We start from the raw sequence: 126,310 nt of genomic DNA on the forward strand, positions 1-126,310 counted from the left end.
TGCCAAGCCCCATGGGGATACTGCGGTGTTGGCCTCACCCACTTCGTCCCTCTCCCCTGTCCTCTCCTCTAAGCTCCAGCAGTGGTGGCCCCACTGGCCCCATCTCTAGGGCTGCAAACCAGCCACCAGCACCCGCTCGGGACAGATTTGCCCCAGAGTCCTGGAACACAGTGGGGAGGATCAAGGGAGAAGGATGGAAGGAGCATGAGGACACAGGGAAGATCAGGGAGGAGGGAACCCAAGGACCCAGGAGGATCAGGGAGGAGGGAGGGAACGTGAGGACCCAGGGAGGATCAGGAGGGAACCCAAGGACCCAGGGAGGATCAGGGAGGAGGGAGGGAACATGAGGACACAGGGAGGATCAGGGAGAAGGATGGAAGGAGCGGGAGGACGCAGGGAGAAGCCTCTTACAGCGCCAACAAGTTATTTCAACTGAGCCAAATGGCCCGTGGAGAAGCACTCTGTAACGGGGACAGCAGCAATTTGTGTGTCCCAAGGGGGGCTGGGAGAAGAAATAGTGCTAATGCCACAGCCCAGAGAAAACACACAGAGCTTTCTTTAGGGCTCCCCTAGGATTTCTAAGGGAAGGCACTGTCAGGGCTTTATGGAGCGTTTCACATGAAGCGCTAATCACCGCGGCAGCTGTTGAGGGCAGCGGCCCCAGGGCAGCACTGCCTGCTACCAGGGCTCACCGTGGACAAGCAAAGGGATTGGGGTGATTTATAGCCACTTCATTTGTCAGGGAGCTGGGGGCAGGATGGAGGTGTCTGGCTCAGAAAGGAGGAATAGGTGCAGAAGAGCTGCCAGCCATTGAGGGGAATACAGTGGGTTATGGTGGACATCAAACATGCCAGTTTAAAACTCCAGCCATGCCCACACACAACTGATGCTCCAGGGTTAACAAGGGTCCCACAAAAAGCACATGTCTCGCCCAAGCTGCCACTGTCCTCAGTTAACCTGACCCCCAGGAGGCTGGGAATGAAGAGGCAGTGAAATACTTGTGGATCTTCATTTCTTAACGCATGAAGAACTTCCCTTCCCTTGGGCTTGGCTACAGGCGAGTCCCCCCGTGCTCTGTCTTTCCAGGAGGTCACACAGAGAAGCAAGGATGACTGTAATGCCACAGCTGAGCAGACAGCAGGGAAGACCACAGCCTGAACATGCACATCTGGGGGCTTGGGAGATGCCCTGGGACAAGGGCTGGTGCCAGGTCTTCCAGGAGTCTCACAGAGCAGAGCTGGTGGCTGGAGAAGTCTCTGCACCTACTAAACATCTGCATTCAGGTAGCTACGTCTCACCCCTGATATTAGTTTTTCATTAGTTTTGCATAGTTTTAGCCCAGAATGCAATGTTTAACTCAAACATGGTCCAACACTGGGAATTTCTGAGAAATCACCTTTTCCACACTACATCCCTCCCACCACAAACTGGAGTCAGAGAACAAGTCTCACTAGTAAACGTATTTTTTTCCTGTTAACAGCTTCAAATCTTTCAGCACAGAGCACCTGGGCTTTCCTGTGCTGTTAACCTTCACCTCAAAGCCCAGATGGGAGTTAAATGGTGTCAGACACAATCAAGAGAACAGGGGAACAACTCAGCAGAGGACGGGATTTCCCCTGGTGAAGCTGTGGTGGGAACACTACAAATCCTTCACCAAGGGAAAAGGAGAGCACCCTTTCTCTAGCCAGGTCCTTCAGGAAACCAAGTCCCTAAGTCTAACCTCTCATTTTTTGATAATATGGTCTTGGAAGGAAGAAAAAAGCAATTGTGGAGACCCTGCTTGAAGACAGGTGCCCACTGCTGAACCAAACACACAAAGATCCTCACCCAGTTTTCAATGCCCTTAATGAACCCATGTCTTTCCTCCACCTTTCACTGAACAGCAAAAGGTATCACTAAGAACATTAAAAAAACATTTTCTGGTGGAAGAAGGCAACAAAGAGGAGCCCTCTCAGATGAGCTGGGTACTCTCCAGCTCTCATATGAATGGGGCTGTAAAGGATGAAGCACATGGAGACTTCTTAGCTAGGAAGCAGCACTAGCAGTCCAGATTGGATCTCGCGATGACCACAGCCGGGCTCACCCCAGCTGCAGCTTTCAAAATGGTCTGTGACACATGACGGCCTGAACACAGTGTCCCACCAGCCTACCTGGGACCCTGGGCACCCCGAGCTCAGCCTCCAGCCAGATGCAATCGCAGAGCACAGACACCTCGGGGGTGCAAGTCCCACAGCTGGGTTTTGGTGACGCAATGCACACAGAGCAGTGACGTTTCTGTGCTAGGTTTCTGTTGCAGGAAGATGGCCAGATGGTTTGAGAATGTCCTGTCTCTCCCCAGGGCTTGCTGGTGGCAGCTGTGTCCCTGCCCTGAGGAAGCAGGGTAACTTCTCACCACCTCCAACCTCCATTCAGTGTTTTGTGACCGACCTGTTATAGAACATCCTCCCATCAGCCAAGCCCTCCCCGTCATCCATGGACACACAGTTGCTCTCCCTTCCACTCCACACGCTATTAAGAAAAAAGAAGATACTCTGCAATGTTTGTGCCTTTGATCGCCTTAAAATCCCTCTAGCATCCCCTCTTACAAAGTCTCGTACAGCAGTGACACACCAAAGGTGCTCTAGGAAAAATTACTTTATTGTCTTTCTTCTTAAAAATACCTTTTACAGTTTTAAGAAATTATGTTTTTTTAAAAAAGAAATAAAATCACAATGTCAGGAAAGCTCACCATCTACAGCACCGTGGGCACTGGGAATCTCAGGCTTATGGACCTCACTGATAAGGTGGGAGCACTGTGAACGCCTCTGATCTGCACTCCTGGAGTTCAACAGGAAAACAAAAACGCTCGAGCATGAGTGTGTTTTCTTCCCCTGCACTGGCTGACACCTCTGGGTCTAAAGTAGAGCTGTTTGTGCAGCTGGTTCAAGCCAAAGGGCTTTAGCTGAGCAGGTCAAGCCACCACGCAGCAGATGGAGAAGCCCTGTCGTCCTCCCCGCTCCCGCACTGAGTCCATTCACCCCAAGAGCCTGGCTGGGCGCAGGGAGGGAGGAGGCCTCGGGGGCTGCCCAAGGGTGGAAGCCATCGGCAGGGGTGTGGGAGGAGCTGTAGTCCAGTTCAGCCATCTGGCAAGCGAAGGCACAGCCAGACACGGGGGTTTGCCGTGGGCGCTCACACACTGACCCTCTGCAACTCGTCGGGGACTGCAACCAACACGGATCTTGCATAAACAGAAAGGGAAAGGTCTTCACACATGAAAGTGGGGATTTTCCCAACAAAAACCGACCCACCCCCTCTCATTTAAATGCACCTTCCCAGCCAGGCTGCAGTACCATCCAGCAGAGTGCCAGGCACAGCCCAGGGTCTCCCAGAGCAACACCAGGGACATGTCACTGGACCTCGTGCCCAGACGTCACCTCTCCAAACTAAAAGAGTTGGTTTCTTGACACAAGAGACTGCAACCGGATTCAGTTTTCATTTAGATCAGATTACCCTCACCCAAAGCAGCAGCAACACTGCTGACTTGCTCAGGTGGAGCTACAGAGGCCGTCTGCTGCTGGCCAGGCCTGCTGGCTCCCCACAGCACGTCCTCCCTGTCAGCAGGGGTGAACCTGCTGAGCCCCGTTGTTTGGGGCTGCCGGGGAGTGGGATAAAACTACTCTGAAAATATTCATTGCCAAACCCATGAAATTGGAAGACAGTTGGGGAGATCAGAAGTTGCAGATGATATTAATAGGGGTGCTGTTACTTATACAGTTCCCAAGCTTCAGCTTCTTGGGGATGAGACTGGGTCTTTACAGGAACTGGCACCAGTGTTTAAAATACATAAATCTTTGTTACTGTCTGTACAATAATACTTCCAGTGGGGCTCAAGCTTTTACATACAGATCTGTCTGCCATCCCACCTGCACAGATCCAACCAGCTTGTGGTGTTGAAATCCCCTGGGCACTTATCCTTACAGACACGGAACATTTTGCTGCTGAGTTGGGTGCCAGCACTCGCTGGGCTCTCCTTGCAGCAGGGCACAGAAGTCAAACAAACACTCCCCCTCCACATCCAACTCCAAACACTGTGGAGGCCACAGCCACTGCCTCCCCTCATCACACTGCCAGTGACGTAAAGTGCTGGCATGCACCACTTGTGATTTATCTTGAGATAAAGAGCATTATAAATATTTTCATTCAAGAAGCCCTAAAACTTTAAATAAAGGCTTTACCCTCCTCCTTAATATCAAAAGTCAGAAAAAAAATAGGTAAATAGATTTAAAATTGGTGTTAGCCTAGAAACAAAGACCAAAACTCAGCAGCCAGCCAGGCAGAGTCTGGCCAGCCCCAACCTAACCTCAGCACCCAGAGATGTCTCTCGCTTTGTTCTTCCGCTGGTATCTCACGTCCAAGGGATCGAATCCCCTTTCTCTGGACCCAAACAGAGCCCAGTGAGGAGTTCTGGCTGTGTAATCCGCTGCTGTGAAAGTCTTGGACCCGCCGCTCCTCTCATGCTCTTGCACCAGCTCCTGGAAGCGCTCGTAGTTGATCCAGGTGCACCACTCACCATTGATCTTGAACTGGAAGGAGAAGAAACGTGTTACTGAGCGAGGGAGCAATGAGGAATACCAAATACCACACTTATGCTAAGACAAGCTGGGTGGTATTAAACTGTTACTCAACCATAGTTCGTTTTAATTTTCCAGCCGCATTAAGGTCCAGGGTAAAGCCATCCAGAAGCTAACACAGATAACTGCTTTAATATAAAAAAAGAAATTCAGGTGGACAAATAACCAGAACTTACTGTTTCCGAGCTACATTTCATCCACGGGGTTTGACAACACACACTGACACAGGATGGCTGCTTTTCTGATGACTTTAGTCATTTAGTGTTGTCTACCAGCAGATAATCTCTGGGAGGGTTTGACTGTTGGGTGCTTTGCTGAAGCCTTCAAAGCACGGAATCCTACCACCACTTCGGCCCCACTTTGCCAGGAGGAACGCTTCCAGAGTGCATCCCAAAGCCTTCCTGGGCGTGTCGGCACTTTCAGGTGTCCCTTATAGCTCAAAGACCAGGGTTTGGGGAACTGGAAGAGCCCTTGAAGAAACGTGTAAATTTGAGAGGAATGTCCAGGTACCCCTTGATGAAGGGACCTTTCTAAGGTCAACCAAAACCCCTGTTCAGAGCGTGTGACACCGCCTCCAGGGCAGCCACTGCCTAGCAAAATGGCACAGGAGCAACACCAGAGCCATGTGCTGTGGTGACTGGGATGGATTTGGGTGATTCTTGAAAGGGACACGAGAGCTGTGTTTGGGAACAGGGGAAGATAAAAAGGTTTAATGACATGAATCCTCTTCCATGTGAGAATTTTAAGAATTGCTTATTTTGACAAGCTGAAGCTACATTTGTCTAGCAGACCTGCTCTGCTAATTTAGCAACAGCCTTGACTGAATCCTCAATTAGGATTTATCTGAGCTAAGAGCTTATTATGCACTTCATAAAAAAAAAAAAAAAAAAAGGCAAAACAGACTTGACTCCCTGTTTTTTTTCAAAAACCTGATGGCTATGCATTTAAAATAACACTTGACTTTCTGCCCAAGAGCTAAAAGCTTTTTTGGTTGGAAAAACTGCTGATACCTGCAAAATTTTGCAATCAAACATTGCTAATGGTAATCTATTGCTGCCTGTGTAATTCCAGCGAATTCTTGCAGGAGTTGTTCTCCAAACAGAGCAGAGATGTGAGACTGCAGAGTCATAACAGCAGGGAACGAGTCTCGCCGTGAAGTTGCCCAAAGCTCATTCTTCTTATGCTAACGTGGAGGCTGTGTTTCCACCAAGGCAACAAGTCCTTTCCCAAGAGTGCAGCTGCAAGTAAAGCAACAGCAGAGGAGACAACGTGTGGCCTGGGAAGCAGCAGGTCCCAAAGAGGACCCAGGCTCAGGAGATCTGAACTCCCCTCCAGTGCGTGCGGGCGTGCTTAGCTGACAAGTTCACACCATGCGTAAGACTCTCTGCTCCCCCCAGATTTGATTCACTAACGCTCAGCAAATTCTCACACAAATTAAGGGCAAAAAAATCCCAATCCACAGGATCCAGCAAAGCCTTTAACACACATGGGAGAGTTGTTTAGCACACGAGCTGTTGAGCTTATTCCCACAATGGGTCCCTAGCTAGCCTTGAGACCAACTAAGAGAAACATAGCACATCAAGAACAAAAACACTGCCAAGACTGGAGCTCAGCTGAACAGGTAATTCTGTAAAGCCTGTTTCCTTGAAAATCGACGTGATGCTGTGATGTCAGGACAGAAGGAGGAGGTTGCAATGAGCCGTTAACACTGTGCTCCACAACGGCTGGGAAGGGCACCAAAGCCACAAGAAATATTGGTGCCACCCGATCAGATGAAACGAGGGTACAGACTGCAGTCACCACCCCCAACCCAAACACTGGCATGGACTTCTGTCTCTCCAGAATTTTAGAGGCTGCATGAAAACAGCATACTATGACCTGCAGGAGATACTGAGAACTATTTCTAGACGAAGCCCCACTCAAACCACTGCTGTGCCAAGCCAGTCAGTCCCTGTGCCAACCTGTACTCACAATTGGTCTAACTGGCGATGGGTGGGTAAAAAACCACCCCCCTATGAATGGGCCAGCATCAGTGCTGGTGCTTTCATCACCCACAGCAGCTTCAACATCAGTATAACCCTGCCTCTGCCCAGCCGAGGGAGGAAGCAGCTTCATACAGGGATGAGACTCTGACACGAATTTCTAGGACAGAATCAGATGGTTTCTCTCTTTTTAGAAGCAAACTATTCTTTCTCCCCCCTTGGGCTTGGTGAGTGGCTGAAGGGACCTCAGCCCTCTCCTCCCTTCATCACTCGTCCCCCTTAGCATAAAGCACTACATATGTTTTCCTGAGGATAAAACCACTCATGATGAAGGATAAAACCCTCCAGACTTGCATAAAACACGTGCGTTGCTCTGCGTCCTGAACTTTAGCTAGGTCACCAAAGTGAGATTTTAAGCTATTTAATTTTGACCCCATCTGAACATGCAGCTCCTGACACAACGGAGCTGTTAAGGCTGGTACAGACTAAAGTGATGATACCATTCCCACCAGAACAACCAACTGAAGGCTGCCTGGGATTCATTACAAAAGCAGATCAAATCATATTAAATAACTTTAGCACTGCAATAGCACAGCTATAAAACAGGAAGAAATGGGACTAAGTGTGTCATAGAAAGCAATTACTTCTGCTGAAGAATAAAAACCAGACAAATACGGGGTGGGGGAGAGCAGCCTCAATTGCTCACAAGATTTACAGATTGAACAATTTTGTGATTACCCTATAGATAACAAAATATTTAAGGCTCAAAATAGTTTCACAATTCTATATAACAGGCGAGCCAATGCTAAATATCGATGTTATTTTAGACTAATGCAGTCAGGTTTTTTATTGAATTTTTTACTACCTGGTTAAGTCTTTTAAGGTGATAAATGCAACAACAAGAGACAAACAGCTGAAACCCTTTTTTTTTTTTTTTTTAAGCTAGAATTATAAAGAAAAGTAATAAGCTCCTTCAGCTGGCTCTGAAACCAGACTGTGTTGCTTGGAAAGGCAAACTCACCCTCCTCGAGGGCTTTGCTTGAAAAGTGAGATGACGCAGGAGCCGGTTCACACCTTCCCTTGCAGCTCGTGCTCCCAGCAGCCCTGAGCTCTGGTCCCTATGGTCCCGTCACCGACTGCTCCCTGCAGATGTGGCACTAGTGCAAAGCAATGCAAAACCCACCCCATTTGTGCAGACCCTACAGGCAGGGCAAGGAGCACTGCCCCGAGCAGGTATTAATACTGGGAAAACAAGAGGCAAAGGAAACAATGGGAGACTCATAATGGCCTTCAAGCCCAGAGAAGCAGATCTAGGTGTGACACTGGACCACCGTGGGGGACATCTGTCAAGGGGTTACACATCTCTGCTGGGAATGGCATGGCTGGACCCAGGAGGATCACAGGGCAATGGTGCAAAAGGACAGAGCTACCTGGGGTTGTGCTGTCTGTGGACATGGCCAGTCTCTCAAACAGTCTACAGCAAAAGTAATATATATATAGTGCAAAGATAATCAGGAAACAAGACTAGAATGGAGAGCCAAGTTACCAGGGAGCATCAGCAGAGCATGGCTAACACCTCTCTTTTCTCTCAAAAAATTGGATATGAACAGGAAATGTCTTTAAATTATCTTTTGCAGTAGGTTTACAGATGCTCTGACTGCAGAGAAAGAAGCTTCTTGCTACAAAAATCCATCAACATTCATGAAGAAGAAGAGCCACACTACATATTTCTTTTCTTATCAACAGATTTGCATAAGCAATTTTTTGGGGGTAAAAATGTATGCATATATTGAGGACAATATACTAGTACAATTTACTACATTCCTACAGACATGCATAATTGCTGAGAAATAAACACAAGGTTTATATGAAGGGACAAAATACAGAAGAGAGGTTGAGATGGTGACACATGAAACACTAATACTGAAAAATGGAAGTCAGCCAAAAATCAATTAGTTTGTCCTAACAAGGGTAATGTTATATATTCTTCAGTGAAAAACACACTAAAATGAGGAGGCTCCTCTTCATCCATTCACTCTGGTCTTTCTCTACAAAAAAAATTAAAGTGTTTTCAGAAAAGGACTAAATAGTGCAGGCTACATAAGAGAATAAAGCAGAGCAGTGGGGCAAAGCCTGCTGTGGCTCCTCGCAGACCTCACCCTCCCAGAGCAAACGCTGGGATGGGAGGACAGATGGGGAGAGGACCCATGGGAAAACCTTTCTCTGACGAGCTGTGCTGCGACACAGCATCCCCCAGGAGCAGCAGGAAGACTGGGAAGAGAAAGCAGAACGTTGGGTCTTGCAACAGCTACTCTTTAATGGCTCGAGGACACCAAGATTTAGTAGTCCAACAAATGGATTCTTCCCCTGGCAGATGCACAGGGTTTAATGGTAAAATACAGCAATTTTATGCATAGTTTTAAAGATCGCACAGACACAAAAAAAATCAGTGGTAATCAGAGAAAAGAGCACTTGCTTCAGTTGCAGGGAGGCACAGGAACTGGTGTAGCATCACGCAGGAAGGCAGGGAGAGTCCACTGCTCTTCCGAGAGCTTTTCTAGTTACAATTTCTAGCACTTTAAAACACGGCTTTGGCAAATGTTTCACTCGACACTTATTTTGGTTTGAACATAGCACAAGACGTTAAAGGAGCCTTTTGCAAAAGCAAGGCTCGGCAACTCAGCTTTTGTAAGGCCAGCAGGTCTGATGCTTCCCAGTCCACACTTTTAGGTCCCACATCCCCAAAACCAAATTAAAACCAACTGCCAGCTCTGCTCTTAGACATTCAGAAATGATTAAGTTCTTCTCCCTGTCCAAGTGTTAAAATCCCAGCCAAGCAACACAAGCTGACAGCTCATGCAGGGGCTCCGTGCTGCCGGGGTGCCCCGTTCCCTGGCTCCTCTCCCCACGGAGCAGCTGGATCCAGCACCACCTGCCACCCCCAAACCAACCCCCGAGTGCCCACAGCAACGCTCTGCCCCGGCCTCAGCGGCCCAGGGCTGCGAGATGTATTTGGTGTTACAGGCAGGGGGTTGTTTTCCAAAAAACCCCAACAAAAACCAAACCTCCCACAAAAAAATAACAAAATTTCAGGCATAAAGACTTTTTTTTTTTCTTTAATGGGAAGTAATGCACTCAGAGCCTGTAAACGTTACAGTCCCTGCACCGTCTGAGCATTGAAACAGAAATTTAGAAAAAGCTCACTCCTATAGTCCATTTATATTCCTTCCTGAGAAGAAAACTTATCTTTGAATTATCTTCGGAGAAGCTGTCAGGATACCCTCAGTCTGTTTTTTGGTGGCTTTCCTTAAAATACTTTCTTTGCTGAATATAAATATATTCTTTTGCTATTAAGGAAAAGCATTGTTCTGAGGAGATGGAGTGTGCCTTTGCACACAGGTCATAAACAGATTTATTTATTTTTAATTCCACACATGTCACAAACTCAAAGCCTTGATTGCAAGTATCCGTGCAGCCTCGTGCCAGCTGTGTTGACTGTGTCAGGTCAGGTGAGCTCACAGCCCACAGGGTCACTGAAGACCACTCGTCCCACACGGGTATACTACAGGGCTTATGTCAGGAGTGTTTTGAGAAAAAAAAAAACAACAAACCTCTGTAGAAGAGATGCTCCTCTCCTCAGAACCCCTGGCAGCAGCTGGAACAACTCAGTAGCATCAGAACACTGCAAATTTCATCAATCTGCAGTGATACATGTGAATATTCACATAGACATATATATATTCACATATACATATGTGAATATATGAATAAAAAAATAAATCTGTCCTGGTTACTTTTGACAGCTGGCCATGTGGGAGGGCAGGAGTTAACACCCATCACTCCTTTTATTTCCTCTTACATTTTTCGTTGTCACCAAAGAGAGGAGGGAACAACTACAGACCCCAGGTCTGCTGCAGCGTATTGGTCCTAAAGAAACAGCACAAAGCTGGCAGAGGATTGCTCTGAGAACCACCTTCTGTGCAGTAACCTACACATCCAGATTTTCTCCAATGGACAGAGTCATCTCATGAACTGTAGATGGTGCAGCTGGGCTCTTGCAGGCTGCAGGAATTCAAACACTGCCGAGGCCATGCGAGAAGCTGAGACAGGTACGTTCATCCCACTCTCACCACGGCTGCCCTGCCAGGCTTGACCTTTATGATTCCCTTTCTGAAAAATCAAATCACATCGTCCCACTCCAGTTCCCAAGGTTGCTGGCTTAGAAGCATTTAAGACCTGAAACAGGAGGTCTCTGAGTAGAGGGTAATGCCATGTCAAATGTGTTACTTGGGAATTAGTTACCACTCCAGATTTGCAACGCAGCAGCTTTCAGCTGCTGGTTTTCTGTTGCTGGTTGCCACCATCAGCCACTTCTCTGGGTGCAACATCAAAAAGGCAGCTGGAAAAATGATCTTGATGGCTCCAATCGTGAGCTCCTTAATTTAAATTTGAAGACAGCCCATCATTGCAATAAACAAAACACAGGATATTATTAAACAGATCATATATAATGGAAGTGCAAAGACACATTATGCAATTGCTATTACTATTTTTGCCACCTGCCAGTATGAAGCTCTCCAAGTCAAACAAACAATTAATTGAATTACTACACACCGTTTCTCACCTAATTAAGGCTCACAATTATTTAAGGCTCCCTTTGTTCAACAGTGGAAGTGAATGAACTGAGTCACTTAGGAAAAGAGGAAGAAATATTGTTGATAAATTAATCTTAACAGGGTCATATTGCTGGTTAAAAAGCTAAAAAACCCTTTTCTTTTTAATTACCCGTTATAACCTCAGGCTTTAAGGGGAAGAAATTAAGATTTAGCTGGTTAATAAGTTACAAATGCGTGCAACACAAGGTAATAACCAATCCAACAGGACACCGAGCACGCAGAGGTGAGTCTCACTACATCCTGTGTCCGTAGGGCTAAAGAAAACTGCACAGTGACACGGAGCCCTGGGAAAAAGTGAGCTTGAAACCCTTGCAGACAGTATCTATGAACAGTTAACAGTACCAAAAGTTTCCACCAATTTTAGATGGAAACAAAATATAGCCTTGTAGTTATATATTCAGTGACTTCAGTGCTCATTAGCAATCAGACACATTAAAGCAGATGAAACACCTTCCAAAGTTGGCAATTAGGAAGCCTGGAAACAGGATTGACTACTGTGTTTTCCAAGGGAGTGGAACAAAAAGGCGACACCAAACCAAGGCTGGGCTGACCCGCACGCTCTGGGTGGGCACCGTCCCTCGCCAGGGCTGAGGGCCCTACGCCTGTGGGACCGTTCCTCTGCAACTCATTAGCTTCTATTTATTACATCTCATTTTGCGTGAGTTATTCTAAAGAAAAGATTCATTATTGCAGATTTTTTTTTTTAAATCCCTACCCGCTGCAGAGCAGAACATCTCATCTCCCAATTAAGCCAGGGCTACATCTAGACAGTTTTAATTCCAATGGATGAAAACCGGATTACTTTAGCACAACTATGATCTGCTTTTAATAACTAACAGATCAAGCACAGCAGAGCCACCTTCCTTTTTGGAAGGAGACAATGGAAAGAAAATAAAAACCTTCAGGAAACATAACATTTTGTACTCACACCTGCACTAAGGCCATTCTTTGGCTACTGAGACGCCTTGTCCTCAGCTGGCGAATAACCCCATCCCCTGCATCTGCTGCAGACATGGGGATGTTGCACTTACTTGGTGACTTTCTGACATGAAGAAGGAGCCCAGGTTTGTTTTTCCCCTAGCACAGTAATGCTGTCACAGGTACGGGGTAACTGATGGATGAGCAGGCAGAGAACATGATCCAAATTCTGGATCTCGGATGCTGGATTGCAAGGACAACTTACACTCTTACAAATGATTTGCAAGGCAGGAAGGAAATAAAATGTGATGGACTATTTTTCTCCAATATAACCCTTGTTGGTTGATCTGCAGCTGGTAGTTAAGTGCTTCCTTTTTCTCCCTAAATATAGATGAAATGCTCAGCATGGAACAACTTCAACGCCTTTCACCCAACCTCTCAAGCCTTCTGCAAGCGCAGCCAGGACGCACGTGAAGCCCTCATGTCCCATCCGAGCCCCCGTGGTATAGACATGGCTGGTGCTGGAAAACACAGTGGGAAGGAAAAGGCCAATTCCCTCTTTGCTGGGAACTCTTCTTGGTTGATGGAGACTGATGAACACCTTTGGCCAGGCTACTATTGCCCCCCCAACTCATTTCAGTTCAAATACCTACACCTTGGAGGTACCCTGTGTACCCTCAGCACTGCACTTTGGTTATGGGAAATGATTACAGGGATCTTCCTGAAAGCATCTGCCTTGAGTCATTTTGTGGATGCCAGGCTCACTCTGCCACACTGGAGAATGCAGCGTGAACCCGGACCACATCCACCAGGGAAACAGTCCAATTGGTGAGCCAAGGGAGGTCCGGGGCACACGACTGCACCCGCACCACGAGGGAACATCTGGATCCAGGGGTACAGACTTGGATCTGCTTGTGGAAGGTCAGGCACATCCATTTATGAAGGCAAAAAAGGATGATGACCGTCACTTTTCTGAGCCTACCAGCCATTCATTTCACCCTGTTAACTGAGGCTTCCAAAGGGAACAAAATGGGTGGGGATTTCAGGACTATTCCCTGTGCTAAGAATGGCTAATTGACATGGCAATCAATCCCAGCACCACAGGGAAGAGGCAGGGATGCTCACACATACTAGCAGACTTGCTAAGGACCAGACCCAGCAGCAGCACACAATCCAAACTGCACTAACAAGAAACTCGTGGCTGCAAAGAAACAAGGTGAATGTGGCTGGAAAACAACCCACTTGCAAAAGCGAGGTAGAAATTTAAATGAACATAATCGGAGATAATTGGTAGGCAAGCGTTTGCAGACAATGGAGTGGGTGGTAAACACATGCATAAAGCAAGTTCAACAAAGCAGGGCAAAGAGTTTTATTCTAAAAATTACCAAAATGCTAACTTTCGTTCAAAAAATCTTTTCTGCAAGGTAGCTGCAGCATACTCCCCCTTCTTAGGCACTTGTTACAGTCGTCTCGAGGATATGCTTATTGCCACAGCCCAGGGAAAGGAGCCACCAAAGCCCCTCTCTGGAGAACGCTACCTGAATTAATTGTTAAATTATAAAGTTGCCGCTGTCTCAAGATCTGAGCTAATTAGTTCAAAAACACTGTAATAAACTAGATTTTTTGTACCATGGTGTTGATAAAATATACTACAAAGCAAATATAATTATTCAAGAACTCAGCATTGTGGCTAAAGAATCAAAGAGGAGGGAGCCAAAACACACCAGCAACCTCTCAAGGAGAGATAGAAACCAGCATGCAGGGGGGAGAGAAATCTGGGAGGAGCATGTAGAAAAGACAGGGGCAGAGGAGCTCTCCCACCCATAGGAGCCAAAGGAGGGCTGCACTCAACCCTGGTTGTCTTTGCTTGTCCTTCAGGCTTAAGAAGCTGATACCTTCTTGGCCCAAAAAAAGTGAAAATACCAGTAACAGTTTTCCAGGTCACTGTGAGCAGGGTGCAAGTGTTCTGTGTTATTTTTTTAGGGCTCTGTGCGGGGTAACTGGAAAACAAACATTCTGCAGTAAGGCTTAAGTTTATTAGACAATTTAAGCTGTCCTTGGATAGTGCAGGAGTGCCAGAATCAAAGCTCTCCGAGGTTCAGTGGGACACACCTCACTTCCCTAGACCCACTGAGTCCTGAAGGATTTCACAAACACTTCACCTGTAACTGCAGAAAGACACTCAGACACCAGGAACCCACTTCTGGTCAGCAGGGAAAAAAAAAGGGGGGGGCGGGTGAGGGGGAAAAGACTTGAAAGTCTAATGCTGGATTTTTAAGACGCTGACATACCCCAAACACAACAGCTCCTATCTCTGCATTGCCTCTTGATTTCCCAAGAAATTAACACCAGACATTCAAACTGCAGTTTCCTCTACCTAAAATCCCATTTTCTACATAAATCCCTGGCCTTAAGAGTCTAAATCCTAAACTATTATTCATCTAAGCAGGTGCCAATGAACGATTCTTCGTAAATCAAGGAGCAGAGGCTACAAGCGAGATGCATTATTTCTCTGACATTTCCAGACTCTTTCGTACAGGTTGGCATTTCAATATTGGTGTTTAAAATTATTAATATGAGAACTGTTTGAACACCTCAAAACTCAGACCTTGCAGGACACGGTGACATAAATCACGTTTCGTAACTATTTTATTACCATCTTCCTGCAACTCCTTAACTTTATAAGGATACCTTTGATTTTGCAATTACTCACTACAGTTTGATGGTTCCCAGAGCACAGGTTTTCTGCAAATAATATACACTGACAAATTTTATTCTCCACTGGAGCCTGAAATTCAGAATTAAAGGTAATAGAACTGAATTTATTTTTTATTAGTTATTTTAGTACAATTTAGTATAGATTGTTTCCAAAAGACACCCTCCCCTAATGCCTTTGGAAAGCCAAGCAGCTGTTGAATTCCTCCCGGGCCAGTATCAATCTATTCTTGTTACTAATAGTGTTACTTAAATTATGCATCAATGAGTTAGGTGGCAATCTGTTTCTTTTTTTTCCCCTGGGCCCTTCACCTTAGAATGGAAAAAAAAATTTTACATTTGAGGATTTGCTCAGGCACAGTTGCCCTTGGCAACAACCAAGACTGAGACTGTAAATAAAGCAACTTTAAGTTGAATTAAAACAAAAATAATGCCAGGTATCCCATTTTTTCTCTGCTCCTTTACAGCTGTTTCCATAAAATAGCAAAACACAAAAGCAAGCCACGGTTTTGTAACTGTGCAGAAGTTTTCAACAAGGAGACTAATCATTTTCAAACACTGATTTAAAATACTTTGGATCTTTTGCAGGTGGTGATTTTAACCCTGTGCGTACTGTGAATCACCGTGCATGGAAAGCCCTACACCACCACTCACTAAAAGCAGCTCCCACTTGAGTGAGGGACACAAGAGCATTCATGACTTTAAGCACAAGCAAAGAATATGCAAAAACTAACATCATCATAATTAGCATGACAAGTAGCTGCTCCACCAATTGCCTAGGTAGCACATTATAATACATTTTTATTATCTTTCTAGTACGCTTTTCTGGAGTTCTGAAAGCCAAACTATACTTGGCATTTTTCATATCCTGCATCTTTAAAGATTTTTTATTATTATTTTTTTTACGTTTCACTTGTATTTCGATTTGTGTTGATGGTATTTACGAAGGGACCCAAGTCTCAAAGTGTTTTACAGGCACCCAGGCTGCTGAGACATGCTCGGTCTGCGAAGCACTCCAGCAGCATAAGGAATGCTGGTGTCAGAGGGCATGTTTAGGATAGAGAATGTGTATAATCATTCTAGCTGCCTCATTTGTCCTGCAAAACTGTTTTGCAGAAAGGCAGCTCCAGTTTCAAAAGGAAAGCATCCTCTATTATCTTCCACATCACGTCCTCTGCCAAAATTTCTCCAAAGGAAGAAAAATACATTATATCAACTCTGGCTGAAAGGAAGGAGGGTCCACAGCTCTGGTAAGCATCACAAAGATCCAGAAGAGAAAAAACACAAACTTAACCTATTCTGGTGTAGCTTCCTTACCGAGCACTGAAAACCATCATGGAAAAACAGGAACAAGACAAACCAGCTGACCGACATCAACAAGATTTGTTCCTGCTGTTCTCAAAATGCAAAGTGAATGTGGCAAGGCACACAAGATACCACACTGAGCTCCACATGGAGCCCTTAAACACTTCTTGCCTGGATTGCCACCATAGTGCTCAGAGTTATCACCACCGACTGCAACCTGCAGGCTTTTCAGTAACTATTCCACAATGCTCTCTGCAACATATGCTATGCATTTCCACCCTCCCAAGAAGTGTCCAGCTCACTCTAGAGAGAAAATGCATTGGAACAAGGCAATTGTGCAACACTGCCAAGAAGAAGATACAGTGCCCGGTATCACACCCTGGCAGCGTCTCACCTTTTTGTGAGCTATCAGGAGGCAGTTTGAGTGTTCGTGCTCACACGCGATTTCATAGTCAGGGATGAGGTCTGCCAGCTCCTGGACGAAGAGCACCACCTCCTCGTGCCAGGGGATGTTGGCCATGGTGAGGCTGCTGGCTGAGCTTTCGCCGCAGTACGTCACGCCCTGAGAAGAAACATGGAAACAAACATTGTCAGCTTAACCCTTCACAAGCTCAGAGCACTGCCAGCACAAACCCCTGAAAACAGTTTGTTTTGTCCCCCCCTTCACACCATATCTTATGGAAAGGTAACAGATCTGGAGATGGTATAAAAAAAAAATAAATCTGTCTCCCTCAGTGACACATCCCAAACCACTGTGTGCTCAGGCTTCCACAGCAGTAAAACACAGGTTAGTCTTTATTCTGGAAAGTAGCTTTAAAACCATTCAAACGGAGGATGCTCATGCTCCTGTCCTACCAAGGGACCTCTGAGAAGGTCACTTGGTTTTGAAACATGACATGCCTGGAAGGAATTCTCACAAACAACCAATGCAACAGTCAGTGTGACGCTTCTGGAGATAACTGTCCCATGTGCCACGGAGGTAAGGACCTTTCCCAGCCAAGGCTGTGATTTCTGACACTGTCCTCTTGTATCCACACAGATCTCATTCCAGGTCCTTGTAAACCACCCTGCGTGCCCTCCTCTCTAACCCTGCCCAGTGAAGCTCCCCCAGCTCTACAGCGCTGGCTCTCCCTGCTCCCAGCTGTTCAATTTAATTATGAGAGAATTAAACCTGCCTATTTTAGCTGCAGACAATTGCTGTAACTGTCCCAGATCAAGACCATTCTGGCATTCAAGATGAAAAGATGGTCCCTGCACTCCAAAACCCATTTTTTTGTCTTCCCCATGATGCCCATGCAACGAGATTCAGGTACCCGTAACGCACTATGAATACATATATTGGAGATTTTGAGTAAAACTCAGTTTTATTGACGTGATGGTTTAGATCTCGAGACCTCAAGGTTCTTTCCAACTCCTGGTCATTTTATAGAAAAAATTACAATACTCCCAGTTTTGGTATAAGAAACGAGTTTCTAAAGCATTATGCATCCATGCACAGATGGGCTGGGCAGAGCCCCACTGGGCAGTGGTGCCCAGACAGCACTGGCAGAGATATCGCTCATTAGGAGAAAAGTGTAGATGCAGATGCTGGCAGGGTAGCAGCAGCTTGAGCCCAGAGAAACAGTGGATTTCTTTTAAACACCTTTCCTTCCAAAGAAGAGGGGGGAAAAAAAACTATCCACAAGTGTACAAATCATCCTTCTCTTCTGTGCATGCACAAAGTGTACGATTCTTGAGAGCACAAAGAGAAAATCACAAAAAAAAAAAAATAGGGCAAAACTGGAATAAAGCAGAGGATGTCTGTGAACCTTGAAGTCTTCTGACAAGTGCTAATTTTAGGTTCAAACCAGGGGGATGCAATTGGGCTTTAAGGGTGGAGAAATTGTGAATTTGCACGGTCCAGTGTCACATCAGCCACTGGCTTCTAAGACCTTTGCTAAACCAGAAGCAGCTCCATGGGGATGAGAGCATCTTCACTGGGGGCAAAAACAGAGTTCCCCAGAAAAAGAGGGCTTTGCTTCTGACCCTCTGCTCATCTAAGCTGTTTTTCTACAGTAACCAAGCACCTAATGATCCTTAACAAAGCCAGCAAGACAATACCTCTGGGAGGGACATGTTCTTACCTTCTTTTTACAGCCTGCAAAAAAGGGAGACAGAGACTTGCACGGGGCCACAGGGGAAGCTGTGGGGAAGGACAGACAGTCATCCTGGACAGCATCGTAGCACTGCTGAAACCTCACCTGCCTAATCCAGCCTGCTTTGTCTTGGGTCTGCTCCTCTCCACGGCAGCACTGCTCCTCCAACTTCTAGTTAGGACAAGACTTACAGAACCGTAAGAAGTCATGAAGGCTAGAAGGAAGGTGCTGCTCTTTGTTGTTCATTCACTTCTTGGAAGGCAGAAGTCACTCAGCAATGAGCTCACTGTTGAGAGACAGCCCCAGCACAGACCACAAGAGCTGGTTTGCTGCTGGCTCTGCTGCTACCTCCAGCGATTCAGGGTTCCACCAAGACCCTTGACACCAGCATGAAAGGATGATGAACACGAAGACTCATGTGGCCAAATGCTTCTAGAAACAAGAACTCGGCTCAGCATCCTCCATCTAGCTAAAGAAATATAAGTCACCAACTTCCGAGATTATTCTTTAATTCTCTATTTGCATGGAGATCTGCAGGCTGCTCACCAAGTGCCTGCTGGGTGGGGGTGAGAGCGTTTTAAGGAAGATATTGAGTATGCTCCTCCCTATCTTTTCCCCAGACCTCACCTACAGAAGACAGCTACAGCAACTACTGGGCACTCAGTGCACCAGATCCTGGTTAAAAACTAAAAAAAGAGGAAAAAAGAGATTGAGGGCACTTGTCCAAACTGCTCAATATCTCCCCTGGATATCAAGGGCCATGAGCTATATACAAAAATAACATCAGCACAGTAAAGCCAGTGCAAACAGTCAGTAAACACACTGATTATTTTCAGGGCTGAGTACACAAGCCAACACCCAAAAATATAAAGGCATTTGTAAAACTCCTTCCAACTCATCTCATTCCGACTATCTTTAGCTTAAATTAATTCAGTAAATACTGAGAACTGTTCGGAAAGAAGTCTATCTCTGCCTGTGCCTCCCGCACATGCAGAAGGAGGGTGAAAATCCAGGCTTAAGCTGATGCTGGAGAGAAACTTGTTGTTTACTGATGAGTAGAATTGACCTGATGACATTAAAAAGCAGCTTGTGTTGTTTTGGTCAAAGGCCACCAGAACAACCAAGGAATTTCTATAATCCTACCACTCCACAAACGAGTCTGTGCTGCTTTGCTAAACACTGAGAGCCCAAGTAATCGCCCCAGAGCAAACATCCGCAGGAAACATCAACGGATGTTTTTTTGTAAGATTGATCTGCACTGATTGCAGATCTCCCATCCAAGACCGTCTGCCAGCTGAAAGGCCAGCACCATCGCTCACGCACCCCCAAAGCCCTCATCACTTCTGATCTCCCCTGACTTGGCAGAAGTAAAGGTCACACAGCGCTGGCATGTCGCATCTGCACCCCAAAAAAAAAAAAAAAGGAAAAAAGCTGGTCCATGAGGTGGGAAGTACCCAGCACCCACAGAGTGATGTGATGAGCACTATGAGCATCCCTTGGGCAGATCACGGAGAGGAGCTTCCCACAGCACATCAGTCTGCAAAGCTCTGTAGGTCACTAGTGCGGACAGGCAGGAGCACGAGCCTTTGGGGAAACAGCTTTTCTGATCATTTTCTGGAAGCACACTCAAAACTAGTCACTAGTTTAGAAGTGGCACTGTTCAAAGGACACCATCTCAGACTGAATTGTATTAAGTCAGCAGAGATACTGGGTTCTTGCTGCAGTTCCCTTCCCAACCACCCCATACAGTAAATGGACCAAAGGAGAGCATGTTTCTGCTGAGCCCTACACAAAGGCAAGACACAGACACTGCTGGTTTGGGCGATTTACTGGCAACAGAAGCTGAGGTCCTCTGGGTCACTGTAATACCCACCCCCTACAGCTACCACCTCCGTGTCCGGCAACGATCACTGGTCAGTAAATGCAACCCCTCAAGCTCTCCTACACCCCACTCCACCCTCATAATTTTGAGATCAGATGCTCTTAGTTTAGAGAATTGATCCCATGAACCTCCTGAATTACTGATTTAGTCTTAACTATGACCTCAATTCACTGCTACCTTGCTCCATCTTTAATTACATTAGGAAATTTCTCATCAATTAGCTCAGCAGTATGTGGCTTGCTGAGATGTATTTTTGCTTATGTCTTTCTTTCCAGTTAAAATTCATTAAATTCTTATCCAACTGGTTTAACCTGTGGTATCACAACAAAGGTCACAAACCTACCAGCATCCAAAAGGACAAACTCACGCAAAAAACAGCTTTTCTTCTAGACAGAAGGCCCAACTCCTCTGTACCTCTTTAGGTGGTTTCATCACCTTTGCTCTTCAGCTGAGCTATTTTATTCCAGTCACAAAATCCCATCAAGCACTGGTCTTTAAAACAGAGAGCACACAATTTTATGGATGATTATGTTTTGCATTCTCATGCTTTTCCTCTGTGAAGAACACTTGTACTTCTTTTAAGTGGCATTTGCATCCACACTATGTTTACAGCACCTGGTCCCAGCTGACACTGCACTGTCAAGACCTAATTCACCTACGTTAAGTTGAACACGTCTTGTCCAGCGATAAACAGACACAGATCCTTTGCAAACACTTAGAATTAGAGCAAGGTGAACCACACAGTGCACTTAAACAGGGCTACAAAAGAACACTCATGCTAATTAGAAACTGCACGAGTTTTGGAAGCAATTACTTTCTCACTGGTAAATTTATGAGGGACCTCCTCTATTAATCTGCCCAAGAAAGGATATTAGAGCTGTGCACCATAACTCAGAGCCAGCATGGGAACAGGTTGACTGTGCACAACTGCAGACAAGTCGGGGGAGTGCTAAAACAGGGAAGTACATTAATTTAGTCAAGCTCTGAAAAGCTAAAAAAGATTTTAAACATTCTTATATTAGAGAAGGCAGCCACACAAATAACAGGGTATGTATCTCCAAAGTTCAGCTATATAGACACAGCTCCATATAGCAATATTTTCCCCACGTTCATTATACAGATTATGATTTGAGAAACATGAAAACTGTATAACTACAGAGGGGGAAAATTCTTAAGAAGCTACAACATGACTCATTCTTTTAATAAACTTCAAAGATATCATTTACAAGCAAAGAAAGCACAGAGGCAAATGGAATAACTAAGTGCTCGGATGGCTGATTAATTCACAAGCACAAATCAATGAAAATCAGCTTAGCAGCACACCAAATGAAAGCATGTCAGCTTTCGACTTCCCTAACTTCTTAAAACTTGAGTTAATTAACAGTGCTGATACCACTTAAAAGATGTGAACAGTTGATGAGGGTGGTCATGTTATATTTCTCAGTAACACACAACGACAGTTATTAAGACATCAAGTATTAAAAGAGGAAACCATTCTATTGTACACCCTAAGCTCCTACACCAACTTCCCTGCAGTAGCAACATCAATGATGCTGCCTCTTAATCTTTAATAGGGGTGCTTCTAACATCCTAATCATGACACATAACTTTGGCCAAATCCCTTGAAGTGCTAAAGCCTTTTAAAAAGCATCTCAGCTATTTCTGGTTATGTTGGTACGAATCCAGATCAGTCGCTCTGGGTGTGCTCTGGATTTCCATGTTGCTGTAATGGAGCTGAGCGTAAACAACTGTATTTAAGCAACACCTTGTGCCAAGATGATTATCACTGCAGCAAGAAGCACATTTCTTCCACTGTGACCTGGCTCCTTGCCGGAGATCGACAGCCAGCAATCATTTTAATCCACGGGGTTATGAAGGAAAGATTGCTGGGGAACTAAATATGACAGCGCTTTGTTTCTCAACTCTGAAACTCCAGGCTTCCCAACTTAATTACCAAACAAGAGAATCTTCTTGACTCCTAGTCCACAAATTATACATTTGTTTAATTGAGGCTCGTGTGAATTAACAGAAGAATAAAGTGTCGGCCAAGCTGCCGACTGACAGAGCCACTATTTAAAAACTGGGGCAGCCCTGACCCAAGACAAATATAAAAAGCCCCAAATGACATGCTGATAGATTACACTCTCTGCAATAAGAACGCTTCTGATCCAAGTATCAGCATTGTCCAAATTATATACACAAGCTCTCATGCATGTCTGCTCCTCACTGGAGTGGATTCAGGCTCATTGGTTGATTTTAATAATCACTTTCAAGTTGATTTAACAAAGGACATCAATTTATTTGTGTCAGTTAAATCTGAAAAGCTGGAATGGAAATGTTTAGCTATGCAGCATAACCCTAACACTAAGCACTCCAGATGCACCACACGCATGGCTATACGCAGATCGTAGAGCGACCCATAAATCTTCAGCAACTCCCCTGAAGTCAAAAGAACTGCTCCTGTAGAAGCTGAACTCTGAAATGCTGGATGCAACTTGTCATTCCATCTCTTCAAAACAAGCCATATAGATATTGAGAGAGAAATAGCCACTGTTAAATCACCCACCCCCCTGCTCCTTATGCCCTATTAAAGAGCGATTGCACAGAGGGAGGGAGGACAAGTAGAAAGACTTGGATTGGAAGGCAGGAGGTGGTGACCTGCTTTGCTACAACCCACTCCTACCCTGCCTCAGTCTCCTCACCTGCAAAACACAGTACATAGTGCTAGCCTTTCTTGTCCTGTGAGCAAGGACTCAGATCCATGCACAGAAATTCATTATTACAGACTATTAGTTGAGCACAGCAACACTGGACCATCACGCACAACCAGCCTCAACACGCCCTTTATTTCCTACAGCTTCCCTTGGTCATATCAAAGAGCCTCACAAGCCTAATGCAATTTCCATGCCCTGTGCTTTCCACTTATTTTGGATACTAACCTTTATTGAAACACAGAAAGTAGATGAGAACAATTCATTTTAGCTTGGATTTTCATCAGACTTACATTTGCACCCAAGCCCAGTGCTAAACTGCAAAAGCTCCTTCTCAATGTCAGAAATATATTTGTATCAAACTACAGGCTTGAGCTAAAGACTGATTTTTCAATGAAACTGTGTGTCAGGGTCACTTGGAAAATTCAGAATTTAATCATTCACCCATGTCTGCAATGAAACTTGTTATCAAATCTTACTATGTACTCACAGCATAAAAAAACCACTGATGTCAACCCAGACTCCTCAGACACATCTATTAGTAACTTGTAACCTTTACCTGCATCAACAGAAAGAGAAAGCTGTGTCCCTGCCTCTGTCACCCACAGATGCTAATAAAAAGCTGAGCAGCTTTTGGCAGAGGCTGCTCGGGACCCACTCGGAGGCAATCTTCCACAGCAGTCCAGGGCCACCGGGATTCATCCAGCAGAGCCAGACCCCTCGGGTGCACAACCACCCCGCAGCTCTCCAGCATGATGGGGAGGTGGAGCAGCCCCTCCATGGCCTACCCAGCCACTCTGAACCATCCATGCCTCTCATCTTGTCCTTGGACCAGGGGCTCGCAGTTGAGAGGACATTAAATGGTCAATTTTAAAAATTTTTTTTCAGAGAGAAAAATTATACGTTGTTTGGATTTTGTAGCAAGACACTAGAACGGGAGATTTTTTTATTCATCTAAATGCAGAGTGGAATGGCAGCAAGTCTCTGAATAGCTTTTTGACAGGTGGGGGCAATCGCCTCTTGCTGCATGCAATTAAAAACTCATTAAAGCAGAGCTCATTTTCCTCATTATTTTAAGCACTTAAATAATCTTTACTGTTTCATATGACAAGACCAAGCAGATTGGGACAGATACTTCCCCCTGGTTCTTTCTTCCAGACATTCACTTGGTCATTTTAATTCTGTAGCAAAGCCTCAGATGCCAAGAGCAGGAGCTGCAGTCCCAGAACATCGTCCTTGGCTTTGCCAGACACTAAGCCCGGCCACCAACACAAGCTCATCACAAGGGTGCTGCGCTGGAGCTGCAGAAAAATCATCAGGGACAAGAGCTTTCAAGTGCCTGAAAACTGATTTTACAAATGCTTAAGGAAATTCTGTGCAGTGCCACGACTCTGCTCTGCCCAAGCCCTGCCCTCAGAGAGCACCGTGGTACGAACAGCCCTCAAACAAAGGACAAGCCAGGCAGGTTTGCTTTTTGGTTTTTTTTTCTCCTTAAATTAAAACGGATGGAGAGAAGCAGCAAGGCTCTGCTCAGGCAGGAAGCAAAAGCTGCAAGATGAAGCTTCACTTCAGCAAACACAGACTGCTTCCCTGGGGATGTCACGTCAACCGCCGCTCTGACCGGAGCAACCGGATCTCCTGCACCATTGCGGGAGCAGCTCCGAAATCCAAAGCCATGTTTGCAAGGCTGAGCACTTGATGCGCACACTTGCCTACACACAACCTCAAAGCTGCTGGCAATGCAGAGTGGATGGACCATGGCCACAGCCTAAATAAAACGTGCAGGTGTCCCCCGTTGCTCCGTGATCCGTCTGCAATGGCCAAAGGTCCAGCCTGGGTCTCTCTGCACGAACGTGACCCCGCAGCACACTCTGCTCACATGTCCAAGTTCCTTAGGACCCATTCACATTTCATACAAAAATCCTTTTGCCCCTTTGGTTTAAGGAGGAATATAAATGGCAAAATACTGCATATCAAGACAAGCTTTTAAAACAAAAAGATGGTAACACTGCAAAGAGATGAGTTGCACATTCTCGACTTTAAATATAACAATCAACTTTGTACAACCATGACAGTGACACTATGGCATTAAAACAGACTAAGGCAATAAATAAAACTGATGCGTATTTAATAACTACATGACACATTCTTACTTTTCTATTGGTTTAAATAAGAGAATAGGGTCCCACAGAGTTACACCACTGTAAGATACTCTTGTAAATGAGAACAAGTATTAAGCCCTGCAAGAATCTAAATCTCTATCCACTCCACCCTGTGAGCCTCTCCGGAGCAACAGTGGATTAGCTACATTCATTTTAAATGAACGTCATTTATCTCAAGTATTTAACCAGGAAATCCCACTGAGATAAGCCTCATTTTCTGACATGCTTTGCAATATCCTGTAATATTTTTTTTGTTTATTTGCTTTGAGCAGGACCTGGGTCTTTGCGTTTTTAACCTATCACACTGGGGTTTTGAAAAAAAACCTCAAACAACAAAAAAACTCAGCTAATCCCCATCACATGTAAAACAGATTCTTCAATATGCTTTAAAGAAACACAAGAAATTACTTTTAATCAAAAATATTGAGTCTTTTAGGGAAAATTCCCAGGTCACAAATGCTGTATGAACACCACAACTGCTGGGGCTGGACTGAAGGCCAGTTACACATTGGCAGGAGTTTTTATCCAAGTGCAGATCAATACCTAGAGCACATGAAAGGGACTACTGACAGCCATGAGTGCTAGATTTGAACACACCTCAGCCCTGTCTTCCTTTGAGTCAGAATTTAACTCCTGACTATGTACTATGGTATCAAGCATCCCTCTGAATGCTGGGGGATGATATCTGTGATCACTCTGCTCACGTGCACTTTGCCTGCACAACTGCAAACTCCCAGGCTTTAGGGGGGATATGGTTCAGACCCTCTTCTGCTTCTTGCTGAGAAGATGATCTGCTCACCTTTTATTCCAGAGCAGTCAAATAGTGCAGGGACAAAGACTCCAGCTCTTGCCTGCAGGTGCACAGGCAGAAACAACAAAGCCCCCTGAAGCATTCTCATCCCCAGTTTGCTCATCAGCACAGCTCAGATGCCTCTGGAACTGCTGCAGCAGCCATCTGCACCAGTGATTCTGCCGTAAGAGAAGGCTGATCTCATGGGTAGTGTGTTGGGACAAGAGCTTTGCAAGCCAGGATTAAAGGCGATCAGATGAAAACAAGCTGCCTGCAGAGCGCACAGCTGAACGCAAAGGAGAATAACCTACTAATTTAGTTAGGTCAGACCACAGGGTAAGGGCCTGGGTGCAGGCACAACAGCAACATGAGTATTTCCAGCAGCGCGGGGGGCACCCCACCCCACCAGCAATCAGTGGGCACTTCAGAAAGGACAGCCAAGGAAGGAAGCTGTCCTTAAGGTGACATCCCCTCTGTCAGCCACTCGTGTCAGTACCTGGCTGGACTCTCTCGCTACCCTGCAGCAACTCTGTTCATCAGCCGCTCCAGAACGTGTCGCTTACTCCTGGCCAAGAAAAGGGAAAAATTGGTTCCACGCTCGAGGTAAGAAACCATGTAATCCGCTCACATTTCAAAGTCAGAGACAGTGCAGCAAGAGGAGAAAGCCACTGTGCATCCCTACGAAGCCAAATCTTCCACACTTTAGAAATGCTGCTGTTTAGCAGGAAACTGGCAGATGAAACTATGTGAAACAAATAAGGCCACTGACTGGGCTAATACTATATTTAGTGTGAGCTGCTTCCCCTCTGCAGAGCACCAAGGACCCACCTTTGGGAACACTGCACTTGCTCCATAGAGGTAAGGAAGAAAAGCAGCTGTTAAAAAACCCCCTTGCTTTTACATAAAAATGTCCCATATAAAAATCTGTGATCCCATATAAAAATCTGTGAGCAAGACCTTTTATCATCTTAGGGTCTTTTTAAACACAACCCCCGCTCCAGGGAACCCATCACAAAGTTTTGTGCCTTTTAAAAGGGATGGAAATGACATTTAAACCCCAAATGTTGTGCCCACACGGAGTTGGGCCATTTGTTTCACAGGGATAACGTCGGTTAAGCTCCTGCTCACCAAGGGTCACTGCCAGCAACGCTGCCAGCAATGGCCTGTTTCATACTTCAAAGTACATGAACCCTGCTTTCCTGTCTTCCAAATTAAGATAACGGGACAGCACAGCTCTATTTAAAAGCTCAATTAAATGGAAAAAAATGGAGGCTATTTCAGAGCCTGCTGGTGAATGAGGTGGAGCAGTGCCCTGACAATGCATTTCTGCTGCTGAAGCTGAAAAGGAATTAGTGTGTTTTCTTGTACTCAGCTGCTCGCTTCTGTCTTGCGGGGCTTAGCTGCTGTCAGACTTGCTGTATGGTTTTGAGAGCTTTGGAAAATTGTCCTCCCTCCGCTAGACTGGAAACGAAGAACAAACTGTAGAAGATGGGTTCTTGGTCTTTGAGTACCCAGATTGCAATGAAGTTGTGAAACGCTGTGCTGCAGTTTTTAATGAGAGCTGTAACCAGGGAAAGTAAGACTTTCCCCATCGCTCCCAGCCTAAGGACAGCAACTAGCAAAGGAGAGAGATGCTGCATCCTTTTAAAAGGCTTAAACCTGAGTTTCCCTGTCCCCGAATGCTGCTCTTGGGATTGAAAAGACAAGAGACTTTCCACATGCCAGCTACTGACTGCTTCTGTGGCCACAGTATAGGCACAGTGTTAAACCATTCACAGAAGCAGCTGGGGCATGAGATGTTCTGTCCCTTAGCTTGAAGACACCATGATCTGACAAGGATCGGCACCCTGGCAGACACTTCTGTCTTCCAACTTGCAGAACTTCACTTACCTGTTGGAATAGCTCTGAAAAAATTACATTTAGATCAAAGCAACCCACATGCGCATTTAAGTAACACATACCTTTAAAAAACAAACCAAAACAAAAACAAGCAACCAAACTGCAAACTTACACTCCTATCAGTCCACAAAAAGACCTAAACCCACCCAACAGCACATGGCCATCAGGTGCAAGGTGCACCCCCCTCAGCCTTCCTTGCCCTGCAACCCCTCTGAACCCCCTTTGCAGCTGGTGGTGGCAGGTACACGAGGGATGCTGAATGCCCAGCTACACTGCCGTGCTACGTGGCTCTTGGGGATGTCACACAGCCCCCCTCTGCCTCAGTTCATACTTCTGCAAACATGGCAACATGCTCAATACATATCCCTTCCTCGCAGGTTGAGATCTGGCTAGTACCTTGAAGTACTCGGGAGTGCAAAGTTGACATTTTCGATTGAAGCCATGTGGGCAGGAGCCTGTCCCAGCCGGAAGAGTATCGGGAGTACATCTATGACCACCTTGGTAATACCTCCGTGACCACCTCTTTTCACCTATTTCCCTGGCAGTCTGAGGCATGATTTTGCCAAGGAAGAGCCACTGGTAGAGCTGAGCTCCACACTGCTGGGAAACCATGACTGCAAGGCTGAATCCTTCCCCAAGCAAAGGGAACAGCAGCCCTTCGCCTTGGAGAAGACAGATGTTAGCCCTGGAGAGCACTCGGAAACATTGATTAACATACACCTGATTCATTTTACTAATTAAAGTTGCTACACATGACAGAGCAGTCTAAGTAGCATGTACACCAACAGCCTCATGCTCCACACTGGTGTGCACGCTCATCTCTGCCCTCTTCACAGGCTGGATCTTGTACTACCAGGCTGCAGAAAGAGTCAGGAGATGCAAGGTGGGAAGGGCCCCATAGGAGCACTCCTCCTGATGTGTTTTACCCGAGGAATATAAATCAGTCTGATACACAGTATAAAACTGAGGCTTTTTCCCAAAACTATACTCAAAATCTTATTTTGTATTAAGCTATCAACTTCAGCAGCATGTTCAGAGAGAAAGAGACCTCTCAATACTGATAATATAAAAACCTTTGGGTTTTGTTTCATAAGGAAATTGCAGCAAACTCCAGTCCTTCTTCAAAGCAGCAGTACATAAAGGTCAAAAAAAGGAAAGAGAAAGAAAAGAAAAAAGAGAAATAAAAGAGAAAGTCCAGAAGTAATAGAGCTGCAAAAACACAGAGCTGAGGTAAATGTGCTGGTCTGCAGAGGAGCTGCTGGATGAAAATGCTGATTCTTTACAGAAAGATTCTTTACAGAACACCTTGCAATGTGTCTTTTTTACATTCTCTATATACTAAATTGATTTACCCCAAGATAAAGCACCTCCTGCCCTGCTGTAGTTCTTCCAGTCCCAGAGGGTAGTATTTCCCCCTGTTCTACACAGCCTGACAAATACTACATCAGTAAGCCAGACATTATCACCTTTTCCCCTGGCAGAATTTTAGGCCAGGATGGAAATAATAATACCACACACTACCAGTTTGTCCTAGAATATTTTGTTTAAAATGGTGGTTGACATAAAAGAAGGAACATCTATTTATCAGTCTCTGCTTTCATGAGAAATACAAAAGAGACCAGAGGGTTATGATTCTGTTCAGCAGAAATTGATGCCAGCTGGTACAAAGCTTGTCCTGCATAACGCTACTCCAAATGCATACACAAGGTATTAGAAACCTGGCTGCCTAACTTTAAAAGCAAGAAATAAGTTCCTTATGCATCACTGAAATCTTTGGAAGAATTGCATTTACTCGTACAAGTTTAAGACTTGGAGGGAAAGAGGGAATCGGGAAGGAAAAAGCAAAATACTGATGGGAAAAAAAAAATATCTCCATGCAGCTCACCTTGACCTCAATAAAGTCTGGTTTACCGAGGGATATCAGGTCAGCATAGGCTTTGAGGTCATCCACATTCCAAGCTTTCACCAGTGTCAGCCTATAAACTGTGCGCTGTTGCTGAAATAAAGCAAAATTGAAATTAGCAACACATTCTGACACAGGGAGGTCATTCCAGCCTTGCACACAGCTTCAAGTTTATTAATGAATTTATCAATTCATTAATTTATTCCAAGAACCCAGGGGCTATAACAAACCAGGAGTAACCTCACTTGTTCTTTCAAGAAAGCTACTTCACAGCATCAGTGAGCTGAGCCACCTTTTGCTATACAAAGACTTATCTTCCCTATATATATTCCAAGCACTTTGTTTTTACAGGAGGTTTAACTTAATGGGAAAATAACCAGGAATTTTATCTGCCTTTGATTTACCTCTCGTTGATTTGCTTCCCTAGGCATAAAATTGCACCATTAGTTGCTATACAGATATTTTTATTTCCTCCAGCTGGATCATCTGGCATTGGTGATTTTTAGCCAGGACGAACAAGAATAGACAGACTGTTGTCTGCCCCTGTCTGCAAATATTTCTAGCACCTCAGGTACAATATCGCAGAGAAAAGGCTCGCCTGTGATCGGTTTCACAGAACATTTTATTGGAAGCAAAAAGAGACAATTAAAATCACAACTGGGAAACATTGAAAATACCCTGCTTATGACCTAGCTTATCAAAAGTGTGGTGCAAACCGTTAGGAAGACACACAGTAGCTGCAGCACTAATGACTGAAAGAGCAGCATCCACACCCCTCGGTACCTGCAGCAGGTCAGCTGGATTTCTGCCTGGCAGCATCCCTGCCTGCACCTGCCTCTCCATCCCGCGGCCGAGGGCTGCGGCTCCTCACCACACCAGTGCTTCTCCAGGATGCCCAGACCTGACTTAGGGCTGTGCACCGTGGCAGACAAAACTGAGAGCTTCTTTCCTTGGAGTTACTCTGATTTTCCCTCCCTAAGGGCTGCTCACCAAAGAGGTTACTGATGACAGAAGAACTTCCATCAATATAAGCACTTTGACATGGAACAAATCCAGCCTCACCGCTTACATCTGCTGGTTTCCATCTTTCCCCCTCTTTGACTTCATCTTCCACTAATGTTTTATTCCACTTATCTCTGGAATTTATTTATAGAGCAATCTTCCAGCAAAATTGTTTTTTGAATTAACTCATTTTCCTTCCTTGGCACACTGTAGACTGTAAAACACGATAAAAGCACCAGTTTAGTCAGGGCAAAAGAGCACCGTAACAAATCCACCACAACCAAAGACTCCACAGCTGGGGCCAGGTTGTACCCCAGGGCTGGGACATCACAGAACAGCAAGGGCTGCAATCAAATTCTCCTGCTCCAGAAAGTCCAGGCTCAGACTGAGGCTGAGTTAAGAGATTCTCCCTTACCTATTACCCATGACACGTCTGTAGCACAAGGTTCCCTGAACTTCAGTGCCACGTGTGGGAAGCATGCACAATATTCAGTTTATTACACTTTTCAACCCAGAAGAGCAAGCTAATAATGAGATCTGCTACTGAACTGAACTTTCCATCACTAAATCTCAGACTGTTTCCCACTGCAATACCTCTGACAGCTTCCACTGGCCAGGGAAAAAGCAGGGACGGATTCCAGGACCCTGAGTCCCAGTCCAAGGCTATTAAAAAGTTCATGCTATTACCCCTCCCCAGACAAAGCCAATACTTCCATACCAATCCCCAATCTAGCTATGTTTTTCTTCAGAGCCTCTTACCAACATGTCACATAAGTAAATTTTGCTCTCTGTACAAAAATCAAAACATCACTTACCTAAACACATTTCTATGTTTTCCACAGGGGGAGAAAAAAAAAATTTGCTACACCAGTTTGCCATGGAAATATTCTAGATTATTTACTAACAAATAGCTAGAGGACAAACACATAAAAACCAGAAGCATATTCTTCCTTCTACTAACATCTGAACACAGCCAGGGGCAGGTCTTTAGGGTACATACATATAGAGAACTAAACTCAACGCAGGCACGAGTGTCCCAGAGCACTTGCTGCCTGTTTCCTGTCACCTTGGGAACCTAAAGCACCAGGTAAACCTGCAGAATTCTCCGGGGAAAAAACATGAGCAAGGATTCAATACCTACAAAAAGGCACTGTCTTGAGAAAATAGTTAAAGGTAGAGCTTCTTTTAAAAAAATTCTGTGGAGAGTAACTTTAAAGAATTATTGAGAGAATGATTATTGTAGGCCAAATATTACAACAATTAAAATAGCTGTCCTGTACCCATAGCATATAAGCACATATTTACAAACAAGTCTTATGATCTGAATAGATTGGCAAAAGAAAAGTTCAGGCCAAGAGACAACAGGCCAGGCAAATATGAGATCAACAGTTAATTACTGAAGAGAAAAACAATGAAGGAACTAATAGAAAAAATAAACGCATCATTTGCCATCTAACAGGAAAAGAAGAAACTAGAGGGAAAATGTTTAACAAGAGGAAAAACTTCAATCCACACACGCCTGTCAATGGTCTGAAGTGATTAGATACCCAATTAATCAAGAAATGTCTCCCCAAAGGTCAGCTCACAGTGGTAAACAAATGCAGGCAGCTTCAAGCCAACAGTAAATAAAAATCCTATTTTAATACCAGCTCCAGTCCTCTGACTGGGGGGTCACGTCTCCAGTAAAATCAGAGTGGGGAGTCCACCATGAAGTGGCGTTTAAGGGCATTTCTTTTTTTATGGCAGGATGGTTTTGTGCTAAAATTAAGAGCAAATTTATGGATGTCTCTGCTGTGCATAGAAAATAGAGCTTGGCAGTGAGCGCACAGCGAGTAGGACAGCGCATCCTGTTAAATCCAGCACAAGCAGCATCACCACTGCTGGCTGAATAGTCTGCAGCAGTGGAGAATATAAAAAGGAAAAAAAAAAAAAAAAACAAAGAGAAAATAAGATCTCAGCCTTAACACAGAGAAATAAACCACAGGAAATCCCTTTGTGGGGTGAAAGTCTTAGAAAATCCACTTGATCTTCAGACAGCAGATACTTGCTGTTTGGGGAATTTGAACACGACACGTGTAATGGGAGACTGGACCAGGCAGAAACTGCTCTCAAGTGCTAGAATTAGGGGTAATGAATAGTATCAATAGATTATGGAAAACTCCTAAAGACTAATAAAAAATATTTATACCTAGCCCAAGCGTGAAGTGGTTCAACTAGAGCTTTGCACGTCACCTCTGCTGAGCAGCGAGGGCAAGACCTTCAGGTAACTGAAGTGCTGCAGCTCAGGAGGGCATTTGCTACCCTGCAGGACACATGTGTGACAAGTGTCACTTACAGAACTGCCACACTGCTTGGAGCAAGCTTAGAAAGTGCCACCAAGTGTCTTCCCAAGGTTCAATTCCTTTATGAGATCTCCAAAAGGATAGAAAATGTTTTCTAGAGGCTGAAAGGAACCACTCGCAGCAAGCAAAAATTTAGCAGCATCTTTGTTGGCAGCAAGAGTTGAAGTCAACTGATTGGAGGGAGATGATTTGAGGAGTGCTACACTGTGATTTCAGAGGACCACGCTGCAACTTTGAGGGGGGGCACACTGGTTCACCCCGCCATCTCTGCTGGTAGATGTATGGTCCAAATGCACCCACACCCCATACTGGAGGGGACTGCCACCAGCTCATGTTTCTTGCCAAAATATAGCAGAAGCAATATACTTAAAACAACAAGTCTAGTCTACTAAAAATGGATGAAATCAGATTGTGAAGACTAACATAGAATCACAGAATGGTTTGGGTTGGAATGGACCTCAAAGATCATCTAGTTCTGACCCCCTGCCACGGACAGGGACACCTCCCACTAGATCAGGTTGCTCAAGGCTCCATCCAATCTGGCTCCAAACACTTCCAGAGGTGGGGCATCCACAACCTCCTTGGACAACCTGTTCCAGCGCCTCACCACTCTCACAGTAAAAAAACTTCTTCCTTATATTTAGTCTAAACCTCCCCTCCCTCAGCTTCCACCCATTACCCCTCGTCCTACCATTACAGTCCCTTGTGAAAAGTCTCTCCCCAGCCTTCTTGTAGATGCCCATCAGGTACTGGAAGGACACTATGAAGTCTCCCCGAAGCCTTCTCTTTTCCATGCTGAACAAGCCCAACTCTCTCAGCCTGTCCCCACAGAAGAGGTGTTCCAGCCCTCTGATCATCTTGGTAGCCCTCCTCTGGACCCGTTCTAACACTTCTACATCCTTCTTGTGCTGGGGGCTCCAGAGCTGGCCCAGTATTCCAGGTGGGGTCTCATGAGGGCAGAGTAGAGGGGAAGAATCACCTCCATCAACCTACTGACGACACTTCTTTTGACTAAGCCCAGAACCTGGTTGGCTTTTTGAGCTGCAAATGCACATGAATGGCTGTTAAGAGATATAAATATATGCAAAATCATAAATGGCTATTAAAGAAGAACCAAATATACATTTGGTTCTTATTCGCCAGCCCTCAGCACTGCACTTTCAGCCATCACTGGGACTTCTCTCCCTGGGACAACTCTCTGGGAGGCAGCACAGAGGAAGGTTTCTTTCTTGCTCTTACACATGTGGCTCAGTCCTCTGCTGACACAGAAGACAGCGGTCCCCTCGGGTTCAGAAACAGGGGACTGACCCTGTGGAGCCCTGCTTCCTCCTGGGATCACAGGCACAGCCCCGAGCACTTGTCAGCTTCTTTTATACGTGCCTGGTTGTTTCCCAAATGGTCCCTGCAACTGCCAGAGCAGATGGGGCAGGTTCAGGGAAGGTGACAAAACACTGACAGCAACAGGAATTGCTGCCCTGCTTCCCAGCGGCTGCCACCAACACAAAGGGAGGGTGTGACATGAAAGCTGGTGTGATGGCACAGTCACCAACAGCTGCCTTTGGCCTGGGGCAGGGGGACATGCACGCAGGCAGACATGGCCAAAACTCAACTGGACCAGCAAAAATTTTGCAAAAACACAAACATTTTTCAAATAACCACACGCTGGCAGAGGACATCCATGTACAATGATTACCTTCAAGTAGTTTGCCAGCCTTCCCTCCCCCTTCCTCTGGTGTCTGAAGCCCAGTCACTTGTCATCTTACAAACCAGAGTGAGTGGAAACACCCCCTGCCCAGAATCTTGGTGCTTGCAACTGCTGGGACCATCTCACTTCTTCCCTTTATAATCTAAAAAATTATTTCTAGGGGCTAATACCTAATCATTCTCTGTGCTTTGCTCTTACAACTAACAGTTTGTTCTCTCTCCCACTTTGGAAGATGGTTCAAAGCTCAGGCCAAACACAGGAGGAATGTTGTCAGAGCCAAGTACATGTGATACCGTAGGAACAGTTTTGTAGAGAGGATGAAGTGTTATCAGTTTACTTTTACCACATTTTCTAACATACATCAAGTACAATGTTTCAGTGAGTGTTTCTTCTTACAGCAATGAAGGCTTACATGAAGGGAGATTTTTTTTTATCCCATTTAAATCTCATTTTTAATACTCTCCAATATACATCCTAGATCATTTTAGAAGTTCAACTTTAAAGTTCAAGTACTTCATAAAAGTAAAACTGCTGCAAGTGCATTAAAAGGGCTTTTACCCCCATAGGGCAGCACTAACTGACAAGGAATAACTGCAGTCTGTGTGTATTATCCATCACTTCAGTAACAGAACTATCACAAAAACTGCATGAACTAATCACTACCAGTGGTGAAAGAAGCAGGTAAAGAAACTAAAACACTGCCAAAGGGATATAGAAAAAAGGTAGAAAAATCAAGAAATTAATATTGCAACTGAAGAAACCTCTTTCCAGAGGGCAACATCTCTCAAACATTATCTGAGCAGAGAGAGAAGACACTTTTAAAAAAGTGGTAGAGGGGACAGATCAAAATGACTAAGGTCCTAATACCACAAAATGTTATATACAAGTAATCATTACAGACTTCTGGCAGTACAAATACAAAATCCTGTTTTATTAATGTATTGTTTGTATTTGGTTGTACAATAGGGCCCCAGGAGATCCTCTTATAAGCACCGAAAAACAAGAAATAAGACCTTAAGCCCTGAGAATTTAATGATGTAAACCACCAGGATATAAAACCAGACTGCAATGCTTTACGCCCTGTGTTTCCAGGAAAAGCAACCATTATTTCACTTCAGACAGCCATCAGAATAACATTAACGGAAAAGAAAAAGTTAATATGATAATGAGCCTTTAGAATGGGTAAAAGTTGAGGGCATAGAACCACATCTATTTTACACCAAAGAGCTTTTTATGAGGACAATCAGCCTGGCAGGAAGGGGCAGCTCTGGGGCCTGGCAGGACCACACATGCCTATTGGGTGGCAAGGGAAAATAAGAGATGGGAAAGAAAACAAAAGAATATGCCCTTGTAAATAAATACCTGGTGCGGGGAGTAAAGCAGATGGAGCCAGACTATTCCCAGCAATGCCCAGGCAAAGGACAAGAGACTATTGGCACAGTAAACTGCATTTTTAAATGGAATTTCTACAGAAAGGCTGACTGAACACCTGAAGGGGTTGCCTGGAGAGGATGAGGAGTCTCCATTCCTGGGGATACTCAGCACTCAACCCACCAAGCTGATCTGACTGAGCAGGAAGGCTGGACTAGACAACTGCCAGAGGTGCCTTCCCACATCAACAGCTCCCATCTTGGCCATCTAGTAGTTACAGGTTTTCTTCAAGTGCCTTTCAGGAGGGGAACCAAGGGTAGAATGCAGACCACCTCCATGAAGGATTACAAACAGCAGCTGTTAGAGAAAGTTCCCTTAGATGAGGTGAGCATCAGCACAAAACAACAATTTGGAAGGGCAATAGAGAGTGCACGCTGCAGCCAAGTAGCTCAATTACAGCTGGAGTGGGAGCCCATCAAGTTATAAACAAGGGAGATTAAATAACCAGCAATTCAGACCTCGGTGAAGAACTGGGAGCAGAGGGAAGCGCAGCTGACTATGGGGAAGCGAATCTATTCAAGGTTGGGGAAGTCCGAATAACTTTTGAAGTAATACTATGAAAAACATGGAGTTCATCGGAGCAGTTATATGGCACGATGCCTGCACATCTGCATGGCAAGTCAGACGTGTTCTCACTCCAACACACCCCTCTGCTCTGAGCATTGAGCATCCTCATCCAGCCCGGGCCATAGGACAGCATTCAGCAATCTTCAGCCTTTTCCTGACTGAGATTATGGCTGAGGAGCATGCTCTATATGGAGCTGATCACAGAAACAGAATAACTGACTATGAAAGGGTTATTTTTTCAGTTGTGAACACTCAGAAGACAAATGAAGCCTCTCTGCCTGCACTCCAGGCCCAACTGGTCTCCTCGCAGGGCCACAGCAGAACATTGTGCTGGACTGCGCGATGCTTCTGCTCCGATCTGCAGCTGAGGGGAGGGGGAGAGGTCATCTTGCTTTCTGTCTCTGCAAGGCACACAGCAAAACTGCTGCATGGCTGCAGGTCACAGCACATTCACCATGCACCCAGGAGGGCTACAGATGTCTGACCCTGACAAGAATCTCAGCAGTCTCCAAAGAGGTTAAGTAGTATCATTGTTGGGTTCCTCCAGGCACCTACACATGCCCCAGAAAGCAGCATCCCTACAGGGCCACCCTTCTCTGCCAGGAAATCTCCTCTGTCCCAAAGCTCAGGGGTCAGTAATGCTTTTACTCTTGCCCTTGGTAAACTGGTTGGCTCTGAAGGAGGTGCTACTCCAACAGATCACATCATCATAATGGCAGCACACACAGGTCACAACACATACCAAAAGCATGAAGCCCGTCCTTAAGAGGATCAGGAAGGGCCTGTGCTGCTGCTTAAGGACAACTAGCATCAGGCACTGAGTCCTACACTTTGGGAGATGTTCCTCCAGGCCAGTGCACAGTGCTCAGGAGCCAAGAGACAACAGAATCACAGAATCATCTTGGTTGGAAAAGCCCTTGAAGCTCCTCCAGTTCAACCATGAACCTCACCCTGACCGTTCCCAACTCCCCCAGATCCCTCAGCGCTGGGTCAGCCCGACTCTTCAACCCCTCCAGGAATGGGGACTCCCCCCCTGCCCTGGGCAGCCCATTCCAACGCCCAACAGCCCCTTCTGCAAAGAAATCCTTCCTAATATACATTCTAAACTTTCCCTGGTGCAGCTTGATGGCATTCCCTCTTGTCCTATCGCTTATTAACACAACATGTTTCTGTGGTCATGCCCAGCTCTAATGATCTTCAACTTTCAACTGACAATCTCAGGTATAAAAAACAGTTAGAGGTGCTTTTTGCCCACACAGGACACTGAGCATATGGGTAGAAACGGAGGTATTTTATACACATAATTTGCCTTCCCAAACCTTTCCTCAGGTTATTATAGTGGACTTCTCTAAAATATAGCACTTGCAGTTTCTTTAAGATTGTATGTGGTAGTTGGTCTATTAAAGGCACCTTAATACAGAATATCTTCCAATTATCCAATTGTGTTCCAATATCTTACTCTTTAGAGGACACAAACCCAACAGCACGCTCAAGAAACAGGAGACTGCACTCCCTCTCATTGCATTCTGAAAACTATGTAGCAACTGTCACCCTTTTATAACAGGGTCCCAAAAATGCAAGTCAACAGGCACCAGCTCAGCCTTCTGTCCCCCAAATACTTGAGGGCAAAGGAAAGAACCACCAACCTGGGGAAAAGCAGTATTTTCCCTTTAGGCAAACCCTGCTAAAGTCTTTCCAAGCTACCCCAAAAAGCATTGCATCCCTTGAATGTCAGAACAGGGCACAAGGTAAAAAAAACTGAACAGGGTTAGGGAAGAATACTTATGATAAAAAAACATTTCATTAACTGGATCTGAGATCCTGGTCTCTCAGCAAAATTTTGGTCTCAAAAGCACGTCTCACGGCCTCGCCCCCACAGCAGCAGTGCCCCATGGCCAGAGCTCAAAGTCATGACTGTGGCCCAGGGATGTGGCTCCTTCCCTCCATCCTCCGCAGGTGGCTGAGACTCGGGTGACCCCACAGATGAGTCGCCAGGCTGCTGCACACTTGCACCCCTCCAGCAGCTCACGCTGAAACACCCCACCGGGCCCTGGGATTGCTCCGCAGCCCAGCTCGGAGAGCGGTGGGGTGACCTCCCCAGCCGCCCCGGCTGTGCCGAGCCCTCCGAGCAGCATGCACCAGCACTGACGTTTCGGCTGGTTTCCAAGGCGGTTACATTTTCCTTTGAAACCACTCTAAAATTGTCCTAGTCCTATAACATTTGCAAACGAACATTTTCTTCGTGCACATATTTCGCCAATGGCCACATCTCAAAGCCAAACCACTGAGCACAGCTCAGACTGAGCCCATGAGGTGACACTGCTCTCCTGACATCCACTGGCCCAGAAGGTGTTGACAAAGGATTCACATGCCAGTTTGACAAAGGGCTCTCTTCTTGCTTCAGTAATCGAGACCGATTGAGGCTGCTCTTTTTTTTTTAATCGTTTCTTTTTAATTCCCTCCTCCTCACCATTCATCTTTTTGTAGATCAAATACAATTATTCTTCATAAAACATCCCAGGTATAATTTCAGGAGAAAGAGGGAAGGGTGAACACATTAACTGTACGGCAAAGAGCAGGCTGCTGGATTGATAGAGTTTGGCTGGGGCAGGGGAGCGTCTCCCTTCTCAGCCAGGACAGGAGGTAAGCGGGAGCAGGACTGGAGAAGGCTGGGACAAAGGTCTAAGAGCAGACAAACCCCCTCCTCCAAACCATGCCCTGAGGTCCCACAAGACCCTTACCTTGGATCGTGTCACTTGAACTTGCTCTTTTGATACAGCACAGTAACACTGTCCTACTGTTTGGAAGTAAGCATGATAAACCCCCGGTTTTTATTGCAACTTGCTAGCTTAAACTCAAATATTCTGAATGCTCATATGCCTTCCTTAGATATAGATAAAATAATTTTACCATTAGAAAATGACATTTCATTTACAGACTCCACAACATAATTCCATATTTTTGCAGCTAATGAATTTTAAGTAAAAAATTAATATTGTCAATAGAAACACTGCATTGCTTAAATGGAAAAAGAAGAGGGAGAAGAAATTATGGTGCAGACTGAAAAACTGCTCTTTCACACAGCTTCACAGATCCTCTGCAGGTATTAGATGACGAGCAAGAAACCACTTCAAAAGCCAGCTTTTTAGTTTCATTAATATTTCTTACTTCTTTCAAGGAAAGGCTCAACTTGTAAACTGACTTCATGACACATTTTCAGAGCTCCTAGCTGGCAAGGGCCTGCTCTGATCATGATATGAAACAGCCCAAAAAACCTGAAACACATGTGCAATCCCGCAGCCCTCCACAGCTCTGGTGCTCTTGGCAAGCTCCTTGCTCTCGCAGGGTGGCAGCAGGAGAGCTGCCCCTTCCAAGCCAGCGCCCCTACAAAGGGAGAAGCCCTCCTCTCCAAAGACTTGATTTAGTTCCCTCAGTAAAGCGTTACATAACCTGAACAAGTGAGCAAGTCCTGAATAAAGATATCAAAGCAATTTTCACACTTGGAAATTACTTGTCACAGGGATGCAATCGGAAAAAAACCCTGCAGCCAAGTATCTATTCACCATATTCAATAACACACATCTTTATGCATAAAACCCCCTGAAGGATAAAAGATCCAAAACACAGCAAAAGGAAATCTCAAATGCTAACACAGCCCAAATTTCACAGCTTTCTAAACCCTTCCAGTGCAGCCTGGAGACAGAGTCTCTGTGAGAGGACTGGAGATCCAGCACTGCTGAGCCTCCAGGCTCCCAGCAGCTCTGCAGATGAGCTGTGGCACCCATCACGCTCCAGGGGAACATCATCAGGGAAAGACTCAGTGCCCTTGAAAGGATGGCAGATTAATCTGTTCTTTTGGCACCCAGGACCCTCCCCTCAAATAAAGGGCTCATCACTTTGTTTGGGCTCATCTATCAGTACACAACCAGCCCTCCACATGGTCACTGGAGAGATGACATCCTTCTAAAAAGTCACACTGCAAACACCTGAGAACATTCTGCTGAGCAGATTTGTGCAGCAGAGGAGGTTATTTCCCTTCAAAGATTAACTCAGCACAGAGCACAAAAGTTTTCAGTTTCCTTTCTTCAGGCTAATACACAGTCATTAAAGCAAAAAACCTGAATACGTTATGCTGCGTAGGTATCTACTAAAAACACACATTGTTCAAGCATTTGCTATTAATACACCAGTTTAAAGCAAGTTGAGGCTTTGTCTTCACTGCTAAAAAAAAGCGTGTGTTACCATAGGATAATTAACACATTAGCTACTCTGCTGTAAAACCAGAGCAAAGCTCAGAACTTCAATTTTACTGCTAGGAAAGTGAGAGTGCTCAACCCCAGCATTTACCTGCAGATCAGAAGCCTCCCGTCTTCACCCAGGATCTTACAGCTTGACAGTTGTCCTTGTGTCATGCCCAGCACAGGGGAGAAAACCAACCTCAATACTATCCACTACTTTTTGGACCCTGCACCAGCTTTAACACAACATTCAAGTTCTAATGCTAAAGAAGCTTGGGATGCTTTTAAAAAGACACACCAGGTTTAGAAAAAAAAAAAAAAAAACAACAAAAAAACACAAACAAAACACATGCAAAACCTATTCCTGCTCTTTGTGAGAGAATCAGGTAACAAAATCAGTTACAAGGTGTGTGCGTCCAAAGAATGGTTTGGTCTTACATCTCGACACCTGGATCCCAAGAGAGTCCCCTTATCAAAGGCCAAAGAGCAAAGTAGATTGTAATTCTTTCAGTTTTAATATGCTTGTGTAAGACAAAAAATTGTCTCTCTAAAGTATTATTATTCTGAGGTGTCAAGTCAAAAAGTCATATTACAAAAATATGAAAGTTGGACTTTTGGTTTGCACCAGGGGTTTTTTTGAAAGACAGAAATCAGTCAACATAACTGTTCTCATATCATACAAAATCTGTTTGTATTGACCAGCTTTGAGATTCTGCCTCGAAGTAAGAAGAAAATCCTGTAGAGAGACAAGCACATCAGCACTGATTCCCAAACCAGAATTTTAAACCAGAAAAGCCCCTCAGCCTATGAGCAGTCCTGCTGATGTACAAAGCACAAGAATAAGAGATCCACCTGGAAACCAAGGAGAAAAATAAATAAAATTTCATTATCTCATCTTCCTAAACCAGCACCCTAAGTCACATTCCCCCCCCATCATTCTTCCTGTAACTCACCACCTATTGCTTGTAATCTACTTTATTGCTTCACACTTCAGTAGAAATTAATCAGTTTGTTTAGTTAAAAATCTCTAGAAATAAAATGAAGTACAGCAACAGCTTTGTTCTGAGACCTAAAAATGTTCTTAAGTAAATCCAGAACCATGACTGCTGCTCCTTATCCATTTTCCATGGACTCATTTTTAATACACTTACTCTTGTAAATCAGCACCAACAATAGTCTAGTGATTATTTATTTCTTTTCAATACTTCTATGGCAGTTTCAAGGAATTATAATGTAAAATTTATACTATGGGAAAAAAGTCCAAGGCAATGTAACTTAAAATAGAAGAACAGTATTAAAACAGATCATATCAAATCATCAGCAAAAAAACACTTCAAGCTTGCTGTTAAACAGACCACACAGCCTGATGATATTTCATTTCCTGGGGAAACAGAGTATGTTTAACACCAAACAGCCAGAAAAAGCATTAGCACAAGCCTGGGTAGTGCTCCCACTGAGCCCTGTGCCAAAGAGTCATCACAACCAAAGACAGGCTCAAATCTGAGTGGAAAGTGAACTCGTGAAAATAAAAAGCCCTTTCACCAGGATAAAAGCCTTCAGCAACACTCCAAGTTTGTGCCCAGGTCCCTGTGACTTTGAAAGGACTTAAACCAGAAGCTTGACAGGGGATGCTCTTGTGAAGCCTCCCAAATATAGGTGGGATCAGGACCTTTTCCACACGGGCATCTTCCGATTCAGCGCAGCAACAGTCCCGTGGGTCGGAGCAGCAGCTGCCGCAGCAGCAGGGGCCTGCCACACAGCCACCAAGTGACAAGCACTTTGTCCAGCTCCAGCTGCTGCTCTTCAACACAAAGTGAGGGTAAGCACAAGGAGCTTGGCCAGCAGCTGACCTGCTCGGCCACCTTGGCTCCATCCCATCTGTGAAACAGCCCCTTTGCCAAAGAGGTGCAAAATCCAGGAGAATCTCTGCCTTGCTTTGATCTGACCATAAAAATTATTTTTTAAGCTGAGCAGGCACCTCTACTTTTGTCTGGGCCAGCACTTTGCATGCAAGGTCACAGGATGAAGTAGACCCACTTGTGTCTGGTCATATGTGGGAAAGAAGAGGCATTCAGAGCCAGTCTTGTAATGGGGAAGAGCTAAAACCACCCTCTGTGACTTCCCACATCCTCCTCCTGTTTCACGTTCCCCAAAACGTCCCAGCAACAGCTCCATGCTGTCAGGTCCCTCTGGCTCCGTGACCTGATGTCCCATGCTTGGCCAGAGATGAGAGTGTGGTGGTCCTGGAGAGGCACCATTTCAAACACGTCACTTCAGAGTGCAGAGTTTTGTAACCCCAGCAGTGTGTGGAAGTTAAGATAAGGACACTATTAAGAACAAACCACAGGCAAGGAGCAGAGCCCCAAAGAGGGCGACAAGGAGGAAAGTTTGCCTGAAGTGGTAACGTAAGAAGTTTCTTAACACATAGATTGGGGAACTTAAAGAAAACACTTGAATGACATTCATACATGAAAAAAAAAAAAAAGTGAAGGATAAAAGCAGTTTAAAAACAGAGCCCAACTTTAGCCAAATGCCTCTGGCTAAAGAATGAACTGAAACATTGACCAAAGTCACTTTGGATCCAGTTGAGGAACGGAGTCTGCCCCACGTCAACTGCCAGGTGTTGAGTATTTTTAAGCCATCCCAGCAGTTATTTATACATACAGCCACAGACTTGGATGCTTCCTTATGGACCTCTGTAGCTGGAAATCTCAGCCAGGAAAACAACATCCCACTGAAATTTTGCAGGTCTCTAAAAGAGCTCCATGGGGGATGCAAGACAGAAGAATAAACTGCATTTTAAGCAATCCTGCAATAACAACGGCTTAAGTGAGCAATTGCAGGATAATGAAAAATGAAGAGGCATCACGTCCGTAAGGTAAAAAGAGAACCCATGATCTGACAAGATGTCAGCACTTCCATGGGTATAACTCACAGACAGCAGCAGCCAGCGATACAGACATGACGGACGTGTGACTGGTGGCACAGCACACACACTCAACCGAAACCTGGGAAGTGGCTATTGTATTTGAAAGAATAAACTGACACTTGTCTCGGGAAACAATAAACCAGCAATGCAACTTCAAGAGTCAAACGATGAAAGCAGAGATTAATCTGCCATAAAAACCTAATTACCTAATTAAAAAAAATCACCCTCGCAGTCTGTGAAGCAAAGGATTTATAATATTTTTCGTCTGGGTTCTGTCCAAATCATCTAAAAATAGAACTGAAAGCCCCACCACGATTTGCTGAAAATCCTGCCCATTTCATTTAACAAAGAACAACATAAACAAAGAGTCTGAAATAAGTATCTTCCTTATTGATTAAGCAATCTTTGCAATCCTACTGCTCTTGTAAAGCACTAACTCAGGAGTTAGGCTCTAAAGTAACAAACATTATGGAAAGGTAAATAAGGTTTAAACAGTTTAACTGCCCATCCTATTAAATAGTGGAGCTGCAGCTGGAGCTGGAGGCTGGACTGAGAGCACTCCTGTACGGTGCTGAGGCAGAGCCAGGAGGTGACACATGGAGAGGGGACATTCCCCACCCGGCACTCACAGGAATGATGCTCTGCATGGGCAGATGTGTAAAAGCAGCCCTTCAACAGCACCTGGACGATGCTTTGCAACACACTTGGGGCCTGGAGAGCAATCCTGCTGCAAAACAGCTGCTTCTCAGCAGCCACTGTAACCCCCCTCCAAACCCTTCTCACTAGCACTACCTCAGATGTAGCACTGGGAACCTTTTAGCAGCTCCCACAGGCTTTGTATCTGGCTCTTCACTTTGAGCGGTTACCCTCGAAGCTTTAGCCTCAAGGAGTTAGACTCCTTTCACTTCCCACTGGTTTACAGGATTACTCCCTACAAATACACTCTTGGAAAATTTGTAGGGCATCACCACTTCAGAGCAGGCAGCAATATCTGAACTCCTCAGACCTTGTCTCATCATTTCCAGCTGCTCAGAAAGTTTCCCCTCCTGGCTACTCCAGTCTCACAGCCAGGTCAGCATCATGGAGACACTGCAGACTGGCAGCTCACAAGGCAAGAATCACTTCTGCTCACCCAGGAACTGCCATTGCCTTTCTGTGCAGCACTCCAGTCCCCTGGCAGCCACACAGGCACATCCAGCAATCACCTCTCCTGTCTCAACATGCTGAAATCACTACAAGCTCTTCCACACATCCCAGGACCACTGGGTGACCACCACAGACTACACCCCTGTCCTGGACTGCTTATACTTACTAGGGTGGACATCCCTGTGTATACCAGCTCGAGAGGGGACAGGCAAGGTTCATCTCTTCTCAGTCCCACTCCTGTGTGTCATGTGCTCTCAAGTGCAGAGACATGCACATGAACTAACTGGTCATCTCTGCAAGCTACCAGATGGGATGCTCTTGAAGTACCCACAGAACATTAGAGTGCTCACTTGCCATCGTGCAGCATCCTGCTGCCCCCACCTCCAAATGTGGTATTGCTCTATCCAGTTCATAAGTCAGTTCCCCACAGACAACTGCAACAGAAGCCATGCATGAAAATGGAGTATTGAGAGCAGAGACAGAAGGATTTGCTCAATGCAACAAAGGCTGGGTGAAGAAGGAAAGAGAATTAACCTCTTAACCCAAATTACAGAAGTAATTCAAAGTCATGGCAAAAACCAGAGCTAGTGTCAGGGTCCAAATGCCAAGTCTCCTTCCTGCAGAGCAGCTGGGGAGCAGCCAGCTTCACAAACCTGCCTGAAGGCAAACCTCGGGTGTGAGGCACCATGCCTTGCTACTGATGAGCATCATCTCACCTAGTTTCATTGAGGCACACGTTCAACTGTTAAGTTACATTAGAGTTTTGAAGGTGAGTAATCTGCCTCTCTGACAGCCTGGACAAAAACGGCAACTCTCTATTTGGTCAGCTGCTGGCACGGCCAGAGCCTTTGGCAGGAAGGCTGCCTAGCAAACACCAGACAAAGACAACAGCTATGCCAGGCAGTCTTTACCTTCTGTAAAGGAGTCTGAGTGCAGTCTGTACAGAGTAATAAAAACAAAGCTATCCATAAGCCTGATACATGGATTTCAAAAACCATGTTGCTTCTTTAAAAAAAAAAAAAAAAAAAAATCACAACAAAGGGTTTAACAAAGTCCTAAGTGTCTCTGTATGCACAGCACAACTTCTACCCCCACTTGAGGGACCTGCCTTCGGGGGGATAACCTGCTTGACATTACCTGAAACTCCAACATCTCGAACTAAAGTATTATTTCAGAGATGTAGTCTCTACGAAAAGTTTTCAGATCCTCCTACTTTCACAGAAAGTTGGACTCTACAGAAGAGCCCTACAGGGAGATAAGGCTCCTCAAGACCTTAAGCAAATTTCAACACAAAGCCAGAATGAAATAAATGCAATGAAGCAGACACATTTTTACAGGTCTGTTAACAGGTGCATTAGCACTATGGATCATCCACTCTCCAGTTCAAGGGCTCACCACCACCTATACTCTCCATGCTCCTTTGTTTTCAGAACTAAGCAGTTAAAGGAGATCATTTACAGTGCATCTAACATCAGTTCCTCCACCAGCAGATTTATGAGTCAAGTGCTTTGCTGGGATAACAAGAAAGGGAGATCCCCAAATCAGTCTACACAGTAATTGTGCCCGACTACTGCACTTAGAAATGGCTGAATAAATTTGACAGAAGACAACCTCACCCATCACAAAGGCTTTAATTGTGTACAAAATAAAAATTAAATCACCTTTGATTTGCCAGTTTGCTTTGACCTTTTGTGACTGTTACTAATGACTGGCTTTCTGTATTCAAATATATACAAAACAACAAACTCCACAAATTTATATGAAAGATGCTCGAGCAATTTAGTGGCTTCAGAGGGGACTCTGAGTCCCTGTGTTGTAGTTTCTGTATTTCTTACATTGGCGAATCTAACAGCAATTTCATCCAAAGAGAAAATGCAGGACTTGGCTCTCAAGGGCACAACTTGCAAGTCAACAAGGCTGCAGACGGGATACTTCAGCAGCTATGGAAACAATGGCACATGGTTGGGGAGGTCACAGACCACCCCACTAACCACAGCCATCATTTACACCCACCAAAAAGTGTCTGAAGTTACAAATAGCCAACTCATACCACCAGCTCCCTGGATTTTTAAGGACTGAGCACCATAAAAAGGAACAGGGCCAACACACAAATATGCAACAAGGAAAAAGAGCCCTTCTCTGCATGAGATGCTTTGTTGCTAAAAGTCATTCTGACAAAGGAATTTTTGGGTCAGGTTCTGCTCTCACTGGCCATCAGATAACCCTAAGAAGCTGAAGCTGAGGGAGAAGATTGCTGACAAGCAGGGCACTGAAGGTATGATAGTTCCCTGAGCTCTGTTGCCACCTACCTGCTGCTGGATCCTGCCCTGAAGAACCAGAGGGAGAGACCAAGATCTCAGCTGCCTCAGCCCCACATCAATCATATTAGGTCAAATCACCTTCATCAGCAGTTTGAACCAAGGATGCCAATCTCACCCTGAAGCAGAGGAGAGCCTTCCCAGAGCCCACCCCCTAGAGGACATGGAGCACCAAAGAGCCCTGGAGCATCAAGTCCATGTGTCACTCCAGCTACTTCTGCAAGCCTGGACCCAGCAGCCCAGCCTGTCACCCGAACACACCTGCACTACCTGGGCCATCGTATCTAACCCCTTCCAAGAGAATTTCCCACCCCCTCCAAAGCAGTAAGCCTTCCTGATTTTATTTGACTTGCACGAGTCCATGAGTATGTTCCCTCTGCTTTGGAGGAGGACCAGCACGCCCATTACAACATTCCCATAAAATCCATTTTCTTGTTTGCGGTGTTTCTGCCTCAATTATACAGTCACCATCTGAGATGAGAAAATAGATCACTCTTGCAGATGCTTTGTCAACTCATCTTCCCTGAAATGTCAAATGAATGGATTCAATGAACCCAATAAATGCTTCTTATCTGAATCATCGTGCTAGAGCCATTGATAATTGGTCAGTGAGTACAAAAATCCAACAGCTAATACATTTAGCAGAATGGAATATTATGCAATGCTCTGCACAAACCCAGTCTATGGCATTTGGCCCAGTTACTTCAACTTTATAGGCTTAAATAAAAACATGTTTAAAAATAAAGTGCAGATACAAGTTCTTTGCCTAGTTGCCACAAGCAGAATTTTAGGCTCGCTCTTTCCTTTTTAAGAGTTCACATGAAAACACACACATGCTGTCTTCTTGGAGCGCTTTCACATGAAGACTACTGCTCTATTTCACAACTAGAGAATGAAAATGTGAGAAGACATCCCTAAGACCACGAAGCCTGTTGGGGTAGTTGGGAGTTCTGGCTCCCAGAGCCAAGCCCCAGGGAAGAGAGCAGCGCTTTGATAGTGATTGAGTTAATAAGTAACAGAAGGGCTGGAAAGGGAAAGAGACTGGTTTGAACCAAGTTCTCTATAAAGCCAAGCCTGGCATCTCTCATGCTGCCTCTAGGAAGAGCTCAAGGCAGCTGAGATCTTGTTTAATAAAGGGTAAGAAAAATTTAAGAAGCATTTGCTAAAGCAGCAGAAAAGCTAGGAAAGCTAAATGATGTGTGCTAGTTAAGAGGTGAAAGTGAAGAGTGAACTTAGAAGAGGAGGAGGAGGGCCCTCTGCTTCCTCCATTTACATTTCACAGGTCAGAGCCCATTTCCAAAAGACATGGGAAGGAGAAGTGCTTTCTACCAACAACGAGGGTGGCAACTGGGCAGCCTCTCCACAGCCGTAACCGCTCCCCTGGCATGAACCAGCAGCAAAGGAACAGCCCACAGGCCTGGCTACCTCAAAGCACCAGGCCGTAACGAGGAGAGGACTGATGTGGGATAACAGACAAAGCCTTGGACAAGGACTAAGACAACGTGGATTTTACCCCCACCTTTGCCTCAGGCTTGCTGGGTGGCCAGACACACCTTGCCTTCCACTCCAGCCTCACTATCCTGTCTTCACTTATGAACACAGCAACAACCAGCAGCTTGGAATAACACATCATTTTGATTGTGAAGTGTGTTTCTGAACATTCTTCCCCTTTTCTTTGCCTGCAGGCAAACCAAGAGGTACTGGAACAGACAGAAGAAATAAGATTTCACTCCCTCTGCAGTCAAGAATCTTGCTGAAGCCTCATTTGGATTGCTGCTTGCTGTAAGCTAAACTGAAAAGAGATGATGTATTTCAGAGACAATAACTTAGTATTAAACATCATACCTTTGTAGCACTCATCATATTGCATTTCAAAAGGTTTACACCAGAAGTCTCATTAGCGAAGCCATTAAAACAAGAACACAGCTGGAGGAGAGCATTTACTGTGCAGAAGAGTCAAATTCTTCTATATTTATAGTGGCAAAATTGATTACCGATTCTAACATCTGTTGCAAATTTTACATTTAAATTCTCCTTTAAAAAGTCACTTAGCTCAGAAACATCAGACTAGGCTCTACAAACCAGTTCCCTTCCCCCAATAACCACATAAACAATCTCCATGCAAATCAAGTGTGCTCTTTTCATAAAAGCAATTGTTACTGTCATATTATATAATAAGCACTAAAACGTGCTCAAGATGTAATTCAACGTATTTACACTACGTTTGTAATCACATAGAAGCCAAGAGTAACTTTGAAGAAAGGATCATATTGGAAAAAAAAAAAGACTAAAGTAAACAGCACCAGATGCAAGTCTGAAAACGTTTAAATATGCAAGCTGGCATCTTCATTATCCAGAAATGTAAAAGGAACTACCTGTAAGCAGCATGCAAATGAAGACCTGGAAGATAGTAATAGGAAACTTTTTTATATTTCATGCCATTCTCTGAGCAGACCATCTCTAGCACCTTCCAGCAAAGGGTACATAGCCACAGGTGCCAAATCCATGCACTGTTAAGTGTGTGATATCCTAGGATGAGTAGAGCTAAGAATTTCCCCTTCTGGTCCTTTTTTAATAAAGAGAGGAAAAAAAAAAAAAAAAAAGACATTTGCTACACCCTGCCCACAGAGGCATGACCCTGTTTCTCTGTGAAATTGTAATTCCCTTAAGTAGAAAAAGATTGAGGGCAAGGTTTTACCCAACATCTAAAGCAAGAGGTGGGTATGATATCTAAAGACACAAGTCTAACTGAACTCCAGAAAGTGCCAATAAGCTGTTTCTTTTGCTCGTTGTGACGCTCCTGGAAGGACAGGAAGGATAAGGTTCTGCTTCATCATCAGTTCCTGCAGTGCCATAACATCTATTAACCTAAAGGGATTTTCCCCCATTTGCTTTGTACATGGCTCCAATCCGTTTAAGAGAACATTGGCACCTGTCCTCTGAAAGTTAAAGCAGCTCAGCAATACCTACTTGGTGTCTGGCAGCACAGCAAGTACTGTAAGGTACAGTGTATCAAGCAGATTGAACAGGATTTATCCTGATTAAGTCAAGAAGATAGACAGAAGAGGTGACACCACATCAGGGTTGGAAGAGTGCTCCTCAGAGCACAGGAGTGACACAGGGACCTTCTTCCCAGTTCTCATCAAGCCCATAAACATCCTTGAACCAGCAGCTGCTTGCTGCAAGAGTTGCCTTGCTCTTTCCAACAGCTGGAAAGAAGCGTGTTCAGAGATGTTGCAGTGTAATGCAAGGTAATGCATCAGTGAGTTCGCAGATGACACCAAGTGGGAGCATGGATCTGCATGAGGACAGGGAGGCTCTGCAGAGAGACTTGGGTAGATTGGATCAGTGGCCAACGTTAACGGGATGAGCTTCAACAAGGCCAAGTGCCAGGTCCTGCCCTTGGGCCACAACAACCCCCTGCATGGCCACAGGCTTGGGGAGTGTGGCTGGAGCTCTCTGGGAGAGAAGGATCTGGGGGTTCTCATTGACAAGCAGCTGAACAGGAGCCAGCAGTGTGCCCGGGTGGCCAGGAAAGCCAACGGCATCCTGGCTTGGATTAGAAATAGTGTGACCAGCAGGGACAGGGAGGTGACAGTCCCCCTGTGCTCTGACTGGTGAGGCCACACCTGGAGGGTTGTGTCCAGGTTTGGGCACCTCAATCCGAGAGAGATCTCGAGGGGCTGGAGCGAGGGCAGAGGAGGGCAACGAGGCTGGGGAAGGGCTGGAGAATAAACCCTGTGAGGAGCCATTGAAGGAGCTGGGAGCGTTCAGTGTGAGGAGGAGGAGGCTGAGGGGAGACCTCGTCACTCTCTACAGCTCCTGACAGGACATTGCAGAGAGGCTGGGGCTGGGCTCTGCTCACAGGGAACTGGTGACAGAACAAGAGGGAACGGCTTGAAACTCCAACAGGAGAGGGTCAGACTGGACATCAGGAAAAAATGTTTCCCAGAAGGAGTGGTCAGAGAGTGGAATAGGCTGCCCAGGGAGGGGGGGAGTCCCCATCCCTGGGGGTGTTTAAGGGCTGTTTGGATGAGCTGTGGGGGATGTGGGGTAGGGGAGAACTTGTAGAGTCAGGCTGAGGGTTGGACTCGGTGATCCCGAGGGGCTTTTTCAACCTGAGTGATTCTGTGATTCTGTAATGCTGAATCACAAATGGAGTATATTCTGCTGGTATGTCCATCACCATATTTTCTTCAGTTATTTTCAAAATACTTCGGTAGAAATCTGTAAGCACTTTTGCCGTACTGGGTCACTGCATCCCCACTTCATTTATCAGTAACTCAGTGGGGGATTCCCATTTGTCTCAGTCAACATCCCTATCGCTTGGGAAAACACTTGGTGATTTATGGACAAGAACAGTTTTCAAAAGTTTCTTGACCTACAGAATCTGGTCTAGTAACACTGAGGGAGACAAAGCACAAAGTCAAAATACAAATGCATCAAGTCTGACTGCCGGTGGATGAGAGCTCACAGAACATTAGTTCCTTATTTTCTTGCTCAGACAGCACATGGTTAATGGTATTTTTGAAAAAAAAAAAAAAAAAGCAAGCATCACCTTGATGATAGAACTTCAAGAGATGGAAAATCTACCTCTTCACTCCTGAGCTTCTGAACCCTCATCATTAATTTTTACCGCATTTCTGACTTGGATATAGCATTATGAAGCAGCAATGGCTGGAAGAAATGCCTTTCAACCGCTGGAACAGGTTTCTCATTCATACAATGAGAATAAGGATTCACATCCTCAGTGCTTTCTCCAAGCACTCGTCTATCAAGTCAAGTCACCTCAATTGTTCTTATAAACTCAAGGCTGTCAGAGGACGAGACAGTAAGGCTTTTCAAATGTGACGTTTGGAAAGGGCACATTCTAAATTGCACATGTTAACGTCTTTCTTTTTCCTCTCAATTTAATTTGGAGGGCAGAAGACATGACGAGAAACAAATGGAGCCTTCTGGGAGTCTACCTGCTGTTTAACAAACTCCTCTCTCAAAAAACATTTCTCAGCATAGCAAATTTAACCCAAAGATCATCTCAATGAAAATCACTCTAGAAATTATAAAACTTGGTCCAAATAGTAGTGGACAAAGAGGGGGTTTCTTGCTGTTTACTGCAGAAAGAAATATCATAAATCTTTATATCTTTTATTCCTGAACTTCCTTTGAAAATGCTGTAGCAACTAATCACCAACATGCTGCATGAAATCATACTGGGAATAAATCATTAAATTCACTCCTTTATTAAGAATTTCAGAACTCTGTGCAGAACTTCAGTTAAAATCATGAAATCCATTATCAAGGCAACAGATTTGAAACCCACCTCTCTAACCCAGCCCCTTCCATTTCTACTTTTAACCAGAATCAGCCTGCTTTTTGGTGGCTGGAAAGAGACCAGCCAAGAAGGATTTCCTCACTCCTTTCTCACCCAGGACCACATCCTCTCCTCCTCCTTTCCCCTGCCCGCCACTCACCTGTTTGGATTATCCATGTTTTGCAGCAGGACCTGTCTCTAATCACCCATCCCTGCAGCACCCAGCCCCGGGGGCAGCCAGCAGACACACAAACATCCAGGGTACCTGCAGGAACAGCACCTGCCCAACACCACAATGGCAAGCACAGCAAGGCACAACTTGTGTTTTTAAAAACTCCCCTTGCCACACATTTTCAAATGTGCATAGATCAAACCTACCTCTGATTCTTATTAGCAGTGACTCATATCAGCTGCAGTGTCAGCTTATCTTAGTCTCAGAACTGAAGAAGCCTGGATGGTTTGTGATGCAGTGTTATATTACAGAACTTGTATTTCATTTCCAGATATATATGCATCACTTCCCCAACACAATGCATCAGCACTTCCCCACCTATTCTGAAACAGGAACTGTATTTCTCAAGAATCAGCAGATGCATGAGCTTTCACCACCTTTCATTCATCTCAGTCCTACAGAACAGTGCTTAACATCACACATGACACCAAGCAATGTGCTCAGAAGGAAAACAGGAAGGTGCTTCTGCCCAGAAGCAGTTCAAGATAGTTTCTGGGTACCAGAACCATGTATAACACTAAGAATAAAACCTAACAGCAGCTTCCCCAAGACTTCTTGCTGTCCCCCCCACGTGTGGTGATGCAATATGCAGCTGAGCAGGGCTGGCAGATCAGCATATCACCAACTGGAGCAACTATTAATTGGCTCTTGTGTTATCAGTGTTTCAAGGACCCTTCAAAGTACAGTTGCTTTGAGGAGAAAATGCACCTGCTAGTTGAGCTTCTTTTTCCCCTCCTCTTCACCTTGACCAGAGTATTTTTAGCTGTATGGACAGACTTGCCAATACTTTCACCTTCAATTCTTTACAGGGAAGTTTCTGACAATGCACAGCAATGAATGAACAATATCTATCCTGGGTCAAGAGAGACAGAAGGAAAAAAACGATGGGCAGAATCAAGTTCCCAAAAGACTTTTTCAATATTTTAGCTCCCCTTCTTTCCACAGCCTCCTCTACTCACACAGAGAACTTAGTAAATTTGTACCCGATTTCAGTAAGCTCAGAGTTTGGCCTGAGATTTTGCTTAACGAGATCAGCCAACATATTTGCACTCAGACAGCTTGATCAAGCTACTCACATGCCTTTGCAGAAGAAAGCGTCACTCAATTACACTGAGTCTCCCAGATCTACTAATATAAGTACACTTGGCAGAAAATGGTCCAACATTGACATCTCGGAAGGCTGAAAATCTCATTATTCAAATGAAACATTCTCTCTTGTCTGTTCATCTCAGCAGGTAGCACGTCAGCTTCTGCCAAATAGGTAAACAGAAGTACTTGCTTCCAGAGTACTGTATCAGTAAATAAGAGAGGGAAGACATGCTCATGAAGCACTGTTCCTGCTAATTCATGTGATGCTGAACCGTGAGTGCTTCACTAATTACTACAAAAACTGTTACGCAGCAGATCAAGTTCTGAGCTGACAGCAGCAGGCACGGTCACACAACATGGTCACTGTTCAGCTGTCTCAGACAAACACAAACTACGACAAACCACTGACAGTCACCCTTGCTATTATGCTCAGATCTACTGTTTTGGGTAAATCTTCTAGAAATAAGCAGATTTCTACGTAGCAGGAGGGTGACTAGAGTTAGTAAACTCTGGCTCACACATTTTAATGTCTTCTATGCACTGCTATTTCAAGGGAACCTTTATGCACTGCTAAGTGCCACACGGGGATTTATGACTCTTCCTAGGCTTCCCTGAATTACCAGTTTTCCTTCAGCAGCCTGCTTTTAGTGTAAACGCTTCATTAGGAAGTCTTCTATTATTTTATAATCTCTTCAACTCTCATAGCATTTTATATTCACAGCAGAGTTTACTCATTTGACACACATCCTGCTCTCCTTTTGTCATTAAATTTCTCCCCACATAGAAAACTGATCAAACTTGCTGGAATTTATAGACCTTAATGTACAAAACATGTAAATACACTCCCAACACAACCAGAACACATTCCACTGTCCATCTGAAGCCTCTCAAGTCTTCTGGTTTTGTCCTGAGTAGGTAAGGTGCAGAAGAGAAAAAAAATATTTAAAAATACATTCTTAACTGAGTACCTTTTCAGACAAGGCCTTTAAACTGTCCAGAAACCTCTGCCAGAAATCCTTGAAGAGGGGTCGATCAATTCTCTTCAAGCTCTCTTTGGTGCTGGCATCTACGCTGACATACAGCTGTGTTACTGGCTCAAGGTTCCTTAGAAACAAAAAGAAGGGAATTGATGTTTTCAGACATTACTGCTAGCTGAATTCGTGTTTTCCTACCAAACCACACACAAAATACAGTATCTCCAAGCAAGCTGCTCTGCTGGTCCAGCAGTGACAGAAACTATACAGTATTTGCTGGGAAAACTATCAAAGTCCAGTGGTTCATCTCTGCCAAGTGGCCATCATCTTAATAGCAAGACATTATAACCTACTTTCAACAAATAACACACCCCAAAGCTAAGAATGCCATATAAAGGCCTTAGTTGACATTCTAATTACCTTTTTCTCGCTGAACTGGAACATATTCCACTCCAGTGTAGCTGTTAACACATTCAGAAAAGCTTCCCAAATCAGGCTGCCAGGGGTTTACACGAGGCACTGGAAGGTTCTGCTTCTCACCACAGCCCCTTTCGTTAAAAGCTATAAAGCTCATCCCCTTCCCCAAGCTCTATTTGCCCTGGACCATGGAAAAATAATCCTATTCAATAGAAATACAACCATAATTCAGCCAGTTTCTACTGCTGGACACATTGAACTTACCTGACCCACAGCTGGCATCAGTCAAATAATTTTCTGAAGGGAAGTCAAAGCTGTTTAGAAAAATAAAACCAAGTGCAATCCCCCAACGTGTTCTCCTTCCATTTCCAAGGCTCTTATTTCATATAAATCCTGCAGTATAGTCTTTCTGATCACATAATGGTTGTGAGCACAGCAAATTTGAGCCCAACAGCAGTAACTTCTAAAAAGATTAAACCTCCTCTGCTGTGTGAAGAGCCTGGGTTGAGTCTAATCCCTTCCATAAACCCCAAGGGTATAAAGGAGAAGCAGCACCACTGCAGTCCATTAGCAGAGGGATAAAGCAGGGCATTAGGAGGAACAACCTAAAACGAGTTCCCTTGTCACAGACAAAACTGATAAAGCCAGTGGGAGAATTGGGTTTGTTCAGCCTTGAGAAGAGAAGGGTTGGCAGAGACCTTACCATCATGTTCCAGGACTTAAAGGGTGGCTACAAAGAAGATGGAGACTTTTTTTACAAGGAGTGGCATGGGAAAGAGGAGGGGTAATGGGAACAAGTTACCCCTGGGGAGATTCCAGTTGGATACAAGAGGAACATTTTTCACAATGAGAACAATCAGCCATTAGGAGAATCTCCCCAGGGAAGATGTGAATTCCTCATCACTGGACACTTAAGATCCAGCTGGACAGGGGGCTGGGCCATCATTGTCCAGGCCGTGCTTTTGCCAAGAAAGGTTGGGCCAGATGATCCTTGAGGTCCCTTCCAACCTGGTACTCTATGAGGCACCCCTCATGGCATCTTCCACGCCAGTGTCTCCGAGATGATATGACAGCTTCCCAATTGCACTGTGTAACTAACCCTTCACAGTTTTAGGACAACATTTGCAAGTGTTTTTTGTGAAGTCTGTTAATGAGCCAGCTATAGTCCCAGCTTAATTTGGCTCTCTATAAAAGACAAGAAATTAGAAACTATTGTTCAGCTGTCAAACAGTGCCACCTAAAAAATACACCAAATCCCCTGCCCTCCCCAAAGGTGACAAAGTGACAAGAACTGTCCAGAATGAGACTCAGCAGAGCTCTTAGCATCCAGAAAGATCCACTTAACAGACACTCAAACAACCTAGCTAAACACTTTTTCTCTGTATGTATTTAGTCAGAAGAATGAAATAGGCCAGAACGAATTTAACATTTTCAGTTAAAAATCCTATTTCGTAAACAAGCTTTGTCTGGACTGGCAGCCCAAAGCCACAATCTCCAAAAATGACCAGATGCTCTAGGTGTAAGTGGATTGAAGTGCTCAGTTTCAAAGAACATAGCCAAAATACTCTTTTCTTTACTTAGCACTGCATTTTCCTAATTAAAAGGGGCTACATTGAAGATGGAGAAAGTGTTTTTCAAAACATGAGCTGAGAAAAATCACATCTTCTCAGAGGATCTCAATCCTAAGGACAGGCAAGACCGAGACTCTCTGTTACACTGAAGAAAATTAAGAAATTAGAAGAGGTCCCACGGAGGGATTTCTGCCCCACTTTGCTCCAAAACAGAGAGGTCCGCAGGGCTCTGCCACGGCTGGGGCTGGAGCCCAGACAGCCTCATGTATGCTCTGACAAAGGGGAACAAGGAGAAAGGGCAGTCGTGAGTCCAGCCAGCACCAGAGAGAAGCAGAGCACAAACTGCTGTTCCCAGAACACAGCCACAATTCATAATTAACATGAAATTTAGTTGCATGGTACCAGGATGGAATTTTCCAATGTTCCTCCTTAATTTTTTGTTGCAATTTCCAAACTAACTTCGACAGCTGAGATCGCATCCAGGAGATCAGAATCACAACATTTACCACGTATGAACTTGGGCAGAAATCACGAACGAGTAGCACAGCACTACTCAAGAGCAATAAATTGACTTCAGGCCACCAGCCATGAGGTGGTTTCTCAAACAGCCTAGGCAATGATACAAACAACAGAAACATCAATATAATAAAAATGAGCCTTTGCTCATGAGCAGTAATAAGCATATTATTATTATTGATGCTCATAAATGCAAACACATACGCAAGGGTTCTTGTTTCTGACTAGGGGCTGTGAACAAGAGGACAAGAGCCAGGTAACTGCTCCATACGAGCTCAGATGCTACAAAACCTCCTTCACTTTATGAAATCGTGTGTGCGCCTGGAGGCAGATGAAGCAGCAGCCCGAATGCAAGAGGAGGAGGAGCAGAGAGAGGAAGGCAGGCACAGGCAGCACCATGCTGCAGACCCCGCCTGGAGGTCTGCAGAGCCAGCGGGCCCCTCTCCTATGCCCAGTGAACACCCCAGGCCATGCTCCCCATTGCACACCGGATGCCAGAGCTCGTGCTGCCTATTTTAGGACTTTTAGACTGTAGCTCCCCTCTGCTGACAACAGCAAAGTGAGCTTGGTGCGTACTTCAGTTCCCATATTAAGCAAATCATTTGCTTTGATGAGCCAAAGATCAGTTGCAATTTTTAAGACAGCAAGACTAGCATTTTATCACTTTCTTCTTTGTTTCTTTTTAAAAACATTCAGCAGATCCTAAGAAATGCAGCTTCAAAATATAGCATGTGCTCTCTTTTTAAAACACTATTTTTAGGAAAGAGCAATTTCTGTCTATCAGGCACATAATACATGACTTAAAGTAACTTGATTACACAATTATTCAATCATTTGGAATGCCTTTGTAGCGTATAATTACTCACTCAAAAATTGCATGCCCTCCCCCCTCACTGCCATATTCAGACCACGAGAAGGAAGTGTAAAGGAAGCTCTACCAGAAAGTGCTAACAGGGAGAGGCACTGAGCTGAAATGGCAAGCTGAGCGATGTACCAAACCACCCTGTGTACAGCTCCACTAACATGCTCACGTAACTCCAGAGTTGGACTTTGACAGGGTTATTAGCTGATGGTACTCCGACAAGTTCCCAACCACCTTGCAGCTCACACCATGCGCTGCATTTCCTTGCTACATTCCTTCAGATTTTGATAAAGGAAACCTGGATGCTCAAGAAACAGGGATTCTTTGCATTTGTAAAGACTCTTTTATCAGAGTTCATGAAAATGTTTTGAACATTTAGCTCAAGTCCCTCTGAGAGGGAGGTTAAAAGTTACTGATCCCACTTTTGCAAGATGAGTACGTGTTTGTCACCTTTTCTTATCCAGCACTCCAGGTCCTGCTGGAGATGATGGGCTGTATAGATCTTTGGCTTGAGCCATTACGGCTGGTCTTACGGAGTTAGAACAAAGATCAGACTACAAGAGAAGCACACAAACCAAAAAAGGTGATTTATGAGTTCCGTCTCCTGCTCTAGCTGTTGGAAACACTCACACCAGTTATCCCTGTCCCCAAGCAGAAAACGCAGCTCACTCGCTGTTCTTCTCTCACACCTCTGGGAGATAGTATATTACATTCTTTTCACTTCCAGAAGTAATCACACTTTGTTTAAAAGATACAGAAAAGAATATCTAACTGGGGGAGAGAAAGAGATGAGAAAGAGCATGGGGAGATTAAGGTTAAAATCAAACAGATGCCAAGTGGGCTTTTTCATTGTCGGTGCTCACGCAGAGCTGACTGATGAGCAACAAATCAGAATTAAAAACACAGGTCAGCACTCAGATGTTTTAGTAGGGAGATATTTTGCCCAACTCTTACCTAATCTCATCTGGGAACTGTGCATTTGTAACCAGGAAACTAGAGATGCTGTGCTGGTGCAGCAGCTTCACAAAGCGGTTGATCTCGGGATACATGATGGGCTCTCCCACCAGCGACAGCGCGCAGTGCTTTGCTGTCATGGCTTCCTCAAAGCGAGCTGCTTTTACTCCTGAGACGCCTGCAAAAAGAGGGAAAACAGGATTAAATCAACTAACTCCCTCCCAAACCATCCATCTGTATTTACAATACAGTCCAGCATGAGGAAGACTGAGCAAAAGTAGCTGGAGCCCTCCTGAAGCAGCTCTGCAGGAATCCACAACACAGCATACGCCCAGACACATGGAGCTTGGGGCTGAGTGTGCCCTGTTAACTACTGCAAGTAATTTCCTAGTAACACTTGAGTCAAGCTTTCCATTGCTAAGACCTCAAGGATGCTGCCTGAATGCTGAGACAAGAACACAAGAGACAGTTTAAAGCCACTTCAAGGAGGTGTCTTAAAAAAGCAAGCCAGGTTAAGCCTGTCTCTGCTGCTAAGCCCTGTGGCCCCCCAGCCCCACAAAGACCAGCTCCCCAGAGGAGCTGGGCACACTTTGTCAAGCAGAGCACCAGCAACCAGCTCTGAACCCAGACTGGCAACCACACGCAAGGCAACTCCACAGAGGATGCGTTCAAAAACAAAACCCAACACGTGACACCATCCTGAACAGCGAGAGACATTTGAGAACAAAGAGGAAAACACAAGGAGCTCAACTGTAGCATCCACATGAAATTGTTATCTGCAGGTTTAACCGATCTGAGTCACATTTATTGTACCCACAGGAGGGCAGGGGAGAGGCAAACACTCCTCCAGCCCATCCATATCTGACCAAATGCTCAGAACCCTGTATGAAATCATCTGACTACAAACAAGCTTTTGTTCCAAATATGTCATTTCACATTTTCTTGACATGCCTTGATGTACTCAAATAATATCTGAGGTTTTAGATTGGGGGTTGGTTTGTTTTAGAAAAACAAAGGCTTGAGTTTGAAACCAGGTCCTCAGCTCACCTCTCGTTGCCTAGACGTCTGCTGGAGCTCACGCAGTACAGAAAATTACATGCTATGCTGCAAAGCCAAGATAAAAAGAGGTGTTCCTGGATATTGCTTTAGACTCATGTAGAAAAGCTGGTTTGTGATCAGAGCGAAGCTTAGTGCATTTTAAACCAGCCAGGCTCAGTCCTGAATAAGTGACAGGACTAATGGTTATTCCGCAGAAACTTGACAGTACTAAATGAGAACTTTATTTGAAAAGAAAGAAGCATCTCAACCACACACTGAGATTAAAGGACTAACTTCCATATTCCTAAAGCTACTGGAAGTCATTTTTGGAATTAATTAATTTCTCTCTCTCAGTATCTTGCAATTGGACTATGATAATTACCGTGCCAGCTTTATAAGCAGACAGAAAAAAATTCTAACATCATGTAAAGTTTGAGAGTAACTTTCTCAGAATAGTTTACAGCAAATCTGACATATAGTAAACACACCCCACAGGAGGGTAGAGGGTTTGTATGCAATCATTTGACCGTATAAATCATGACCTAGGCAGGGATAAACTAAACAGGATTAGTGTGTATTCAGGGAGCACATGAACTCTCCTGCACTTCTGGCTGCCGTACCACCACAGCACTCAGCCTCTGCTCCTGTGGGTGAGCCTCCTTCTGTCTTCAGCCAGTGAAGTCCAGCAAAGTCAGAGCCTGGGCAGATTTTGTACAGCCTGCAGCAGGTCCAACACAGGTGCAGGAGCTTAGAGCCGTAGGAACTTGAGAAGGAAGAGGCAGCGGCGTACAGCTTTCAGCTCCTGCCGAGCTCAGATCTCAGCAGAGCATGCAGCCAAGCCTCCCTCTGATCAGCACATCTTCTTTGAAAAGCTGATTCCAGCTGCTCTTCTACTAGTGCACTTAAATTCGGGAAAGAAAAGCATCATCTGGCACATCACCCTAGAGAGGCTGATTGCTGACTCTGGGTGCACCTCTGCAAGCACCTGTATACCAGTCATCACAAATCCCTGGGTGACTGGGGAGGCAAGGAACCTGTTCTTCCACTCTTACAGCTAGATACAGAAGTAGTCTTTGGATTTCCTCATTAGGTCATGTATGTGGGTTGTGGTAGTTGGTGGTTTTGTATGGTTTTATTTTTTTCCCCCCAGGTTGAACCAGGGCTGTATTATCAGAGACTCCTGCTCTCCTAGTTTTGAATTATGTTTCCATTCTGTGTGTGCCCTTTATAAGGGCACAGAGATTTACTAGCCACTACCTAGGAAATGTATCCAAAGGTGTATACTTCCCACCTTCCCACCTTCGCTTCCCATCAGTAAGAAGTCTCTCCATCAGTTACTCTAAAAGAGAATTATGTGACATTAATGGCTATGGTTTTCAAAAACAGTACACCCTACAGCAACAATAAAAGAGAATATGACATATCACCATCTCTAAAAGCATGAGTAGGGACACTTACAAGATATAGGGTTATCCTCTAGGATATCCTATAGGATAGAGGATCCCCAAGAATCCTTCTATTCCTTCAAAGATAATCTCCTTTTTACTACAATGCATGGAATTAATAACCTATCAGATCAGCTCAACATTTTCTCTGTCACACAGAGGTGTCTCTATGTGTGTACCTGAATGTGGTACTGGTACTGGAAAGAGCACTGATTTATTCAAATAACTTTGAGTATTATCTGAGCAGCATTACCAGACACTCAAGACCTCAAGGGCTCTCTAACCAAGACATTTTCCTCATGCTTTTCTTCTCCAGTAGCCTGAAGAGCCTGGCCTGCTCTGCATCAGGGGTCAGTGTTCAAACACCTCAGCACCTGCTGGAAACTCCTCTGCAGTCCCTGTGGCCACCTCACTGTTCAAACCTTGGGGTGGTTTGTGGGGTTTTAGTGTTTGCAGGTTTTTTTTCCATTTAAAACCAATCATAATAAAATCAAACCTACTATTTGTGGAGTGCTGCTAAGTCTGCTGAAAGTAGACAGTCATGTTTTCTGCCTGAGGCACTTCCAACCCGGACAGAGGGTAGCTCTGGCATGCCGGGGGCTTTCATCCAGCAAGACATTGCACATCTTTTAACTCTCCCTGGCTTCAGTTTACCACACAGTGTTTCAGCTCAACTTTGCTTCCACTGATTCTACTCTAACAATATTTTCACATGCACCTTAGGGAAGCGACAATGTAAAATTCACAAAAATGTAACAGTGAGCTACTGGGCTTTTCTTACTGATTTTTCTTCTCCTTAATAAACCTTTTGCTTTCAGGCTCCCAAGACAGGATGCACGTTGCCATCTATCACTCTGAAAAAGTTAACACATCTTTTCCCACTTTGCAGCACAGCTCTAGTCCAGAGATGGTTTGGTTTTTTTGGTCTTTCTCCTTTTACAGTTCCAGGCCAAGGGTAACTGTGCTGAGCATGCACATGCAAGTTTCAAGGAATATTTACAGATTTGTTTAATGGAAAATAAGCTCCAGAAAGAGAGAATTGGGATGTCCTTACAGGCCTCTCAGCACTTTGGGAATATTTTCAGATGCTGCCAAGTCCTTCTATAACCTTTCCCTCTCCCCAGCCCTTTTTGGGAGGACATCAGGGGGTGGTAAGGGAAGAAGAGGGTTATTCCTTAGTATTAGTTGGGTTTAAACAGATCCCTGCACCCAGTTTTCAGATAAAGGCAGGGTTTTCGAGCATCTGCAAAATAACTTTTGCTTTTCATCTTTTTTTAGTGCAAACGCCACACGTTTCTGTTATACAGGGGCAACACTTCGATCACACTGCACCACTACAGCACAGCTCGAGGGCAACTCCTGCCTCCAAAAGTATCCCCTAGATATCCCATCAGCAACTGCATGCAAATCTAGTCATCACTTTAAACAATGTGTAGCTTCTTCCTTAACAAGTGTAAATGACTGTTTTCAGCCAAGTCCTGCCTCAAAAGGGAAGAGAGGTTGTTATTCTTTAAGACTTAAAATTTTAACAATCGTATCAAAAGTCACAGACGTACTGGTTCGCAAGGGCTCCAGCAGGTCTCTAGTCCAGCCTCCTACTCAGAGAGGACAATTGCCAATACTGGGGCAGGGTGATAATAGATTTACTTAAAAAGATTTGAAAGCTCTAAGGTAGAGGGTTCCCCATCTCTCTGGGCGCCACCTTGGCTGATTTTGATGTTTAACTCAAACTTCCCAAACAGAAACTCAAGTCTGTTGTCCCTTGTTCTACCATGGCAGTGGGTCTCCCAGCATGAACTGACATGGGGTTATAACACTCGTACAGAAGTTTCCACTTCTTGTCAAACTCCACACGCATCTGTTGGCCCAACAATCACGTTTCTCGAGGTCCCACTGAAGTAAAGCCATGCCACTGAGTGTGCCTGACGCACTCCCTAAATTAGGATCGCCTGCAAAGTTGACAAGGGTGTATTCATCACCTGTTGATGGAGATGTACAACACAGGTTCCCAGATCAACCCCTGAAGTACCCTGCTTCTTATCAGCCACCAAACTGACCTCAAGCTATTGACCATAAACCCTTCAGCATGCACAGCCACGTTTCATCTCATCTAAGAGCCTGGTTATCCAGAAGAGTCTGAAAAGTGCTCAGTGCCTTAAGTGTTGAAGATACTCTTGTTTATAGCTGTAACAGTCTGCTACGGTTGTTTCAGCCTTCCAGCCAAAATCTGACATCCTACATGCTCTTCACTCATGCAAACCACCTGTACCAGAACTCCTGCTGGGCTGGCACTGCATCCCACCAGCTGAGTTAACAGCCAGCCGCGAAACCCTGCAGCAGCTCTGTCCCAGCCTGCCAGGCAGCACTGCTGCAGGCACCTTGCCTTAACTCAGCACTCTCCTCGCATGGCTGCACGGCAGAAGAAACACCGAGGCCAGGGAATGAGAGCTGCACTGCAGACTGCCCTGCCTCAAGCACAGGCAGCTGTGCTTTCCTTAGTCTGAAGGAGGATGCACTAGTGACACCAACTACCTCCTCCACTGACTCCTCTCATCTTGCCACCTCTTCCCCAAGGAAAGCTTCCCCTACTGAATTAACATCATTTTTTCCCTATCCTACTACAGCACCTTCGCTGCTTTCCCCTGGACAAGCTCTAGAGCTGTGATCCAGTCCCCCAGGTCTGGCTACTCCCTATCCAGTTCAGCATAGGAGCTCCCAGGGAACGGGCTTCCCTGGAGCTGCTGGTCTGAGAGAGCAAGATGATTCAAACCAGTCACCTGACGAAAATTAAGCTCATGAGGCCCTAACTTGAGTTATTTTTCTGCCTATTATGTAACTCCAGTGAATGAGATGGAGCAACTCTGCTCAGCTGACAGAAGGTTTTTTTGCCTGTCGTATTTTTAATCCATTGGGTTCTCTCTGTGCACAGCCAACATAAACAAACAGGTTCCCAAAATGACAGCCAAGACTGAGGCTCATCCTGCACATTTTATGGATGCTTCATTCCATTCCTGGTGCTCACACAGCCTCGGCTGTCAGTTCAGAAGAGCAGAGTCCTAGACCTGTCCTGACAAGCTGGCCAGCCCTCCCAGCACACAAAGCTGACCTTGGCAGAGTTACTGAGTTTATCACCCTTGAAAAAAAAGAAAAAAACCCGCAACCATCTATAGATATAGATACATACGGAATAACTCAAAAGTACAAGGAGTTCCTCTGGGAAGTAAAATACAGTACTTTTCAGAGGTGCTGTGTAACTGTACCTTCAGTCACAAACAGATGTACTGAGTAATTCCTGAAAGTAATAATACCCTGAATGCTAGTGCTCACTCAACAAGAAATATGCAATCTAGGCACTTCAGAGCTAACAGAAAAGCTCCCAGGAGATTAAGGCTGGGCAATGTATTTCTTATCACGTTAGAGGCTGATTCCTTTCGCCTTCTACCTGCCCATACTTTTATTTAATAATCAAGATTTCTCATCACTCAGGCCTGCTTTAACCACTGCAGAACCCTCCACGTGTACCAAGGAAAAGGATGTGACAAGTACAAAGATGCACAAGAGGCAACTTCACGCTACTCCCTCAAAGCAGCAGTAGATACCCAATGGCTGACTCATGTTCTAATGTCAAAACCAAGGTAGAACATCTCAGAAAACAGTAGGTGTGCTACAAAAGTTTCTTCTCACCCATCTTTCTGATATAAGTCTCATGCCTCCTTCCAGCATTTCAGATGACTAGAATGTTTTCACCTACGCTTTGAAAAGGCTACTGCTGGTTATCTTCCAAAAAGCATCGTTGATGGGGAAGAAGTGGGAGAAGTTACCTTTGAACTGCTTGATCATATTCTGATGGTTCTCAATAGCCTCCTGCAAGATCATTTCAGGTTGGTCCATCTTCCATCGCCACTCTGTGCCCACTGGATTTGTATGATGTCTGAAGGAAAGAGAGACAGTTATTCACTGTCATTTGTAACACACATGGAAGAAACCATCTGTCGCCCTGGGGACTCTGGCATTGTTTAATAATATTAAAAGCAAGAAGTTCTCAGCTATATCCTGCTTCTGACAACTTTCAGATGTCATCCTGCAACACCATTCTCATACCCCTCTTCTTCCAGGCTCTGGTCTCCCAGAAGAAAGCACGGACCTTGCATGTCTAATATAAACTTAACATACCTATTTTGAATCACAGGTAAAAGGTTTCTAAGTTAAAATTATGCTCTACAGCAAGAAAAACCTCTGTAAAGAAAGGAAAACTGATCCTAGCTCCTCTTCTGACCACAGCTGCACAAAGCACTAGAAAAGGAAGGCCCTAAGTCACCTTTAGTTCCATTGCCAAGGTACCAGCTGCCACCCTGAGGAGGACAGGATTTGCTTCTAACCCAATCTTTATGTAACGCTCTAGTAACGGGACAGATGAGGGCAGACTACTTCAAACTATATGAAGAGATTAGGAAATCTGCAGTATGCTGGAGATGCATTGCTGGTAGATTCGGTTAATCTCCCAGATTTACAAAATCGGGGCTTCTCATCACTTCTGAGATCTGCTAGCTACAACATCACTAAAACCAAAGTGCAAAAGATAAAACGTTAATTTCTGAACCAAGCAGATCACAGGATAAAAACCACTGATTTTCCATCTGAGGGACAGCTTGCGTCACATCGGGTTAGGAAGCCAACTCTGCCTTCCCAGAAAGGACTACTATACCCATGTTTTTTCTTCAAAAACAAAAGAAGCCTACCCAAGGCAAATCCACCCAAGCACCTGGAAGACATATGGAGTTTCTCCCCATTCCCTATTGCTTTAGCATGAGAGGATGTTACAAAGCCATTGTAAATCATCTGGTAAAAAAAAGCATCCTGATCAGCAAATGAACTATTATAAGCAACTGGTGTGGTACCCATCGTGCTTGCACCTGGACAAACACAACCTAGAGAGAGCCTGTACTAGGGCACAGACCTCTCCCTGGTGGGAGGAATTTCCCACTAATTTTGCTGCACTTAGCCTGGTGTTGAACAGGGATAATTCAGCATTTAAGTATCATCCTAAGAAAAAAAGCAACAAATTTCCATGCTTCCACCTCCTTGTTCTCTCTCCATCTTCTCTAGCTTTTTTTCCAAAATATGCTACAAAGGTTCCTCCACTTTTCCCATACCAATACTACTGCAACTCAGAATAATTTATTAACAGAAGAGCAGCATATTCTGCATTGTCTTAGCTCTGGACACTAAAACAAGATCAAACAATATATATTCCTGAAACTGTTTTCTGACCAGTTGATCTCTTTCTTCCACCACTCTCCATCAACCCTGGAAGTCAGCCACAAAGATGACTGCGAGGTTTCCTGCCATATTCAGCCTTCCAGCTACACAGGCACTAGGACATGATGCCCAGCATTTAACTAGAGGAAAAAAGAGAGGGAAGCACTTTCTCAGAATGAAGTGGCTGGTCCCATGTTTACTGAAGACAATGAAAAGACTCCCACTGACTTCTCCAAAGTCAACAAAGACCTACAGGTCCACACTTTGACAGTGCTAAAACACACAAATTCTAGACCCAGCATCAGTTTTGAGTCTATGGCCCAAACATTCCTTCATCTACTTCAAGAGCAAAGATTCAAATGCTGCTCTTAAACTATTCCACCACCTCAAAGATCCTTTAAGCTAAAACAGCTCTGCTTTTTGAATTTCCCTTCTTTTGTCTTCCAACATGGAAAGTTTTCTGAATGCCAACTACAGAAGGCATTTATAAAACTCTTACATGTTTAACTACATAACTTGGACCTTGTATATTTAATAGGGTAAGTTGGCAGAAAATCAATAGGCTCTTGAAGCATGCTGGACAGCTATTAGTTTCTAACAGTCCTTGAATTTTTAACACATTCTAACTGTTTAATAAACATACCATGTCATGTCTACAAAGAAGCTTATTTGGCAAAAAACAGTTTCTCTTCTAATGGGGGGGGGGAATGTCTTGCAGCTGCTGAGATCATTTCACAGTCCCTGGAAGACAGAATTTCACTGTCACCTTCCCATTCCCCTGCAGGCTCTGTGACCCTCTGCATCATCTGCTTCACCAGCTACTGAAATTTTTGAGCAAGTAATTATGCATAGTATTCCTTCCGAAATTAACACAAGCACAAAAAAGTCTCACCCAAAACCACACAGATCAGAAAACTTATTTTATTAGAGATTCCAAGTGTGAAACAGGTTTGATTTGATGCTTCAGAGACAAGCCATCACTGCCACAGCACCCCACCAGCACAGAGCAATGCAGACTGCAGGGAACACGATGGGGAGCTCCCAGCTCACTCCTGCTCTCCCTGGCTAACAAGACTGCCTCCAATCCAGCCTCATTCACATTCTCATCAGACCTTTGATCTACCAGTATTATTTGCCAGCACTACCGAAGAGTCCTTGGCAGTCAGACCTCTGGGAAGGTGTATGCTTCAGTGGGGCAGTGCATCCCCCTCCATGATCAGTTCCGTATTATTTTAATAAATCAGCTGTTGCTTTATACCCTCTTAAAATGGTCGCTCTCTTCTGTGAGCAATGCTTAGTATTATGAAGTCTTTCAAGAAACTTTAAGGGGAAATGCAGTACAGGCATGAAGTATCATTTACTCCAGTGATCAACTGATTGATGTTGATACGTGGTGGGGAACATGAAGGTGAGGAAATGCTGGTGGCAGTGACCAGGAAAGGACAGAGCACATGGTTCCCAGGAAGGGACAGGAGAGAAAGAGCAGAATAAAACCAGGAGAGTTCAAAAAGCAGACTTCAGTGAACCCTGAGAACCAGCGGGTGAGATCCCAGAGGAGAAGAGTTTAAGGGCAAAAGAGTTCAGGAGAACTGGCAGCTTTTAAAACCCTATTAAGGCAGAAGTGCAAACTGCAGCAATAAAAAGCAAAGAAGAGTAGCAAGAAACCAATCTGGCAGAATCACAGGCTCCTCTGCAACCTTGCAGTCCTCCAGCTGAAAATAAGAGGAAAAGCACAAGAACACAGGGTCATAATCAGAAAGGTCAAGGCAAAAAAAATCAGATACAACTAGCAAAGGACATACAAAAGGAATACAAGAATAACTTTCCCTATAGTGATGTGAGGAGAAATAGGAAGACCAAGAAAAAAACTTGTCCAACACACAATCAAACAATGTTGAATGTTTCCCTGTGACAACAAGAAAACTGTTGGCACCTTTTCTTCTGCTTTCTCCTGGCAGCAATGGGAAGAGCCCAGGCTGGACAGGAAGAGGACAGGTTAGATATAGCTAAACTGAATGAAGTGTTTCACTAGGATGGTTAAGCTCACCCTAGAGCATGCTGGATGAATTGGTGGACAGCATCAGAGTCACTAGTGATAAGCTGAAAGTTTGTGACATGCATGTAAAAGAGATTCAAAACACACCAAAAAAGTGCAAATGACTCCTGCTAAAGAAATCTTTGCAATGCCCACTATCTCAACCCCTCTTAACTTCCAGTTCCTCAGGACATACTGGATTAAAAAGGCGTTTGAGAGCCCCAGAACACAGCACTGGGATGGGTAACAGCCAACATGAATGTCCTCAGAACATCTCACGCCAAGAGCACCACTGGTCCTTGTAGGCAAAGGAAAAGGAGAAGAGGTTGAACTTTTGACACTGTCTTACCCAATATTCTTAAAATACGCCCAGTGAAATGCTCTGTAAGTAGCACTGTTTTGTAAGAGAGCACAAAGCAGGGTGTAAAACCTGAATCAAAGATTAGTTACCCCTGGTTCAGCAGGAGACCAGATCTATCCAGAAGGAATCTGCAGGGTTGTGTCCTGGACTGGCCCTACTCAGCAGCTCCCAAGGGTTGAAGGATGGCTCAGGAGGTGGGCTCACCACATCTGAGGTGGAACTAACCTGGCTGGAGGTGCAAACTCAGGGAGGACAACATGCAATTAAAAAGATCACCACGCCGATTGTATTATATAGTTATAACTTTCATTGGAGTGCAAAATGCCTTGTGGCAGCGATAAAGTACAGACTTCAAGTCTCAGATTTACTCTCTACAAATAGGAAGACATTCACTTTAAAAAGCGAAAGAGAAGTTTTGATAGGAACAGCAGCTTAAAAATCCCTATCTAGACTGCTGTCTGAGGAACACAATGTTTCTATAGAAATTTCCTGTTAAATAACAGACAATTATTTCTCATGTTGCTCTAAGCAATCTTTTGTTAGCTGTAGGAATGAAAAAAATAATGAATAAACTCCAGAAAAGGAAAAAAGCTTTTCAAAAGGCACAGAATTATTCCTAAATGCTGACAAATTTAAACAATTTCAGAGAAGAAAAAACTGGGGAAATAAGGCTGAAGTCAAATGTTTGGATATCTGAACATCCAAAGAAAATTCTCATTCTAAAACCTACAAAATATTCAGTATTTTCAAATGAAAATTTGGACTTTTCTCATGTTTTAATATCAACTTAAATAAAAAGAATTTTCAGAAACAGGTGAAAAAGCCTAAAATGAATTGATGAATTTTAGATGAAATGAATCAACCAGTAACTTCTGTATTTTCACTAGGAGTGCATTGCAGCTGGACCCTCACTAACTTCCTAAGGTTTTTCACATCAGCTGCTCCATCAAAATAAGTTTTGTCTTCTCCTTGTAAGATTACTTGGTCATATTACAACACGTGGCAGCAACTCATGATAGTACCCATAGCGAGGACTTCAGTCCAGGTTGGTTTTGACAGTTCCTCTGAACTGAGAGAGGACTGAACTTTAGAAGATTTTTAGAAGAATCCACTTCTGGTACTTGTGAGGCCACACCTGGAATAATGGATTTGGTTTTGGGCCCCTCACTACAAGACAGACATGGAGGTGCTGGAGCATGTTCAGAGAAGGGCAACGGAGCTGGGGCAGGGTCTGGAGCACAGGTCTGCTGGGGAGCGGCTGGGGGAACTGGGGGGGTTCAGTCTGGAGAAGAGGAGGCTGAGGGGAGACCTCCTGGCCCTCTACAGCTCCCTGACAGGAGGGTGCAGAGAGGTGAGCGTCAGTCCCTTTTTCCAGGTAAAAAGTGACAGGGCAAGAGGAAACAGCCTCAAGTTGTACCAGAGGAGGTTTAGATTAGATATTAGGAAACATTTCTTCACCAAAAGGGTTGTCTATCACTGGAACAGGCTGCCCAAGGAAGTTGTGGAGTCACCATCCCTGGAAATATTTAAAAGATGTGTAGATGTGGTGCTTAGGGACATGGTTTAGTGGTGGGCTTGGCAGTGTTGGGTTTATGGTTGGACCTGATGGTCTTAAAGGTCTTTTCCAACCTAAGTGATTCTATGATTCTCTAACTCACACTTCTGAAATCTTAAGGATGGAAGACGCCCCCATGCTGAAAAACTATATCCCAACTCTAAGGGCACAGTTTCTAGAAAGGCAGGCAATGCTGAGCACCTCCCAGAAATCTGTCCTGTGCTTGTGTCAACATTTGTCATTCCCTCCCAGCAGAACCACGCTCAGCACTGTCTCAAAGGCTATTTCAAAACTAACCTGAATGTCAAGATGTACAAGTTTACTTTCAAAGCCCATAATCACTCCATCACATTACTGATTACTGCAACCGGGTACCAAGTCACCAACCACATGCAGTAACTATCAAGACACACACGAGCATTTCACAGCCAATCATCTGCTTATATTCACTACTGACACCATAAACATGTAAACTAATAATGAAAACTACAAAAGCCTTCAGTAAGTCCCTGATCAAGAAAATGGACACTGCTGTAAGATGAAAAGCATAGGTTTCAATCCCAGTAAGTTGCTGGCAGGGTACTTTTTTTTCCTATTATAACCTTTTTGTAGAAGGAGTGGAAATATTGCCCACTGCACCGTGTGAACTGGGAATCCTCACGTGGCAGATACCTCTTTGGGGACTATGTGCACTTACAGTGACCTCACCACCACACTTCTGTGCCTGTGTAACAGTGTAATACTGAGAGCCATCCTGAGCAGCACTCCCTTTGCACAGTACTGCGCAGCTGATATAACCCCGTCCCGCACAAACGGCAAGCCCCAACAGCACTGCCAAAGTGCCAACACTCCTGCGAGCTGGTACATACACACCCAAACAAGACAGTCACCAGGGTCTGCTCTCCTCTCACCCCATGGACCACATTAACAGTTTCTCCTAGAAATGCCTCAAATTATTACAGCGCTGGCAGAGCAGCACATAAAGGCACTGAGACTTTTTTTTTTTTTTTACCATTGACAGGGGCACGAACTAGATATATTCTGTGATGTCCTGTCCCCCACCCCATTTATATGGTTATTTCAAGAGCTCCTGGAAGACAGACAGGCCCAAAGGTCAACAAACCAGTGAAGAATCAAATCTGAATGAAACAATGAACCTTGGGTCACAACATATTAATTCTGTAAACAAAAAAATAAACACTGGGAGAAGAGAGTATTAGCAGAACAAGGACTGGTGGCTGGAGATGCAAGGAAACTCTGAGCTTTCAGGCTCAGGTTCCAAGTTTTACAAACCTGCAGTGTCAACTCCTTTGATATCATAGTATTTCATATTTCCCTGAACAATTTGGCCTCTGGAGTTAAGTTACTTAATAAGAAGAAGCTTTTGTTTTAATCTATGTTTTTAGTTTCTTCTTAATTTTTTAATGGCCTTATTAAGTAACTCTCATGAGATAGTTACTTTTTAATCTCTTAATTTTGTAGGATTTACTGTGAACACTGGCTTTTGGCCAGAAACTTTAGACATCTGAACAGAACTTCAGCTGTTGTCTACTGTACAAGATAAAGCCTTCAAGTACAGGTATAAACATCATAAAGTTACAGAAGAAGAAACATGAACCAATTGCTTTACAGGATATTTCACTCTGGTTTGCCTCCTCAGATGCTAAAATAATAAACCCTATTAATTTAAAATCTTATTTAGCTGTTCCATCTCTCCACAATAATTGATTGGGCTTTAGACACTCAGCCAGAAAACATAATCAAATCAGGTTTGCCTGGTGATTGTGCCGCAATACAGTGTCAGAAAGCCTCAGTCCCCACAATTGCTCTAATTGATTAAAAGATTTGGTCACTTGCACATTTCCATTTAGACAATTAAGCTAAAGAGATACTACAAACACAGCAAGACCAGCTGAGAGCAATAATGGATAGCAACAGACTATTTTTGCAGGGAGAATTATGACTTAGGGATGTTGCAGTAATTAAGGTGTGGGGTTCCCCCCCCACCTTGATGCAACAGCCTCAGGAGTTCAACACAGCATGATTGCTTGCCTTGACAAGGGAACACCATACAAATGAACGATCTGCTTTTCCTGTCCTCCGGAGAAGCTGCCACATTATAAACCTGCATCACCAAACTCACAGGCAGCTCTGACAGGGAGAGGCAGGGAAGCTCTAGGCAGCAGCCCCACCAGTAAGAGGGTACCGGCAGGCTTGCTATCTACCAGGGTTGTACCCTCGGGGGACAAGGGGGAGAAGAGAGTGCAGAGTCAAGCTACATCTTTTACAAAAAACTCCTAACTTTCTGAGTGCTTGGATGCTGGTTTCACCCATGATTCCTGGTTCAAGGCCAAAACGTGTCAGTCACAACCAGCCAACTACAATGACATCCAATTCCCAGGGAAAGCAACTGAATTACAGCATTTCTTGCCAAAGTGAGAAAGAGAAAACAAACAGGCTCCTTGGCCTTTTCCTCAGCAATCCTGGGAGAGCTGTGGTGGTTATGCAGTTGGAAACATTGGCAAGCTCTACAAATGTCAAAATCCTTAGAGAAGAGATCAAGAAAAAAAGAATCACAGTGGTCTTATCTGCAACTTAGTGTGCAGAGCTGCACGACAAGACCAGCAAGGCATAAAACCTGTATTAAAAACATTTTGCCAACAGTAGATCAAAACTATTGCTTCATACGTCTCCAACAGCACAGATGGTAACTGCTAATAAGAAGGTAACATGTTTATCCTACCCAGCCACCGGTGCCTGCAATTCTAGATTTACTCTCACGTGATTTAAGACTCCAGAAAGCACGATGGGTTTAAAATAAAAAGTGTATAAATAGCCCTGGCTGCAGGGTTTGTGAACTGTGCTGATGTGCAATCAGTAGGGAGGAGAAGGGGGTACAAAGTCCCTTCTTTCTACCCCAAATTAACCTGACCAGCACAGATCACAGCCACACAAATGCTGTAGCAGCCCAAGCACAGGATCTGAAAAAGCAACCAAAATGAAGAAAGCTTCTCTCAGCAGCAGTTCTGGTTTATATCTGGGATGTGTCTCAAACTGAGCCCTACCTCTTCTCAGACCTCCGTTGAGTTGGAAGACAGGCAGCTGCAGTCCACATAGAAGAATCGAATAACTACAACCCATTTCACTCACAGAAGGTAAATAAATGAGAACATTTTTCAGCACAGTCCCCTGGAAAGCTGTTTCCTTGCATTCGGGTTGTTACCATTAGTAAAATAAGCATTCTAGCATTCATTATCATTAGGGCTACTGTTTCCAGCATTCCTTCTAAAAGTGACAAATGACAGGTACAGGATGATGAGTTAGAGGCATGCGGAATGTATCACACGTGGCAATTTATCCCAATTACTGCATTCAATTTACACTTGTTTGACTTCCCTGATTCAGTCCCATACTCCAGACACAAGCTGCTGCTGCTAAGAAATACTGAGTTGGGTCATTTCGAAGGGGAACAGTATTAAATGGTCTGTAATGCAATGCTTGGAACAGAATGCCTCATTCTGATGATGTTATTGCTTGCTATTTGCTGTTTATGATGTACCTTTTGTGTAGGGACAGAGGGACAATTTAATATACATGGCAATCTTCTTCCTACCAGTAGTCGCGACTGCAGAATTAAGTGCACCATTGCTAGCTGATGCATGAAAAATAAAAGAGAGACACAAGCACACATTTTTCTTCCCAGTCATTAGATTGCTCTGAAGAAAAGGAGCAAAACTTGCACATTAATCATGCCATTTTGCTGGGTCCTTTCAAGCCAGGATATGATGAAAGCCCACGAAGAACACTAATATTTTGAAATAGACTCCCAAATGCAAACTTAACAGGATGGCCAGTGTCTAACACTTACAATTAACACTAACATGGGAGACAGCTTCAAAATGCCTTCAACATTACAGCAGCCCTTTTGCACTGTTACTGTCATTTAAATAGTCTCATTAAACATTTGCATCATTAAAACCTGAAGACTATGAAAGGCAGAAAGTGGTACTCTGAGGAGTTTAGCTAGTTTTGGAAATATTGGGATGTTGGACACCCCAGCTTAGGGATGGAATGGCTGTTATTGGCAGCCAGCTCCCCAGAGGGAGCACAGCCCCCATGGTATGAATTAGCTAGCAAGGTAGAAGACAAAAGAGATCAAATAACCTCCACATCCTCCCACTCAGTACATTTTCACGTCACTGCTTTTATTTCTGCTGAGCCTCTCAGTCTCTCACCAATTCCATCCTGCACTCCCCCAGCCCAGCAAAAACCTCCCTCAGAAACCTCGGCATTTTGGTGAGTAAGCAGTGCCAGAGCAGCTCACAGTTCAGATCCAGGCAAAGCTCATTTTCCTTTAGAGAATTAGCAGCAAAGTAATTCCTCTGAGAAAAGGGGTCACTTGACTAAAATGGAAACTCATTTATTAGCTACCGTTCTAGGAAGCCAACAGTTACTAAGTCATCACTTTTCACTCATTGAGAACACAGCTGAACTGGTGGGGGTGAAGGTACTTTAAATAAGAAAAATGGTCCAATTTCAAAACAAAGATATATCCCTTAGCACCTTGGTGGCTTTGCACAACACGAGCCAGCCCATATTCTCCAGAGCAGAGCCACAGGGAGTCCCAGACCGTGACCTCCAGAGGGAACCAAACTCTGACCCAGCGCTCAGCACGGGCAGCAGTGGGAATTGCAGGGCAGTAGGTGGAGAGGTGTCTGTCTCCTGCCTCCCGCATTCCTCCTTCCACTGGTCCCCAGCTACTCTGAACTTGCTGGGGCCCAAGAGCCAGCTGCAGTGGACACAGCTCTAGGCAAGGTGGTACTGGGGAGCCCTCAGATCCTCTTCAGCCTCCAAGATGTGGAGCCCACCCACCCAGTCACCTCCAGCCAGCCCTGACCCACAGGCTCAGCAGCTGGCAGAAGGGCAGGAGTACAGGCAGGAAGGGGGAGCCCTGCTGCTGCCATCCAAACCCCTCCTCCTGCCATTTCCAAGTGAAAAGGGCACCCAAGTAACACTGCCCTAGGTTTGACGAACAGCTCAGGGACAGAGTGGAGCAGAGCCCTTATCCCAAAGTAAAACTGCATCAATACTTTACCTCCAGCAAAAGACGCATTTGTTTGCACAAGCCAGGCTCGGTGTGGCCTCCATGCAGCGATGGCTCTCAATTCCATAAAACGTGTGTTTGTAGCAGCCTCCTCGGCCTCGAAGCATCGACTAACAGCAGAGAGACACATACAAATACCAGGAAAGTTAGAACACACCAGCTGTAACCAAACCAAGTGCAAAGATTTCAAATCTGAGCCCTGGGCATATTTGCAGTTTTCAGTCACAAGTAACTTCAATGTTCAGAGTCACCCGTGACAGACGTGGCAAGCAAGGTCAGGGCTGCAGAGCAGGTATGAATGACAGATGTAGTCTGGTTTAAGAAATTTGTAACACACAGATCAGTATGTGGTGTGACTGTTTATACACACCCTTACAGAAGAAAGGCATTTATGATGTCAAATTTACAACTGTTTTAAAGAGAAACTTTAACATAATCAATAACTTCTCACTTGTAACCTCACAGCATAACAATGCGCCAACAAAGGAAAGCAGATGAAGCCACTTAAACTGCAAGAATTATTATTGTAAAAGCTCACTAAAGGGTAACAGGGATCAATTCCAAGGCCGCCCTACCGAACACTCAATTCTTTTCATTTGTCTAGTAGAGTATTTCTTCTAGCACTAAATTAAATAAATACCCTGACCTTATAAACCCTCATTCACACCAGTGAGCGGCTCCAGCAGGACGCTGCACTTTTCGCCACAGCAGCCTTCCCACTGGGATTTAACTCCTATTTAGCATGCAAGTTGCTCGGAGCAAAGACTGTCTTTCATTATCTCAGTTTAATAATAAGTGAGAAAGCATCTTTACTACTCTCAAGAGAAAATCTGAGATATGACACAGTAACTTGTGATCTGCCTTCTACCTGGTGATCCAAAAGAAAGTCTCCACTAAGCAGCAGGGAAAGGATATAACAGGTAACCCCTAAAATATGCACAGTCTGGTTATACAGTTGGAAGATTAAACAAAATGGAAAATGCTGTTTATTCTACCCATTCCTCAAACAACAGAGATTTCAGGAAACTCACAAATTCTAGGAGAGCAAGTTACATTTTGGATTTCATAAAACAGACAAATCAGCAGGTTTTATACTCCTTTCCAGAATATGCCAGAACACAATAATTTTAATCTGAGATATCGCTATGAAACTCTACTTAATACTAATCCTCCTAGCCCTGCTCCTGCTTTCTGCTGATACAAATCTCAAACCAGCCTCCTGAAGATACTCACATATTGGTGTGAATCAGAGTCAAAGCCACTGTCTGTAACCAATTTCAGCTCAATTTATTAGAACACTTTACATTCAATTCCTGCTTAAGCTAAAAATAGTATGGTCCTATCTAAGCACACAGAGCTGCTATTTATTTTGTGAAATGGCTTTACAGTGCTGCATTAAATTCCAGTTCTTTAATAAAAACAGGTTCTCTGGGTTTCTCTCTCAGTCACACCATGGATGAAGTTTGACAACTTTTTCTTTAAAGATTTCATGGCCTTCTCTGATGCTAAAAATGATAGAAGAGAAATATTTGTACGAGTAAACAGCAGAAGCATCAGTGAGGTAAGTACGTCTCAAATATTCATGACAATACGGCGGTGGCTCTTTAAACTGTTCACAAGAACACATCTTTTGATGAAACAGGTCATTGATACCAGGCATTTCAATAAGAAAACCTCACTGCAGCCACCCACTTTGGTGACTGTCAATCAGAGAGCTCTTTTCAAAATAAACAAAGTTAATCATGCAGCAAAAAAGAGCTGAGAGACCAAGGAACTGATCACTGCCACAGCACAAGAATTAAGAGATGTGCTGTCATTTTAATGAGGTGGTGATGCCCATAGTTCACCATCCCATGAACGCTGAAGGCTTTAGCATGTTATACCAGCGTTACAGATTTGGGGAGTAATGTTACAGACCACCTTTCAACTTCCTAGCTTCTCGTGGACCTGCAAAGGACAACCAAAACAACAAACATATTGAAGTGGCTGAAGTTTGCTCTACAAGGCTCTGTGCCTCTGCTGGGAAAGTTTTTAATTCTGCAAACTGCTTGAAAAGCTACTGGTTTACATAGCCTATAATACACAACTGCAGAGCTTGGAGGATGACATTTCCACCTATATGTGTATATACACACACAGAGACATATTATACACAACTACATACATACACACACACTCCTACAGTAATTTTTAAAAAGTCCTAAGCATTAACAAGTGACAGTTGCCTCACTATCCAAATCTTACTTGCCAAATGCTGAAAACCAATAGAGGAGCACCGCCCATCGTGAACCAGATATATCCATCACAGAACAACAGGTTCAAATGCCCTTGTGTGCCCATTCGAGTGTAATGATGGACTGTGTTATCTTTGTTTCAGAAGACCTCACACTAGTGACATAACCTTCCTACTTTTCTCCGCGGTGTTCTGCTCCTGCCATATATTTCAGCAGGCAGGAGATATTTTAGCAGACAGGAGAGTAACGGAAAAACAACAGAAAATTATGCTCCCAGCTCTTTGCCATGGTCGCATTCTCCCTCTTCGCAGCGGGATTTTAATAGCTTGAAATGCAAAGCTACAGCTAGGAAGATGAAATTTGTTTTCATGCAAGTAATATCACATCTTAAAAGAATATTTCATCTGGAAATTGTAACACCTAAGTCTCTAGTTTGTTGGGTTTTTTTAATTTATAAAATGAGAAAAGAGAGTATACCTTCGTCCATCGGCAGAGCTTCACCCCAGAATGGCTTCCAATCAGTTTGTAACCTGAAAATAAAAAATAAAATTAAAAAAAAAATATTTGTTTTTAACCTGCAATAATTGATACATAAAACATACCAGTCGGTACACAATATTTAAGCATCACAGTCTCAATGTCGCTCTTGCCCAGTGGCCCGAAGGTGACACTACCAACAAGATGTCAGTGCCCACCCACATTTGATTCTGGGAGTCTGCACATCAGTGCAAAGGCCATGGCCACCCAAGGGACTGTGGCCATCTTGAAACGTTTTCTCTTAATGGGAGATTTATTTATATTGCTCAGTCTTGTTTGAATCAACGGGGAGAGCCAGAAGACTTCTCCATGTAACAGGATGGCAGACTAACAGGTCTGGCCCAGAGATGTGGAACATCTCACTAAGCCCAAGGGACAGCACATGGGAGGGAACAAGACAGGGAACCAAAAGGATCTCCCTGGCCCTAAGCCATCACCCTAGAACAGACTCTTCACCAGAACCAAGGAGATCTAATCCCCACTGCTCCTTGGCACATCTGACTGGGCCTGGAGGACAACATCTGATTCCCAGTGCAGCTGAGGGCAGAGGAAGATAACTGAAATGCAGGGCTCAGCTTGAACCCAAACTTCACAGGTTCACAAATTCCATCTCCAGTGGCTGTGGTGGAGTCACAGCAAGGGAACAGCTCCTCCATGCCTGGAATAAAGCTGATTTCACATCACTACCCTGGTCCCCTGCCAAGATCAACACAATTTCATTTAAATTTATTGGTCCAGAGGGATTAATTCCACAACGTTCGTTAAGCACTAAGTACTATTATTACCCAAACTGCTTGAGTTAGGTTTTTCCCCTCTTTGAAAAAGTGTTTAGAGACCGAGGATTAAAAGTCACTTCAAAATCAGCATAAAAATAAGAGGGATTTGAGAAGCCTCCCTGTGTCATTCACACAGTAGCATTTATACATCAATGGCCTGGTCGTCCCCAAACCCAGCACATCTCAACTAGCTGCTTTAGGCTGATGTTTATATTAACACTTTCAGGGAAAAAAAAAAAAAAATCAAATCAAATTTTAGGTATCAAGTCTCCTTCCTGCCAACCAGTATAAATAGGCAAAAAAGCCTTCTGCTCAGCAGAAGAACTGGCCTTCACCTCCTCCGAGAAGCAGCAGAATTACCCTGCCCTGCTCATTTGTTACCATGCACCTCTCGCACAGTGAGATGCCAGGGGAGTGCGACTGTGCCCCAAAGTCCCCCACACCTCCAAGGACACTGAGCCAGCCAGGAACTGCAGCAACAGCAGATGCTACAACAGCGAAAAATTAAACCGTGTGAAGGCACACATGGCTAACAAGGAATCATTCAGCCCCTGGAGCACGCTGCTCTAGTTACTCTGCCACTTAAACCCAGCACAGATCTGCCCAGTCTCCGCTTTCTTCTTCACCTGGTGTTTGCTCCCATCTCCTCGTGCTGGCTCTGACCTTGCTGGGTGGTTCAGACATACGCAATTTTAGCCCAAGCAGTTCCCTGAGGCGACTCTCCAGGAAACTGTACAAACACTTGGGCCAGCGCAGGGGAGGTGGCTGGCGGGAGCAAGCAGCAGGGACACGCTGTTAGATGGCAAAGGGGCCAACTGCCAGATTAAGTGAGGCTTTGGGGACTTCAGACTGCTCCCATGTCCTGAGCTCCCTCTCCCCATCCAGCTCTGTGCGAATGGACAATACTTTAACATTTTCCTCCCTAAATGAATAAACTCCCCACATAGCAAGGAAGAATGAGCGGCTGTAAGCCAAAAAGCCTCAATATTTCACTGAGCAGATCATCCAGTCCTTTCCTGGAGAATGACATCAGTGTAACCCTAAGCAGCACTTCTGACATGGTACTGACAGACTCCAAAGCCACCTGCAATATTGGGGACACCTTTATCTATAGCTGGAAGAGACCCAGAAGACCTTGTGGCAACTTCTGACTGTCACTTGTCAAAGGCACAGCCAAGCACACGCAACTGCATTTGGCCGCATCACATCAACTCTCCCGCCCTGGGTCTGTCCTGCCTATTTCTTCAGCATTTTTTTGCAGACAGGCAAGGTCTAATCTCAGAGACCTCCCTGTGCTGCTAAAATTTGTGTCCTTACAGTATTTCCTGACAAGCATCAAAAAGGGTGCTGCAGTCCTCCCTCTAACACAGCTATCCAAGCCAGACTCTTTGCTTGCACAGCCCTAGCCTTATTTTTTCCATTTTTCAGACTCCAGCAAGAAGCATTCATGTAAGATTATTCTCCTACAGATCACTTGTCAGTAGAAGTAATATGGTTGCTTTAAAATGGGTTTTAGATTAAAATTAAATTGGAAATAGGACATGCTTGCCCAGATCTGCTACTGAGTTGTCTGAGGGAAGAGAGGAAGCAGCTAAACTGAACAAGGTGCCAAGCTCCGGAGCCCAAAGCTGCAGCGTTTTCTCTTAAGTTACTTAAATCAACTTCCACCATGTGGAGCGCCCACAGCATCTTTTAAAGGCCAAGAAAATTGTACATGTTCAACATCAAAACAGAGTCTTAAAAACTTCAGCCAGCTTTAGTGATGAGAAGGGGTTTACTCATCTTGTTTGCCACTGCCAGGAGTCACAGCTATGGTTACAGGAAGAAACAGCCTATACTTGCAGAACTTCTTAAAACCACTGTATGAAGCTGTTGAACTCAGATCTTCACCACATAGCTAATTCTGGTAGAAAGTGTGGTTACCCTGCTAAGCCATCGGCAGCGAACGCTAGCCATGCCACGCTTTTGTGGACTTGGGAATTCAATAAAATATCAGTGACCAAAGGCTGAATGCTTTTTACTCATCTACTCTTGGTGAGCAGTCTTTCCACCTCTGTGAAGCCTGTTTTTTTCAAGCACATGCTTTACTGCTGTAGTAACACAGGCAGCAAACCAGTTCGGGCTAAAAGAAAGTACAAAGGGTTAAGCAAGAGCCAAGCAGTGATAAGTTTCAAACCAAACATGAGATAATGTGTTCAAGAACCAGTGTCAGGGTCTTCTCTGTTGTTTCCACATCACCCCATCTGCTGAACAACCCTTTTGAAAGCTCAGGCTAGCTCACCTCTTCCATCAGCTTTGACCATGGCTTTGCCAAGGCAAGTCGTGGGTGATTTGAATCTTACTGATGGCCCAGAAGTCTGCACCTATGTATGCCAGGACTCACTGTGAACACATTTACTTCTTTGCTCTTAAGGCAAAGCGATAACTATAAATGAATATTTGTATAGAACACCTTCCAAACAATACAGTGTGTTGTCTTGATGGGACTCTGCTCCCAGTCCCTACGGATCTTCAGACACTAAGGCTGAACAAAACCAATCCATTTATCATTTCTACAGCCTAATATTCAAAGGATTCCTTAAATTATAAGCAAGCTTATAGTAATCAGCTCAACTCCTGACTAAAGGCACAAGAACTTCTAATCTGAAGTCTGTGTATTAGTTGATCCTTCTCTAGGTGATAAATTCTGAATGACCTAGAAGCCTGCCAAACTTCACTGAAATGGTCATTTTTTACTATAATAAAACATGAATTAAGCTTTTAAACAAGCTTTTGGATGAAATTACTGTTATCAGGCAATAACACTAGGCTGATTAACATTGAGCAATTGCTTGCCCTGACGATCCAACTGCAGTTTAATAGACCACAGACTTCTAACCTAAGAGATGGCCAGCATCACAGATGGCGACTGCTCCATTGTCTGGGGCAAAACTGTTCTGTAACTGTTTAGAACTACACTGCAGCATTTCATCTCTGTCGTGTAAATAATAGTTTTAAAAGGGCATTCTCAAATTCAAAGAATTCATCAAACAAGCCTACCAAGCTCTCCACCGCTGAAACAGGACACTGCTGTCCATATACTCATGTCACATTCCAGGATAACAAGGTATTCTGGTTGTAGTTTTGCTAGTTTACCAGTGCCATACACATAACAAGTCTTTCTAACTTCCTGAATGTGGATGAATACGTGCATTTGTGACCAATTATGCTATTTTAATTTTGAAACCAGAACAGATAAAATAAAACAAATTTCTGCAACTACAATTGCCCATATCAGAAGCAGTGTCATATCTGCACAGTCTGAAAAAAAATGCATCTGTAGGATAGCCATGCTGAACAGGTTTCAAAGTCTGCTGACTATCCCAACATGGCAACATTTCCAGAAGAAAACCAAGACAAATTGCAGTTCAGATCTCTACACCACCAAAAGCTTGCTTCAGCAGAAGACTTTGAGAGCACAAAGCAAAAGATTTAATTACAAAAGAATGAAGTAGATCGGTGGTTGAAAAATCCCCAAAAAGTACAAAAAAAAAAGACTTAGCCATCCTTCTCCAAGAGTGCAGTCACTGTAAACTTAGTAAAAGTCAATCTGATGTCACATTGTGCTTCACAAACTCAAATGACTTTCAAAAGACTTTTCTTCCAAGAGTAATATACAGCTGACAAATCCATGTGGTTCCATCAAGCAATCTCCTTAAATAAAAGCCTTCTGGTTTGAAGCAATGATTATCTGTTACAGCTGAAACTCAGTGCAGAAAAGGGAACTTCACACTTGGAGAATGTTTACAGGAAAAAAAAGTTTCCAATTTCCTGCCATTCTGCAGGAGTGCAGTTTAAAAAGGCCAGAGCTGAAGGTCAGCAGCACAGCAGTAATCTATCACCACCACTTTACGGGCCGTTTTGATAGTTGTAACACAACTACTGCACTTGCACTACCACCCACAAGAATGTTCTGACTAAAGCTACAAAGTAAGGAAAAAAAAAACAAAACAAGAAATGTCATTGGTGAAAGGAGAAAGGAACCTGTTCAAATTCTGTCAGTATTTTATACAAAAAGTAGTGGAATCTGGGCAGTGGAATTTTTCCACTGCACAATAGGAGAAGCCTCCAGTGTCATTCCTAGCACTGCTCAATCTTGAAGAAACCCTTGCCAAGCCCATCAAGATCTACTTTAGGTTTTCTCTTTTCTGAATAAAAGAGGAAAGCCCTCTTAAAAAGTATAAAAGGCTCATGATTTGTAGAAGGACTTGCTTTCATGAACTCAAAGTAGGAGTGAGGACATGAGAAAGAATTTCAGGACTGAACCTTGTATACAGAAATCCTGTCATTCCAAAATTGACGGCAAATTTGGCCTTTCAGTGGAGCTACTGAAACGCTGCTTCAGATCCTCTTCATGATACACACAAACATCCTGAATATTGTCAACACACAGTAAAAGCCTTCTCAGGTTAGTGAAAGAAATACAGCTGCTTCAGCAGGCAAACCAAGCCTAACCTAGCATCAAGAAAATGAGACTGGCAAAGGTCAAGGGTGGGCATGCCAGTAGCTATAATGAATTCCAGCCTCAACAGCTGATCATAAGAGCTAAAAATTCTTAAAATCTGGCTTTTTATTTAAACCCAGATGTCCATTTCAATCCAAGAGCGCCTTTTCCTTTGCAGCACAGAACAGCCTGGGCAGCAGGAATATAAAGCCTCCAATATTCAAACACATAATTTCTCATCAAACTATGCCTTTTACAAAAACAGCCACAGAGACTACTGGTATTTACACCTACATCAACTAATACTGGAGAAAAGCCAGAAGAAAAGCCTTCTGTATCTGGCACCTTTGACAAAGAGCAATGTGCTAAGCCAGACCATTTGCTGAGCAGTTGCAAAATGTTTGCCATGAACACATGTTGGTGACCTCCACTAGTAGCAACCACAGCAAAACATGTCTTACAGAACTGAGGTCATGGGCATCAACAACACGGCAGCCCATCCCATTTTAATCCAACCCCCAAATCAACTACAAGTTCTCAAGACCTCCTCTCACCCAAGGCGAGATGGAGAAAGGATGTCAGCCCCTCAGCCCAAGTAGTTTCACTAACTTCTACATGGTTTGCCATCCCTAAAGAACAGCTTCCCTACTCCCAAAAAAAAGGATCTTTGGGGCTTGGCAAGCAAATATCCATCACCATCCACCAGAACAACCCTTAGAAAACAGAACTAACCAGCCATCCTCAGAAGTCACCTTCCAGCTGCTCTCAGACACTGTGTCCAAGATAAAGACCTGCAAGATAAAAGCCCCTCAAATGTTCTGAATAACAAAAGGATCCCTGCATCTCTCTGGGAGGTTAGAAAGACACAAGCTGCACTGAGGAGGAAAGCACAGCCAACTCGCTCTCCAGCTGCAAAGCAGGCAGAATAAAAGAAAACATGATGGCACTTTTGAACAGGCTGCCTCGCAGAGCCACCAGCTTCCCCACAAACACAGACTGCCTCAGCAACCCTGCTAGGGCCAGATCAACAGCTCCACTGCCAGGACCATGGGCTCTCCCCTGCTCTCCCACAGAGGACCTTTGGGTCCCTCCAGTGCCTTCTGTAGCCCTGCCTCATATCTCCAGCTCCCCTTGCATCTTCTACCTATTTTAGCTGGCCTGATGGCTGGGCAGGAGGCAGCGAGCATATGCCTAGCCTAAAATCTCCTCCTTCCAACTAGCAGTAACAAGCTGGCCAAACAGGACAGGTCATAACTTGGGAGATCAGGACATTCAGTGAGGAGGAAAAGAGCCTCAGTCTCTATTCATAGGAGAATTCAAGAAATCTGCAGGAACTTCTTTAAGAACTGTACATCAGTGTCAACTTTGGCTGAAAAGTTTCAAGTGGAAGAAGGCAGCCAGCCTGTACGACTCTCTTCCTCAAGCACCCAGAACAAATACAGAGTAACACACAGAACTACAAGTTGCTACAGACAAGATCATCTTTTTGGTTCGTGTCTGAGTCACTCTTTCAGTCATTCTGGGCACATTTCCTTTATTTCTATTTGTAAAAACTGTTCCCTTGCTTAGGAAGTGTCATGTTATAAAGGACAGCAAATTTTATCCTTGCCTGAATATACCTTGTATTTTGTTCTAGCATAATAGACTTAATTTCAAAGACCAACACTCTCCCCAAAGTCCTTCTGAAACTAAAAAAAAGGATGCACTTCAAATATAAATACATTTATGCTTATTTTCCTCTCTATACATGGGGTAATTCTACCAGCTCCAGTAACTACGCGAGGGAAGAATCAGGCCTGCAAACCTGAACTTTCATCATCTACTCTGCTCCTGATAAGCCACTACATCTGTGCCAGCAAATTAGTACTGCAGTCAGCTCACCAGCAGCTCTTGGCAGCTTCCACACTGTGGGACTTAAGCATCTTCTGCTTCTTGGATTCTTCCCCTTTAACTGTGTATTCACTGTTTATTTACACAGATATTTTCTAAGGAACTGCAAGAAAGCTTAGCAGGCTTAACTTTACCTGGTTTTGGTTGTTGTATTTGTTCTGATTACTAAAAATAATTTGCTCTTTTGCAAACTAAATTTTAATCCTGCCATGGCCAGTATTTGGATTCTGTGGTTTCAGGGAGTGCACCAGTGTTAGTAATCCCTGACCCAGCTGTGAGTTGCTAGTGCCACCTGGAGTTTAATAGCTATACATAAAGCACGCTGAATCCCAGAGATGCATGCAAACATTTCAGCACACAGCCTGTAAGAGTATACATCCAGCAGCACCGATCTCTGTGCAGTATCTCTGCACAGTGGATCTCATTTCTGAAGTCTGGGCGCTCAAAAAGCTCAGCACAGCGAGCCAAGCTGAGATTGTCAGAAGAGCTCAGAGCTGCAGACACTGGAAACCTCAGTCCAAGAATGGACAGCAAAGGCCACCAAGTACTTTTTAAAACAAGGCTGGTAAGCACTTGAAAAGCCCAGTCTTCAAGATTTTTATTAAGTCAGCCTCTTGATTGCCCATACACGCTGAAAAACATAGATCAAAGTACATCTTTATATCAACTATGAAGTCAAAACATGAAAGTAAGTGGTTACTGAAGTATCCCATACTATTTCAGAGACAAGCTGTCTGCTAATACCACTTGCCTTTGGATACAAGCAAAATAGAGTTATCCTGGACACCCTGGTGCTAAATTGTTGGCTCACTTAACCAGTAAGACAGAACAATCCAACTGGACTGCAGCTAAATTGTACCTGTAGTAGCAGAGACAACAGAATAATTTATACAGTGTTAGTGGTGTCAGTCTCTGGGTTTCATTAATCCATTCCCATGAGAAGCACAGTTTTATTAATGCTACAGTAGAAAAGAACAAAGCAAAGAGCATGTTGAAAATTCACGGTATGAGCAGTTTAACAAATCCAGGTCCTTGGAATCTCCTAAGCAAACAATCAGCTCTTCAGGGTTTTGAGTTTGTTTTTTCTCTGTTTTATTCCTGCACATTTAAGAGAAGCACATCAAAGATGGCCTGAAGCACTGCTAAATGCTACTAACTTGATAGGGATGATGAAGCTGGCTGTCACTGTGCAACATCATGTTTGACCTCCAAATATTTCAAGAAATCAGCTTCAGTAAAAACATGATTCCACCAACTGCCACCCTTTGCCTTCTTACTCAGCATGACAGTTAGTCTGGCTTAGTTTGACCATCACTATCAATAAAACATTTGGCAAATCAAGGAGTGGTTAAGATTAACAATGGTTAACAACACAAACAGAGCACAGGTCTATGCTATTGCTGTACTGACTTCAGAGCAGCAGGAAAATGTAAAAAATGATCTATATTTTGTACTCTTAAAATAAGTACAGTCGATACAGGGTACAGTGTAGGAACCCCCATGGATTCACACTGGGGTTTTTTACCGTCACCTTTCCTATTAAAAACAGCAGCTTGAGACTCCCTCTAAAGGAGGATTTAAATCCACTTCCTGAAAAATCAGGAGCTCTGGAAAGGCAGACTTCATTCACCATATGCAAAATCCTGCTGGTACCCAGGCCAAGCAAAAAAAAAAAAACAACTGTCAGCACAGAAGGGATTGTTTCAAGAATGTACAAGCAACAGCAGAAAGCAAAGGTGAGTGTTAGGCTGTATCTACTAATCACCGCAGGAAACATTAATATGAAAAGTTTGCATTATTTTCAGGTTGTTTCATGACATCTACCTAAACAGATGAAATTATTAAAGCATTAACACAGCAAAATGGTACCACTGTAAATATAACACAGCCAAATACTTCAACTGTCAGCCTCTCCTGCTATATTTGTTACTTGGAGGCACTATGTAGTTTGCACTGTATTTGTATTTTATGCAAGACCAAACACTGATGGAAAGAGAAACAGCGTTTTCCCACAATACAAGATTGCCTACAAATTTAAAAAGCAACTATTACAGAGAATCTTTTATAAAGGTATTTGCAACCAGGCAACTATACAACGCAGTAGGTGAGGCTACATTTAGCTGAAATTCAATGCCAGTGCTAAAACCCACATTGTTTAAGCAATATTCAGTTTTCTTAAAGGAAGGTAAATGAAGAGTGAACACTGTAACAGTCTGAAGAGATGCTGGTCAAAGGCAAACTTCTGTTACACAACTACAATTTAAAAGAACAGCTTTCTCCTGAATCACTAGTACTGTTTTTTCCTTCTCTTGGGCTAATTATGCCTCGGGGATAATCTTAAAGACACTGAACTTACACCCAAAGCAACTAGTGGTTGCAAGATAAATTACATTCTTTTGACTACATTGCACTTGTTTTGGCAGGAATGGTGCCGAGGGAAAGAGGGAGTTGTTTTATTTTTATAGCCACATAAGCCTGTCTTGGTGTGTTATTTGCAGAAAAAATGTTATATGATGTGAAAAAAGAAAGGCTCCTCTTCTTCACTGTTGAGTGACCATTAAAGAATTAGGTGAGCAGCAGAGGAAAGGAGGGGAAGGTTGTGTCAGTAAGAGACAATTCTAACTGTAAGGGATACAGACACAGTAGTTTTAAGTCTTTGAAACGGCAGATTTATGTAAGTAGATCCTACTAGTTGATCCAATGCTGGCACTACCCTGAATGTCAAAGGAAGGGAAAATACATACCTACTCATCTGCATAATGAATTCCTGTCCCTGGAAAATCACAAGGAAATCCCGAGTTCTCTGAGGAGCTTGCTTTTGTGTCAAAAAATTATGGTAGGAAGGTGACCTTCCCTCCAGCACTGTTTACACTTTCCAAATGACCACTTTTTAGATATTAGTATTACAGCACAGCTTCATTCACTCCCCAAAACCAAACCAAAACAGACTGGGTCAGAAAGTGAACCACAGTGAAGCACTCCTGCAACTACCACAGCACAGAGCCCTGCACCACAAAAAAGTCAGGGCAGTGTGCTGAACTACCCACTGCCCCCCTCTCAGAAGTCAGTACCACAGGCAGCCTCCACAGCCCATCTAGGGTTCCTGTGTCCCAAAGCAAAAACTGAGATGTCTGGGGGACTCGGTGCACCCTTCCATGGAGTCAGGAGCCCCTCTAACCTCTCAGAATAGGGAACTTGAAGCAAACTATCATGCTTTTATCTCCTCAGTTCATTTCTAGACAGTCGTGTCTCCTAGAGCCCAGTCCCCCAGGCCTGCTAATCAAATCCCCCTGTTCCCTAAACTCCCTTGCAGGCAGAGCAATTATACTTCTGGATCACAGACAGCAGTAACTAAAAAAATGAATAAATAAAAAAAGAAAGCTGTAACAGTGCTCCAGCTGTTCTGCCGCATGCTGCAGTGTAACTGCCACCACATCACAGCCTTCAGAATTGAAGCTGAAAAGATGTATGGAACCAGCCTCCTACAATCCCTCTGCTGGTCCCAGCCGGCAGCAGCACCACTATGGACAGTGGTGGAGTCCCCGGGATCCCTGGAGGGGTTGAAGAGTCGGGCTGACCCAGCGCTGAGGGATCTGGGCGAGTTGGGAAACGGTCAGGGTGAGGTTCATGGTTGGACTGGAGGAGCTTCAGGGGCTTTTCCACACAGAGATGATTCTGTGAAATGAAAAGGTGGCAAAGTCACTGCCACCCCTTGCTAAGCTTTTGCTTTATTCCTTCAGACTATGAATTTATAGAATGGCTCTTTATTCTATAGATGTGCTAAGGTTAATGAAAAAACCCAACAACCAAAAGTGTCAGATACTTGATGGGCAGAACACAGCACCAGCCACCTACAAAAGCTCAGGCAGAAGAATGACCGAGATGCTGGGGAGCAAAGGTGTTGGGATCCCACAGCTGCTAGACTCACAGCGGACATGGTTAAAACTTCAGAGTCCCAGCTCTGTAGCAAGATGCCTCCCCTGTAATAACCAGAAGTGCATTTTCAGAAGCATCAGGAGAGATACTATCGATTTAGCAAGAAAGAAAACCGAGCACACTCTCATCATAAGAGATAAAAGAAATTAGACTAAACTCCCATTAGTCTCCAACTGAGCAGCATAGGGAAACTCACATCACCCTCCTCCTGGCTCTGCTACTCAGAACTGAGACTTCTGAACCACAGAGTTGTCAGTCCAGCTCTGCTCATGCTTGTCCTTTGTTTTTAAAAAAGGTGTTAAGTTCATTAAAACTGTTCTCTACAGCTCATAGAAGAGCCACTGATGTAATCACCTAATGGATTGTTAAAGTAATTTTGAACTACTTCCTTTTCTGGAAATACAGTTTCAGTAACAAAATCAGAGTGTGAAACTGATTATAAAAGCGGGGGACTAAGATGCAAAACAGAGATGCAAAGCTGATCTTTAATATTCTTTGAGAAACCTACACTCTGGGAGCTAGAGGCACGTGGGACTATCACCTTCTCTCCCAAGCTGCCTTAGCAGACACATTAAACCCTGTGAATTCCGATACACTCTCACACATTAGAGCATGTGTCACCCTGAGACACAAATACAAGCTTTAGATTCTTCACCACAACAATCGGGTACAAAGAGCCCCTGCCTAATCTCTGTCCTGCCTCTGGTTAGAGCCTACCAGGACCGAGGGTCCAAAGCAGTATCTTTAACATAAAGAACAGCATTTTTCACTTGCTCTGTTAAAAGTCTACCACTAATACTTCCAATCCTGGTCCACCATCTGGTCTTTGCAGAACCTCACCTTGTTTTGTGAGCGCTTCTCTCAGAGCTGGAGTTACCATCTCTCTTTCACCCTCCTCCTTCCTCCCAGCGTTCTCTCGAGTCAAGCTCATTCCAACATCTCCTTCCTCGAGCTCACGTTCTCTCTGTTTAAAGACAGTGAATTACAACCATTTAGAATCAAGAACATGTTTTAAACACTGCAGCATGGTTCAGCCACAGACCTGCTAAACTTAAAACCGATGTATGTGCCCACACATGAATTCTTGCATTCATGTAACCCTGCACTAGACTCTGACCCCTCAGTAATTTAGGACAGTAAATTTAAAAAGAAAGAACCCACAACACGCTAGATTTGTTCTACTAACATGGCAATAAAATTCTCTAGAACATTTTAAGAAGCAAGGTGCTTGAATCTCATCTGAGAGCAAGAGGACTCCAGGATTTAAGCCCAAGTGTTTCACGACTGCACAATAACGACATCTCCCTGCAGAACACAAAACAGAGGGAACAAACCATTTTGTTCCTAACACACAGCTGCTGGAGTGACAAGCAGCTACTGTCGCAGTTATTTGGGACGGGTCAGAGAAGAAAGCCACAGCACTACAATGACTTGGCCCAAGAGTTTCCAGAGTAGAAGCTGTGCTTTCCGCAAGTCACCTAAGAAAGCAGCCGTGTGCACCACCAAAATTCAGTGATCACCAAAGGCCCTGCAAGAAAAAGCTGCTCCCTGCTGCCCCGCAGCCAACTCCAGACACAGGAGGCTTCCAGCAGATGCCACTTTTTAGACACAGTTCAGCCCTTGGAGCTTATTTAAAACCAAATGCAGGAATATCACGTATTAGCATAAAGTTACAAGGAGAAGCAAACCCTAGCCCAGAAGAAATTGTGAATCCCCCGCTGCATAAGTGTCACTTCTGAGACTTCAAGGATATTTATTGTTTCATGGCTGCACAAAGAAGCATGAAAGTGTAAATAATTACTTTGATGTAACTTGCAATCTGTCAGTCCTTTATGGCTTTTTTTGAAATATTAAAGGAGTTACAGATAAACAACAAAAAAACAACAGAGGACATTATGTTTTCACAAAACTGAGGCTATTTCACATCCAAGACTCTCTTTGTGCCAAAGACATCAAGAAGTTCATACAAATGCTTCCAGTTTGAGTCTACCCACCAACTGTTTGCATCACTAAGGAAACCAGTGCTCCTGACTTGACAGTGTTCTTCACAAACAGGGAAAATAATCTAGCTGTTCCTAGACACACAGATTTCTTCTGTACCTGAACAAAATTTCAGAAAAGAAAGGTGCCTCAGAAGCAAAAAAAAACCACCACACAGTCTCAGGTGTTCAAGGACAAAACAGAGTTCCTAATAAGCACTTGAGAAAGGAATAGGAAAGTAAAACTTTTAGGGACAGACGTTATTAGCTTTCCTACTCATTTTGAATAAAACTTTGCTCATAGTTTCAGGGAGGTTGTTCAGGAAGGTGTTTTCTAACGACCAGTAAAACAACATGGTCCTTACTGAAGGAGAAAGCTGTCGCCATCTTCTACTTCCTCTCAGTTTGCCGAGTTTTTAGGCAGGATTTCATTGGTTTCCATAATGCATCAAAACTTCTGTGAAAGGCTAGCTCTATTAAGTACTTATATGTTGGGTCTAAAAGCTCATTTCCTGAGACTTGATGTTCATTTATCAGCAAGATGCTTCAACAGCAAAATACTAATATTACTGGAAAAGCTTCATGCAAAAGGAAACAAGGAGATAAAAGATTAAGATTTTAAGTCTTAAATAAAGAGATTCTCCTCCCACAAGCTATCATTTAACCGAGAACTAGGCCCAGCCATACACTTAAAAAGGAAAGGCGCTTTCTTAGCACAGATTTGTTACCTACTCAAAAGCTAAACGCTACACCAGATTTACAAGTGGACACATCCTGGCCCGTCCGCTCTACAATTCTCCCAGAACAGCTAAATATGCATTATGGAACACATAACTATATTAAAAATGCAACGATTGACTTAAGTACAATGAGACATCACATCCAAGACAGCTTTCAGTTACAGAAAAAAAAGTTTTTCTGAATTTAAAGGGTTTGCATTTCTACCTGCCTGTTGTGCTTGTTACTGCAATATCTGAAAAAAGTACCTAAACATAAGAACAACAAGTAAAATTGCCTTACTGGCAGGACAGAAACACATTTCAATAATCATTTTTCCCCTCAGAGATGACAATATTTTTCCTCCCCTTCATCCTGATGTAAACAAAGCAATCATTTGTTTTCTCTGAAGTGCAATACCTGACTTGTTCGGTTTGGCAAGTGACTGGCTTCAGATATTTCTCGTGGAAAATGGAATTCACAGCCCTGGGAGTTTTACTTATTTGCTTAATAAACCTGTCATATGTATTATTTAGGGTTTGAGTGGAGAGAACAAAGTTAACTTTGCACAGAGCAAACTTCTCAGGTTCCTGTGATTTAGCAGAAAGCCCAGTAGTAAATCCAAGGCAAATTACTGTCTTTCCATAACAAATCAAGCAAGTAGTGACAAGAGCCAACTTTTCATGCCCTTGAAATACTTCACTGCTTAAAAACTGAATAGTCATCCTCTGGCCTGTGTTCACAAATGAGAGAATGCACAGAGATGAGAAAACCTAGGGACACACTCCCATTCCTTAGTACCTCAAGACTCAGTACAGGAACTGCAGCTTAATGCAGGTTTTTTTTTTTTCTTTTGATACTGCCATTGAAGCAGACCCAATTAAAAGCAACTGAACCTCAGATGGAAGAACTTAAGATCACCTCTTCTAAAGGTGAAAGCAAAAAAGAAAAAAAAATCTCTTGCCTTTTACTGCCATACAGGCAGAGGCAGCACATACTTTCTGGGCAGGCAGAAGCCCATTTTTGATGGGTCAAGAGCAGACGGTATCTGACACAGGGCATAGGACCTCAAGGGCATAGACACAAGCAAGGACCTCAGCATTCCCTGCTAAGGCAGAGGTGTCACCGTCCTTTTGACAAATCACAGTTCAGGTGTTTCAAAGGATTTCCTACAAACATCCCTACCAAACTCATCCACAGTCACATCCAAATATAACCAACAGGCCATGTATGGCCACTTCTCCCCTTGGAAGTGTTCTCTCCAGGTCAATGTGCCTGATATCTCCCTGTGTTTTCCATTTTATTACACCAAACACTCTTCAAACTACTACTGCAGGAGTGAAAAAATTGAAAAAGAGAGACCTAAATTCCATGCAAAGAAGTATTCCCTAAATTAATTTAACATTTTAAGCATCATGGCTCTACTTCTTGATGTGCTATGGCTGGAAAAAAAACCCAAACACGTTCCCCAGAAGGTTTTAGTCCCTAAAGGAAAACAACACCCAAAATATCCCAGTTTTGACTAAATTTCTTTCCTACCTAATCTCACAGTGGTTGAACAAGAGGGAACCCCTGGTCTTGTCATGATTTACAGTTTCATCCATCAAAAGGCTCCAGGATCTGAAAACTGTAATACATCAGGGGCTGGAGCCAGGACTAACAGAACCAGCACTAAGAGAAAAATGTTGGCAAGGCTATCAGGAAAAGACTGCTTGGCAGCAAGAAATATTAGTAAAACTTTCCCAGGGGAGTCATTAAATGAAGTAAAAAAGTTCATGAGTTACATGAATGAAGAGTCAAAGTTCACACCAAGCAAAGCTCTGCAAGCAATACTCCAGTGGTAAGAGGACAGCTAGGAAAGCCGATAACTCTTCCCCTATTTCAGGCTCAGCTGCCAGTGGCACCTTAGGCAAGAACCACATGGGGTTTTTTTGAAAATTGAATAGACATCAGGCTGCTCACAGGAACAGCACTTGTTTCCTTACAAAGCAAGGCCTAACTCCTGACTAACACATGGAAAAAGAATGGGACGGGGAACAGGCTCCCACAAAGGTACTCTTGAACACAACAGAAGCGGAGCAGAAGAATGCTAGTGTACTGTGGCGACCTTCCTGCTCCAGGTACAAAGCTCTGGCTGTCACAGCCCAACTGTAACAGAGACAACTGCAATTTGCTCAGTCCACGGATGAAACACCCTGCCAATCTCACAGCAACACGGGATACTCTAACTGCTGTCAGTCACCAATAAAAATGGCTTTGAGCATTTGAAGTGAGCACAAAGACGAATCCTGGAAACTTGGATTGAGTAATCGGTGAACCAGCAAACACTCTGACAGCAAGAAAATCTTATTAAAAATAACTCCTAGTGTCTACATAATCACAGGCTACATACCCACTCCACACATCATTGCCCAGTAAAGCACAAAAGCCTGAACTGAAGCAAAAAGCAGACAAAGGTTGAAAGCATGACAGCTGAGACATGGAACTTGACAAACCATTACCTTGCCATGACTGAAATAAGAGATGGCTTGATCAAAAGCAAAAATCATGACACATACTTTCAAGAAGTGTCCCTAAAATGTGGAAAGCCCCCAAGAAGTTCTGACTGATACTAACAAAAAAAAACAAAACAAAACAAAACAAAACACGCAACTTAGAAGTGAGATTTTTTTTTTCTCCTGGAATAGAAACCTTTGTGCATCAAGCTGGAAGAAAGTCTCCATCCACACCTACCTTACTATGCTGTAGAATAACAGAAGATCCCTCATGTTACTCTGAGGCAGCAGGCACTAGCTGCCACACAAAGGGTGCTGTTCAGACCTGCAGCTCAGCTGCCACAGAAAGAATTCTGCATTTTCTTTTGCATGAAAAGTCAATGCTAAGATTTTTTGACATATACAACAGCATTTTAAAACCCAAACTCATGCAGAAAAATAATGACAGAGAAGACTTATGCTGCTATCCAACTGAATCAGTCTGAACTGGCACTGCACATCTGTGAAATGTGGAAGGACAAACGATACCACCAACATCCATTTTCTTGTAAGTTCATCATCATCCAGAATCCGTAAGGACAAAAAACTTACCAGATCACAACTGTAAAAATATATCCGCAGGGCTACAGTGGGGTTTGAGATTGCTTCAGTGAGCTATAACATCACTGCTCTGCTGTAGGGAAGGTTTTTACAAGGTGCTATTAAACCACAACTCCATTCCACATACTGCTACATGATTCTGTCGACATTTGTTTGAGTTGGGAAACTTCTTTGAACACCCCATAAAGACGACCAATTTTCAAAGGAAACAAAAGAATCAAAACTTAAAATGTGTCTGTCTCTACCCTAAAGCAACTAGCTTATATTTGAAAATCGGGCCATATATTCACATCTTTATTGTAAGCACAGAAGAAAGGAATAATCACAATTAAAATCTATGTAACATGATTTAACAAGTGTCCTGAAATGCCCCACCTAAAACCATTAAGATTTTCCACTTCAGTCTACTCTTCTTTGACACACAGAGAACGCAGCACACATTCTTTCACCATGTTTTGCAATATTGTGCTGTTTTTTAAAAGTGGCTCAGTAAAAAAACTTCTCTACTCCATTTCCTTCTTTTCCTTACAGTGTAGCACTAAAAGGGCATTTCATTTCAACAATGTTCTTTCAAATGGTCAGAAAGCCACGCACACATTAAAAAAAGAAAGCGTGATGAATTTTAATTCTGAAATTATTTACTATGCTTTTAAGAAGACTGCAGTCAATCTGAGCTAGTATCAGCTAGAGGTGTATCTCCTAGTAGCAGTATCTATTGTGGAAAAGTCCTTGTCAGCAACTGAGCTGGCTGGACTGCAGGCTGTCTAACTACTAATTCTGCATTAGAAACCCTGAATGCCTTCCACAGGAACAAAGGCATCCAGTGCACTGACACAAGTCAGCCATCAACAGGCAGCAGCTGGCTCTCCTAAATGCCTTAGCTTTCAGTGACCTTCAGAATTCCTGTAATGCGAGAAAGCATCTAACCATAAAATACTAGCACAGGTTATGAAGCAATAGGAAAAGTATTGAACAGAGACACACTTTTCCCAGGACCACAAGTGACCCAAGAACAACTCCCCACCTGGGTTAGTCTTCCCAGGAAGACCGTTTTGGCAAAGCTCATCCCCAGCAGAAGTCAGTGCTAACTGCAGAGCTGCGTGGCACAGTCCCTATCTGCCCCTTCCCCACCTGCCCTCTGCCAGAGTGGGAGCTACACACAAGTCTTCCAAGCACCCAAATTAACAGTTTTGGTCTGTAGCCCATTCAGTGAGAGACATCAACCAGCTTTGCAGAACTATTAGATGAGAGGCACAAGATCATCATAAGAATATGTTATTAAAGTCACAAGGAAATTGCCTGGTTTCCACCATAATCAATCCTCATTGACTGTAAGATAATGTAAACCAGTCCCTCAGGGAAACAGACTGAGACAGATGTCCAAGAGCCCTGCAGAACGGCCCTCAGGACCCAAAGCCCCATTTCCCAAAAGTACAGGCCAAAGAAGAGTCAGAAATTACTCCGAGCTTCACCTTCTCAAGGGGCACAAAGCACACTTCCATACACACAACCACACAAGCTGCCTTTCCAGCAAAGCCTCGTGCTTCACACCTGGGTCTCTTCTGCTCGCTGGTTTACAGCAGATGATGTGTAACACCCCCCTCCTAAAAACCACCAGCCCACTGCTGTTCCGCTAGCGCTGGCCCTCACAGGGACCAGCCTCAGTGACCCGGGTCAGAATGAGCCCCCACACGGGGAGCACTTGCAGGCACAGATGCAGGCACACACGCCTTCCCATGACCCGCTGGCACTGAGGCTCCAGCCAGGCCAGTGGCAAGAGGAACATCATTTCCTCATGACAAAGCTTAACTGTGCCATGACAGGAAAAACTCCCAGCGTGGTTTGGCACAGGTGTAAGTACTCTGTGGAATACAAAAACAGGTTAATGCCATGTTACAGCACCCAGCTCCTTCTGCAGAGCTGAGATAATGCTCCTTCCATTCCCTAATGCCACGCTCTTGTGCTGAGAAAGCTTTTAGAGAGGCTCCATCTCGTCTGCACTTCCACAGCACCCAGCAAAACGCCATCCCACCTTGTGCCAGGCCTCTGCAACCAACGGCAGAAGAGGGACGGCAGAATATCAGCTCTGACATGAACAACGGAGGGTCGGTATTTGCCTGCTTTGGCAGCCCAAGTGTCAGGAAAGAAAACAAAATTGCGGCTCATCTCATAACGGGAAAGAAAAAGCAGCTCCCACGGTCCATAACCAGTGCTGCCCCTCACCCCCCGGGACAGCACACCGACCGAGGCCAGGGTGGATGCTTCTGCAGTTGAGAGCCACTGACGAACCACACTGAGCACTGGGCAGCCACAGCAAATGGGGAGGTTTGAGTGGAGGCTGCGTGTGGGCAGGCTCACTGCCAGTCGCCTGCGGAACGACCGACCTGCAGGGTTTGTCTGGCAGAACAGGGACACCTTCGCTGCACCCCAAAACACCTTATTCAAACAACATCTTTATTTAGCAACAGATGCTGCACTCCCACAGGACATCGTGGTGCTGCTCTCTCCTTGGATACAGCAATGACATCAACAGGCCACCTCCTCCATGCTTCTCCCAGCAATTACCATCAGCAGATAATTACTCTGTGCATTGATTTGTGGACTTCTGCTCAACTGTGTTATGTGCCTGGCAAGAACCTTCAAAAAATGCACAGGAGAAACATACCTGAGAAACGCTGCACAACTTTAGTGAGAAAGAGCAGGCAGATGGGCTGGACTGCTGCAGGCTCAGCCCTGATCATCTCCAACAGCAGATGTGGACAAGAGGAGGCTGCAAATAAAGAGGAAGCGCAACACTCGGGGGGAATTCAGAATTCCAGAATTTCTCGTACCTCTCAGCTCTGCTTCACTACCTGTTTACTGACTAATTTACAACAGGCTAAAGAACAGCAAGGGATATGCCATCTACCACCCAGGGCAAAAATAAGAGTCTTCATTCATGGGTCACAAAGCCCTTTACAATGGCTCATCAAGGCAGCCAGTACCGTACCACACGTCAAAGACAGAATGTACAGCTAGAGGTTACCTTTGAATTAATTTTTTCTGTTTTTTCTCTTTTTCATTGGGCACTCCCAAGTCTTATATAAAAGTCTCAAGATCTCTTGTAATGTTGTTTATCAACTGTAATGTCTTTTCAATAGCCAAAGTTCAAAGAAGAAAGATTTGAACACAGGAAAAGGGTGAATTGTCCCCGTGACAAATCCAGATTTTAAGGCTACAAGTAGTCCCCAAGCAGTTAAAGGATATTTCTTAAAGCTTATTTTAAAATGTAGGGTCACACTGAATTCTGAGCCAGAGTAGCAGAGGTCAGAATCTAGCCTAGACACTGAGCTCTTGCAGATAAGTGTGTGTTTCTCCTCTAGGAGTCTTTCATCCATTCAAAGTTAAGAGATCTTAGTTCTTAGAGATCTCTGACTGTTCACATCACTTTCAGCTGTTTCTAAATCTGGCAGGAAAGTGCCCCAGCCCTGTTCATTTTGGTTAAAATAAGGGTGACAATCCCTGCATACTCTAACACTCTGTCTGTAAACCTTATACCTTAGATACCTTATACCTTAACACTCATTGCCCCATTTCAAATAAAACTCCAGCCATCTTTGTTAAATGTTTCTCCACCCTCTGTTAGCAAAGGTTTGGTCTTCCCCAGCAGTCACCCGCTCACAAAGGGCTCTCAGGAAACATTGAGATTGGCGAGATTTACAATCCCTGTGGAGGTCAACGCCTAACGTAGGGCAACTTCTTCGGGAAGAGTGCCAGAGGGGACCAGGAAACCCCTCCTGTGGCAAATGGACATGCTCCCCAGGACACATTCTGTTCCCTGTCAACCCAGTCTCACTCTTGCTCGCTCTCTCACACACACACCCCTCCCCTGTATTTACATTGCAAATGGAATTATCAGCATCACTAAACTTTTTGTTTTAGAAAACAAGAACATTCATCTCAAAATTGTGTCAACAAAATATGCCTATTTGATTACTTCCCAACCCATCCAAAAGAAATTAGGATATTATTATTACTATTACTCATGCCTGCAGTTTATAAATATGAAGGTTAATAAAAGCCATTTCATTCCCTGGGAACAAGTCAAGATTGATCTTTCTTTCCTAGTTTATCACAATCTCCCAGCTGTGAGAGATAATCTACATTAAGAAATGGTGTCCCTGTGATTAATAGCAGTCTTGCAGGCTACAAACATGCCCATTAGATTTCACATTTTATCTGATAAATACATTTCAGGGGAGTAACTCTGGAGGACAGAGAAAGTGTGCCACAACTGTCAAACTTAAAAGTCCACTTAGTTATTAAATCCACTAGGAACAACCATTGCCTTCTCTTGTGCATAAAAGCAATCTGGAGAACAGGTCCAAGTTCTCAGCCTGAAAACAAGCAGCTGGAAGAGTAAATCCAGAGGAAACCCAAACTTTAACCCACCTGGCTGTGCATCATCCAGCCCTGCCTGGCACCACAGCATCAGGCACCTGAGAGAAGCAGCCTCAGACCTCCCCTGCCCGCCCTCACACCCTGGTTGTATCACACACTGGTGAGCTCTCATGACCAGCAATTCCCTTCACAGGCATTATCTGCACCCACAGAAAGGTTTAACTCCAGCTCTGGGCCCCCATAAGCATCACCTGCAACTATAGAACCTGCGGCAACTTCCACCACACAGTATGACATTTGGTAACAAACAGTGGAATTTACCTTTGTATCACCTATCCCTTCACACAGCTGAGTGATTTCCTGGTGCCACCCAGCCTGGTGCTAATTCCTGTGCTCAGATCCAGTGCTCAGAAGGCACCACCATCATCTCGAACCGTATACCTTCACCCTCACAAGCTCTTTAAAAATCCATCTCTTCTTCCAAGGAAAAGTACCTAATAGCTACAGCTCTACCAGGAAGAGGTTCTGGCATTCACCTTCAACTGCTGAATCCATCTGCCTGATCCAAATGACAGCAGGAATCCAGCACCTGTCTCAAGCCCTCTGGCAATACTTTGTACAAGGAAGTGGAAGCATATGGGAAAAAAAAGCTGTAAAACAAAACTCAGCCTTGATTTCCATCAAATCAAGCAACAGGAGATGGATGCAAAATTAAATTAAGATCACCTGCAGAGATGGGAGCAAACATTCATTAGACACACTCACCTCCACAGCCTCCCTCTGCCATCCCATAAAAGGCAGGACAACGAGGAATTATGACTACCGGTGAGTGCACATCTGTCTCATCTGCTAGTGATCCCCACAAGAGGCAACACGTGCCTGCAAAAAAGATCAAAGCTGGACCCTAAATCGTTCAAACTGATTATATCGCACAAGGCAGCACCTGCTATTCCATCTCCCACACGCAGAGGAGTTACACTGACATCTGCAAAACCCGTGCTGAAAGCTGTCAGGTACATTTCAAATCCAGGTAACTCTGGGTATGAAGGAGCGTCTGTGACATAACCCTGAAATGCACAAGTTTTCCTCAGACTTGCGAGCTTCTATGTGCAGAGTTCAGACACAAAAACCCACAGCACTTGCTTGTGCTGGTAACAATTACTGCAAGACAACAGATCACATCAGTCTAAAACAAAAGTGTCAGTCTAATTTTATGCAGTTCAACATTCTCCCAGGGGAAAAAAAAAATGGCTAAAGGGACAACACAACTCATCTGAACAATTCTCATGGCACAAACTCATAGCCACTAAAGTGAGGGTGTGACCTAAACCAAAGATGCACTGGGTTTAAACAATTACATCTTCCCACCTGGGAGCAAGAGAGTCCGATCATGATGAATTACTTTCATAAATGCAGATCGTCCTGGTCTTTCACATCAGATCTTCAGCATTTATTTCCGTTATAGTAAATAACTGCACCTACAGATCATTTTACAATTCAAGTGTTTGCATAAACCTGTTGCCCGGCAGCACGCGCATTCCCCAAAAGATTCACCACCAAGACAAAGTCATTCTTTCTCCCAGCTAATGACAGGGACAGCCACCAGGTCAGGCTCCCTCAGGAAATATTTACACAGCTGTATCCTGCCACCCCTCTGGAAATGACACCCCCCTTGGAGAGAGCTGAGAGGTCACACCCAAGTGAGCACTGAGGACCCTTTCTCCGTGCCCTTTCTGCTGGCAGGAGCATGGAACCAGAAACCCAGACTGCAGCCAGGCAGATCAGCCCTGCGGAACAGGAATAGAGGGGCCAGGAATGAGAATGGCATCATCTAAGGTTTCAAAATTAAGCCAAGCACCTGGGACGTGTGAACTGCGGTTCCGTAGCCTCAGTGCCAGCGAAAGGCTGACCCACAGCTGTGGGCCCTCCTGTCTCACCAGCTGGCAGCAGCTCATCTCCAGACGCGCCCGGACACTTCCACGCAGCCAAGAGTGGGCTGCCAGTCCCACACCGACACCTGCACTCTTGGGATTTAACCCTTTGCAGAGGCAAGAGGGCAGCATTCAGCTGTCACAGCAGACCAATTATTTGGCATCTCCCCGAGGAAAAGGCAGCAGATCAAACACTGCAGCTCCCAACTCCAGATGAGCATCTGTGCTGAGACAGAAGCTGTCCTTGGATCAGAGCGGCGACTTCGCCCAGAGCCACGAGAGCCTGATCCACCCAGAGATACTTGTACTGCTGCAGTAACTCGTGCGTGCAGCACACAGGCCTCTCGCTGCCCAAGCAGAGCAGGGAGAGAGGAGAGTTTGAATGACGCATCAGCCAAAGTCACAGACAGCAATGGACTGTCACTGCCTGCGGACAAACCCACACCACACCAACTTCAGCAGTGCTCAGGACCATAACAACCAGCATAGAGTATTTTATTGCTGTGCTCACTCTTTATTCATCAACCGGACTACGATACATGGTTTTCCTGGTTTACACTACCCTTTTATCATAGTATTGTCATATTTTGTCAGTCAGTGAAAACTCAATAACTAATTTTTCATAAAATTGCTGGAGGACACCACCTCCCCTCCCGAGTCTAAATCCCCTCCCAAGGCGAGCGGCTTGGATTCCCTGTTTGTCAGTGACCTCCAGTGGTGGGCACATGGAGGAGAGGAGGAGAACACAGCGCAGTTACACAGGGAGACAGATTCGTCCTGCCCTCCAAAGGAAAGCCAAATGCTTCATTCCTCCTTCTCTTGCAAGCTGCAGTGCACAAGCCGGGCAAGCACAGGGACAGGAGCTCTCACACAGCTCTGCCGTGCCCCCATGGCAGGGGGCTGCTCTGAGTTTGTTACAAGCAGCAGGAGGTGTATAACCTCCTTCCCCGTCCCTAAGGTGAGGAACAGAGATCCCCACACACCCTTTGTAGCCCCCTCCCCTCCTAAACACGCAGCCTCCTGTGACCCAGGGCCTGGCTCAGGGTGGCCCCGTGGCTCAGACCGCCGAGGAAATGGTTCAGTTTCAGGAGAGAGCTGTGAGAAGCCCACACGGTGGGGGCACACAGGATGAGGAAGGTGTAATTACAGACAGAGGTAGCTTGTTGAGAGGGGGATGCAGAGCAGCCCAAGGATTCACAAGGAAAGCCACCACCATGGAAAGGTTGCTGAGGGGGAAACAGAGTCAGCAGATGGCAACTGGGTACATCCCAGTCCCCCCAGGGGCCCAGCCCCTCCCAGCCCACTGCCAACACCTTGGCCAGCAAAGCATGGGGAGCACACTAAGGCTGAGCCTAGTTGATTATCCTCACTCTTTTGGGTGTGCTAACCAAATAAAGGAGTTTGATACAGCCTGTTTGCAGACTGAGCACAGAAAGAGAGACAGGAACAGAACCGCACAGGAACAGAGATAGTAACACCCTGAAACGAAGCAGGAATTATGGCTGGCTGACAGACTCAGCACAAGTCAGGCCAAGCTCACTGCCTTGCTCTGCAAGCACAGCACCTCCTCTTAGGGCAGCAGTGAGCAAGACACAGAAGGTCTTGCAGCAGTGTGTTACTACTCCACCTGCAGCTTTGCTCCCCGTCACGACACATCAGCACAACACACGCCAGCATTTCAGCTGACCGACCCACGGGCAGATACAGGATCAGGATGTGAGTTTAGACACTGGCCTGTGAATTGCTGTGGCAGAGAAATACATTCATATCTCAACATTAGCTGAGAAAGTAATTTCTCCTCAGTCTGGAAACAACAGGTTACACTGCAGCACCTGCTTGGTGAACAAGTCAGTCAGCTGGTAACTACATCCAACATACCTCCAAGTATGCTCTTTTTTGGGACGGATTCTCCAACAGCTCATATTTTATTCTCCCTCTAATTAGACCCTACAGATTCAAATCGAGCAGGTAATATTTTAATCAACTCAACTGATCACTGACAAAGACCTGACAGTTCTATATTCGCTCTAACAGCAGTACCTTTGCTTTCTTCATGTGGCTCATGATATTGCCAAGATCTTCAACATCAACAACAGAATTTGTGCCTCCAGCTTCCTCAGCATCAGCCTCCTCCTCGCTACTGGTTTCAAACAACTCGTCTGCCTGTAAGAGATCAGAGAAAAAAAAAATCAGGAATGTATCTGAATGTTAAACATAAGACCTTATCTATGCCAACTGGTGAAATCAGCTTCCACAATCATTGAAGACCACTGAAAAACAAGGAACAGTCTACCAGTAACCTGTATAATGTATGAGATGCATTTAAACCTGGGGCTTTTATCGGTGTGTATATTTAAGAGTTTAGTAGCACAGAGACCACCTGAAGCTCAGCCCAGACAGCCTGCCTCCAGATCGCTCCGTTCACCTCCTAGGCCTACCTGATCACATGAGAAGCAACACAGAGTCCAACTCCCAGTGTTTATGATGAGGATCTGGAAGCCTAAACCCCTTGAACTCCTCCCATAGTGCCCCTGTCTGAACCAACAGGGAGGGAGAGATCTGCTCTCCAAGTCAAACTCTTCACAGAGCAGAACAGCGGTCTCCCTTTCTGTACACAGCCAAGGTACAGCACAACAGCACTGGTGTAAGAGCAAGACTGATTCCTCTTCCTCCTGCAGCAGCCAGAATTCTCAAACCAACTCAGCCAGAACAGCTCCTGTTTTCCTACAAAATTCGACACGGCCATAGCAATCACTTCCAACCCACAGTAAATGGCTGGCAGGGAGGCCACTGCAGCTCTGGGTCTTGCACCTTAAAACAGAAGAGAGGATTTCTTATTCAAAACCTCTAATCAGACACTCCCGAAGACACACTAGTGATTACAGGCAGACACATTCAGAGGAAATACAGGACTTGCTCAGACAACACCTCCCCAACCGCCTTTAGGAGAACTCTGGGATACAGGCAAAGCACCTCAGCTTCAACAAGCTGAAGTGGAAACAGCTTAACTGTTCACAGGGAACTAAATGTTTCACTTGACCAGGAGAAAAAACAAAGACACTGAGGGGAAGCCAGACTGACTCCCTGGAGCATCTGTCACAACACACACCTCCCCCTACTCAAGAGGAAGGCTCCCTCATCACAGAAATGCCACTAGCCTAGGTCCATCAGGAAGTCTTTGGTCCTTCTTTTGGGATGGCTTATTCTACTTGTTAGCTGCCATGGGATCTCACCCCTCTGCTCCAGCACAGAGAATTATCAAGCTCCCACAGCACCCCTCGTGCCTTTAGGAGGAAAAAGAGAAGTCAAAGAGTGCTCCAAGGGGCACTAAACCAGAAATAAGGTCCCATGGATTTTGGATCTACCTCAGTATTCTCATATCCTGACGCCCTCTGCTCACGTTCTGAGCTCTCCTTGCTCTGCTTCCCCAGAGATTTGCACTTCCCTTTCTTGCACTTCCCACTGCAGGGCTTCTTTTCTCCTCTGCAGAGCATCTGGAGCCGACTGAGGAACTTGGCTTTCCAGGCTTCAAAGTCGGCCTCGATGCTGCCATGCTTGCTCTGGGCCACGTTGCAGTCCCCTTCGGCCCGAGTCATGATACGGCGGGCACTGAGCATCCACAGCCACCTGTCAATATTTCTTCCAACCTAGAAGAGGATGAAAGGGAGAGGGAGATCAAATGGAGCCCAAGTTGAACAAAGCAGGCAACTAAGAAAGCACAGACCAAGCCTGGAAATAGAGCTGGTGAGCTGCACAGGACTGCGAGGCAGGGACTTGGGGAGTCCTCTCACCTGCTGACTCAGAGCACAGACACAGGGCAGGCTGAACACCACCACACCCCCTCAGGCTCCCAGCTGGAAACCTCTGCTCTCACACTGATGTGGGAAGAGATGAGCTCTGGGAACAAGCTGCTTTAGGCAATGCTTGTTGGTCAGAGTGGCCACACCGTAACACGTTTTGTGTCACCAGGTTATGCTTGTATAGCTGGGCCCACAAGTCATGCCATTTTTCTGACTGAGATAAAAGTAATTACCACGCTAAGATACTGTCACATTTTACACCAGGAAATACAGCTAAAATCCACACAATACAGCAAAGTACCTAAGCTTGAGAAAAGCGCTCTAAATGAAAATGCAGCAAGTGACAGGGTTTACAGCACTATGCCCCCCTGCACCAACAGGAAGCTTTCAAAGCTGGGAAATTAACTTGGTAAGGGTTTACCAAATGCACAACCACATCTCCCAGATTAACACAATGCTTATGGGACTCCTCTCCCATGCAAAAAGGAAGCACAATTGCTTCAAAGTCGCATTTCTCATGCCCTAAACCCAGTCCCTAATCAACTCCGCACAACGGCTGCAATTCTCACACAAACTAACAGCATCATTCGGTTTCGCAGCGTTTAAGAAAGCTCAGCCTTTCCGAGGAGAACTCAAAGGCAGGTGCACAGGAGATACTTACTGTGTTGTAATGATCAACATAAACTGAGTTTCCCAAGCCAAACACAGCGTATCTCAGGCCTCTCAGGTACATGTTCCCAAAGCGGAAATCATTCGCAGCCTCTTCTAACCACTTGCAGAACCACGCTGCACTCTCGGTTGGCTGTCCATCTGTGTATGTAGCTACCAAGAACACACAGATGTTCCTGCTGCTTGCCTAAGAATAGAAACAGGACAGAACAGATCACTGTTTCAGAACATGTTACACCAGGAAGAGAGCTGTAATACATGGGCAGTTGGAGGAAGTCCAAAGGTGAGATTTTTGCTAAGTGGGTTAATAGCCTTTGGTGTGGGATGCTGCAGGTGATAATCCTGACGGTGGGAAACGGCCATCCTCCCTGCAAAACCATCTGAAATTAGCCCAGACACCAAGCTGTCGTTCCCCCTACTTAAGAGGGACAATGGTAAAACAGAACCAGACACCTACCCTCCCCACCCCAATCAACAGCTTCTTGAACAGACTGTTGCAGCAATAAAGTTCCCCCTGGATTCAAAAAGCAGCTATCAATATTTACAGGAGAAAAATCCATCAAGGATTATTCATTATAAGTAACCTCACAAGAAGTTTCTAACTAAATCTATGAAGGCTGCAGAAGTATCACCACCTACATATTCTGGTTTAAACCCTTCCCAAGTGTACACGAGACAGAGACGTGTTCAGAGAGAACAGGGGGACCTGGTGCTGCCACTCTCACATAACTCACAGCTGAGCTATAGAACTGGCAAATAGAAAGTCACTCTCAGCATCAAAATATTCTACATGATCCTTTCCTAGGAACTTCTAAAATTTAGGTCTTCTCTGCTGAGGGTCGACGGGCTATACTTGCTTACATGGAAAGGAAGCAATTTTCCACACACAGCTTTGGGGATTTCCAGGGTAACAGCTGAGAAATAAAAGAGGAAAACAGCCTTCACCTTCCCAGAAGAGACTTGTGTCTATGATTCGTATTTCTGACATACCTACCTCTTCTGATAGACAATCATCTGGATCACAGTCTCCCATACTAATGACTTCCACAGGCAAATTAAGGGCAACAACAGCTTCAGCAAGACTTTTGGCAAATCTCTGGGAGAAGAAATTAGAAAATTATCAATTACTTCAACACAACTATCGTAAGGGTCAAACAAGCCCTGCTATGTCCAGACACAAGAGAACCAGACACTGGACTTAATTAATAATAATTTCATTATAAGTTTTAATAGTAAAGCATACTGGCTGAAAACAGACTAACAATTTTACATTTGCACACACAAAACAAATTTCTTTGAGAAAACGCCTAGAAGAGCATTCCTCTCTAGAAGGCCTACTAGCAAATCAAAGAGTATATTGTAAGAGTAAACTTCACACTCCATAATCAATGTTTCTATCGCATGCCCCACTTCAAGGGAGTAGAAGAATTGTTATTTTCATATAATTTTCACTTATCTGCCATGTTGGGCAATGACTTCTAATAAGCTAATGAACTTTCTGATGAACTTCCATAATTTTTACACAGTGCAGCATTTCTAAGGCAAGAAAGGTACTTGAACCTCAACAATATTTCAAACCAACTTCACGTATGTGAAAAAAGTAACTCATACCTTTGCCGTGCCAGTCTGAGACCCATAGAAAATCTTTACCCCGGCAACACAGACCTCCTTTGCCTGCAAGGTGGCATGTCCATTTACTAGTTTGTCGTCTTCAGAAGCAGCAGGACTCCCATGGGATTTTTCACCCTAGGAAACAAGTATCACATCACATTCAATGCCTTTTCAAAGGGATGTTAACCTCATTTTCCCAAAAGCATTTAGAACTCAAATCCTGTTGACCAGACTCTCAGCATTACACAAATGCAACAGTCAAAGCATTTTAGCTTCTCACTCTTAAGAGGAACACACAGGTAACTCTTTGAACCAGGCCACGCTACAACACAGTCATCCCCCACACCAGGGAGATAACAGGATCCAGCTGAACACAAGAACCTCCCAGCTCATGCAGCAGAACTTCATTCACCTGCACGAGGGGGTTTTCAGTTCCTGCATGACCTAATCCCACTCCCATCCTAAAACCAGTCCAACCTTGTCATTAACATCCCTGGAAACACAAACATGAAAACACTGGGCACAAGTAGAGTGGTTTACTTCAAGGGACAGAGCAACCCAGGCTTACACATTCTCTCAATAACAAAGTGAGAAGTGTTGAGCTGAGATCTGCTCTAACGTCAGAGCAGCAAGGGTGTTCAGTTACCCACAAGCATAAAACAGTCCAGACTGCAGATGATAACTATCAGATGAACTAAATTACATTTGGGATTTGCAACAACCTAAGTGAGCCCACAGCAAAGCAGCACATCCCTCTGAACCAGTGGGCTCCTTCACCCAGCAACTACTCACTTCCACACACGGATTTGGGCTCTTCTCAGACAAACGTGCTTACATCTCCAGTTACCTTCTTTTTGGTTCTGGTGGTGGTGAACTGAATGACGATCCAAATGCTGAGCCCAAAAGCAGCAGTAGAATAGATGTAAAATCTGTGCAGCCATAAGGACACCAGGCAAGTATAGAAGAAGTTCCACATATCCATTGAGACACCTAAACCTAGAATAAATCACAGCTTTAGCATGAGCAGATTTCTGCAGTATGAATATAGAATGAAGACACAAAAAACCAATCATACAGTACCCCCAGCCCCAGGCCATTACCTACTCCTCAGGCTCTGCAGAAAACAGCTTTTGGCTAAAGACAAGACACTATGACTGAATCAAGGAGCCTTCACCTCCTCAGAGGTGTGACAGCTGAGTTTCACCTGTGTATCCAAGCTAACATTTTAGACTGTCAAATGGAAACCCTTTTTTTTTCTTAGATGGGGCAGGTTCTGTTATAAGGAAAGGCTTGTGCTGTGCAAGTGTCTGAAAGTAAAAAGCCCTGTAATACATCCCCTGTATCATACTGGCCTTAGTTTTGCACAGACCTGACACGTGCAGATCTCTGGGGTTAGAAAGCTCCATTTCAAAGGGGAAATCCTCTCCACAGAGCTTCCTGCTGCACACAGCCCTCACTCACACACGAGACACCACACGGATTACAGCAGCTTTCACCCAGAGCTGCAAAGGCCAGGCTGAAACCTGGGTTCAAGTGGAAGCACTTTTTCAGAATTCTATCATGTGAGCAAGGTTTAATTCAAAACAACAGATTTTTCAGGTTGGTTCAGAACATTCAGGGTACACACTGCTGTGGCCAGGAGCACGCTGATGCAGTGTCAGCAATTACTCATTTCACGTGAAACGTTCAGTAGCTTAAATACCGCTCGTTCGTGGCACTTATTGACTGAGAAACAGAGATGACACCCTCCTACCGCCATCTGCACTTCTCCTGGACCTTGTGTGTGCCGACACCAGACAAAAGCACAGACACCGAGTATTTCCAAGAAGCTGCAAACATTATCTTCCTCCTGCCTGGGCCGTTCCTTACAGCACCAGATCAAAAGCTCGAGGGAATGCACCCGACCCCCGCACCAGAAACACTGAACCCCAGAAGACAGGAGCTGAGCGCTGGCCGCTGTGCCAGCACACGCCCCCGCCCGCCGCAAGCAGCGACCCCTCAGGGGGGCTCCGGAGACCCGCAGCAGCCCCCCGGCCCCGCTCCACCGCCCCGCCGCTCCCCCCTGCGACTACCCCGCGGCACCCACCCCCCGTGACGGACCGCCAGCGGAGCTGCCCCCCCAACACGCTCACCTCTGCGCCCACCCAGCACCTGCCCGCCTGCCCCCCGCCCCGCCACACTTAACTCTTCCCCGCACCCGCCTCCTCCCCGTCACCCCGCTCCGGCTCCAGCCCTCACACGCGCCCCCGCCGCCCCCTCTGCCCCCGCCACCCCCCCTCTCGGGTCTCCCCCCAGCACAGCCCCCACCCGTGACACCCCCCGCACTGCCGCTCCTCTCACACACGCCCCTCCCCTCGCGGCCGTTGCCCCGCACACACCCGCTGCCCCGTCCCGCCGCCCTCACCGACGCGGCCCCGCGGCCACGTGCCCCCCGCCCCTTCCGGCCGCCCCCGCCCTCTCGCCCCGTTTCCCTCCGGACGCCTTTCGGTGCCGCCACGGGGGGCGGGGCCCGGCCTAGCGCCGGCCAATGGGGCGGCGGCGCGGGCAGGCACCGCCCCCGGCCCCGCCCCCCGGCGCCGCCGCCGCCCGCCCGCCGCCGGCGCAGAGGCGGCCGCCGCCGCCGCCATGTCCATCTTCACCCCCACCAACCAGATCCGCCTCACCAACGTGGCCGTGGTGCGGGCGCGGCGCGGCGGGAAGCGCTTCGAGATCGCCTGTTACCGCAACAAGGTCATGGGATGGCGCAGCGGGGCGTGAGTGACGGGCCGCACCGCCGGGGCCTGCCGAGGGCGGCCGGGGGGGGGAGGCCGGGGGGGACCCGGCCGCGGCGGCGGGAGGTCGGGGGGGGGTGCCCGGCTGCGGCGGGGGGTGCCCGGGGGGACCCGGCTGCGGGGGAAGCCGGGGAGCAGCCGCCCCCCGTCGGGCCCGGCTGCGGAGCCGGGGAGCTCGCGCGGCACCCGGCTGTGCAGCCCGCGGGGTCGGGGCGGCCCCTGGCGGACCGGGAGCGGGGAGCGGCCCGCGGCGCTGTGCGGTTCCGCTGCCCGGCCCCGGGCAGCCCCGTTCCGGCAGCAGAAGTTCCCGGGCTCCCCTGGCGCAGCCCTTGGCAGCGGCAGCGCTTGTTTCTCCGAGCCCGCGGCTCCGCGTGCGTCGCTGCCTTGGCCCGTTCCTAACCCTGTCCCCGCCTCTAGCGAGAAAGATCTCGACGAGGTCCTGCAGACGCACACGGTGTTTGTCAACGTTTCCAAAGGCCAGGTGGCGAAGAAGGAGGATCTGGTCCAAGCGTTTGGGACGGACGACCAAACAGAAATCTGTAAGATGGTGGGTTTCACCCGCTCGGCTCTCTAAAAGCCGGCAGAATCCTTTCCGTGTGTTTTCGTAAGGGGCACGCAGACGCGGCCGCTTGGTTTGCTCCTGGGAAGTTGCTGTAGAAGGGCAGTGCTGCTGTGGGCGACAGGGCTTTTATTTGTTCCGGAATGGGTGGCCGGGAGGGGTCCCTCTGTGGTACAGGCTCACGTTGTCTCTATGCGTCTGGCCGAGGAGAGCTGGGAGGGTTCTGTGTCACACGCGGCTTCATGCACCGACTTCGTGGAGACGGAAAAAAGGTTCGCTGAAGAGTTTCTCACCTGAGATATGTTATTAAGGACGCAGCGAAAAGAAGGGCACCGTTGCGTACTTGAGACATTTCAGTTCAGGGTTCAGAACAGATGTGACTTGTCCTTCCCGGTGGGAGATGCACTGTGGGCCTGGGGGTGATGAGCATCCCAGTAAATCTGCGCCTGTGTTTTTGTAGTTCAGTGCTTCTGTGGTGGGATTCCTGTCTGAAGTGTTTCCAGCGTTGTCAGTCGTGGTGATGTGCGTTATGAATACGGATATTCTTTTTCTGCACTTCACCTCTAAGCAACCCTTCAAGCAATTGTTAAATTGGATGAGGTCACTGGAGTTTTTGCTCTTTAGTTAAATCTGTGATGTTGATCGCCTGGTTTCTTCCTTCTGACTGTACAGATTTTATCCAAAGGGGAGCTGCAGGTGTCGGACAAAGAACGACACACACAGCTGGAGCAGATGTTCAGAGACATCGCGACTATTGTGGCTGACAAATGTGTGAATCCTGAGACCAAGAGGCCGTACACAGTAATCCTTATAGAAAGAGCCATGAAGGACATTCACTATTCTGTCAAACCACACAAGAGCACGAAGCAGCAGGTTAGTTTGCTTGCAACATCAGCTTCTGGTCAGAGGTGCTGTCTCTAAGGGTAATTTCTCTCTTGGCAGTCACGGAGGGAACAGAAAAGCCTTGTGCTCTAAAGCCCACAGAGTGATTACTCAGCCGGTTGGCAGTTAAAGGCTGGGTACAAACAGCTTCCAAAACTCGTGAGGTTTGTTTTCCAACAATTCAGGGAAGGGAGAAAGAAAGAAAGAAACAAATTAAAGCGGCAACACTGATCTGCGTGGAACAGAAATACAAGTTTTATCGTTTATTTTAGCTGAGGTAGTAAATCAGGCTTTGCATCTGATCCGCGTGGGTTTCTGTTGTTTGCAGCCTATCTGCTATTTAACATTATTTCAGACACTTCATTGAAGTATTGGAAGTGATCACAAGCAGCAAGAACTCTGCTTTTATTTTGTTGATCTGTCAAAACAGCGTAATGGCAAACTCCCTGCATCAGAGTGGCGGTGATGGGGACTGAGAAATGTGTCTGAAGCTACTGCAGAGGGTTTGAGATGTTGAGCTGTGTGGTGTTTTTGAAGCAGGTGTGTGAATGCTCTGTGCTCTTAATGTCTCTGCAGGCACTGGAAGTGATCAGGCAGTTAAAGGAGACCATGCAAATCGAACGTGCTCACATGAGGCTGCGATTTATTCTTCCAGCAAAGGAGGGCAAGAAACTGAAAGAGAAGCTCAAGCCACTGATTAAAGTTATTGAGAGCGAAGACTTCCATGAGCAGCTGGAGATTGTAAGCAATACAGCAGTCCGTGGGTTTCATGCTTGGTTTGGCTACTGCTGTGCAGATTACTAGAAGATGAATTAATAAATGGCAGTGGTTTAGATAAACTGCAAGTTTACCAGAGATTCTAAATCAGAGGTGTGGTTTGCACTTATTAATTTCACGCAGCGCTACTGATGGAAGCTTGAAAGTAGCTTCCTCCATTATACAGAGACGCTGCCTCAAGCTGAGGAGCATCACGGTGCCATTTCTCCTGGAATCCTACAACTGATAAGTTTCTCTGCCTATATGGAATGTTACTCTTACTTATTTGGTGGGTCAGGCCTGTATTTTGACAGTGGTTAATGAGTTTTTGAAAAACTAGTCTATGGTAGAGCAATATTTGGTGTTAGTAGAAATCTTCCCGAGAACAGATTAGAATCTAGCAGTCCCAACTGTCAAAGGACACGTCCAGCCTGGCTGAACGAAACTGCAGAACTTCTGTGGACAGATTAGTTATTTAGAAATTGCTTATCAGCTCTGCAAAGTCCTTCTCAGTAACCAAACAATGTATTTTTTAAAATGAAAATTCCTGTTAGCCCTTGAAGAGGGGCTGGTGAGAATCAAGGATTACTGCTTGACTTATGAAATGTGGAACCTTTCAGGTGTGCCTTATTGACCCCGGCTGCTTCAGAGAGATTGATGAGCTGATCCGGAGCGGGACAAAAGGGAAAGGAACACTGGAAGTGCTCAGTCTGAAAGACGTGGAGGAAGGAGATGAAAAGCTTGAGTAATTAAAACCTTCCCGCAGCCGTTCTACTTCAGCACCGTGCTACGGACTGACTGGCATCAGCCACTCTTCTGTTAGGCCTTCCTGTTTTTTCCAATCTCTTGCTTCCAAATCTGTTCTGACACTAATCCTTTGGGATTTTTCCATGCAGTGTGGGTTTTTGTATCATTTTACACTTGCTTGGTTTCCAAATGCATTTGCCAGCAGGAACGTTTTGTGTCAGAGTTGCCCGAATGAGGATTGAGTTGGGGCGTGACACGGAGGTCCCTCTGGCTTTGGTTTACACTGAGGTTGCTCTGGGAGAGTGTCTGACTGATGCAGTGCCAATCGTTTTCACTGTAAGTTGTCAGTGTTGAGGGGAAGATTGCAGAGGGCACGGAGGGGTGGGTTTTGTATGTCAGGAGAAGAACCTTAAGCTAAGAGAGCTGCATTTCCCTTCTAAACAGGTGCCAAGTGCGGGTCCTGTCTGAAAACCAGTCTCCTGGCAGCATGAAAACTGACTTTGACTTCTGGAATTGGCTGCCTGATAATTAGAGTGCTTTAAAGGACCACTCTTATTTTAAGGTTTCCTTCACGGGATATAACAGCACTTGCTGACCATAGAAAAGATGTTCTGCAAATAACTTATTTGTAACATATATGTAGCTATATTAATATAAAATTAATTATCATCTATCTATGTACGATAGGTACAGATAGAAATAAAATAATTATTTTTGTTAATAGTATAGGGTATCTCTGGCCGTGGCGATGCTTTCTGCAGGCTGAAGGGGCAGCCTGTGCCTGTGAGCTGTTCTCGTCCTAAAATGAATCTGGAACGGGCAGTGGTGGCCTCTGGCCATGGAGCCGGACGGGCTTTTGTTGGGCTGTAATTCCCTGGGTAACTGTTTGTATGTGCCCCTTTTCTCTGCAGTGCGATAGAGAACAATTCTGGCAGCTGTCCTTTGTCCTCTGTCTTTTTATGCTGCTTTCTGATCCGTGCACGGAATTTCCAGCCAGCTCCTGAGGCACACGGCATCTACTTCCTAACAATTCAGCTGAATCTTGTTTCGGCTCTGTTAAATGCTTTTATCTGGAAGTTGTGTATCTTGAAGAAGAGAGGACAACAACTGGAGGAGATCCTAAAAAGACAGGCCAGCAGGCAAAGCGTGTTTGCTGGGGTGACTAAAAGCTGAACCAGCAGGAACTGAAGGAGCCTTCAGCATCGTGAACGTGTTTGCACCCTGACAGGACGCAGCGAGGCAGGAGCTGCTGGCCAGCCCATGACTGCATCTCTCTCCCCGACGAGCCTGTGCTGTGTTCCTTGTCTTTCATTGCCTTTTAGAAGGCATGACTCTTACATGACAATTAAAGTGAGCTCTGCTTTATCCTCTCGACATGACCTTTTCCTTTGTACCACCCACAAGTAGTGAATTTCCTAGAATGGAATCAGGGAGAGTTGAAGTCAGCTGGAGGAGGAAAGTTTTCATCTGTCAGGTGCAGATGGCCTATGGGACTAGATCCTTAGTCCAAGGCTTCCTTTTGGAAGCTGATTTCTGCAGCACTTTATTGACATGAGCTTGTGCAAGGTTGACTTAAAGCTCTTTAGTGCTATTTGGGAAGGACTTGCCCCTGTGGTGTCTGAGTTACACTGAGGTCCAGTGAAATGGAGACTCTGAAGCTGTATTATCCATTTTAAAATGCTTTCTCTTGCCCCCAAGGTAACCTTGCATGGCATTTAAATGGAACGTTTAGTGGCCCATTGACTATATGTGCCATGTGGACACAGCCTCAGCACAGAGACCTCTCCGTGCGTGGATGGATTGGCAAGATTCCTCGTGTGTACAAACCCTTAACTGCTTGTTTTTCAAACAGTCGTGTCTTCATGTAGACTGGAGATGACAATGTTGGTATTTAGCTTGTCTGGCAATTAGCACTAATGTGCAATTCCTCAATCGGCAACTGAGACCACTGGGTGGGAGCCTGAGATGATACTGGGTCAGTGAGACTTGATTTCACAATCCTGTCATTCCCCTGGTTTCTGTGTTCAGGACCTGGAGCACATCAGGGTGGCTGCAGGTTGAAGATTTTGAGTTACAGAAACTTACTCTAAGCTGGTTTTGCCAGCGTGGTGCTGGGAAGGCAGTTTCCTTCTAAAGCCTTTTCCTGCAAATCAAACGTTTGGGATTTTCTCCGGCAGAGGGAGCTTGGTTTTATTGATCACCAAACACACGTACACTCTTGCCTTTCCTGTCCTGTCGCAGCTCACAAGGATGTACGACGTGCATCAAAATAAACGTCCGTGCTGGCAGCTGGTTTGTTCTTGCCCATTTCAACCGGGGTGTAACTCCCTGCAGCACCGTTTCCTGATGCACTGACATTTCCAGAGGTGTCTCTAGGGAGCAAGGAGATGACTCTAGGTATTTGAAACAAGCTGGCAGCTCCCAGGAGAGGTGTACCGAGGGGTACAGGTGTGCAGCTGTTTCTGCCAAAATCCTCCTCACGCTGTGTCTGGTGGGGCTTGGGGGGCTCCCCCGGCTGGGCAGGTTGCAGCTGCCATAGCGCCGGCGATGGGAAGGAGAGCGGGGATCTCCCCTGCACGCCCTGCCTTCGGCTGCCCAGAGAGCTCGGGAACTGATTCGGAGTTCACCTGTTCCGTGCCCCAGTGATGGTTCCCCATGCGCACGTTTTGTCTCCCTGTCCCCCCCAGGCTGTCCCCGTCCGTGTCACTGCCCTGCAGAGCACTGCGTCGTGTCTCTGTGTCCCCCCAGGGTGTCCCCATCTGTGTCACTTCCTGGCAAAGCATCGCTGCTGGTCCCTGGGACCAGTCCTGGCCCACACCCCGGCCAGCGGCTGCAGGGCATCCATGGGGAGATGGACCCGACCCCCCCTTACCGCCTCGCTTCCCCCCCCCCCCCACCACCCCGAGTATGGGGAAAGATGAAAGGGGGCAGCGAGGCTGCAGGTGGAGGCAGAACTGGGAGCAGTGGGGTCACTGGGAGCTCGCTGGCATGGGGACTCCTCCTCTCTCCGGCAGGGCCACCCGAGCAGGGGTCCCCCGGGTGGGGTCACCCCTGGGTGAGGGGGTTTGCGTGCGGGCGGCTTCACTGACGGAGGCTGCATCTGCCTGAGGCTCAGGGTGGGTGCTGCAGGGTGCTGGGGCAGCCTCTGCATGTGCCACCCGTGTCCCCGTGCCAGCCGGGGGGTCCCTCGGCTCCCGTGGGCAGGGAGCCCGTGGGCAGGGCCCTGCAGGGTGCGTTAGCGCTTTCCTTTTTTTAATCTCGCTGTTTTCTTACAGAAGTACCTACCTTCGCATGACGGTCATAGAGGCATTTATTAAAGGATAAGCAGAGTATAGGTTTATAACTTCTTATAGAGCTAGTGGAAATATTTTTATCCCTCCACAACTGTTCTCAATAAATACGGCTGACCCAGCTTGTCTGCAGTCACTTCCACACGGGCAGTGGGCACCCACGGCCCCGGGCAGGCGAGGGCGGGGGCTGACGGTCGCCGGCCCTGGGGCCTCTTGCTCCTGGTTCCTGGCAAAAGCTCAAAATGGACATTGAGGGGCACCCAGGTTGGGGTGGGGGGGAGAGCCCCGTAGGACCCAGCTCTGGGGATGGGGGGACACAAAGATGAGGTCCCCCCTGCCTGCGACTGGCTCGTCCCCCTCCCACGTGCTGCCTTGGGGTCCCGTGGCCCTGGGTGCTGCTGGTGTTGGGGCCGTGATGGGAACGGGGGGGCAGAGCGGGGACCCCGAGCCAGGGGATGGAATTGCCCTCCCCGGGCACCCTTGTGCCCCCCGCGGTGGGCTGAGCCCTGCTGGGAGACACCACGGGCACTCGGCATGGCTGGACCTCCCCTCCAAGGACCAATGCCCAGTTACCCCCGTTGGGCTTTACCAGTGTCACAGGCTGCTCATGAACAAGAAGCTGTTGGTAAGAGGCTGTTCCAGGGGGATGTTCTGTGGGGAGAACAGAGCAGCTCTGCGGGGAGGGGGTGGTGGTGGCCTGTGCTCTCCCCCTCCCTCCTGTTGTTGCCCAGAGACAGAACTTGGTCACTGCACAGGGAGAAGCCAGAGAAACGCAGAAACTTCTGGAACAACCGACTGCACAGGTGTGAGAAAAAATATGTAAAGGCAACAGCCCAGGGGTGTGTCTGTCGACACACGCGTTACAGACCGAGCTGGGTGCTCGGCCACGATGCAGGAGCCGAGGTGTTGATTGCCCCTGTCCCCATCCCCCCGCCTCTCTTCCTCTTTCTGCTCTCGCTCTCTTTCCTACATATATTCATGGCTAATTGAACTGCCACCGGTTGTGCGTTGATGGGTTATTAGGAAAACAGTCTCATGGCCAAAGTGCTTCATCCATACCCACGGGGTTATCACCAGCACAGTCGCTCCTCGGTCCTTGGGGTGCCCCGACCCGCCCCGCGGCTCTGCCGAGCTGAGACCGGCTCTTCCACCGGCCACATGCTCTGGGGGGGCTCAAAAGATTCACCCCCGCCCCTGTCATAACCCACAGCAGGGAACAAGAATTTTGGTGTCAGAAGTGGGATTCCCCGAGTCGGTCGTTGAGGGGAACGTAGAAGGGAAAGGGCTGTCGACTGAGCTGGGGCAGGGAGAAGGGCTGAGCCTGAATCCTCCGGCAAATGATCGTGGCTTCCCGGGTTCAATTCTCCCTTTGCAAGAGCTGCTGAGAACGGGTGACTCTTGCCCGATCATACAGAGAAATGACCACTTTCCTTGAAAATTATTTACTTATAGCAACATAGGATGATTTCTGAATGTTGCTTAAGAATCCTGCTTGCCCAGACTGTCCGGTGGATTCCGTGCAGCCTAGCAGACAGTCAGGGGATTAGTTTAGTGTGATAAGAAGGTAACAGCTAACCTTGAGTTACAAAGCAAAGAGATAACATAGACTTCTTGGGGACTCCATTATCTTTAGGAGAGGAACTAGCTGGTGGAAACTGGCACTGTGAGTTGGGGCCCTGCCAGCTCAGCATTCCATTCAAACGGTGAAAAATTACATGATGAGGAAGACTGCGGGCCTTCCTCCAAAAGTCCCCTGCAGACACCCAGCAGGAGGCAATGCCCAGGTGCAAAGAGACCATCAACTGCTGACACCAGTCTCTAGAACTAACCCAACCCGACTTAGGCATAGGCAGGTTTTTATTGCATAACCCTATGGATATGGAAGTCTTAGTGCAATAAATATCTGGGTACTTGCCAAGACGGTGTGCAAGCTTTGTGGAGAAATCCCCTTGCACCCCAGCCGGAATAAACATACCTGATTTCTAATTCTATCCGAGATGTAGTTTGTTTCTGCCTGTCACCGACCCTCAGGGAGAGCCTGGGCAGAGTTGACCTGGCGATGCCCGTTCACTGTTGCAGAGGGAATAAAGGATCTGGAGAAAGAAAACGGGTGGAGACCTGGCAAAGGAAAAGCTGCGGTTTGGGGTGTTTTGGGAGCAGCGCTGACAGCAGCACAAAGAGATAAACGTGGAGTGAAACGGGCTGAGCAGGAGAAAAATGAACCTTTACAAGGGCTGGTGAAGAGCTTCCAGGCCAAATTAAAAACTGAGCGGGAGAAGCAGCTGCGGGCAGAGGGAACCACCAAGAGGGGCCAAGGGCAGTTGGGAAACGCATTTGTTTGGGAGCGAGAGTTGCGCTCGGAATTAGCCGGGATGTGGCAAGAGGATGGTGCAGTGATGGGGGGGCTCTCGTTTACCTCAGCAATGCCAAACGATTAACAGAGAAGTAGCTGGGCATTACCCCTGGGGGGGGATGGAGCAGATAAAGCTTGAAACCAGAGAATCAATCCTCAAGTGTCTCCTCAAGTGGCTCCCACTGATGAGAAGGGAGTTTCTGTACGATGGGGGAGCTGATGCCGCCCCGGAAATCGTAACAAAAGAAACACCCAATAGTGCAACTGAAGTGGCAAAACTGCGGGAAAAATACAGTTCAACTCCCCAGAGAAACAGGGAGTGAGTATGTGTGGAAGGTCTCACTCTCGGGGGAGAGAGAATGAAACTCGGTGACGAGGAGGCGCAGGGCTCCTGGGCTCCGCGTGTGTTTCTGACTGTCCCAGGGCTCCCGGTCCCTGACTCAGAGGCCGGTACATGGGGCCAGGGGCTGGATCCCCTGGAAATACTTCCCAATATCCAGTCTAACCCTTCTCTGGAGCAGCTTGAGGCCATTAGCTCTTGTAAGAAAATTACCCCCACTCTGCCCTCTGCTCTCCCCCTGCAGCCCTGTACCGGGCTATCGCCCCCCAACCCTGCTGACCATCCTCCTCCCCTGCACCCTGTTATCCTCCCCCTGCACTCCCCTCTCCTTCCCCCTGCACCCTGATACCTTCCCTTCTGCCCCCCACCACCGCCCAGCACCCTCTTCTCCTCCACACAGCCCTGCTGGACTCTCCAGCCTGGCACAGGGTGGGGGCCCACAGCTCTCCCTGGGGTCCCCAAACCCTGCTGTGAAGCAGCAGATCCTGGCACAGCCCAGCCCTGCTGTGCCTGGCTGGGGATGGCAGCGACTGGGGGTGCCCAGGAGTGGGGGCAGCGGTTTGGGAGGGCACCGGCACTCGTGCAGGTCTGGGCCCAGCCCAGGGCAGCGGGTTGGGCTGATCCCGGGCATTGCTTCTGCAAATGCTTTAGTTAACTTAGAAAAATTGGCTTGTTGGAGTGTAAAGCAATTTAATCTAACCTCAGAGATCATTTCAGCTTTACTAACCGATGTAGATAGTGTTAGACATGCCGTGTTACAAAATAGAGCAGCAATTGATTTCTTACTATTGGCACAAGGACATGGTTGTGAAGATTTTGATGGAAAGTGTTGTATGAATCTGTCTGATAATTCCAAATCCATTCACAAGGCACTTAGCATAATGAAACAGAATATACAGCACATTCAGCAACATCGCTCCGGATTTGAGAGTTGGCTTCAGACTCTTTTCGGAAAATGGAATCTTCCCTTTTGGTTAGGTAGCTTGTTGCAGGAATTGATTCGATTTTGCTTCTATGTTATGATTGCAATGTTTATAATAGGTATATCAAATGATTCATCACTAAGGTGACAAGCCAAGTCCTGATCGTTCAAAAAGAAAAAGGGGGAGTTGTGGAGAAGTTTTTGGAAGATAACGGCCACCTGGTCCTTGATACCAACATGAGTAATTCTCTGCTAGCTGCCTCTGTGTAAAGAACCACTGTTTAGTGTTCCTCTCTATCTTGCCATTGCAGAGAGGGCTATTGTTTCGCAAACTCCTTAACTAGAGCTATGGAGTGAAGTTGAAACATTGAGTAGGAGGTCCATAGGCTTGTGCTTTTCACGCGTGCTTCTTGCATTGTACCAATGAAATATGAGTTATATTGTGTGGACAGTAGCTTAGAACCAATCACAGCTTGTTTAGCTGTATGCGATCACGCCTTAATAGTATATAAGATGCTCTGTACTTAATAAAATTGGATCAAGCTGGCAAACCATATTGGTGTTATTCTTGATACCCGGGCTGTATCCGTCGACACCCGGGTCCCCCACCGTGACCCCCAGCAGCAGCCGTCATGTGCCTGGCACGGGGCTGTACCTGTCCCCCCGCGTGGCTGGGTGGGGTGCTGGGGGAAGCACATCCCCAGACACCTCAGAATCCCCCCCACGCCCCTCCCATAGCCATCCCTGTCCCTGACGCCTTAATCACCCTGAGCATCCTCACCTGGCCCCTCCCAGACCCCGGACACCCCATTTCAGCTCAGCAGCCCCTCGTGCTCTGCTGGGCCCATCCCCGTCCTCTGTGCCCACACGCTTGCTCCTTGCCTGGCGTGGGAGTGGGACCAGCAGCAGGGAGTGGGGCTGCAGGCAACAGCTCTGCTCTGCGGGCAGCGCGGGGGGCGAGCCGAGCAGTTGTGGCAACCAGTGTGGGGTGTCTGTGCACCCCTGTGAAGCTGTAGGGATGTGAGTGTGTTTGGTGCAGGAAGCTGGAGGAGGACCTGAGGATGAAGGGAGAAGGGGACCCAGGCTAAATCAGCCAGTTTGGGGCCAAACCAAGAGGCTCTGTTGGCTGTTCTGGGAAGGGAGATGCGGGCAGGGCCACCAACATGGGGGTCTGTCTGGGAGTGCTGGGAGCTGCGAGGGTGGGATGTGGGAAGAGGCAGGTTCACGCATCCCAGCCTCTGCGGTGAGAACTGCTTCCAGCCAAGGAAGCACAAACATTTGACATCTCCATGTTGATGCTAAGAGGGTTGATGTCTGCAGTGGTGATTTTGGGCCAGACAAATACCCTGGGCTGGCATCACTAGCCACAGGTAGGCTTCAGCATCCTTGTGAAACGGAGGAAGGAGCAAGGTGGGACTGAGACAGCGCTGGCAAAGGACGGAGGGATCCCATGGGGGTGGCTTCCTGCCCCAGCTCCCCCCCACAGCCGGGGCAGAAAGTGCAGCAGGCGGTGGATGGGGCTGGCAGCGCCCCACACGGCAACCTGTCTCCCTAGCAGAGCTCTTCCAGCCCTCGGACCATTTCGGTGGCCGCCTCTGGACCCGCTCCAACAGGTTCCTGCCTGCCCTGTGCTGGGGACCCCCGAGCTGGCCGCAGTGCTCCAGGGTCTGAGCAGAGACGGGCAGGAACAGATGGGAGCAAAACCCTGCAGAGGGGAAGAGAGCTGACTGGGGTCGGGGGTGAAGAGGAAGGGACGGGGGGACACCTGGGCAGGGCCAGGGAAAAGGGGAGGGTGTGAGTGCCAGCAGAGGCGAGCACAGTCGTTGTTGATATTTAGGAACAGAGGGATGGGAGGCAGAATGTGGGGAGAACCTACAGTGCACAGAGAAGGGGCACAGGGGACTGGGGCGCGCCCCTGGGCAGGCGGGGGGCTGCCTTTGCAGCCATGGGTGTGCCCCTCCATAGGGAGGATTGCAGAGGGCACGGAGGGGTGGGTTTTGTATGTCAGGAGAAGAACCTTAAGCTAAGAGAGCTGCATTTCCCTTCTAAACAGGTGCCAAGTGCGGGTCCTGTCTAAAAACCAGTCTCCTGGCAGCATGAAAACTGACTTTGACTTCTGGAATTGGCTGCTTGATAATTAGAGTGCTTTAAAGGACCACTCTTATTTTAAGGTTTCCTTCACGGGATATAACAGCACTTGCTGACCATAGAAAAGATGTTCTGCAAATAACTTATTTGTAACATATATGTAGCTATATTAATATAAAATTAATTATCATCTATCTATGTACAATAGGTACAGAGAGAAATAAAATAATTATTTCTGTTAACAGTATAGGAGGTATCTCTGGCCGTGGCGATGCTTTCTGCAGGCTGAAGGGGCAGCCTGTGCCTGTGAGCTGTTCTCGTGCTAAAATGAATCTGGAACGGGCAGTGGTGGCCTCTGGCCGTGGAGCCGGACGGGCTTTTGTTGGGCTGTAATTCCCTGGGTAACTGTTTGTATGTGCCCCTTTTCTCTGCAGTGCGATAGAGAACAATTCTGGCAGCTGTCCTTTGTCCTCTGTCTTTTTATGCTGCTTTCTGATCCGTGCACGGAATTTCCAGCCAGCTCCTGAGGCACACGGCATCTACTTCCTAACAATTCAGCTGAATCTTGTTTCGGCTCTGTTAAATGCTTTTATCTGGAAGTTGTGTATCTTGAAGAAGAGAGGACAACAACTGGAGGAGATCCTAAAAAGACAGGCCAGCAGGCAAAGCGTGTTTGCTGGGGTGACTAAAAGCTGAACCAGCAGGAACTGAAGGAGCCTTCAGCATCGTGAACGTGTTTGCACCCTGACAGGACGCAGCGAGGCAGGAGCTGCTGGCCAGCCCATGACTGCATCTCTCTCCTGGATGATGCTCGGAAACTGACTGTAACTCAGAGTTACACAGCAGGGATGTTTATTTCGGTGCTGGGGTGCAAGGTTGCACCCCAACAGCAGATTTTACCAGAAACTTTGTGTGTGGATATACATATTCATTGGGTTACATAACACAAACATGCATATGCATGAGTGAGGCTGGGTTAGTTCTAGAGGCTGGTGTCAGCAGTTTGTGTTCTCTTTGTGCCTGCCCATTGTCTCCTGGTGGGCATCTTCGGGGGGCTTTGGGAGGAAGGCTCACAGTCCTCCTCACCTTGTATTTTTCCACCCCATTCCTCAGAGCATGCGCAGATTCTCCTAAATAATTTCTTGAACAACAAGAGTGGTCCCAGCTGGTTTACTCCCTCTATCTTCTCTAAAAGCACTAGCTTACTAGTTTCTACATGGCTATCTCTACTCCATAAAGACTCAGCTTGTTAGAACCCATCTGCTTCTCAAGGACATGTCTGTTATTTTTGCCGAACACAGTAGTTCTTGGTAAGTTTCCACAGAAAATTGCTTTGTTTTGATGAACACAGTGGTCCTTGGTAAATCTCCACAGAAGATTCAGGGCAAGCAGGATTATTAAGCAATATTCAGAAATCGCTATAATTTGCTCTAAGTAAATAAGTTGCACAGCAGGTGATCATTTCCCTGTATCAATTCCCCCATTTTCCCTAAGCAAATTCTTTTGCTATAATATGTTGTTCCCTTGGAGGGATTTGGTGAAGTATTTGCCACTCTCTGTTTTGTCTGAATCTATATTAGTATGCCAATTAGAGAGGCTCCTTTCCCTCCATGTTCAGGTATTTGAGTACATATCCCACAATTGATCTTACCTAGAATTAGGGTTCTGTATTAATGCATAATGTGTGTTAGAGTCCCATGCACTTACAATCCTTCCCATAGTCCAATCATGTTGATAATCGATGTTCATCCTTTCGTTGGATTCAGAGCCTCAGAGGTCCAGACGATTTTGACACCCATTGCTGTTTCGGGCTCCTTTAACTTGAGTGTGATGTATCCACGATGCTCATTCTTTAATTCTGATGGCTGGATGTGAAGTTAGCAGCACCTGAAACAGCTCCTCTCACTTTGGTTCCAGATGTGAATCTGAAAAAGATCTGACATATACATAATCACCAGGTTTAATGTTGTGTACAGGCCTGTCCAGACCTCAAGCCCTGGGTCCCTAGGAACAGTTTCTCTATTTCCCGCAGCTGCTTTTGTAGACTAATAATATTATCTGTTAATATTTCATCTCCAACCTGTGTTGATGTTCCTCCCTGTATCATATAGGGTCTCCCATACACTATTTCAAAAGGGCTTCATCCCTTCTTAGCTCTGGGTTTGGTTCTGATCCTCAGAAGTGCTAAGGGCAGTGATAGGGGCCAGGCCAATCCAGCTTTCTGGCCTAGTTTTACTATTTGAAATTTAATTAAATGGTTCATTTTTTCTACTTGACCATTTGTTTGTGGATTATATGGGGTACGTAGTTGCCATTTTTCTGTATTAAAGGGAAAGGGCTATCGACTGAGCTGGGGCAGGGAGAAGGGCTGAGCTCGAATCCTCCGGCAAATGATCGTGGCTTCCCGGGTTCAGCCCGATCTGGCCGCTCCCCTTTGCGAGAGCTGCTGTGAACAGGTAAATCTTGCCCAACCCGCAAGGAGAGCCTGGGCAGAGTTGACCTGGCGATGCCCGTTCACTGTTGCAGAGGGAATAAAGGATCTGGAGAAAGAGAAAACAGGTGGAGACCTGGCAAAGGAAAAGCTGCGGTTTGGGGTGTTTTGGGAGCAGCGCTGACAGCAGCACAAAGAGATAAACGTGGAGTGAAACGGGCTGAGCAGGAGAAAAATGAACCTTTACAAGGGCTGGTGAAGAACTCCCAAGCCAAAATAGAAGTTGAGCGGGAGAAGCAGCTGCGGGCGGAGGGAACCACCAAGAGGGGCCAAAGGCAGTTGGGAAACGCGTTTGTTTGGGAGCAAGAGTTGAGCTCGGAATTAGCCGGGATGTGGAAAGAGGATGGTGCAGTGATGGGGGGGCTCTCGTTTACCTCAGCAATGCCAAACGATTAACAGAGAAGTAGCTGGGCATTACCCCTGGGGGGGGATGGAGCAGATAAAGCTTGAAACCAGAGAATCAATCCTCAAGTGTCTCCTCAAGTGGCTCCCACTGATGAGAAGGGAGTTTCTGTACGATGGGGGAGCTGATGCCGCCCCGGAAATCGTAACAAAAGAAACACCCAATAGTGCAACTGAAGTGGCAAAACTGCGGGAAAAATACAGTTCAACTCCCCAGAGAAACAGGGAGTGAGTATGTGTGGAAGGTCTCACTCTCGGGGGAGAGAGAATGAAACTCGGTGACGAGGAGGCGCAGGGCTCCTGGGCTCCGCGTGTGTTTCTGACTGTCCCAGGGCTCCCGGTCCCTGACTCAGAGGCCGGTACATGGGGCCAGGGGCTGGATCCCCTGGGGCGAGGAGAGCCAGGAGCCATCCCCATGCTGGGGCTGGACCAAGTGACCTAAAGCATGCAGAAAGTGGCTTGTCTTCAGCTCATGCACGACAGGCGTTCAGTACCCCATCGGTCCTCTCCGGGGCTGCCAAGACCTGACCCGAATTGAATGAAACCTGATAAAGGGCCTCCCTGACTCCCTAGAACTGTGTG

At 45.7% G+C, this 126,310-nt stretch overlaps 2 protein-coding genes and 1 long non-coding RNA gene across 8 annotated transcripts; 1 reads left to right on the top strand and 2 right to left on the bottom strand.

Moving 5' to 3' along the window:
- Window positions 1-2,626: 2,626 nt before the first annotated feature.
- Window positions 2,627-110,556, bottom strand: LOC141968372 (S-adenosyl-L-methionine-dependent tRNA 4-demethylwyosine synthase TYW1-like). Of its 5 annotated transcripts, XM_074922976.1 has the most exons (17): window positions 109,497-109,970; window positions 108,963-109,123; window positions 108,128-108,262; window positions 107,511-107,612; window positions 106,509-106,703; window positions 105,413-105,694; window positions 104,088-104,210; window positions 90,786-90,909; window positions 78,801-78,853; window positions 76,081-76,199; window positions 65,597-65,706; window positions 59,293-59,470; window positions 54,967-55,102; window positions 29,671-29,781; window positions 16,601-16,768; window positions 4,340-4,562; window positions 2,627-3,217 (listed from the first exon to the last, which is right to left on the bottom strand). In XM_074922976.1, exons 1-16 carry the CDS (start codon window positions 109,531-109,533, stop codon window positions 4,341-4,343), a joined length of 2,256 nt encoding a protein of 751 aa, XP_074779077.1. In that variant the 5' UTR covers window positions 109,534-109,970; the 3' UTR covers window positions 2,627-3,217; window position 4,340. The 5 variants fall into 5 exon arrangements, with proteins under 5 accessions (XP_074779077.1, XP_074779079.1, XP_074779081.1 ...); XM_074922978.1 differs by lacking the exon at window positions 109,497-109,970 and adding an exon at window positions 110,532-110,556 and having other exon boundaries at window positions 2,627-4,562; XM_074922980.1 differs by lacking the exon at window positions 109,497-109,970 and adding an exon at window positions 110,435-110,451 and having other exon boundaries at window positions 2,627-4,562.
- LOC141968373 (uncharacterized) lies at window positions 98,213-101,235 on the bottom strand. 2 transcript variants are annotated; one of them, XR_012634851.1, is made up of 3 exons: window positions 101,100-101,235; window positions 100,882-100,995; window positions 98,213-98,373 (listed from the first exon to the last, which is right to left on the bottom strand). It is a non-coding gene; the product is annotated as an uncharacterized LOC141968373 (long non-coding RNA). The 2 variants fall into 2 exon arrangements; XR_012634852.1 differs by lacking the exon at window positions 98,213-98,373 and adding an exon at window positions 98,402-98,506.
- Window positions 110,557-110,697: 141 nt separating the features above from the next.
- SBDS (SBDS ribosome maturation factor) lies at window positions 110,698-115,216 on the top strand. The gene is made up of 5 exons (XM_074922984.1): window positions 110,698-110,880; window positions 111,316-111,445; window positions 112,130-112,330; window positions 112,916-113,080; window positions 113,716-115,216. Exons 1-5 carry the CDS (start codon window positions 110,753-110,755, stop codon window positions 113,842-113,844), a joined length of 753 nt encoding a protein of 250 aa, XP_074779085.1. The 5' UTR covers window positions 110,698-110,752; the 3' UTR covers window positions 113,845-115,216.
- The last annotated feature ends 11,094 nt before the right edge of the window (window positions 115,217-126,310 follow it).

The sequence above is a fragment of the Athene noctua genome, chromosome 19, assembly GCF_965140245.1.
Source record: "Athene noctua chromosome 19, bAthNoc1.hap1.1, whole genome shotgun sequence".
Taxonomy (NCBI): domain Eukaryota; kingdom Metazoa; phylum Chordata; class Aves; order Strigiformes; family Strigidae; genus Athene; species Athene noctua.

Bases quoted from the DNA above. Each gene is read 5' to 3' on its own strand.
- LOC141968372 (XM_074922976.1), bottom strand. From the start codon at position 109,533: ATGGAGCTTTCTAACCCCAGAGATCTGCACGTGTCAG. The intron at 104,211-105,412 runs GTAGATCCAAAA...GATCTCTTACAG, and splicing joins CAGGATATGAGAATACTGAG to GCAGACGAGTTGTTTGAAAC. The intron at 16,769-29,670 runs GTGAGCTGCATG...GTTTCTTCTCAG, and splicing joins CAGACTTTATTGAGGTCAAG to GGCGTGACGTACTGCGGCGA.
- SBDS (XM_074922984.1), top strand. From the start codon at position 110,753: ATGTCCATCTTCACCCCCACCAACCAGATCCGCCTCACCAACGTGGCC. The intron at 110,881-111,315 runs GTGAGTGACGGG...CCCCGCCTCTAG, and splicing joins ATGGGATGGCGCAGCGGGGC to CGAGAAAGATCTCGACGAGG. The intron at 112,331-112,915 runs GTTAGTTTGCTT...ATGTCTCTGCAG, and splicing joins ACAAGAGCACGAAGCAGCAG to GCACTGGAAGTGATCAGGCA.